This window comes from Pinus tabuliformis, chromosome Q (assembly GCF_031772625.1).
Source record: "Pinus tabuliformis cultivar Carrire ecotype Pingquan chromosome Q, CPIR1, whole genome shotgun sequence".
In the NCBI taxonomy this organism is placed as follows: Eukaryota; Viridiplantae; Streptophyta; class Pinopsida; order Pinales; family Pinaceae; genus Pinus; species Pinus tabuliformis.
In genome coordinates, this window is record NC_142296.1 from 437,979,451 (window position 1) to 438,123,629 (window position 144,179).

Consider the following 144,179-nt stretch of genomic DNA (forward strand, 5'->3'; position numbering starts at 1 on the left):
AGTGGTTGATGAAGAAGGAAATATTCCTAGGCAGGTAAAATCCGAAGATTTCGAAGATGATGAGGACTATCCTTCAACATCAAATTAGACTTATGATGAAGAAGAAACCCATGAGGCACCAAAAGAATAGATAAGGATAGAAGAAAAGACTCCATCAAGGTACGTTCAGAAGAATCATCCAGAAACTCAAATTTTGAGGCAGAAAGAGGCAAATGTACAAACAAGAAGAACTATCTCGGAAGCTTTAAGCTATCTAGCATTGCTTTCCTCCATTGAACCACAAAATGTAAGTGAAGCATGCAAAGATGAATGCTGGGTCAAGGCCATGAACGAAGAGCTTGAGCAGATTGAAAAGAATAATACTTGGGAGTTGGTTCCTAGACCAAATGATAAGAATGTCATAGGAACAAAATGGATATTCAAAAATAAGCTGAATGAAAATGGAGATGTTATTAGAAACAAGGCCAGACTTGTTTGTAAAGGGTATGCTCAACAAGAAGGTATAGAATTTGAAGAAACTTTTGCACCGGTTGCCAGACTTGAAGCCATAATAATTTTCCTTGCTCTTTCTAGCTTTCAGAAGTTCAAAGTATTTCAAATGGATGTGAAATCTACCTTTTTAAATGGAGACTTAGAAGAAGAAGTGTATATTGAGCAACCAGATGGATTCATCCTTGGAAATGATCCAAAACGTGTATGCAGACTTAATAAGGCTCTTTATGGTCTTCAACAGGCTCTAAGGGCTTGGTATTATCGTCTAGACAAATACCTCCATCAACAAGGTTTTTAAAAAGGAACAACAGATAGCAATCTATATATAAAAATTGATAATGATAAATTGCTAATACTTGTTGTGTATGTTGATGATATCATCTTTGGTAGCAATGAAGAAGCCATGAGTCAAAACTTTGCTTTGGTGATGTAGAAAGAATTTGAAATGTCCTTTCTTGGTAAGCTGACATATTTTCTTGGTTTACAAGTCCAACAAAATAAAGACGATATATTTCTATCACAAACCAAGTACCTCAAGCAGATCTTGAAGAAATATGGCATGGAAGAGTCGAAACCAGTATGTACCCCTATGGTAATAGGATGCAGCCTCAGTGCAAATGATGAATCAGCAGTAGTACATCAACCAACCTATAGATCCATGATTGGTAGTCTGCTCTATCTGACAGGTACCTGACTAGACATCATGCATGCAGTGGGAATAGTTGGAAGATTCCAGGCAAATCCAAAGGAATCACACATTTAGGCAATTAAGAGGATTTTCAAATATCTTCAAGGAACATAAAACTATGGCTTATGGTATCCTAGAGATGCAGATCTCACACTTCATGCATATACAGATGCAGATTGGGCAGGAAGCGTGGATGACAGAAAAATCACTAGTGGTGGTGCATTCTTTATGGGTTCCAAATTAGTATCTTGGTTCAGCAAGAAACAAAGTTCAATTGCTTTATCTACAGCTGAAACGGAATATGTGGCTATTGCATCTTGCTACACACAACTCCTTTGGATGATGCAAACTTTGCAAGATTTTCAAATCACTTGTACTACACCTATCTCCATTTTATGTGATAATACAAGTGCAACCAGTATTTCCAAGAATATTGTCATGCATTCAAAGACCAAGCACATACCTATCAAATATCATTTTCTCCGGGAACAAGTGCTTGAATAAAAGGTCAAATTGGAGTATGTTCCCTCCAAGGAATAGGTTGTTGATATACTCACCAAACCACTGCCCAGGGATACATTTGAATACCTCAGACAGAAACTGGGAGTAGTTGATGCATCATCTTTCTGTTGAAACTTATCTGTTTCAGATAAAAGTGGTTGTACGCTAGTTTCATGAGGAGCATCCACGTATATACGCCGGTTTCTGTGGATACAGTCGTGTATATGTTGGTTTGAAGGAAATCAGTGGGCCAGACTTAGGATGAAAAGAGTCTGATATGGGTCTGACAGAGACCATCTGGCACAGGTTCAGGGGGAGCATATACTTCTAATAATGCATTGTTGGCATTATCTTAGAAGATCTTGGTTCAATTTCACAGTTGTTTTTGGTTTCAGGTGGAACAGGTGATGAGGAAGAACATGGTTGCTGCTCTGAATGATGATTGATAGATGCTGCTAATGATACTTGTTGATGACTATCATAGTCTTGTTGTAGATATTTCATCTCGATGTCATGTATTTCTTTTCTTGTCAAGGTCATGTAATGGCCTACTTTGGTTTCCCCACTATGCCTGGGATGGATGATGTAATGTTCTTGTTTTATCTTGTGTAAACTTTTGGTGTATCCCCACTTGGTTGGGTGGATGAGTCAATATAGGTATATCCCCACTTGGTTGGGAGATGGATGTATGTATGAGGCTTTGGTGTTAGGAAGGTCATTTATGATGTATAAAGTCATGTATCTTCTTGTAGAACATCTTCTTGCAGACCTTGCCTACAGTCAGGGGGAGCATGGACAACTCAGTAGAGCAGAGATTTCAACATAAACTTAGGGGGAGCATAACCCTTTGCACTTGATGACAAAGGGGGAGAATGATTTTGAGTGACTTGGAGTTGCCATCAAGTCCAAAGGGGGAGATTGTTGGCATTATGACATAGGTTTGGCACTATGACACAGGTGTTGTCCTTGATGGCAACTCACTCAGATGGCAGATCACAGTTCAGGCTCTCAGAATGAAAGAAAAAGAGATATATGCATTTTCCTCTTAACAAAGCCATGTATACATGTGGGATCATCAATCAAAAGGAGTGTATGTTTATACACGCACTTTCATGCACGAAAAAGTGGGTACATGTGGGAAAACTCATTTTTAGTCCATGGTATTTGGTCCTTGGTATTTGGACCTATGGTTGTGGACCATGGTATTGCATCCAAAGTGTTGAACCCAAGTATTGGTTCTAAGTGGTTTTGGACCATGGTATTGAGTAAGGCCTAAGACTATAAAAGGGAAAGGAGATCATTAGGCAAAGGCATTCACTCAAGTATTGAATATCTGATGAAGAGAAAGATCTAGAATACTGGTCATTGGGTAATGGTGCATAGCTGGATCTGAATCAAGGAGGAACCTAAGCACTAGAAGAAGGATAAGTTCTATTGATGGGTCAAGATCTTAAGGCTTGAATGGTAGTATCTTTGTGTGATTTTGATCTATTGTATTTGGCGCATGACTTGATCTATAAATCTGATAATCTGGGTATAACTGATGTCTGAATAAGTGAAAAGGGTAAATTATCTTTTATAGATCTGTACGCAGGTTCAACACAGAAGAGGCATGTATACACGTTGGTTCATTAATTCAAAATAGCGTATATGCAGGTTGGCCTTAATACATTAGCGTATGCATGCAGGTTATGCATATTGAAGTAGCATACGTCTCATGAAATATGTTTTAGCTACTTCTGTTTATTGTTGCAGTGTTCTGGGTTCAGGATTGGTTCTGGTTACTGTCACTGTATTCTGGTTACAGCTTTCTGAGAAGTGATTGGTTGATTCAGTATTGGTTTGTACAAAGGAGATTGGTTGATGCAGATATACTTGATGTTTGATTGATGTTATTCATGGATCCAGTCTGAAAATTTATGAAACGTGGTCCCTGGAAGAAAAGAGAAGGTTGTAGCCTTCTGTAGGTTAGCACCTATGTACTAGTACCTCAGCTAGTACAAGAGCTAAGGGGGTTGTAGCTCCCTTCCAAGAGAAGCTGGAGAACGAGAGAAGGTTGTAGCCTTTTGCAGGTAGCAGCCTGTGTACTGGTATAGGACTGCACTAGTACAGAAACATTGTAAAAAGAAGTTTCTAATTAAAAGAAGATAGAGACGAATTGCAGCAGGTGGTTTTCACCCACATTGGGTTTCCACCTTATATCTTGTGTTCTTATGTGTGACTGCCTGTTATAGACATATTTGGGCACTGCAACCCCAATCACATATGTCCATAAACCAAGGGCTTCTAAGTCCCTAAAAGTGTTGTTTCATACCCTAAAGGAGCAAGGTTAGCTGATTACATCATCTCCCAGAAGTTCTCCATGAAAAACCACTCAGAACGGGTCAAAGCAGGACCATACAGACTGCCCAGTGCTAAGGGTGTGATGCATCTCACCTGCCACATGAAAAAAGTGCGATGCATACTGGAAAGCCTTTCTGTAGGGTGCGATGAGCGAGAGCAGACAAATGGCACAAGCAGTTTGCTAGGTGGAAACCCTGAGAATCTTCTAGAAGCTGCTCATTTGACACTTGCCTCCCTGAATTCGCCCAAGGATGAGTAAGAGATCGTGAAATCTCCAAGTGGAACCAAGAACTATCAGAGAGATGACACTAATCAAAATCCTTGAAGCTAACTCACCCCCCTGCAAATATCTATATATGGATCCCTCATCCCAGAGATCTAGAGGTGGGAATTTGGTAATTTGCAAAGAAGTGCTGTTGGTTTCTATTTGAAGACATTGTTGGGTGATCTTGCTTTGTATGAGGTGAAGAGGGCTTTCAAGCTGGGAGGATGGCGTTGGGTCAGACCAAGTGGTTGTAATCCTCTCTTCTACTACTTTTATCAATAAAGCTATTTGAGTTTTCCTCCATATTCTTGTGTATATCTGAATGTTGTGTTGATATATGCATTTGTATGTTTAATATATATCTAATCCTATATTGTTTACAGTGATAGATCTCTATGCTTTGATGTTATTATGTTGCTATGATTCTATAGGTGTTCTTTGAAGTGGGACAAGTAAGGAAGTAGTGGCGAGATTCTGTGAAAGGGGAAAGGAAACAAGCAAGGAGCTAAGCGAAAGATTGAGGTTGGTACTCTTTGCTTCTTTCTCATCTATCTCTCGTAAAGGAAAATATAAGTAACTTTAGTTTGTTTGTTTCTAAGATAGCTACCCGTATTAGTGGGACTAGCAGTTCTGAATAGACACTAGTTTTCTCGGTAAAAAAATGGTGACTCCGTTGGGGAACGATTAGTTTGATTGCTTGTCTCTATTTGTTTGATTCATAAACCACAGATGGAGCCTGAAGTCAAGCCATCTAGCCTTTGAACTGCATTTTCTATGCAAGTGAAAAGTAGATCAACACAGCTTCAGTCAATCTCCATGTTTGTTTATGAACTGAACAATTGACTTGCAAACATCCTAAGTGCCCTAGAGGTAGCTCAAGTAACCTCATTAGATCAGCCCCTATACTTTGTATTTAGTATTTACTGACTATCATTAGCTCGACCTAAATTCCTGAACTAAGTTGAAAACTGTGACCGAAAACCAAGTTAAAGTCTCGTCCTCGGACCATCGCACCTTATCCTCTTGGCAATCTGGATGCATCGCACTTCCCGTGTGCAGTAGGTGAGATGCATCCCTGTTTCCCTGTGTTACAGGTGCGATGATCAGACAAGACTGTTTCTGCCTCCAGATTTTGGTTTTTTCTTCACTGTCTTCAACTTTATTAAGGATTTTTGATATCTGTGATCAGTAGACCACTGTTGAAACCCCCTTCCTTTGCATCATTCAGCCTCCATTGTACAAAGATTTGTGAATTTTTTTTGTGTATTTTTCACCATTCACAGTTCTCATTTACAAAATAGTAGCTTAATCAAACTGTCATCTTTTGATTTGAAAGTGTCGCAAGTGTCGTTTTTAGTCAAGGAAAAGAATCCTTCTCTTTTTGATAGTCGATTACACTGTTACTCTTGTATATGAACTGAATTAATAGTATTTCAAGTGTCAAAAGCAGTTTTCGATTCAAAATCGCAAAGTGTCATCTTGTCTCCCTTTCGTTTTTTGAAAAGAAAATTGTTAGTACTGTCGCTTTGAAAGAAAATATAATTTAGATTTGTGCCCAACATTCTTTTTGTCATTCACACATTAAGAAAGTAGAAAAAAAATACATGCATGTGCATTTTTATTTAGACTGCTTGTTGATTTTGATTTAGGACAATGTATCTAGTGTGTGCTCTCTGCTCTATGTTGAAAGGATTTCATTTCTCTTTCCTTAGTAGCTAGGATTTTCATTGCAAAAAGAAGAGTAAACGACTGTTTTTCATCTTAGATTGCATATTTAGGAGTTGTATATCTACATCACGCAGTGAACCTTAAAGGTAAACTTCTTAAGAAATATCAATTGTAAAATAAATTCAATGAACATAAAAACACTTTGGAACCTAAAACACAACATCTAGAAGTCTAGGCTAGAGACGTATTCCGGCATCGTAAAGCCTGGTAACTATCACTTTCATCGTAGGTTGGGTGATTCCTCCTCTTTGAGATGACAAGTGCTAGTATGGACTTGTGCTCCCATGTACCGTCGAGTATATATTGGGAGACCACAATAGGCTATATCCTTTATCCTTAGGAAGCTGTGTCTGCCACCCTATCAATCGCAATGCACTGAACACAACATTCGGGAAGATTGACTGCTGTACCGTAAAAAGTATTCTGCAGTTTTGCGATTAGTTTGGTAATCCCTCTGTCTAGATTTCTAGAGTAGTCTCTTTCGTTCCTTTTCAGACTCCTTAAAGGAAAATGTCCATCTGAGCACTTGTCACTTCAGGCTCACTAAAAATCGAAGGTGACTAGAGTCATCTTTAGCTTTTTCTCGACTCTTAAAAATTGAAAAAGCAAGTTGTGTCAAAGTGTCTAAAATTCATTTAATTCAGAATAACATTTTCCCCTCTTATTTTGAGTTGATCAAATAATCCGCAATCGTGGAAGAAAGTCAATTAAAACCCCGTTGTTCGCAGAGACTGATGAGTCAGCCGTCTTTGACTCCAGAAAAGAAACCATTCCGGGCCAAGCGAACTCATTTCACTGGGTCAAAGTCTCTTGGTTTGCTTGAAACTTGTGTTTCAACATCCTCTAATACTCTAGTTACTCCAACCATTTCTGTTATCCCTGCCTCTACAAAAGAAGTTCCGCAGTTACAAGAGGACATTAGAACTCATCCTAGTGTAACAGTAAACACTTCTATTCCTGAACCAGCTCCATTTAGAGTTGATTCGAAAGGTGTTACCCCTCCAGCATCTGTCGCTGTAGAATCTATACCTTCTTCGGCACCAGAAATATTTTACGGACCTGAAGGTCTACCTCTTCCACCTGGATTGATTGCTATAGAAGAGATTACGAAGGATCTTCCATCCAGTACTCCATCACATTTCGGAACTGGGATCCACCTATATCCTTCTACTTTAGAAGTTAATACCCCTTCATCGCAAGTTCTTGTAGAATCGCTAGTAAGTCTTTTGGATAGACCTGACATGTTTGGACAACCATCGACATCTAGGACTATGTCATCCGATATAGCGGTAGCAGAACCTCTTGCCGCCACTCCGACGATGTTCGCTGGCATACCATCTGTCCCAACTAGCTCTCAACCGCTAGAGGGAGTCCACCCAAGGACTGTTTCGACAGTATGGTCTGTTCCTGTTTGTTCGTCCGGAATAATATCTAGAATTTCTTATGTTGAGTCTCAACAAATTAATCGTTCACAACAGTATCAATTTGGGCAATCTGGTCTCCGAAGGCCAATATTTCCTGTCAGCACTGGATTGCTGCCATATGGAGGGTAGTATGCCCTTTCATTGTTCCCTCCGGGAGAACAACCATATGAGAGTTCTCAATCGAATTCGGGTCAAAATGGAATCACATCCAGTGGTTGGGTGCCAATACTGCCTCAACAACCAAGAATTGTATACTCAATGCAACCGAGTCTACCTGTGTCAAATATCCCCACTACACCAGCTATTGTGACAGTGTCACAAGTACAAGCGTTGCTTGTTGTATGCCAACCTCAAGTTTCTTAGGTCGTAATACAACAACTTCTTCTCTCCATGATGCAACTGCAATCACTGGTTAGTGGCTCCTTAACTGGAGCGACTCAGGCTCAAACAAGTACTATTACCCCTCATCTTGGTCAAAAATCCAGTATCAGGTAACAGAAAATGGTTTCACAACCATGGCTGGTGCAACATCAACAACCATAGTTCCAACAAGCTTACCAAGGACGTGAGCAACAAAGCTTTGCAGGTAATGGCCAGTCGTATATTCAAAACAGTTATCATCAATCATCCCAAATTGGTTATGCCAAACAACCTTATCAAAGTTATCAACATCAAATGCATTATGCTGGTATGCAAAGACCCACTGCTCAGGCAATCCCATCTTATCCTAGGTACGCTTCACTGAACCTGAATCAATAGTTGCCCTTCGTGGCGATTTTAGAGTTACTAGATCTAAATCGGCTAACGAATGATCCAATCACTTATGCCCCTTGGTGGTCGGCGATTCCTCATAAACTTCCATCAGATATTCCTAAATTCAATGGAAATCCGGGTGAAGATCCATCAAATCATGTGATGACCTTCCATCTGTGGTGTTCCTCCAACACTCTAAATGATGATTCGATTAGGCTTCGCCTTTTTCAGCGAACGTTAACTGGTCCGGTAGAAAAATGGTACATCGAATTGCCTAGAGCTTCATTTGATAACTTTGGCACCCTTGCCACCACCTTTTTAACCCATTTTCAGTTACCAATAAGGTACGAAATAGGAACAGAGCTTCTTACCAATTTCAAATAGACAACGGCCACTCACATATCTGATCATATTCATGAATGGCGACGTCGTCGTAGAATGGTAAAAACATATGTCCCTGATCAGCTACTAGCTGAATGGTTTATTAAGTCTTTGTTACCTTCTATTACAGAAGATGTGGCAAAGGGAGGAGTTGTCACTGAAGAGCAAGTCATTGCTCATGCGCAATATCTAGACTTGATCTATACTCAGTCTGGCATGCTCTATGACAAAATCCTTGATGCTCCAAGGCCAGAATTTTCCATTCCTTCTCCTCCTAAATAAAACAAGGATTCTCATGCCGCCGATGGCATGATAGGTACAACAAGCACGAAATCGAAAAAGGCTGCATCTAAGAAAGCCCGTAAGGTTTCTGGTCAAAATGCAGATGAAGAACTTCCCACCTCGGAGGTTAATGTCGTGTCGACCGACAAAGGCAAAGAACCGAAACAACCAGGGGCCAAGAGGAAAGGGAAGAAAAAAAATAAGAAACAGGACGATTCGTCTCCTGAAAAATCTTCTGCAAACCCTTCTGGGTAGAGGAAACCTAGTTAGTCATGCCTCATATGCGATGAGGATCATTGGACGAGAGATTGTCCATATAAAGCTGAAGTTAAGAAAATCTTTAAGAATTCAAGAACTTGAGCAATATTGACTGATCCATTTCCAAACCCAGGAACCAATCTGGTTGCTAGCGACAATGCTTCCCCATCCCAAGTGCTTATGTTGTCCATTTCAAAATAGCAAAATGATGCTTTGATATCGACAAGGAGTAAATATTACGAGAATCCACAGCTGTCAAACAACAAGGCTACTGATTAACCTAGTAGTTCGACAACAACTTCGACCGAAGTTGTGCCACCCATCATTCCTGAGCTAACGATAAAACCGCCAAAGGGAGTAGTACACAAATCAACATTTAATCCTCGTGCCAGAGTGGCAAGGAATTATAATATAGTAGAGGACCTGGCCCAATTTCCGTCTGCTATGTCGACACTTGAAGTACTGCAAAATTGCCCCTCCCAAAAGCAGGCTCTATTATCAGCAATAGGTGGGATTGACCCAGCGGATTCCAATCTTGTGACCTTTAATCATAAAGGATATGAACCTCAGTTGCCAACTTAACTCGCTGAGTTGCATCTACATGTATTATGTCAATGAGTTGCTGGAAAACTTTAGGATCACCACCCTTTTTGTGATCGTCAACGATGTTAAAAGCATTCAATGGACGAACATACACTCCATACGGGATTTTGAGTAACTTACAAGTTGAACTGGGGGGAAAAATAGTAGAAATTGATGTTGAAGTTATTGATGGAAATATCGATTATAACATCCTACAAGGAAGGCCTTGGATTTATGCTATGGCCGTTGTTGTGTCAACGTACTTCAGGAAGATTTCATTTCCTTTTCAAGGAGGAATTACAATCGTTGACCAACAAACCTTTCTCCCAAACAGTTCACAAGTTACGGAAGCATCCTGATGATCCACAAAAGCTCTCAGTTGCTTCAAAATATCGGGGTAGGCCTGCTAAAAGACCCTACATTGATGGGTACTTTTTCCCTATCACCTCCAAACAACCTGGCGGAAGTGGCCACGGTGGGAACCTGCAATATGGTATCTTCCATTCAGAAGATGTCCGAACACGATATTAGCATGGATCATCACCAGGTATTGCCTCCAAGCCCAATAGAAGTATTGTAGCAATCAATGTTCTCAGCATGGGAGGCAAACCCAAATGAATGCTCGTCAAGCATTTGGGTAGATAGGTCTAAAGAGTATGGTACCTCTTCAGATCCTTGGTCGCATGTACATTCTACAGACGAAGGAATTGTTCAGTTAATGAACATAGAGTGGGCATCATGGGAAGATTACCACCATTGTTCCCATCTTCCAGATTACAACGAAGATTACTCTGACGACCTTAATCATCATTAGTTTTTGATTTTCTATCAAATACTGTAAATACGGTGGATTTCGAGAAAAATTTGTACAATTTTGAAGAAACTATCACCATAAATATCTCGACCAAACCAGATGTTGTAGAAAATATTCATGTCGGAAAATCTTGTTCTTCTTCAGAACTGGAAGTATATTACGCTCTCTTTTGCGAGTTTAGAGATGTCTTTGCATGGTCATATGAAGAAATTCCAGGCATTGACTCGAGCATAGTTGAACACAAAATTAAGATGTATCCAGATGTCAAACCAGTAAGACAACGGCTTCGGCAGGTGCACCCAAAGAAAGCCGCTGCCATCAAGGCAGAAGTTGAAAAACTTCTCCATGCTGGTTTCATTTACCCGGTTCCTCTAACTGATTAGGTATCAAACATTGTTCCCATGATGAAAAATCAAGGAAAAATTAGAGTGTGAATCGATTACAAGGATGTAAATCAAGCTTTTCCAAAGGACAACTACCCTACACCCTTCATCGAATAGATAATTGATGAATGTGCCGAATGCGAAATCTTTTCGTTTAAGGATGGATTTTCTGGGTATAATCATATAAATATCCACCCATAGGACCAGTCAAAGACTGCATTTATCTATTCGTGGGGCACATTCGCGTATCGTAAGCTACCTTTTGGTTTAAAGAACACAGGGGCAACTTTTCAGAGGGCAATGAATTATGCCTTCCATGACATCAAGAACATCGTTCAACCATACCTCGATGATCTTCTGGCTCACTCACAAAAGCAGACCGATCATCTGCAGCATTTGAGAGAAATATTTCTATGTTGCCGACACTACAAAATAAGACTGAATCCACACAAGTGTGTGTTTTGCATTGGTTTTGGTCGTTTACTTGGCTTTGTAGTTTCAAAGGACGGGATTTGTCTTGACCCGTGCAAGGTTCAGGCAATCATCGATTTGCCTCCGCCTTAAAATTTGCTTCAGATTCAGAAACTCCAAGGGAAAGCAAGCTTTCTGAGGAGGTTCATTCCAAATTACACTGAACTTACTAAAGGTTATACATGTCTCTTGAAAAAAGAAGTACCCTTAAACTGGGATCAGGTCACGCAAGCTTCCTTTGATGCTCTAAAGGAATCCCTAATAAAAGCATCATTAATGTACGCTCCTGATTATCAAAGAGACTTTAACCTATATCTGGGAGTTCAAAAAGACAATGGAATCGAACATCCTATTTATTATTTAAGTCGAAACTTAAATGATACAGAAAGCAAGTACTCCTATGTTGAAAAGCTGGCTCTCACAGCTGTTCAAGCAATACAGAGATTTTGACACTATGTTCTCTTTCGAAAAACTACCATTTTGTCAGATTGCAACCCCATGACTTACATCTTGTCGTGACAGTTGCTTGGGGGCAAATATTCGAAGTGGATAGCAATTTTGCAAGAGTTTGATCTGGAATTCGTAAAATCCAAATCAAAGAAAGCTCTGGTTTTCGCGGAGTTACTATGTGATTTCCCATCGTCGTCCAATGATTCAACATCTAAAGCAACAATCGTGGATGAATTTTTGTTTCTGATATCTTCAAGCGATCTATGGTATGGAGACATAATCATTTATATCCAAACCCAAACGTATAGGTCTAATACCTCTCACTCAGAATAGTGATGTACTCGATACGAAGCAAAAGACTACATGATCGTCGGTGATACGCTTTACCATCGTGGTGTCGATACAGTTCTGTGAAGGTGCCTTACCCATGAGGAGGCTGAAAAAGTCCTGAATGATTGTCATTCAAGTGCATGTGGGGAGCATCAATCTGGTTATGCTATGGCACAAAAGATTTTATGAGCAGGATACTTCTGGCCAACAATGTTCAAAGATTGCATAACCGCAGTTAGAAGTTGCCATGGTTGTCATATCTTCGACCGCAAAACCAGAATTCCACCCGCACCTCTGCAGCCAGTAGTTGCTGTTGGGCCATTCGCCAAATGGGGCATAGATTTCATGCAATTTAACCCCACCTCAGCCGGGGGGCATGGGTATATCATAGTCGCAGTTGACTATTTTACGAAATGGGCCGAGGCGATGCCTACATTAAACAACAGCGGCAAAACGACCGCTCTTTTCTTTTTCAATCATGTAGTCTCCAGGTTCGGTGTTCCACAAGTTATAGTCACAGATCATGGATCGCATTTCTGCAATCACATGATGGTTGAATTGGCCGCCAAATTAGGACTGTCCCATGACAACTCTACTCCATATTATCCGCAAGCTAACGAGCAAGTTGAGGCGATCAACAAAGTCCTGAAACGCATGCTGCAAAGGATGATTGGAGTCCATAAATGGAGTTGGCACCTAATCCTGTACTCAGCCTTGTGGGCATACTGGACATCGGTAAGAAATGTGACCGGATTTATGCCCTTTTAGCTGGTGTATGGCCTAGAAGCGATCTTATGAGTTCAGTGCGAAATTTCGTTTCTCAAGCTCGCAATTGACCTCCTCCCCGGAACTTCAGAGGAAGAGGCTTGTTTCTTAGAGTTAATCCAACTAGATGAAACCCGTCGTGATGTCGCCTTGGCTAACGAAGCACATAAGAAATGAGTCAAAGCACAATTTGACAAGAATGTCAAACCCCACATTTTCTCAGAAGGTGACCTGGTCTTGCTTTACGATCAGGAATCTGATAAATTGGGAGCAGGTAAGTTCCAGTCTTTGTGGATGGGTCCCTACATTGTTAAACGTGCATTAGCAAAAGGAGCCTATGAGCTAGTAGATTATGATGGGATTCCACTGTCACAACCCTGAAACGGGTTGTACCTTAAGTGTTACTATGCTTAACTCAGCATAGTAACCTATTCACATGCTTTTGTTACATTTTTACTTTCGTTAAGAGTGATAGTTTTGGTTAGGTAATCCACTTTTTCATTTTGTTGTAGATGTCGAACCCATTGGAATCATTTGTTGGATACGCCGATGGGGCAAGTCGTAGTACGCAGAACCTATCTTCTGCAGCTTGGGCCATCTTTGATCCGAGCAGCGAGTTAGTGAGTTTCAGAGGGGTCTGTATTGGTCGATCAACGAACAACATCACTGAGTATAACGCCTTGATAGAACTCCTCTCTGATGCCATCGCGGATGGCATACACCGACTTGTCGTCAGGCTAGACTCACAGCTTGTCATTCTACAGCTTATGGGCATCTATTCCGTTCGGAATCCAGCTATCTATCACATGTTCCTAAGGGTCAAGATTTTGGAAAGGCAGTTCGATTCTATTCAATATCAACATATTTCCAGAAACTTAAACACATTAACCGATTCATTAGAAAATTATGTGTTAGATAGACATTTGCAACATTTGTAAAAGAAAAGCATTTTATCAATAACTGCATTAGGATCATATAACTTAACCGAAATAAAGCTCCAAAAATAAAAAATATATATATAACTGTTTATAGTTTGTACATAGTGTTTTGTGTCTAGGACAAAATCGGTCATATGACCCAAAAACTCAAAATGCAAGGGGGCACCCTAATCTAATGGTGCTAGTGATAACTAGTCACCGCCTGTGCAATCATGCACAAGAGCCTAGTCCATCGGCTCGGCATGCCAGTGGTATGGCGCTGTAATCTCAGAGGCAGCTCATTGGTCCTCACATCCGGAATACCAAGGGTGAGACCCTCGATCTGATCCTGCAACACTGCAAGGGTCTCGGATACATCCAAGTCGTGAAGAATGGCCCTCCCTACAGCCTCTCCTGCTGGAACGGCAGCTACTGCTCTCGAGCGCACTGTTGGTCGCACTGGCCCGATATCTGCATAAGCACATGAGTTTTGATTAGTATTGATAAATATTTAAAAAACATAAGAACATTATAAAAATAATAAACAGAGATATGGTCAGAGATTTTTACCTATGACACCCCACTGCTCGCCAGCCAGCAGCACCAAATCTGGGTCACCCCGGAAATCCATCCCAGCATATGGATACTCGGCATAAACCATTTGCTGACGATCGAACCACTCAAAGAAAGCATTAGAGAATGAAACCTGCAATTGACCAGCATGTCTGGCCATAAGTTTGACCCATATTTGCATCCGTGGCTCAGTCAATGGTCGTAGGCCAAGTGAGATGTACTAGGGTTGCATTAGTGGAATCCTCTCCAAGGCGAAAGCGATCAGAATAGAACCATAGCCAAAGTTCTTAGATCTTCCGTTTTTCACCTTGGTAAGCTGTTCTTTGATCACTGGAAGTACTGCATCACACCAGTTGAATACCTTGGGTTTGAGGCATTCTAAGGAGTACTGCATATAGGACCTGTTAGCCAAGTGAAGGGCCACGCTACCAACCAATCTAGTAAAGGTGAATAAAATATTCCTCAAGAACTGGTCTGTGACATCTCGGATGTTGATCTTGCCGTCCCTACTCGGCTGAGATCCTTCTCTATAGTATCGGTGAATATAATCCCTCACAGATTCACCCCCACGGGAAAAACCTGATAATGAGAGAGAGGCACGACGCCTCGATAAACTGGTCAAAAAGTAGATGTCCTCGACAGCCATGGGGATGGATTTTCCTCTTGGTTGGTAGGATCCCATGCATCGAGGAAATATTGAAACAAGTTGATTTGTTGCATCATGCTAGACATGCGGAAGAACTTGAGCAAGCCACAGTTCTACAATGCAGTTACCGTACCCAGATCATGTAGGGAAACCATGTCCTCTTCTTCATGCTCACGTTCACGCCATGTAACAACCATTTTTACTCCGATGAATCTCTGAAAAGCAAACAAGGGAAGAACTAGGATCCTGATTTGGCAAAAAATAAGAAAAATTTCCATGAAAAATCAGTGCAAAAGTTTTCCTCCTTGCGCCCATTGCACCCTAGCTGTCTACTAGGTGAGATGCATCCTGACTGGCCAGTGGCTAGCTTAGGATGCATCACACCTTTCGATGTATACTAGGTGCGATGGGGGTAGTGTTGGAAATAATACTGAGAGGGGGGGTGAATCAGTATTATCAGATCAATCAAACTTTTCAATGCTCAGAAACATATACGCTACTTCAGTTAAGTGAACCAGCGTGTATACGCTACTGTGACTAAGTAAAACAGCGTATAAGAAGAAAACTCACAATTTAGTTAGCTTATTCTTCAGTTAAGTGCATCAGGACATTATTCACCACATTAACAGTAAACATGTGCAGTATAACAGAACAGATCAAAAGCCACACACATGAACACCAAGATATAAGGTGGAAACCCAATGTGGGTGAAAACCACCTGCTGCAAGTTGTCTCTATCTTTCTTTAATATGAAACTTCAGTTTACAATCTTTTGTACTGGTGCAGCCTTATACCAGTACGCAGGCTACAACCTGCAGAAGGCTACAACCTTCTCTCGTTCTCCAAACTTCCTTGGAAGGGAGCTCCAACCCCCTTTGCTCTTGTACTAGCCAAGATACTAGTACGTAGGTGCTGACCTACAATCTTCTTTCTTTCAGGTATCACTTTTCATACATTTTCAGACTTGGATATTCCTGAAGCACAACATTACAATCTGAAGACCACAATTCATTCAATTTCCACAACAGATCATTGAAGCATAAAACAACCAAACTTTGAATCACTGAACCACTGAACCCTGTCAATCACCAGTTACCAGAACACAGAGCAGACTACAGAACTCTGCAGTAACAGTCAGACCCTACTGTAAACCCAAAATCAAGCTTCAAAATATATACGCTACTTCAATGAGCAAAACCCGCGTATACACGCGCTTTTACCGAAGCCAAACTGCGTACAGATCTAAAAATAAACTTTCTCAATTTGCAGCTGTGCCAGACATTAGTTAGACCCAGAACATAATATTGCGACAATATGCAGATCTAGAAATACGCATAATCAACCATATCATGATAGTGCATTTCAAACCATTAGATCCCGATCTATCCTTAGATCTAGTCTTCCATCAACCGATGTGATCTCTCCTTGGCTTAGATCAAGCAACCCAGAACCTGCATATCAGATCTCTTTCTCTTTTAGATATTCAAGCCTTGTCGAAAGATGATTTTGCCTAATGATCTTCTTCTCCTTATATAGTCTTAGGCCTAGCTCAATACCAAGAGCCAAAACCATAGTAACACAATACCATCAACTTCAAAACTAGGGATCGACACGCCCGTCGAGACACAATGGTCCGAAATCATAGGCACAACTTCCAAGGACTAACCACCATGGACCAAAGATACTTTTCCACATACACGCGCTTTTTATGAATCCAACTAGCGTGTACACGCGACTTGGGCTTAACGAACTTGCGTATATGAACTTCCTTGGCATGCTGTACTAAGATCTGTCTTCTGATTAAGTTGCCATCACCTGTACCAACCTCTGAGCACCTGTACCATCCTCTGAGTGAGTTGCCATCAAGGACAACACTTGAATCATAATGCCAACAATCTCCCCCTTTGGACTTGATGGCAACCACCACACCAAGTCACTCTCCCCCTTTGACATCAAGGGCAAAGGGCTGTGCTCCCCCTGAGGACATGCTGATACCTCTGCTTGGCTGTGCTGACTCGTGCTCCCCCTGACAGTAGACCAGATCTGCAAAAGATGTTCTTCAACAAGAACCAAGACTTATACACCATAAGGGACCTTCCTATCACCAAAAGACTCAATACATACATCCATACTCCCTACCAAGAGGGGACATATCAGAAACAACCAATTATATTACAGCATTCATCCCAGGCATAGTGGGGAAACCAACATAGGCCGTTACATGACCTTGACATCATAAAAGAGATATGACAAGAGAGATACATGACATAGAGACAACAGATCTAGACCAAGACTTAGGAAAGGCCCCAGCAGCATCTGATAAACATCTTGTTAGATCAGCAACCAGGATTTCTTTCTGAGCTCCTTCTCCTGAAACCAACAACCAAAACATCTGAATGCCAACAATGCTTTATGAGACTTTTAAGCTGCTCCCCCTGAACCTGTGCCTGTTGCACTCCCTGAAACTGTGCCTGAAGAATTCTGACATTCCCATTGCTGTTCAGAACTTCAGAGTTTTCCCTTGCTGTTCAGAACTTCATATACGCTATTTCACCTGTATAAAACAGCGTATGTACGCGGATATTCTTTCTGCAACAAGCGTCCAACATACACGCGACTTACCCAGCAGGAATCCGCGTATATACGCGCATATCCCTTCCGTAACCTGCGTATACCAACTTTTCTGTAGAACAAACAAACTTCAACAACAGGATGAAGCATCAACTACTCCCAGCTTTTGTCTGAGATATTCAAAAGTTTCCCTGGGCAGTGGCTTTGTGAGAATATCAGCAACTTGCTCCTTAGAAGGAACATACTCCAACTTGACCTTCTGCTCAAGCACTTGTTCCCGAAGAAAATGGTACTTGATTGGTATGTGCTTGGTCTTTGAGTGCATGACTGGATTCTTTGAAATGCTGATTGCACTTGTATTATCACATAAGATAGAGACAGGTGGAGTGCAAGTGATTTGAAAGTCCTGCAAGGTCTGCATCATCCAAAGAAGTTGTGTGCAACAAGATGCTGCAGCCACATATTCTGCTTCAGCTGTAGATAAGGCAATCGAACTTTGTTTCTTGCTGAACCAAGATACTAATCTGGAACCCATGAAGAAAGCACCTCCACTTGTGCTTTTCCTATCATCCACACTTCCAGCCCAATCTGCATCTGTGTAAGCATGAAGAGTGAGATCTGTATTTCTAGGATACCATAAGCCATAGTTTTGGGTCCCTTGAAGATATTTGAAGATTCTTTTGACTGCCTGAAGATGATTTTCCTTTGGGTTGGCTTGAAATCTTCCAACCATTCCTACTGCATGTGTAATATCTGGTCGAGTACCTGTCAAATAAAGCAAACTCCCAATCATGGATCTATAAGTGGGTTGGTGAACTGCTGCTGATTCATCATTTGTACTGAGGCTACATCCTGTAACCATGGGTGTACATACTGGCTTTGACTCTTCCATGCCATACTTCTTCAAGATCTGCTTGAGGTATTTGGTTTGAGACAAGAAGATACCTCCTTCATTTTGTTGGATTTGCAATCCAAGAAAATATGTCAATTCTCCAAGAAGTGACATTTCGAATTCTTTCTGCATAACCAAGGCAAAGTTTTGACTCATAGTCTCTTCATTGCTGCCAAAAATAATATCATCTACATAAACAACAAGAATTAGCAATTTGTTATTTTCAACTTTTATATAGAGATTGCTATCTGCTGATCCTTTTGAAAAGCCTTGTTGGTGAAGATATTTGTCCAACCGATAGTACCAAGCCCTTGGAGCTTGTTTGAGCCCATAGAGTGCCTTTTTCAATCTGCATACAAGGTTTGGATCATTCCCAAGAATGAAACCATCTGGCTGCTCAATATATACTTCTTCTTCTAAGTCTCCATTCAGGAAGGCTGATTTCACGTCCATTTGAAATACCTTGAAGTTTTGAAAGCTTGAGAGAGCAAGGAACATTCGGATGGCCTCTAGTCTTGCCACAGGAGCAAAGGTCTCTTCAAAATCTATTCCTTCTTGCTGTGCATACCCTTTACAAACAAGTCTGGCCTTGTTTCTAATTACTTCTCCATTTTCATTTAATTTATTCTTGAAGACCCATTTTGTTCCTATTACATTCTTATCTTTTGGTCTAGGAACTAATTCCCAAGTGTTGTTCTTTTCGATTTGCTCAAGTTCTTCATCCATTGCTTTGACCCAACATTCATCTTTGCATGCTTCTTTCACATTTTGTGGTTCAATGGAGGAGAGTAGAGCCAAGTAGCTTGAAGCTTCTGCAAGTGTCCTTCTTGTTTGTACTCCTGCTTCTTTCTGCCCCACAATCTGAGTTTCTGGATGATTCTTTTGGACATATCTGGATGGAGTCTTCTCTTCTATTCTTGTCTGCTCCTCTGGTTCTTCTTGAGATTCTTCTTCTTCTTGAGGTTCTTCTTCTTCATTATTTCGCCTTTGAGAGTAACCTTCATCTTCTTCAATGTCTTCATGATGAACTTGCCTAGGAATATATCCCTTCTCATCAACCACTATATCAATACTGTCAACAATTCTGCCAAGTCTTTTATTGTAGCACTTGTATGCTTTGCTATGTGGAGAATAACCAAGAAGAATGCCCTCATCTGCTCTAGGTTCAAGTTTGCCAAGTTGCTCATCAGTATTCTTAATATAACATTTGCTCCCAAAGATTTTGAAATGCTTCACGGAAGGAGTTTTACCACTCCAAAGCTCATGAGGTGTTTGAGTGCTGTTTACTCGGACATTTGTTTTGTTAAGAATGATAACAGCAGCATGTGCAGCTTCACCCCAGAAGGTTGCAGGAGTACCTGATTCATCGAGCATAGCACGAGCCATTTGTTGGATAGTTCTGTTCATTCTTTCCACAACCCCATTTTGCTGAGGAGTTCTAGCTGTAGAGAATTCTCTTCTTATCCCATGTTCATCGCAGAAATCGAAAAATTCATTTGATGTGAACTCCCCACCTCTGTCAGATCTGAGGCACTTAATTTTGTGTCCTGATTCATTTTCAGCCAATGCTTTGAAGGATTTGAATTTTTCGAATGCTTCATCTTTGTGCTTCATAAGCCCTAACCAAACAAACCTTGAGAAATCATCAATGAATAATATCAGATATTCTTCTCCTCGAGGTGTCCTTTTCCTAAATGGACCACATACATCTGTATGGACTAGCTCAAGAGGCAAGCTAGCTGATCCTTCCTTCTCTGGAAAGTTAGTTCTGGTTTGCTTTCCAAACTGACAAGATTTGCATATGGTGTTGTCTGGAATTTTGATATCTGGAAGATCGCGAACTGCCTGATATTTGCATGCTTTCCTTATTTGTGAGAAGCTTAGATGTCCCAACCTTCGATGCCATAACCAGTGCTCTTCATCCTTGCTAAGATAGCATTGTTGTTGTCCTTCTTCAAATATGTACAGATTATTTGGAGTTCTTTTGCCTTTGAGAACTGTTTTACCTGTATCAAGATCACGAACAAGACATCCATTCGATCTGAAAATAACCTCGGTTTTTTGATCACACATCTGGCTGACACTTAGTAGATTATGCTTCAATCCATCAACATACAAAACATTTCCAGCCTTGACCTTTTCCTTCAAAGGAGCAATACCTTTTCCTTTTATAGTTGCAGGAGTATCATTTCCAAAAGAAACTTTCTTTCCCTTTTCTAAAGTAGAATAAGATTCAAGTTTTTCTTTATCACCTGTCATATGTTTCGAACATCCACTGTCAATGTACCATAGATTTTCCTGTCCTTCTGCATAAAAAGCTATCCCACATCTTTCTGTCTGAGGTTCCTTTATTCTCCATTTTTTGGTGCTCGTGGCTTGTTCCTTTTTCTCCTGAAACCTGCTCCTGCATTCAGATTCTTTATGACCAAAATTATTGCAAATAGAACATTCAACTTCATTTTCAAGAACCGAAAAGTTGTTATAGGTCCTCTTTGTAATCCCTGTCATACTTCTTTGTTTTTGAGCTTCCCTAGTCATGATTGTTTTATATGCAACACATTGAGCTGCTTTGTGACCAAAGTTATGGCAAGAAAAGCATTGTCCATTGAAGAAGCTTCTGCGGTTATTGAATCTACCAGCCAACTGATTGTAATTTCTATTTTCATCTATTCTTGTGCCAAACTGAGAAGATTTTACCTGTGGTTGGTTGTAGCTTTTGTTCACCTTTAAGAAGGATTGTCCCTGATAGTTTCTGTTTGTAATTCGTCCCTGCTTTACCTGATTATCTTCATTGTTCTTCTGCTCATTTCTTCTTGCTGCATCAAGATAACTTTTTGAGGTGGATGCTTGAGAGGTTTCTCCATTATAGCCCAAACCTGTCTTGTTTAGAGGAGACCGCTGCACATTGATAATCTCATCCAAAGTTTCAGATCCTTTGACAAACTTAAGATTAATAGCTTTTGTTTTCTCAATTTCTTTTCTGAGACCAACAATTTCACTTTCTAGTTTTTCAAGATGTTTTTCCTTTTCATCAATTTGAAATTGCAAAGTATCAATGATCACACTCTTTTCTTCTATGCATCTCTTGAGTCTAGTAATTTCATTATAGAGATTATCCACATCTACAGCATCCTCATAATCATCATCTTCAAATGCCATTAATAGCTTATATTTATTACCTTGTTCATCTTCATCACTGTTTGATAAGCCATCACTATCTTCATGGGTGTAGTAGCTTTTCTTATTTGCACTTTGTTTCTTATTCCATCTAGCAGGTTCTTTTCCTTTATCCTTATTAGGACATTTTGCAGCATAATGACCTACTCTTCCACAAGCAAAGCATTTGAAAGGTAGCTTACCTCTGAACCTTCCAGCACCCCTTTGAAGATTTCTGACAAAATTTGATTCTTCTTCCTCTTCTTCTAGAACATGGCTTGCCTCATAGTAATCTTCTTTTCCTGATGCCTTAAAAGCAACTTCCCTTCTGTTTGATGGACCTCCCTTTCTCATTTCATAAGCAGTTAGAATTCCATGTAGCTGAGACATAGTGAGAACTTTGAGATTTTCCTTTTCTTCTATTGCAGATACTTTAGATTCAAACTTGGGGGATAATGATCTTAGAATCTTTTGAACTACTATAGTCTCTTTTACTTCTTCACCCAAATTTTTCATACAATTGACAATCTCATCTACCCGAAGAAAATAATTAGCCACACTTTCATCATTATACATCTTGAGAGTCTCATATTGAATCCTGAGAGTTTGAAGTTTAGCTTGCTTTACCTGTTCATCTCCTTCATAGCTAGTGATCATTTTGTCCCATATCTCTTTTGCTGATTTGAAGTGCATGACCTTCATGAATTCTATTTGGGATATACTTCCTAATAGAGTACTGACTGCTTTTGCATTTGTTTCATATGTCTTTTTCTCAGCTGGATCTGTAGGAGTAGCTGAAGGAAAAGCATAGCCTGTTTCTACAATGTTCCAAACTTCTGTACCAAGAGATTGAAGATATGCAGTAACTCTTACCTTCCAATAATTGAAATTTGTTCCATCAAAAACCGGTGGCCTGATTGATGCTTCTTTCTCGTAGTTGCTCATGATGAATGATCTACCTTCAAGCGATCAAGCTTCTCTGAAGGACCTGCTCCGATACCAATTGTTGGAAATAATACTGAGAGGGGGGGTGAATCAGTATTATCAGATCAATCAAACTTTTCAATGCTCAGAAACATATACGCTACTTCAGTTAAGTGAACCAGCGTGTATACGCTACTGTGACTAAGTAAAACAGCGTATAAGAAGAAAACTCACAATTTAGTTAGCTTATTCTTCAGTTAAGTGCATCAGGACATTATTCACCACATTAACAGTAAACATGTGCAGTATAACAGAACAGATCAAAAGCCACACACATGAACACCAAGATATAAGGTGGAAACCCAATGTGGGTGAAAACCACCTGCTGCAAGTTGTCTCTATCTTTCTTTAATATGAAACTTCAGTTTACAATCTTTTGTACTGGTGCAGCCTTATACCAGTACGCAGGCTACAACCTGCAGAAGGCTACAACCTTCTCTCGTTCTCCAAACTTCCTTGGAAGGGAGCTCCAACCCCCTTTGCTCTTGTACTAGCCAAGATACTAGTACGTAGGTGCTGACCTACAATCTTCTTTCTTTCAGGTATCACTTTTCATACATTTTCAGACTTGGATATTCCTGAAGCACAACATTACAATCTGAAGACCACAATTCATTCAATTTCCACAACAGATCATTGAAGCATAAAACAACCAAACTTTGAATCACTGAACCACTGAACCCTGTCAATCACCAGTTACCAGAACACAGAGCAGACTACAGAACTCTGCAGTAACAGTCAGACCCTACTGTAAACCCAAAATCAAGCTTCAAAATATATACGCTACTTCAATGAGCAAAACCCGCGTATACACGCGCTTTTACCGAAGCCAAACTGCGTACAGATCTAAAAATAAACTTTCTCAATTTGCAGCTGTGCCAGACATTAGTTAGACCCAGAACATAATATTGCGACAATATGCAGATCTAGAAATACGCATAATCAACCATATCATGATAGTGCATTTCAAACCATTAGATCCCGATCTATCCTTAGATCTAGTCTTCCATCAACCGATGTGATCTCTCCTTGGCTTAGATCAAGCAACCCAGAACCTGCATATCAGATCTCTTTCTCTTTTAGATATTCAAGCCTTGTCGAAAGATGATTTTGCCTAATGATCTTCTTCTCCTTATATAGTCTTAGGCCTAGCTCAATACCAAGAGCCAAAACCATAGTAACACAATACCATCAACTTCAAAACTAGGGATCGACACGCTCGTCGAGACACAATGGTCCGAAATCATAGGCACAACTTCCAAGGACTAACCACCATGGACCAAAGATACTTTTCCACATACACGCACTTTTTATGAATCCAACTAGCGTGTACACGCGACTTGGGCTTAACGAACTTGCGTATATGAACTTCCTTGGCATGCTGTACTAAGATCTGTCTTCTGATTAAGTTGCCATCACCTGTACCAACCTCTGAGCACCTGTACCATCCTCTGAGTGAGTTGCCATCAAGGACAACACTTGAATCATAATGCCAACAGGTAGAACGAAATTTTCAAACCCCGGGGGCCCAGAAAAGAAGGACAACATGCTCAGAATTCAAAAAGGAAAGAATGCAATTAAAGAGCTCAGGTTTAGCTCCTACCCGGTCCAGACGGCGCCAAAAATCATCCACAGAATCTCCCAGAATTAGCTGATGAAAATCAAGGGGGAAAACAACTCCAGGGCTCCAAAAGTCACAACTCCAAATGAAATGGTAAAGTGAGGGGTAAAAAACTATTTTTAAGTTACCTTTCACGTAATTTAAGGTAGGGTATTAGTTTTTTAATTCATTTTTCAAGCATATTGATGAACCCCAAAAATGGAAAATTATATGGGCTCATTCAACCTCCTAATTCGACTTAATCCACCATTCTCATTAGTTTATTGCATGTTTTTTATTATATTTATGCTAATAGAGTGAATTGGGTTAGTCATTATGCCAACAAGTCTAATGGGTGCTTTGTGCAGATTTTTAGTCAATTTTGAGACAAAATCAAAGGTTTTAATGAGCACTTGGCAGCCAAATTCGTGGGAGAACAAGTGAGAGGATTTGTAGGAAGGTGTCCCCTTCATTTATGGGCCCTTACCTCGAATTCTCCACCATCAGCTCGGAGTTCAAGGGCCACCAAATCAATTATCACAAGCACAGTCGAGCAAGTGCTAGTAAAAGTGCTGTTAACTACAAGTTTTGGCAGCTGAGTTCCTAAATTTTAGGAGGGCTGTTGGGGTCCTCAATTTGTATAAATAAGAGGGCTTAGGGCCTCATTTTAGTTAGTCACTTTGTAGGCAGAAGTTAGCTAGTTTTTAGTTCGATTTTCGTCATTTTTTAGGCAGTAGGATAGCTCTGCATTTCAGCACATTTTCAAGTTTTCCTTGTGGACAGTTTTTGGAATGTAACTATTCTTTTGATAAATAAAGATGAATCCAGCTTTGCACCAGCTCTAAATCTCTCTTAGGAGGCTGTAGCTCTTGGGGTTGGGCCCATCTCAAGTGCCCAGTACCTCCTTTGTTTACTTTTATGTGTTTTTGTTGCATTCTTAAAATAAAATCTGCTATTTAGATTTAAATCTTGTTTTGTTGTGTAGGTTACTTTTGATGATTAAAAAGGACTTTGATGTTCAGATTGAGTTGATAGGTTGTTAACAGGGGAAAGCTTCAAAAAAGGGCCATCAAACACCTCTGATTTCACCTCTCCCTCAGTGGGATCAGGAGCTGGGATCAGGATGACCTTGCTGCCCACAAAAACATTGACTTTGCTTTGCCATGCAACCACTAGTGTTTGATTTTCATTTGTAGAAGTTGGTTACATGTTTACATTTTTGCTTGCTTACTTGCATAAGTTAGTATACATGGTTTCATTGCAGTTCAAACTCCTGTTCATTCTCTTTACTGTCAGCTAGATCAGATTAGGTCAACGTAACTAGGTCTTTGATTTTACAAGTCTTCGTTGGTTCAGTTAGAAAAACAACTTGCAGAGCACCTGTACCACTTCGCTACCTGCCCATACTCCATCAAACCCATCTCCTCCATCCCTCAACTCAACTTCTTGCCTTACGTTTGCCATTTTCTCACATAAACCTAGTTTTTGTGCATCATTGCTTCAGTCCTCCTTGAACAAATCAAGCCATCTACATCTTTCCTCAACTCCATCCACCAAGTCCTGGACCACCTCCAACCCTTATCCTACCTCCATACCCACTCCTTCATCTTTATTCCTCCATCCATCCTCCAAAATCCCATTTCTGAACATCCTGTAGAAAAATTACAGACATCTTGTAGAAAATCACAGACATCCTGTAGAACCCCTGCAGACTTCCTGTAGAAGCTCACGAATGAGATTTCTTTATAGCCAAACTCTGTGAAACTCTCTGGAAGGGTGTTAGGGACCCCTTAGGCCCTCGCTGAACCTTCCTGACCTCCTCCAAGCATTTCCTCTCACCAATCCACCTCTGCACAGTAAAAAACAATTAAATCGCATGCATGATAATTCTGACAACTTATTCAAAAAATACCAAAAGATGTTTTTTTCATATGTTATTGTAGAAGTAGCTTAGACACATGCATTTTACCTTCCTAGAAGTAAATGGCATCTCTTTTAGTAGCTTGCATCCTCTTTCTTGCATTGGTAGGGCTAGCTGGTAAAATTAGGGTTTGCTAGGGTTTACGTTTCCTTTCAGCTTTCCAGTTTCTTTCTGCAAGTAGATTAGCCTTCTTTGAGTTAGCTTTCATCCATCAGTTAAAAAGCTTCTTCTGAGATCTCATAGAAGTTGGCTTAAGCTCCTAGCGGACTTGTGCCAGCTAATCCAGTGACACTGCGGCAAGAGCTAGTACTTGTGCATATAGCACTGTCGCTTCCAAGTTTCTTATGAACTACCGGGTTGATAAAATTAAAGAAGGGAGTTCCAGGAGTTGTAGCATTATTGCTGCAATACTGGGGCTCACCACTCATTTTGGTGTCGCTGCCGGGGAAGCGTCAGAGTATTGGTGATTGCTGCTTTTCTTCTATTTTCTACTACAACCTTCTGCTAAGTAGTTTATTTCATTTCCATTTTGCAATTTCATTTCCGCAAAAGTAGATTAGACATTTCCTGCTTTCATAGATTAGCATTTCAATTCCACAATTTCAATTTTGCAAGCGTAGATTAGCATTTCAATTCTGCAAGCGTAGACTAGCATTTCATTCCTGCAATTTCATTTGAGAAAAATAGATTAGTCCTTTCCTGCTTTCATTTCAATTCCGCATTTTCATTTCAGCAAGATAGTTAGTTGTAGTTCAATCTATTTTAGTTTTGTAGGTACAAGCAGAAAAGTGCAAAAATCAACCAAAAAGATTTTCTTTCATGCCTTGTAGGAGTAGAGATAATTCAGAAAAATTATTGCACAACACCCCCACTACTTCACACAGCCAACCTTCTCTCTTCTTCGATGGTTGTGAGTAATGAGCCCTTAGGTGGATAGCAAGACATATTTGAAGAACCTCAAGGGAAGAAGAAGAAGAAAACATTCCTCTGGAGCGAATGGCTACAAGCAGAAATGTTGGGAGCAATACCTTTTCCAAAAATGAATTTGAAAATCAGATGGAAGATTTCAAGAGCGAGGTAAGACAGTTTCTTGCCATGCAACTGGATACCTTGCGGATCCAAAAGAAGCAAGAGGAAGCCAAGAGGGCTTTGATCATCTTTTGTCCCAAGTGCACTAGAAAGCATCCTAGGAACGAATGTCCATTGCACTCCCTAGAAGTGTGTTTCGTCTGTGAAGAATACCATCCTACGAATCAGTGCCCTTCCTTGCCTGGACTTAAAGCTGCATATCATAGAGCCAAAGGAGCCACTGAATCACTCTATTATATGAACCAAAGGAGGCCACATGGACCCATACCTTACCAATAGGGAATGCAAGGGACATCCCAGACCTATTGCGACCCCTATCCAGCCACTTCCATGCCTTCTTGGGGTCCCCCTGCTCATCCTTCCTAGTCCACACCCCCTCCTTGGTCGTATCCTCCTCAATACCATGCTTCTCCAGTTGCTCATTCGTTTCATTCTTATGCTCAGCCACAACCTCAATGGAATGCACCTCATCCGAGGTGGAGGCCCCAGTACAACTCTCCTCTCGCTCATTTGCCTCTACCACCTGCCCAACCACAACGCCATCCACCTCCATATCAAATATACACCCCCACTCAACTACCCATACCACCATTTCCAAATCCACACATTGGAATAGCTCAACCCAATTATAAAGCTGAGGCACAACATGTCCAAATGACTCCTCTTGAGCTCGATGATCTTCACCATAGCTCAGGAAGAGTATTGCAAAACAGAGATTATATTGACAACATTGAAGGACTAAAGGCAAAAGAAGATTCAAAAGAGGAGATCAAAGCACCATGGGCTGCAGTTGATGAAGAGAAGACATCAGAAGCAGAGATCAAGAAAGCTCCCTCATGGTTACCATCAAACCCTCCATGTAGTAAAGAGAAAAATAAGCACAAAGAGGAAGATGTGAAGGTCATGATAGAAGAAGATATGGAGAATGATCCAGATTAGCAAAAGGACCAAGGATATCAAAGATATATTGAGATATGGTTCTAGACGGTCACTAAGTTGCAGCGGTACTCTCTTCCTCATCTATGTTTGATCCCTTCAAAGTCAAATCATTTGGTCTCTGAAATCCAGATAGCTGTCAAAGCATGAATTTCAAGCCTCCACATCATTTTGTCTCTAATCTCGATGTGCACATGGCTCCATTGGAAGCATTCTTACACTTGAAAATGATTTTGTTTTTCAAGTAGGGTAGGGTAGAGGAAAAAAGAAAAAAGAGAAAAAGAGAAAAAATGAAAATAAGAAGAAAATAAAAATCTAAGGTGAAAACCTCCTCAGAGGCGCCTTAGATTGGCTCATTGATTGAAAACCTCCATGAGGCGGTCAATGGGTTGGAAAGAAGAAAAAATAAAAAGGGAATAAGATCCCTGGGTGAAAACCTCACTTGGAGGCACCCAGGGCAGGCAATTAGGGTGAAAACCTCCATGAGGCGCCCTAGTTGTTTTTCAAAACAAAGAGAAAAAGAAAAGAAAAATAAACTTAATTTCCATTGAATAATTGCAGGTTGCAGCAAGGACATTGCAAATCAAGAGGATCGCTCAGAACAAAGGCAGAGAGAGTTTTGTGCCTTCTACAGGAAGTTCTGTGTCTTCTACAGGAAGCCTATAAACAAGCCAGAATTGGTCTCTGAAGAGGACCTGAAGGCTAGGAATCTGTCCATGAGGCCTGCAATCATCCATGTTTCCATCCCTCACCCTTCTCCATCATTTTTTCCATCTCATTGTGCTTCTTTCCTCAAAACTGTGTGTTCTACAGGAAGTTCCTGTAGAAATTACAGGATTTCTACAGGAAGCTAGAAATGGATTTCAAAAAGGTGGTTTGGCGAACATGATAGCTTCCGCAAGGGTTCAGAAGTCCTCCTGCAATCTTAAAACTCCTCCTCCATCATCTCCATGCCTGCATCACAGCCCAAGCTCATTTTTTTTACCATGCAAAAACTTGCAGAATGCTTTGAAGAAAAAATACATAGAACAGAATTTGTTTTTGCCCTAACTTGAAAACCATGCATCCATTTGAAAAACCATTTTACGGGGAATTGTACAGGGATGATGGAAACATGCCCGAGCAGTTTCAGCCAATTCCGGTGCACGGTTTCCAAGAAACCAGCCTCCATCACCTTCAGCCATTTTTGCATTTTCTCCATATCCGTGCATCTGTTTCAAAACCTGTTTCATGGGGAGATGCACATGGGTGATAGTAGCCTACCCAAGCAGTTTCAGCTGATTCCGATGCACAGTTTCCGAGAAATTGATCTCTTTAATCTTCAACCATTTTCCATTTTTCTCGAAATCTGTGCATCCATTGATCACAATTTCTCTATGGGAGGTGCATAATGATGATAGGAACATGCATAGCAAGTTTCAGATCGATGCGGTCTATCGTTTGGGAGCAATGTCGAAAACAAGTTTCTGTCCTGTGAAAATTCAACATCAACAGCTTGAGGGTGCAGATCTGAACGTGGAAGCCAACTCCTGCAGTGTGGATCTGACCAGAGGATACCTGCACAAGAAAAAAGCCATGAATCAGTAGCCAAGCCATCATGCAACCACCGAAACAAATGCATGCAGCAGCAAACAACACCTCACAGCAACCACTCGACTTCCAGGTACATGACTAAACTTGTTCCTCTGATTGCATGAATGTAATTTGAAAACTGCATGAGTAATGAGATGGTTGTGATTAAAAAATCAGTGGCTAGCTAACTGGCCACCCTCATCCAGTTCTCTAGCGCTCAGGCAAAAATCATGCAACATACGTGTATAGTCATTCACGTGAAATTTGAAAAACACAGGTAGTGGTAGACGTGTTGAACTCCAGCGCATAGGACATCAAATGATTAACAGATAGAAGAGAACATACAATTCATAACATCACTGTAGTTCGAATAAAGACAACACACATTTTGCCACCTCATTCCCTCACCACGAATTGCACCGTAATTCAAAATTCTCGACTGAAGACTCACGTTAACTATTGTTCATTTACACTTGCAAACCTCTTCAGCTGAAGTACGCGTCCTCTGCCCCTAAATTCTGTTAAACTGACGTCCTTCTCCAATTTTTTCGGCCTGTTCAAAATTCTCCCGCATACCAAGATCGTTCAGAGGCATAGAGACATCCTACAGAAGCTAGCCAGTGTTCTACAGGAAGATGTTCTACAGGAAAGTACAGCAAAGCCTTCCAGAGCAGAAAAGCCTGGATTTTTCTTCGACAAATTGGGAGTCCCGAGAGAGGTAGGCTCGAAAAATGCCATACCCGTGCATGAAATTTCAAAAGGTGGTAAATTAAACTATTTGGAGTAGGGAAAGTTAAAACAAGTCTACCTGTGGGTCAAGAATTGTCGTTTGCCTGGGTGATACATGGAGTTTTTTTCAGTTGGTTCAGTGTTACATTCTCCTCCATGGTGCCTGTTAACGAATCCCTCCTGTAGAAACGATAAACCTCTGTAAGGACTGATCTATGCATAAAAAAATGTGACTTGTATATGGTGGGTGTGAAAATTAAGCTCTGCACTCTGTCTGTGAGAGCCTAATTTCATTTTGACAGTCAAGTTTTGGGGCAGCAGCAGCATTATAACCAGGGAATTGGTGAAAAGGGAGATACAAACATCTGAGAAACCCTGTCCTGAGAATCAAAGGAGGAAACCATACACAAAATTCCCCTTCTGATCAGTACACAAGCCAAAACAGAGTATTTTTCACCATGCCAGGAGGGTTTATCAGAAAGGAACCCTCGGATTCTAAGAAGTTACGAGAAATGCCTGAGGTGGTAGACCTATTTACCCGTACAAATTGGATGACCTTCTGTGATAGAATTCAAGGTCACGATGATGAGATAAAAGAGGAGTTCCTAAGGTCCCTGCAGCCTAAATCAAAGACATTGGCCACTGTAAATTTCCGAGGATTGACCTTAAAACTCACCCCACAACTCATTAGTTGGGTCACTGACTTTCCATTGGGGGTACCCTGGGATAAAGAGGAAAGGAAATTGGGCCAGAAGGCCAAAAATGAATTCTTCCTACCAGAAGAACAATTTTGAGAGGATAAAAATGGGGTCTGGAGAGCTAGCCTACATCCATTTTGGAGCGAGGTCAGCCTTCAGATTATGAAATACATTACCTGTGGGGGGCGATTCAGTATTGTATATGGTTATCACTTCCGGTTGCTCACTGAACTCAGGCATAAGATGGATTTACCCACAGAACAAAAGCTAAGCATCCCCTACTTCCTCCTACAGTCATTGATTGAGTGTGGCACAAAACTGAAGGAAGGGACACCAGACCAGCTAGCCCATCATGGGCTTATCAAGCTTCTAGTAGAAGATGCCCTCCATATTGAAAATCAGGGTAGAAAGGACTGAAAAGGTCCATGCAAGTGAGGGCACATCCAAGGAAACTACAGCAAAATTGAAGAAGAAGACACCCCCAGCCAAGCAGGCCAAAAAAGTGAAAACTATTTCTACAGGGAGCCCAAAAACTGCTTCTATAGGAAGACAGAAAATAGTCAGAACAGGACTTTCTACAGGAAGTTTGAATATAGAGCAACAGAGGGAAAAAACACCAGAAATTTTAGCTAGGGAGGCAGCAGCTGTGCTGGCCACCCTAAGCACATCTCCCAAGCATAAGGAAAAGTGAAAGAGGGAGCCTCCCCTGTATTTTAAGGCAAGGAGTGTGAGGATTAAGACTGGCAGACCCAACCTTAGTCAAAAGAGCCAATTACAATGGTAGACACCCCAGATACACAAAAGGAGAGATCTCCCTCAAAGGCATCCATCACCTATGAACGGGGAAGCCCGAATACATCCACCTGGAGAGAAAGAATGAAAATGTTGGACATAAAGGCCTCTCTACAGGATGCTGAGACAGTTCTACAGGAAGCTGAGAATTCTCTAGGAAAAGGAGCACAGGCAGTGGGAAGAAGCAGAGAGAAAAGCATGGTTTCATGACCGAGAAGAGGACATCACTTCAGAAGCTTGGCATGACAGGGAAGCCACCAGGGCCATCAAAGATGAGGAGATAGATTAGTTGCTCAGAGGATGAGTAACACTTTCAGTAGGGGGTGATGATGAGCCCCAAAAATGGATAATTATATGGGCTCATTCAACCTCCTAATTCGACTTAATACACCATTCTCATTAGTTTATTGCATGTTTTTTATTATATTTATGCTAATAGAGTGAATTGGGTTAGTCATTATGCCAACAAATCTAATGGGTGCTTTGTGCATATTTTTAGTCAATTTTGAGACAAAATTAAAGGTTTTAATGAGCACTTGGTAGCCAAATTCATGGGAGAACAAGGGAGAGGATTTGTAGGAAGGTGTCCCCTTCATTTATGGGCCCTTACCTCGAATTCTCCACCATCAGCTCGGAGTTCAAGGGCCACCAAATCAATTATCACAAGGGCAGCTGAGCAAGTGCTAGTAAAAGTGTTGTTAACTACAAGTTTTGGCAGCCGAGTTCCTAAATCTTAGGAGGGCTGTTGGGGTCCTCAATTTGTATAAATAAGAGGGCTTAGGGCCTCATTTCAGTTAGTCACTTTGTAGGTAGAAGTTAGCTAGTTTTTAGTTTGATTTTAGTCATTTTTTAGGCAGTAGGTTAGCTCTGCATTTCAGCACATTTTCAAGTTTTCCTTGTGGACAGTTTTTGGAATGTAACTATTCTTTTGATCAATAAAGATGAATCCAGCTTTGCACTAGCTCTAAATCTCTCTTAGGGGTCTGTAGCTCTTGGGGTTGGGCCCATCTCAAGTGCCCAGTACCTCCTTTGTTTACTTTTATGTGTTTTTGTTGCATTCTTAAAATAAAATCTGTTATTTAGATTTAAATCTTGTTTTGTTTTGTAGGTTACTTTTGATGATTAAAAAGGATTTTGATGTTCAGATTGAGTTGATAGGTTGTTAACAGGGAAAAGCTTCAAAAAAGGGCCATCAAACACCTCTGATTTCACCTCTCCCTCAGTGGGATCAGGAGCTGGGATCAAGGTGACCTTGCTGCCCACAAAAACACTGACTTTGCTTTGCCATGCAATCACTAGTGTTTGATTTTCATTTGTAGAAGTTGGTTACATGTTTACATTTTTGCTTGCTTACTTGCATAAGTTAGTATACATGGTACCATTGCAGTTCAAACTCCTGTTCATTCTCTTTACTGTCAGCTAGATCAGATTAGGTCAACGTAACTAGGTCTTTGATTTTACAAGTCTTCGTTGGTTCAGTTGGAAAAACAACTTGCAGAGCACCTATACCACTTCACTACCTGCCCATACTCCATAAAACCCATCTCCTCCATCCCTCAACTCAACTTCTTGCCTTACGTTTGCCATTTGCTCACATAACCCTAGTTTTTGTGCATCATTGCTTCAGTCCTCCTTGAACAAATCCAGCCATCTACATCTTTCCTCAACTCCATCCACCAAGTCCTGGACCACCTCCAACCCTTATCCTACCTCCATACCCACTCCTTCATCTTTCTTCCTCCATCCATCCTCCAAAATCCCATTTCTGAACATCCTGTAGAAAAATTACAGACATCCTGTAGAAAATCACAGACATCCTGTAGAACCCCTGCAGACTTCCTGTAGAAGCTCACGAATGAGGTTTCTTTATAGCCAAACTCTATGAAACTCTCTGGAAGGGTGTTAGAGACCCCTTAGGCCCTCGCTGAACCTTCTCGACCTCCTCCAAGCATTTCCTCTCACCAATCCACCTCTGCACAGTAAAAAACAATTAAATCGCATGCATGATAATTCTGACAACTTATTTAAAAAATACCAAAAGATGTTTTTTTCATATGTTACTGTAGAAGTTGCTTAGACACATGCATTTTACCTTCCTAGAAGTCAATGGCATCTCTTTCAGTAGCTTGCATCCTCTTTCTTGCATCAGTAGGGCTAGCTGGTAAAATTAGGGTTTGCTAGGGTTTACGTTTCCTTTCAGCTTTCCAGTTTCTTTTTGCAAGTAGATTAGCCTTCTTTGAGTTAGCTTTCATCCATCAGTTGAAAAGCTTCTTCTGAGAGCTCATAGAAGTTGGCTTAAGATCCTAGCTGACTTGTGCCAGCTGATCCAGTGACAGCTGCGGCAAGAGCTAGTACTTGTGCATATAGCACCGTCGCTTCCAAGTTTGTTACGAACTACCGGGTTGATAAAATTAAAGAAGGGAGTTCCAGTAGTTGTAGCATTATTGCTGCAATACTGGGGCTCACCACATATGTCCTCATTTCTAATCAATTTGATGGAGCAATTGAACAGGTAGTACGACCGTCAAAAGAACATAGTGTTAACGGTGAATTGAATATCAATGACCATTATCACAAGCAGTTTTATGCAAAGTTCAAGCTCGTTAAAAATTAAACCTAGCAATGAGCATATGTTCCACCAGAGTTTAAGCTCATTAGAAAATGAACCCACCTCCGGTAAATAACCATTGTGAATGCATTATCATTAGCTTTTGAGCCTTGGTCGTGTTCTTACTATCACCTCCACTCTGTTTTAGCCGATCATATGCCTCCATTTGATTGTTTACCCCTTTTGAGGAAAAACTGCAATGAGTGATTCTGTTAGCCATCTTCTTAACACTGCCGTGATTGGAAAGTTCCAACCCTCACCTAGATCCATCTGCTACCCGAAATATCACTCGTTCCTAAAAAAATGAGTCTCCTTTAAGCTATTTTCATCTAACTCATAAAATATGAAAAGATTACGAGCAATTGGCCTCTCCAGCTCATTAAAGTGATTGGAAGTGCCATCCCTCCTCTGGATTTTAATTTTTTTGGACGTGAGGGATTATTGCACAAAAATATCAAGCATTTGTCTTGTTCGGCTCGTTAAAACTATCAAAAAGTCATCCCTTTCGCATTGTTTTATACTTTTTTGGACTTAAGGGATTATACTACGAAAAAGGAAAATTGGAGTTTCCTTTCCATCTCTTTTCAGACTTTCTAAAATTGAAAAGGACTGAGTTGTCCTTGTCGTTAAACTCGTTAAAACAATAGCGAAAAACTTGTCCATTCAGACAAGAGCGAGTTTCACTGTCGCTAGGCTCATTAAAACATAGCGACGGGTTTGCCCGAAAGGTAAATTATAGAACAAGCATATGTTATCCTCCTCAAGCTTGACAAAAATAAAGAGGTACTGGTCAGAAATGACTGGGGAAAATTGGGAAGAAAACTTGAAGAAACTTTATTGGTAGCAGGTCGCTCTTGAACATGACACTTTCACTCCATCACCATGATTGAGTCAGGTTGGGTTATTCCGTTCACCGGTCATATCACCATTGGTCCACCATACCATCCACTTTTGGGGTTAACGCTACCAATCCATTTTAGTGTCACCGATATGTTCAAGAGAAGTCACTCAGATAATTCACCTACCTAGCTTGTGTCTCATCCACTGCAATACCTTCATGCTTCATTCTTTCATGACCGCCACCCTGAACCTTGTATCATCAGATCGTTTTCACCTCTACAAAATCATTTGCTCTGTTCCGTGTTGTAGATGTGGGATCCATCAATACCCTCCTACGACAGGTCACTTCTTGTCGACATCAACTCATTATCCAAGAAGCCGACCTAGGAACAACCCTTTCAGTACTTTGAAGCTTGCATGCCTCAATGGCAAGTTTCTCACTTCCGGCGACAAGTTTACATTAATGGCCTTCGACCGAAAGATTTTGCGTGGTGTTTGACATCGACTCATGTATTCACACCACATGAATTGTACTACAGTACCTTGAGGGTCATCATCATCATCGGTGATTCCTCTCGCGCCTGTTAACAACTTACATCATTGGCTGGTAATCAGGCGATGTCCTTCCATGTTCGACATCAGAACATCTTTTCACATGGATCGACTTGTACTTTCGGGTGAAGATTGAACAAGTTTTGAAGACCCTGGATCTAGTTTCATCCATTCGGGCTGCGATATATTCAGGAAAATAAAGACATCAAATGTACATCATTGCTGCATAGATAATCATCCAAACTAAGGGATGATGGCTCTACCAGAATCATCAGTCTGCACACAGACGGTTGTCTATCCTATGTACATGAAAATTAATTTATCAAGCTAAGCATGGGAATGCCCACCTCAGCTAGATCATGAAAATATTATGAAGATAATGTATTGTATTGTATCTTATTACAAGTCACCTTCCAATTCGAAAAACCTCAGATCCTCATTATAAAGCATTTCACCTGACATCAAAATATTTACGACCTCATGCTTTAGGGGGCAATTGTTATAGACATATTTGGGCACTGCAACCCCAATCACATATGTCCATAAACCAAGGGCTTCTAAGTCCCTAAAAGTTTTGTTTCATACCCTAAACGAGTAAGGTCAACTGATTACATCATCTCCCATAAGTTCTCCATGAAAAACCACTCAGAACTGGTCAAACCAGGACCATACAGACTACCCAATGCTAAGGGTGTGATGCATCTGACCTGCCAGATGCAAAAGGTGCGATGCATATTGGAAAGCCCTTCTGTAGGGTGCGATGAGTGAGAGCAGACAAATGGCACAAGTAGTTTGCTAGGTGGAAACCTTGAGAATCTTCTAGAAGCTGCTCATTTGACACTTGCCTCCCTGAATTCGCCCAAGGATGAGTAAGAGATCATGAAATATCCAAGTGGAACCAAGAACTATCAGAGAGATGACACTAATCAAAATCCCAGAAGCTGACTCACCCCCCTGCAAATATCTATATATGGATCCCTCATCCTAGAGATCCAGAGGTGGGAATTTGGTAATTTGCAAAGAAGTGTTGTTGGTTTCTCTTTGAATACATTGTTGGGTGATCTTGCTTTGTATGAGGTGAAGAGGGTTTTCAAGCTGGGAGGATGGTGCTGGGTCAGACCAAGTGGTTGTAATCCTCTCTTCTACTACTTTTATCAATAAAGCTATTTGAGTTTTCCTCCATATTCTTGTGTATCTCTGAATGTTGTGTTGATATATGCATTTTTATGGTCAATATATATATATGATCCTATATTGTTTACAGTGATAGATCTCTATGCTTTGATGGTATTATGTTGCTGTGATTCTACAGGTGTTCTTTGAAGCAGGACAAGTAAGGAAGCAGTGACGAGATTCTGTCAAAGGGGAAAGGAAACAAGCAAGGAGCCAAGCGAAAGACTGGGGTTGGTACTCTCTGCTTCTTTCTCATCTATCTCTCATAAAGGAAAATACAAGTAACTTTAGTTTGTTTGTTTCTAAGATAGCTACTCGTCTTAGTGGGACTAGCAATTCTGAATAGACACTAGTTTTCTCGGTAACACTGCCTGTTCTGTTTCACTGTTCGTAGTTACTATTTATATGGTTTGATGCACAGATTAATGATCAACATCTGAACAATAATTTAAATTACAAGTCTACTGGTTATACACTGGTTTCCTTAACTGCATTTGTGTACATACGTAGTTTTTACTAATTGAAGTAGCGTATACAAATCTTGTTGTAAAATGAAAAATAATTGACCTGATAATACTGATTCACCCCCCCTCTCAGTATTATTTTCAACAGAAAATGGTCCTTCTTTTTTTCTTTGTTTATCTCTCTATAATCAACACAAATCCTCCACATTCCATTTTTCTTTGGAATCAACACCAGAGGAGACACCCACTCATTGTCTAAGATATGGTAAATGAATCCTGCATCCAGTAGTTTCTGCAGCTCTTCTTTAACTATTCCCTGAGAGATGGATTCATTCTCTTTTAGGGTTGTCAGACTGGTTTGCAACCTTCCTTGATGTAAATGTGGTGAGTACACACCAAGGGGTGCACTCCCTTCATTTCTTTGTAATTCCAAGAAAAGGAATCCAAATGCTCTCTTAGCATATTACATAACTCTTCCTTGGTGTACAGAGAGAGAGGGGTTGATTTTCAAAGCTCTTTTAGGGCCGAATTCTATTGTCTTGACACAAGTAGGGTTTGAGTCAGATAAGCATAAATCAACCCGATGGTTGTGCTTTGTTTCCGTCACTACTTCCTCTAGAGACATGGTGTTTTTAGTTGGATTTTGGAGGATGTGTTCAATCAAATCATCTTCATTATGCTGCCCTCCTCCTATGGTAGTTTCTAGGGTATAGATTTGGGAGGAGTAGACTTCATCTTCTTCCTTTTCTTCTAGCCATAAATCTAAGTCATGTTCTAGAGATGGCTGAGCAAGAGGGTACAAGACCAACTGCTTGGATAGATGTCCATTTTTGATAATCATATTTCCAACCTTGCAGCTTATGTCGGCATTAACAGTGGCTAACCAAGGCCTCCCAAGGATGAGAGGATAACCATTAAAATTGGTTTTAGGCAGGAGAACTAAGAAGTATGTATGGTATTCCCAGGATTCAATGGAGACCATCACATCCTGAACAATCCCCTTAGGGGCTATTGTGGATTGGTCTGCAAGCTACAAGAATGTTATGGTCTTTCTTAATGACCCCTAGAGATTCATCTTGAGCATAGTGTCCTTAGTCATTACATTGATGGCAAACCCAAGATCACTCAGGGTAAGGGGGACAATGGTTCCATCGATGTGTACATCTACTATAGGTTTTCCAGGGTCTAAATACTTTGGGTAAATTACCTGCCCCAACATTAAGTCAGACAATTGTCCAATGACATTAATGGTAGGGGTGTCTCTTTTTCGCCTTCCTGGATGTTTGAAACACTTCTCTTTAATCAGGTTGTTGTAAATGTGTACATTTTTAAAGGCTTGTAGAAGTGGGATTTTGACACAGATTTTTCAACTCACCCAGAAGTTCATTCTGTTCTGGGGTATGCTGGACTGGATGGGTTAATCTTTCAGGAAAGGGTGGTGGATTTAATTTAGGCATACTTTCCTCTCTTTCCTCCTCACTCTCCCTAAGTGGACATGGAGGTTGGTTATCTAGGAGAACTGTCCCAGACCTAAGGTTGATTTAATGAATTTCCATAACATAAGAAGGATAGGATGTCTCTCCACTATAGACCTACTGTGCCTGTTTTTTGTTTGGGTTTGGGTTTGGTTGGGCATGCATCTAAGGTTGTTTAGGTGGATCAGGGTGTAAAAAATGTGGTTGATATGGAGGCAAAGGAAATAAAGCTAGAGCGTTGTTGTATGGGGGCCTACACCCCTGGGATGGTGCATTCCATTGAGGTTGTGGAGGAGAATATGGTTGAAATGGCTGGTTGGTTGGTTGGGAATGGTATTGAGGTGCAAAATACTAGGGAGAAGGTGTAGACTAGGAGGTATGAGTAGGGGGGCACCAAGAGGGAATGGATGTGTTTTTATTCAGGTTGTAATATGCATAGGATGACCCTTGCATGCCCTATTGGTATGGTCGAGGCCCATGAGGCCTCCTTTGATTTATGTAGCAGAGCTGTTCAGTCACCCCTTTAGTTCCTTGATACACAACTTTTAGTCCAGGCAGAGAAGGGCACTTGTTTGTGGAGTGGTTTTCCTCATAGACCAAGTAGATTTCTATAAGGTTCAATGGACATTCATTCCTAGGGTGCCTCCTTGTGCATCTAGGGTAGAAGATGGCTAATGATCTCTCTACTTCCTCCTATTTCCTCTTGATTTGCATAGTGTCCATCTGCAGGGCAAGGGTTTGCAACATTTCACTCTTAAAATCTTCCAACATGTTCCCAATTTCACTTTTTATAGATGTGTTGGAAGAGGATGAGCTGGCCATTATTTGATTAACCCTACCCCTTTTTCTAGCTGCCCTATAATGATTCTTAAAAATGGTCTTGATATCCTCATAGGGTAGCTGGTAGATGTCCCCTCCTGATAGTAGGTTTAGGGTTTCTAGGAGATCTTCCCTGATCCCCCTGAGAAGGACTAACTTAAGTGACTCAGGATCAAGTGTGCACCTGACCCTTTTATAGCTGAGCTGGAATATTTCCTCATAATCCTCTAAGGACTCATCATGTCCCAAGGTCATTCTAAAAATTTCCTCTTTGGTATATTTGGACCTATAGTAGTCCCTATACTTGTTGTTGAAATCTTATTGCATATGAGCCTAGGTGGTGATACTATCCCTAGGTAAACCCATGAACCAGTGTAGGGTTGCATCCTTAAGAGTGGATGGGAATAATTTCAACTTCTGATCATTAGAGGTGTAATCATAAGTTCTGCATATGATAAAAAATTCGAACAAAAAATTATCTGGATCTTCTAAGGTCAGGCCATGGAAGTGAGGAAGAGCAAAGGGGATTATGTTTTTCATCTTGGCATCCCCATTGGTTTCTCTGATGGGAAAAGCACCCTCAATTATTTCTCTATCTCCCCTTTCATTTCTATTTTCAGCCATTATGTCAATTGGAATGGTTTCTTCTTCTTCCCCTATAGGCTCTTCAAAAATCTCTGGTTGTTCGCCTAAGGGGTCCTCTAATTCACAGCCACCGAAGAAGAGGGAAGGTTGGCTGTTTGAAGTGGTGGGGGTATTTGGTAGAAATTTTCCTAAGTTATCCCTATTCCTATGAGGCATGAAAGGAGTGTTTTTGTTTTGTTTTTCAAGCTTTAAGACTGATTGCAAAATTGAAAAGACAACTGAATTGAAACTAACTGCTGAATGGAATCAATTGCAGAATGGAAAGGAAAGCAAACCAACTTACAACTACTTTGCAGAATGGAACTAATAACAAAATGAAAGAGATAAGAAATGGAAGAAAGAAAGCATAAATCATATCTACTTAGACACCTCCCCAACAACGATGCCAAAAAGTGAGCACCAATATTGCAGTAAGGATGTTGCAACTCCTGGGCTACCAACTTTACTTCATCAACCTGGGGTTTGTACAAACTTGGAGGTGACAGTGTTGTATACACAAATGTAATGGGTCCGCTTTTTGTCACTACTTATATGGGGTGATAGACCACTAGGGTTTATCAAACCAACCTTGTATTGATTAGAAGTAGTCTAATTACCAATTGAGAGAAGAATTTTACCCTAATTGAGAGAATTGAAATGCTACTTACTTCAGTAATGAAAGACTGAAAGAAATACCTACAAAACACATAACTCATCTAGCTATTTGTTAATATACCTTGCTTTCAAAATAATTATAATTGAACACACGTGAATTCTTAACTAACCTAAGCATGGAATCTGATTTAAACAAGCACTTAACTGCTATGTGCATGAATGAATATAAAGACTTTTGGTTTTTATATTTGTGTAGAAATGTGAATGCTAATCCTTCTTGGTTGCATGGCAAGTGAGATAGGCATGGAGGGAGATGAGTGCAATGGGTCAGATGGCTTGGGAGGAAATCAGGGGCTACTCCTAGCCTTCGTGATTCTATTTTCACAATTCAGGCTCAAAACAGGCCACTACAAGTTTTCCTACAGGATGTCTACATGATGTCCTAGTTCACCTACAAGATCCCCTGTTTTCCTACAAGAACATGCCAAAAGCATAGGGAGTGGTTTGAAAGGTGGTATGGAGCTTGGAGAAGATAATTAAGGAGGAAATAAGTCAAGGGAGTGGTAGGCACTCACTCATAACTCAAACCAAATCTTTACGATGGTTGGATTTGCTCAAGGAGCATGGAAAGTTTTGCTTGTAAAACGAGAATCCAAATTGAGAACTTAGTGGCTCTTGGTTATCATGGGTGGATATGGTTAGGCTGAGGCTGATGATATGATGTCTTCCTACAATATAGAAACTCCTGCAGCATACACATCATTGTTGGAATTTGTCCATAAATTCATCTCAAAACATGAAGGGTTACTAAAATAGAAGAAAACAGAATTTTCATCATTCATTTGCTAAGTTTATGCATGGGAATGATTGAAGCCATCATGCAAGAAACATTAAATCCAATGAAAGACTTAATATATCAGAAATTTCAAATGCAACGTATCTTCTAAAACTGAAAGATGATGACCTAATTAGCAGAAAAACCCTAAATTTCATAAGAAACCAGAATTCTGTCTTTTTTGGGCTAAATGGGAATTGTTCCTCAAGCCATGGTCCCAGGAAGGGAGGAGTGAGGCAAGATCCACCTATTATCATCATTTTTTGAATATTTTCTTATCCCTATAATGCTATTGTTAAAGCTATTCACAAATGGAAGCAAACTAATCAAATCTACCAATACTTGCAAATTAACAACACCAAATTCAGTTTAACAACTAACTATGAGATAACCTAAGCATACATATATAGTAAGAGGAACCTTTGCTGCAAGGGTTGGGCCCTAACCCAAGAGCTTCAGCCCTCTGAGTCAACTCAGTGCTGGATCAAGGGAATGCTACTCATTTTCATTAACATATCAAAAATACATAAAAATATTTGGTCACAATCCTTTAACTCGAAAACTGCTTAGCTATCTTGCACAAAAAATCTGAATCCTAATGAGGCTCTAGGCCTCTTTATTTATACAACTGAAGTTGCCAACAACTTCCTTAAATCTAGGGAGGCTTGGCTCCCAATCTTGATATTAACTGGTTCTTAACTGTCACTGGCTTGGCTGCCAATGATCCTCATGACTCGGTTGCTTGCAACTCTGAGCTGGTGTGATTTGATTGAGGGATCTTTGAGTGAGTGAGGAGTTAAGGAGGGAGATCCTATCTCCTATAATCTCTCCTGCTTGTCTCATTTGAGTTCTTGCATCCTAATTAGCCACAATTTGCTCCAAAAACCTGCAATCAATGCACATTATACCACTAGACATGACATCTTACTTTTACTCATCTCATTAAGAAAAATATAATTAAAACATGTAAAGAATTATGAGAAGAGTTGATTTTAGTAAGCTGGAGGTGCATTAAGGTCCATATATTTTACCCATTGATGAGCCTCATCAACGTCTAGGGTAGTAGAATCGGAAAAACATTTCATTTTGGAGTGATTTGTTCAAAGATATCAGAGAAAGTTATGGGAATATATTAGCATAGTTTTCTTGGCATTGTCTTTTCGGTGAGGGGATTGTTAGAAGGTTGGACCACCTCATCATCAATTTGAATAATAAAAGGATTTAATTAAAAAAGGTGAAAAAACAAGGATCTGGTTGTCCCATAGATTATTTTTAGTTTCGTAGACGTGAAAATATCATTTCATTTCATTTCATATAACTACACTATTTCATGTCATGCATTAAATAATCTTTCTCTTTCATTTAGTTCATTCATATTTTAGCTTCTTTTGAATTTTTATTGATAGTTTGATGTTATTATATTTTGCACACATTGGTGATAATTGGAATCTTGGAGGAGATGCACATTGACTGAAAACATTGAGTTATTGAAATTAAACGTAGAATTTTTCAATATAATATGAAAATGCGATGAATTTTAAGAAAAAAAAGTCATTTTATGGGATAAAAATGAACAATATACAAAAATAGAGTATGTCCATGTGCAAGAGAATGCTTATTAAAAAAACAAAGGAAAAGGTAAAAAAGAAAAAGAAAGAAATAAAAAAAGAAAGTTGAATAAAACCTTATTTAAAAACCAGTCTTTTCTAGACAATGTTATATAAAAAATTATGTCTTATTTTACAAGTTTTATAGTTTTCTGCAACAAGTTTTATATTATGATACAAGTTCTATTATATAGTATTTGGAGTTTGAAAATTTAAAGTTTACTACAAGATTTGCATAAAATTGTTGGAAATTTTAAAAATTCATATCTTGCTATATGATTTCAATTTGTTTTGTAATTTAATGTGGGTGAGATGTTGGGTTTTCAATTTGATATCATTTTAACAATCAACTAATGATCTTATTAGTTACCATCTTATTTCACATTTATACAAAATTTATTTGATTAAGAAAAATTAAGGTAATTAAAGACTGTTTTATGATATTTTCTTAATTTTTGATAACTTAGCTATACGAATGTTATCTTGAGGATATTAAAAAATATGTTTTTTTGAGAATTTTGAACAACGAAGAGCCATGAATGTATTAAACATCTGATTTAGCCAGATATCAAAGATAACATTTAAGGGAATGATCACACCCACTTACTAGGATTTTTAAGAGGTGGCACTTTTATGTAGAAAAGAAAGGGGCCTAAGATAGGACCAGGCCTCAAATATTCAGAAAATATGATACATATCGATGTAAACATTAAATGAGTTTCAAAATTCATAAGTTTTATAGCATAACCTTAAGCAAAGAATCAATAATTTGGACTAAAGAAAGGAATCATGGAATGCATTTGTAGAGAAATTTAAGAATATTTTCATTCAAATTAATTGGGATGAAAAGAACTACACCCTTGCAATATTAAGCTTAAAATCCAAATTCCAAGGATCACTGCTGAGTCCTAGTTTTGCTCAGTTTCGACAGCCTTCCAAGACCTTGTTTTCCCATTTTCGAACTCTATTTGACCCCTAGTTATACGTATTTCGACCATATTATCTAGATTTTGGCCAAAAGGGTAATATGTGCTTAAGGTATGCAAATTAACTTAAAAAGTTTCATTTTATCTCTCCTAAGTAGTTATTTAAGCTAACTATTCCTTATTGAAATTATCGGGTCAACTGATCAAAGTCTTATGCAGATTCGAAGCAACTTGTCCATTTCCTCTAGACAACTTGCGGTTGCCATTTTTATGAAGACGCTTCGCAATTTCCTATAGGTGCGGATTTCCTACAACTGTCCAGATTTCCTGCAACCATCCAAATTTCCTGCAACATAATCGATGCTTTTCTATGTTCCACTTAATCTCAAAACAAATGGGAACATGGGTTTTGTGGGGAATTCCATCTACATGGATGCTATCCTATTGGCTACTCCAGATTTATCATCAAAACCACCTAGATCTCCAATCTCCTTCTCATTGGTCGCATGAGGAAAAGCTCCAGCAAATGTAGCAAAATAGTCTGATCCATGCTTTCAGTCATGGATCAGACTCAACAGAGCTATTTTTGATATTTTGTACCTGTAATAATAGTAAATAGTTCAGCAAGTAGTTTTTCCTTATTCGGGCAACTCATATGCCTACAAACTTGTATAAATACTATTACATTGTATGTGTAAGGGGGTTGGTTGGCTGATCAATGCATCAGATTGTACAAGACTATGATATTTTCTATATTAATACAAGTTATATGTTCTGTCCATTTTACTGAGTAAACCCTTTTAATATTGAAGGGGTTGTTAGTAAGGGACTACCCCCTTTACTCACAACTCCATTAGTAGTAATAGCATATTCTTTTGATTATGTTTATGCAGTGATATCGTTGTTGCAAAGCTAGTGTTCTCTTTTATGATTGAACAACATATATGGATTGATTTATGGTTTAGATTTATGTGATTCATTTAATCAGTTTCAACTTTCCATTATCAAATTGATTTCTTTTTGCCGTGTGTTTGATCTTTTATCTTTTCTGATCAATATTAGCAATATTAGAGCTGTAGAGGGAGGTGAATCCACTCTATAGCCTTTGTTGCCAAGTGTTGATGCATAAAAGAGTCATTAGTGTTGTGTATATGTGACTGATTTAATTAGGAAGCACTTGAGGTATCAAGCCTGCATATATTTTGCATGGCATCTCGCAAGTTTACTTACCCTTGGTTGATAATTTATGTTGGTAAATTATAAGTCTATAATTTAACTCAACATTTTGGCGCCGTTGCTGGGGAGGTGCTAAGGGATGATACTGAAAGTGTTTTAGTATGATTTCTGTTGTTTAAGATTTTCAGGACTAGGGGAGTCAAAGTGGTAAGACGTAGGGTAAAGCCTACGCACCTGCAGAGTTCAGAATTTGCCAAAGCCATGTCCTAATTACTTGGTAAGTAGAAGATTTTGAATTTGTTTGCATAATAGATAAATAGGGTCCAATATTTACAAATTTCTTTTGTGGTGGTGTGAGCACCACTTCATTCACTAATAAACTGGCAAGAAAAAGGAAGTCTGCAAGAAACAAGGCAGCAAAAGAGGAAGAATCCGAACAGGAGGTCTGTGGTCCTGAAGATAGCTTGGTCTCTGACCCTAAGAAGACTAATATTTCCACAATAGAATATTTTGTTGAAAAATATTCTGTTGTTGCCCATTTAGAACCTCCTCTTATAAGGAAGACAGTATCTCTGCTCAGTGGTCAACCTGAGAAGGAATTCTTTGTCCATCCTATCCAAGAACTGAAGTTTCGGACCATTGACTCTAAAGAATATGTGGTTTATAAGGGTCCTACTTTCTCTTGGATTGACATGGCTCATGAAGAAGGTACCGATAATACAGATGGAGGCCACGTTGAAGAGGAACTAGTCACATTTGAATTTCCAATCAGGGAGACTATTGGAGCTACTTAGATGAAAAATATTCCTCCTTCAGCCTTGCCCAACTTTCATGGTGTCTCTAGTGAAGATCTTGATGCCTTCTTATTCGAATTTGATGTATTATGCAGGAGCTATGACTATTCTTCCAATGCTCAGAAGTTGAAGTTGTTTCCTGCTACATTAAAGGATGCAACTCTTAGGTGGTTTATGGGGTTGGGATCAAACTCCATTACAACCTGGGATGAAATGAAGAAGGTATTCCTGAAAAAGTACCAAGATTATTATAAAACTAGGGACCTCAGGGAAGAAATTTTTGGCATGAATCAGAAGGAAGGGGAGAGCCTTGAGGACTTGGTGGAAATATTTCAATATAATCTCCAAAGATCCAAGATGAACCAGCTGAGCAAAGAAACCTTGAGAATAATTTTTCTCAGGGAAACCTGACCAAAATATCTGTGTGTTTTGAACCTAATGGGAGTAGGTGATGTATCAAAATTGAGCTATGATGATGTGTGTGAATTGTGTAGATGTTATTCATGAGGAAATTCTAAGGTTGGAGGAGGACCGAGAGACACTTCTTCTAGGATTGTCAAATTAGTTGCCGGAGCTGGAGTAACCAGAGTTGAAATGGGTAACTTATTTGAAAATTTTAAGACTGATATTCTTAGTGCTTTATCTTCACAATTGGATGTTTTTCAAGCTAATAATAAACAAGAGGAATTGGAAAAATCCATGGCCGCATTCTGCTCCAAATGCAGGAAGAAACATGCTCTAAGGGAATGCCTTGCTAACAACATAGAGGTATGTTGAATTTGTGAAGCTAAGAATTCTACTGATCAATGTCAATCTCTTCCTGAGATTAAAGTATCCTATGCAGTATATCAGGAAGCTGTCAATGAACTCTATTGTATGGCACCTCAACGACCATGGCAACCAAGTCCTACATGTATGTCACAGTCACATTTTCAATTTCTGTATGCTCATAATTAGATGTGGAATGTTCCAATGCCCTGGCAGCCCTGGCCTCCTCAACAACCTTGGCAGGGGAACTTTTCTTACCCTGCTGCACAGAATTTTCCACCTCAGAACTTTTATCCACCACATCCCATGCCGCAACAAATGGTACAACCACAACAACAACAACTTCAGTTGCCTACCCCACCAAATCAACCTCGTCCCACACAACTTCCTGCTCAGCCAGTATCTAACCCCAATAATAAAACCATCCAATTTGCTCATAATATTGGATTGGTCACTTATCCCACTTTTCCTACTTATTGTATTTCCCCACAGTCGCTGCAGGAATTTTTTGTTCCTTTACTGTAGGAATTTCCTATGTCGCTGCAGGAAATCAAACTCCGATATGGAAAGTGGTGACTCAGCCTAAAAGAATTGAAGAGGTTGTAGGGGAAGACACTCTGGAACCACCTGAAGTAGAAAACATACCTAAACCAGTAGAACAAATCACTTCAAGATCACAAGAACCTTCCTCATCCCATGCGGTCCAGCCTCCTTTTCCAGAGAGGTTGGAAATGAAAATAAAACAAGTCAAGTTTTATCTTGTGTCTAAAATAAGAAATTTGTGCATTAAAATCCCATTACTACAAGCAATTATGGAAATCCTGATTTATGCCAAAACAGTGAGGGAACTATGTACCAAGAAGCCAGGAAGATAGAAGAAATAACCCTCAATGATTCAAGTAGGTGGAAAAATTGCAAGTGTTATGTCCACCAGATTTGCTACTAAAAAATATGTAGATCCCAAAATCCTTGTGGTTACCACCTTTATCAATGGGTATCCAATAAAAAAAAATTAATTGATTTAGGTGCCACCATCAATGTGATGAGCATGGAGACTTTATCTCACGTAGGATCCTTTGACTTACTATCTACTCCTACCCTATTAGAATTAGCAGATAGGTTTAAGGTAAAGCCAGAAGGGGTATTAGAAGATATTGTCGTCACATTGGATTCTTGGGAATACCCTGCAAAATTCTTTGTTCTTCAACCTAAAACTAACTTGGGAGGGAATCCTTTGATCTTGGGGAGGCCTTGGTTAGCCACAGTAGATGCCTACATAAGGTGTAGATCAGGGAATATGACTATCACTCACGGGGCTGAAACAAAGCATATCAATTTGTATCCCCCTGCTAAACCCTTCTTAATATCAGAAAATACACAATGGGTTGAAGAAGAAGAGCATGATTTAGAATGTACCCAACTAGTTTTAACAATAGCCCAAGCCATGAGCCTTAAGGGAAACTTAGAAGAAAATCTTATAAATTGTTATATTTCTAATCTCGACTTTTTGCAGCATGAAGAAGGGAAGTCTAGTCATTATATAGATAACAATACTAACTTTTGATGGAGGAGGAATGACCTGTTGAAGAGTTTTGTGAACCCAACGTTTCGGACTACAAAGTGAGTCCATCATCAGGGGAAGCGACAGAAGATGATCTTTTAAAATTAATGATGTATCCCAGAGCTATGAACATTAATATATATAAAAAAGGGTTATTAAGGAGTGATGAGAGAAATTAGGTCGGCTTATTTTATTTAAAATTTATTTATTTATTATTCATTTATTTATTATTCATTTTTATTATTATTTTATATATATATACATATTTTTATTATTATTATTATTTTTTATTATTTATGTTTATTTATTTAATTGTTATTAATATCATAGTAATTATTAATTTAATTTTTTCTTTGTTATTATTATTAATATTATTATTTATTAACTTTATTTATTTATTTATTTAACAATACTAACTTGCAAAATTCTTGTGAGCATAGTACAACAACTAAATTACGTTCAAACTTCTTATTTGTATTTCCTGCATATTCAATTACTGAATTTGGGGCTAAGGTAGTTAAAATTTTTCCTGAAAAAATTCTTAATATTAATGTTGCCTTGACTCTTGAACAAGAAAAACAATTAATTTAGACATTAGAAGAATTTTCTAACACATTTGCATGGGAATATAAAGACATGAGAGGTATTCACCTAGTTACTTGCATTTATCATATTTACATTGAGGGAAGTGCCAAGTCTGTAAGATAACCACAAAGGAGGATGAACCCCACTTTAAGAGAAATTGTGAAAAATGAATTGCAGAAATTGTTAGATGTAGGGTTCATCTATCCTATTTCAGATAGCTAGTGGGTGTCCCCATTGGTTATTGTCCCTAAAAATAATTGTAAATGGAGAGTGTGTGTGGATTATAGGGAACTAAGCAAAGCTACATTAAAATACCACTTTTCCTTGCCTTTTATAGACCAAGAGTTAGACACCTTAGTAGGGAAGAAGTATTTTTCCTTCCTAGATGGATTTAGTGGGTACAATCAAATCAGGATAGCTCCACAGAACCAAGAGAAGAAAAAATTCACATGTCCCTGGGGTACCTATGCATATAAGGTACTACCATTTGGTTTATGTAACACACCAGCCACATTTCAAAGGGCGATAATTGGTAGTTTCTTTGATCTTTTGCATGATTGTGTAGAGATCTATATGGATGATTTCACAGTAATAGGTGGTACTTTTGAAGAAGCTTTACATAATATTAGGAGATTTTTGTAGAGATGTAGAGAAACGAATCTTTCATTAAGTAATGAAAAGTGTTTTATGATTATGGCTAAAGGCATTGTTTTGGGACATCATGTTTTTGTTGCAGGAATTAAAGTTGATCTAGCTAAAATCGAAGTAATTGTAAAAATTCCTCCACCAACCAATCAAAAGGGAGTGCGATGTTTTCTTGGACATGTGGGCTACTACAGAAGGTTTTTTGAGAATTTTACAAAGGTAGCCTCGCCATTTTTTAAATTATCAACGAAAGAATATGAATTTCATTAGAATGATGAATGTCAAGCTGCTTTTGATACACCCAAGGAAAAGCTTTCTTCATCACCTGTCTTGAGAGGTCCAGATTGGAAATTTCTATTTCATATTTCCACTGATACCTTTGATTCAGCTATAGGAGCCGTATTGGACCAAAAGGAAAATCTTGTAACCCATGCTATTTATTTTGTTAGTAAAAAATTAACTCCTGCAAAGCTAAATTACACTGTAACTCAGAAATAGTTCCTTGCTGTCATTTATACTATTAACAAGTTTAGAAGTTACATCATTGGTTATGAAGTTTTTGTACATACTGATCATTCTGCTATTCGATATCTCATGAACAAACCAGTCACTAATGGCAGGATTACTAGGTGGCTGTTGCTACTGCAAGAATTTGACATCATAGTATTGGACAGGCCAGGAAAAGAAAATCAGGTAGTTGATTTCCTATCTAGGCTTAACCATGCAGGTGAGGATGTTCCTGTTAATGATAAATTTCCTGATGAAATTTTTTTTTCTATCTTTGTTAAAACACCTTGGTTAGCAAATATGGCCAACTACCTTGCTGCATGAAAGTTATCCTCTACTTTTCATCTATTCAAAAGAAAATAATTATTAGGAAAAGTGCTAATTACTCTTGGATAATGAGAGACCTCTTTTTCACCGGACCTGATTTGATTATTCACAGGTGTGTTAGGGAGGATGAGATGTATGATATCTTGAGAGCTTGTCACGATGAACCTTGTGGAGGTCACTTTGTAGAAAAGCGAACAACCTATAAGATCCTCTGCTCAGGTTATTATTGGCCAAGTCTTTTTAAAGATTCAAGGGAGTATGTCTGGAAGTGTGATAGTTGCCAGAGAATAGGGCGGCCTGTTCAATGAGATGAAATACCCTTGTAGCCAGAAGTTCTCATAGAACCATTAAAAAAGTGGGCTCTCGATTTTGTAGGTACCATCAATCCTATGTCCAAAGGTAAGAAGTATATTTTAGTTTGTCTGATTATGTGATGAAGTGGGTGTAAGCAAGAGAACTACCTAGAGCAACGGAGAAAGTAGTGGTAGAATTTTTTTTTTATGATATTTTTGTAATATTTTGGGTACCTAGGGAGATAATTACTAATCAAGGTACTTAGTTTGTGTTAGATTATGCATGGAATTGTACTCATCAGAAGTGAACCCCTTATCATCCACATGCCAATGGGAAAGTGGAATCAACAAATAAGGTGTTGGATACAATCCTTACAAAGACAATGCAACTGCATAAAAAGGATTGGTCTGGTCGACTTCCTGAGGCATTGTGGGCCTACAGGATCACATGGAGAAACACCATTGGCTTCTCTCCATATGAATTTGTGTATTGAAAACATGTTTTAATGTCCATAGAAGTTTAGATTAGAACTTTCAAGATGACAATAGATTTGGGTATAGACCTTGATGAAGCACAACAACAAAGGATCTTACAACTCAATGAGTTGGATGAGATAGCCAGGATGTTTTTCAGCATACTAACTTGATACAACAACAACGTGCGAAATGGCATGACATATACATAAACAAGAAGCAGTTTAAAGAGGGAGACTGGGCATTGTTGTATGATTCAAGATATAAGAACTTTAAAGGGAAATTCAATACACATTGGCTGGGTCCCTATGAAATTGAGAAAGTTTTGATAATGGACCTATCCAGGTTAAAACAATTGACAATGGGAATGTTTCCTTCTTGGTAAATGGGCACAAACTTAAGTTATATCAAAAACCCTAATCTAAGGAGGAGTTTGTGGAATAAATTGTGAAGAAGAGGGAGCTAGAAATGGCCAGAGAAGGAGTTGTTCCTTCTACTACCTCTTCTTGATTTTTTGTTGTCATAAACTGAGCTTACTTTGTTCCTTCTCGTGCTTAGTAAACCATGAGAGGAATGTCTATTAGGTACAGGTTTATTCCTCTTTCCAGGTCCAATGGACTAATTATGGAAAAGGAGCCCCCTTGGAGTCTTCTTTTTCAGTATTTTAGACTCTCTAAAATTGAAAGTTGGCGAGCATGAACTGCCCTAGGCTTGTTAAAATAACAGGATAGTAGATCCTTTGGATCCTCAAAATAAATTTTATTTTTCAGCTAATCTTTGGATTTCTCGTGTTGGATTGATGTGGGATTCCTTAAGGCCCTCCTTCCAACAATCTTGGCCCATCGACATCAACAAATTATCTGGGCCCAAGATCAAGAGCCTCATGATGCCTTGAAGCTTGTATGCCTTAATGATAGGCTATCTCACCAGCAACAATGGGGAATCATCATGGCTCCTTGACTGTGGATCCTACAGGGGGTTCGACATCAGCTCATAAATTCACACCTGATAGGATGAATCAGAGTACCTTGGTCCTCACTCTCATTAATGGTGATGGGCCCCCAATTGGTTAACAGTTGACCTTAATGGTTGGTAAACCAATGAGATCATTGCACATTCGACATCGGCACCTTCATTCAATTGCAACAAACTATACAAAAAGGGGAAGAAATGGGTTTGTTGTATACAGAAGAATTTCATGCAGAACATTCAACAATTGTGCATAGAAAAATTCATGCAGCATACCAACGGTTTCCTGAAAATCCAAGACAAAAATTAGATTTTTCGATAAAGTACTGATGATTTATTAATGGTTAAGATCATGAATTATGTAATCATGTTTATAACCTATTATTTTTAATGTATATGTTGGGAATGGATCCCTTAAGGTCAATTTAGGGGTTAAACTCCCAAGTTTTGGGGCTAAAGGCCCAAGTTTTGTATAAATAATGTAAAGTCTTTACATTTTGTGGTCACGGAGCGCAAAGATGTAAAGAGTCAAAAAGGGTTTCCGCCCTTAGTTTACGTAACTTGTGTCAACTTGATGAGATACACCCTTGGTCCACGGACCATGGGAATATATAAAAAGGGAGAGTCTTAGAAGAGTCTAAGCAGTTCTTAGTAAGTTTTTAGGAAATTGATTGACGTAATGCATTTGTGAGAGCTAAGAGTGAAGAGTCTTAGCAGAGGAAAGAGGCTCTGCAGCTATGTGCATAGAGGTCTAGGTTAGAAGTCCATAGATGAGTGTGCAGACCCCTGTAGTTGTGTGCGCAGGGAAGCTAGAGTTTGTACTGAAGATCTGAACCATCAATAAAGAGAATTATTCTGGATATATCTGTGTATGAGCTATTTTACTTCTATTATAAATGTATGTGGTTACGTTATGTTGAATACTGGGTTTATGATTTAATACTGTATTGATGCGCAAATCTATGTGTTTTACTTTGTCATATGAACATAAGTAAGAACCTCTGTTTATGTGAAGATAATCATAATGCATGTTGAAGTTATCCAATACTGAAGCTAATCTGGGTAGGAATAGAAGTAAGGGTAATTACAGAGGCACATAAGCGTCTGAATTGCCTATTTAGTGTACGTGAAGGATGATCACAGACCTTCGCAAAGGTCTTGAAGACGAATAATATAAGGGCATTGATAAGCCCCAAAGGGCTTATCGGTCTGCAGGAAGGAAGGGTTATGGTATAAAATGACATCTCAACTATCTCAGGGTGCAGAAACTTGGTTCCTGCATCCCCCCATACTGCTTTGGGTGAGACTTCAATCTGTGCTCCGCGAATTGATGCCGAAAGGGGCAGTGGTGTAGGGATTTTCTTGGATAATTAACGTTGAACCTGGGTCAGGGCCCATAAAGCCAACAAATGGTTCCATTGGCAGATCATGGAGTCCTGGAAGAAAGGCTCGCGCAGCTGACAGAACTGGAAGAAGACAGGATTTTGGCTGGATTCGATTAGCAATTTCAAAAGGAGCACGAAAAGGCATGGCACAATCATCACATCAAACTACGCACTGGTTGGGGCCCTATGTCATAAAGGAGAATTTTGGATGCATTGGTTGGGGCCCTATGTCATCAAGGAGATTACCAATGGTGGAGCAGTTTAGTTGGTGAAATTGAATGGAGAGCCATTCCAGGGAAGGTGAATGGTAGCTGATTGAAGCCATACAACATGGATCTGGCTAAATGACTATATGGTGGAAGCACAACCTTAGTGATCCAGGCAGCTAAAAGGAGGCGCGAGACTATAAACTACATTGCCCGGGTTGTAGAGTTGCACAATTGGGGAACTGTGTGGAATGGAGGATTATCACAGTGTCAGCAGAAGCACGAGGGGAACTGCACTATTGAAGTAGAAACCATGTAGGGTAGCTGGAAAATGACCGTTATGGTCACTATTCATGATTTGAAATTGGAAAAATGACTAAATGGAGTAGGGGGCAGCAATTAAGTCAAAATTTAAGAGCAAGATCTTTGAAAATCTGCCGCCACTCTAGCATTTATGAATAGATTTTGGGGGGAACGATCAGATTCAAATTCGAAATTGCCTATAAATTACAGATGGCTGCCCAACGAAAAACACTTGGAATTTTGAGAATTGAGGTGTTGAGCTATCAGGCACGCATGAACCTTGACTATTTCGAGGCTTTAGTAGCGAGTTCAGTGTTTGAGAAATTTCCGAAGGAAACTCAGGAGCTCTTAACTGGCATCATGTCGACACCCGTGGAGACCGCAAGTGTTGGAGAAGCGATGGAAGCTGAGGGAGCTACCCCGGAGATAGAAAGTGTAGAGGTACTTGCATAAATACCCAAATCACTGAGGTCACCCAGGCCGAGGACTATGTTGACCAGAGAGGGTCCAAAACCAAAGAAGAATAAGCAGAAAGTGGCACAGCCAGTGCACGCATCACCTAGAAAACACCCACAGAAAGAAAAGCTCATTGCATAGGAGAAGGGAAAGGTAGCCGACCTAGAACCTGACAAGGACATAGAAGACATCAATATGGGCGTGGAAGATGTCAATATGGGAGCAGAAGACATTGACGTTGAGGGTGTAGATCCTATCTCCAAGATATCATAATACGTCCCTCCGTGCTGAGACAAGGTGAAGTTCCCAAAGGACCTCGATGAGAGCAAAATCACACTTTTCACACCGTTGCTGCTAGACAAGATCACATTTGAAGCTCCGCACCTAGTGTGCGTCCCCCAGTTAAAGCTAGAGGATTGGGATTTGGTAGATACAGAGCGCTTTACCCACTTGGAAACTAATACATTCATGCACCGCATCTTCTATAAAGACTCTGGTGTGATTGCGCTGGAGCTAAGACAATGGATAAAAGGGATGGATAAGGTAGGACTGTTGAACCTGCTATGGGTGCCGCATTACAACCGCGTGCCCATAACTCTGATAATGATCAAATAACTATTATGCTTGGTGCACGATGGGTGCCTGTGGTTAGGAGAATGGATACCGATCACTGACATGTTTATCCACATTAATCACTTTTCTCCGACATTCATGCTTGAATCCGACCATGGAATTTGGCAGAAAGACGGGTGAGCGTGACCTTGCTGAACAAATGAAGCACAAGTTCAAGCTTTCCAAGAAGCCGCACGGCTACTCCATCTCCAGCATAAGTGACCCCACGGTTAAAGTAGCCACCCAGATCTTGGTGGGGAAAATAATGAGGAAGTGTCACGTAAATGAAGTGTTGGGACTGGTTGTGTCTTTAGTGGCCCAGTGCGCAGAGGGTATACAATTTAACTTGGTGCGCTACCTTTGTAGCGAGTTCCTCACAAATTGCAGAGAAGCGCATGACCAAAGCAAGACCTTATGCATGGATGCTGCTGTCAATTGTACTGGTTGCATGGGATTTACCGGAGGACAGTCAATTTCCTCCAATTGCAGGAGATCTACCAGAAGCAATGAAGTTCACTTCACTCTAGGCCATAAAGGACCCCCAAAGGGTTAAGGACAGTAAGATATTTTGAATCCTCATGGAAGAAAGCATCCATGGTAGAATAAACCACAAGCCGTAACTCTCACCAACTGTCTTTGAGTAGTTGTCCGAATATGTGGAGTTCAAGGTGAACTTCTACTGCGTTTCCATTAGAGCATGAAAGGACCCTGGGAAAAATTGGTATGATCTTCCAAACCTAGTGACGGATGATGCAATCACTGTGGTCCTGGAGAGTTGGCCAGCATAGTGGCACATGGCCTCAGACTTATTAGCTGAGTCTAGTAAGTGTGCCGTGAAGCAAAAGAAGGAAGAGGCTAGGTTAAAGATGGAGCAGTTGGCCGAAAGAAAGAGGAAGGAAGCCAACGAAAAAGCCAAAGCAGAGCGAGTTGCCAAAAAGTAGGCAGAAGGGGAGGATGAAGAGGAAGAGCGCGACTCTGATAGGAGTCAAAAGTCACCTTCTTTGCAGATAGAGGAGGAGGTGCAGCACTCAGAACAAGGAGGAGTAGACCCGAAGACTACTGCATTCCAGGTTAAGCGCACAAGGGAGCAAGAGAAAGTAGGGCCTCAGAAGAAGTATAAGGCGAGAAAATCATCCCTTGACCTAATCACCTTGACAGAGGGTGATTTGAATGGCATCGATGATACAGTGAGGGACATGACTGTAGAACAGCTGCAGCAGTTCGACCAGTAGCATAAATAGGCCTTGGTCTCCATTCAGATGGGTATGCGTGAGCTGCAGATCCAGGTTACTTAGGTGTAGGCCAATGTAGGGCGGGGAATCACGGCGTCGAGCAGTTTGGTGCCTAGAACCTCAGATTCAGCAGAGATGGTCCACTCAATGGATCTCGAGGCCGTTGCACTGCCGGATGGAGCATTGAATGCAGAAACAAAGGTTGACAAGGCCACTGTCATTGCTCTCAAGAAAGTTGGGTTAAACTTGGCCACGCTTCCAAGTGAATCCCTTCACACCCTGCACGATGGTGTGATCGTGAAACTTAAAGCTTGGGAACAACACACCTTGAATGTTATCAACAAGTAGAAGGTGAACAATGCCCAGATGTTCATAGAAAAGACGTCCGCGATTGATCTTCTTAAGAAGGTCATAGAAAAGAATGAGCGCACAACAACTGTGGTGGCTGAGGCATGCCAGACTGTTCCAGAGATGAACATCCCAGAAGATGTGCTAGTCGACACAAGAATCTGGAAGCTTGCTGCAGGTGTGTGTGACGCACAAACAGAGCTGGCTAAGGTTTAGTTTGAACTGAACCTTAAGATCACAGAACTTGAGTTGAGGGCCCAGCCTTCGACTCCACCAAAAGTTAGAGAGCAGTGCGAGACTGCTGTCAAAGATGTCATTGCAGCTATTGATACCGTAGTGAAGGATTGCACTGCGCTCTTCGAACAGGTGCTCGAAGTAGTTACTAGTCTGCAGGAAGATCCCAACTTGTAGAGGCTAGAAACTAAGGCATGGGAACTGCAATAGAGGTATGATGAGGTCAAAGCGACAACATGCATCATCGCCATCACACAAAGGTTGGCGAAGCTGTAGGAAGAAAAGGCACTCAAGGAACAGGTGGACATAGCACAACGCAAGGAGGCAGTATTGAAGGCTAAGTTGGGGCCTTGTCTAGATGAAGCATATGTGCTCATGACCACCATTCAAGGAAAACTCACTAGTCTGCAAGAAACACAACAGAAAATACATGCGGACAATGCAGGACCAACAACGGAGCAGTTGGTAGAGCAGGTGAAGCAGGTGGCCACGCAGTGTACTGTTGAGGTTGCAGTAGTCCAAGTAGAGCTGGGAGGTATTCGTGACAAGATCTCTACACCATCCAAGTGACTCAACACGAGTCACCAGATATGTGTTGGGGACCGGTTGGAAACAGGTCACCTAGGGTCAATTCTGGGGTTAAAAACCTAAGTTTTGGGGCTAAAGGCCCAAGTTTTGTATAAGGAATTTAAAGTCTCCACATTTTGTGGTCGCAGAGTGCGAAGATGTAAAGAGTCAAAAAGGGTTTCTGCCCTTAGTTTAGGTAGCTTGTGTCGGCTTGATGAGATCCATCCTTGGTCCGCAGACCATGGGAATATATAAAAAGGGAGAGTCTTAGAAGAGTCTAAGTAGTTCTTAGTAAGTTTTTGGGCAATTGATTGATGTAACAGGTCTGTGAGAGTTAAGAGAAAAGAGTATTATCATAGGAAAGAGGCTCTACAGCTATGTGCACAAAGGCCTAGGGTAGAAGTCCACAGCTGAGTGTGCGGACCCCTGTAGCTGTGTGCGTAGGGAAGTTAGAGTTTGTACTAAAGATCTGAACCATCAATAAAGAGAATTATTCTAGAGATATCTGTGTATGAGCTATTTTACTTTTGTTATAAATGTATGTGGTTATGTTATGTTGAATACTGGGTTTATGATTTAATGTTGTATTGATGTGCGAATCTATGTGTTTTACTTTGTCATATGAACGCAAGTAAGAACCTCTGTTTAAGCAAAGATAATCATAATGCATGTTGAAGTTATCCAATACTGAAGCTAATCTGGGTAGGCATAGAAGTAAGGGTAATTACAAAGGTGTGTAAGCATTTGAATTGCCTATTTATGGCATGCGAAGGATGATCACAGACCTTCGTGAAGGTATCTAAGACGAATAAGAGAAGTGCATTGATAAGCCCTAAAGGGATTATCAGTCTGTGAAAAGGAAGGGTTAGGGTATAAAACGACATCAAAACTATCTCAGGGTGTGGAAACTTGGTTCTTTTACCCCCCTCGTACTGCTTCAGGTGAGACTTTAGTCCGCACTCTGCGGATTGATGCCAAAAGGGCCAGTAGTGTAGGGATTTGCTTGGCTAATTAGCGCTAAACCTGGGTCAGGGACCATCAAGCCAACAATATACATGAATTATGTAATTCTAAGGTGCGTTATCATTTTGGAGATAGTGGAAATCATCATCAAAGGACTGGATCGTTGGGAGGTAAGATCAATAAGGTACAGTTGGTGATAGGATGCTTGAAGTGAAAGATAATGATGCTTTAATTTAAAAAAAAGGAGTTTGCATGATCTTAAGCCTCGGTACCTTTTGCGGAAACGTGAGGCCATGACTGTTACGTCATAAATGGAGTTCCATGTCCACCTATCATAACTCTGACACATCCTTTGGTGATATTTCTGATATCCATTCTACAGGTCAGATCATGATGCTAATCATGATCATGACCAACGTCCTTTTTAAAAAAAAAAAATTCCATACTTCCCTAATACTTCCAAAATTAAAATCTCATTGTCAAGTTTTTGCAAAGGCTTGGAGGCATCACTGTGAGCTGAATTAGCTCTATTTCTTCTGCTCCTAACCATGTCTAAACTACGTGCCCTTGTTTAGTTTGAACCATAAGGCCCTACACTATTAGATGTTGATCCTGGAAGTAAAGGTAGGATGGAAAAGGCGGGGTGGTTGTCCCTGTTTCAAAAATTATGTTGGCACAATTCAGAAGTGACCAAATCCTTCACTCTTAACCTTAATGGCGAAAAAGTGCAGGTGGAAAATGTCCAATTTCAGTTGACAGAGGAGCTGGTGGCTCGAGCCTGTGGCATTCCATAGGAGGGAGATTGTTGGTTTAAAAATTAACGGTTTGACAAAGGAACCTATGCGCTCTTCCTCTGGAAAGAACACAAAAACCCTAATTGGAGTAAAGGCATCCTGTAAGAATACCTGTGGAGTAAGTATCAACAACTATTATTTTTCTTATAGAAATATATAACTTGCAAAGGTTGTTTCCAGCTTGCATTTTTGTTTCATATTCAACTTCTCGGGAACTTTCGAGATAGGCCTTTAAATTTACCTTATTTCTTAAGGATGTCTTTAATGAAAATGTCCACTACTGCTAAGGAAAGAGCAGACCACATAGAGGAAAACCTCTATCACCATGGGTTAATAAGAATTATCCTAACCGAGGTTCTAAAGAAGAAAAATAAAATGTGGGACGATTTCCTGCCAGAAAATCATTTCATGGAAGATGAGAAGGACTCTAGTCCTTTTGAAGTTAAGGAAGAAAATCCAGATGAAAAGCCAAGGAAAAAGTCACGAACCCGAGGTTTACTGATAAAGGAGAATCAAAAGGATGAAGAGGTAGTGGTGACGGGAGAAATCATAAGGAAGAAGCCTAAAATGAAAAACTCTTCTACCCCTAATAAAAGAGTTACAAGGAGCTAGGTTGCAAAGCTGGCCACAAAGGAAATCACAGCAGAAGGAACATCACCAAGTAGACCTGATAAGAAGAAAAAGAAGCCCCAGGGCTTGGAAAAAGGAAAGGAGAAGGTGGTATTGACTGAATTTATTGACAGAAAAGCAGTATCCTTCCAGGATTCACCGCTACAGGAAAGTGGAGATAAGACAGTAGAAGACCACCAAGGGAAGGAGGAGCCTACGTTTCCTCAGTCCTACCCTAGATGATAGGAGGTGGAGGTAAATTCTTAGAAAAAGTGGGGTCGATAAGAACTGGAAGAAATCATCCATGAGCTTACTGTGTCAGAGCGGGCTCTGCAGAAGGAGAATGAAACCTTGAAAGAAAATAGTTTATGCATGCAGAAAGAGCATGATGAATTGAATCAGAAGGCAAATCAAATAATGAAGAAGAAACAAAGACAGATCGTCCACCTGAAGAAGGAGAATGAAACATATAGAAGCTAGATTCATGTAGAATCTAGTAGGACCGTATTGGACCATTTGGTCGTAGTAGCTGCAGCACAGGACAAGGATTGATCTTTTTCTTTAGACGCTGCATAATTTTGCTTGCTAGGGGACATGCAAGAATTTATGCATGGGGGAATTTTGAGTCCTAGTTTTGCTCAATTTTGACAACCTTCCAAGAACTTTTTTCCCATTTTCAAACCCTATTTGACCCCTAGTTATACCTATTTCGACCATATTATCTAGATTTTGGCCAAAATGGTACTATGTGCTTAAGGTATGAAAATTAACTTAAAAAGTGTCATTTTATCTTACTCTTAAGTAGTTCCTTAAGCTAACTATTCCTTATTGAAATTATCGAGTCAATTGATCGAAGTCTTATGTATATTTGAAGCAACTCTGCCATTTACCGTAGATAGCATGCGGTTGCCATTTTCCTGTAGACGCTCCGCAATTTCCTGCAAGTGCGGACTTCCTGCAACCGTCCAAATTTCCTACAGTCATCCAGATTTCCCGCAACAAAATCAATGATTTTCTATGTTGATCTCAGAACAAACTGGAACATGGGTTTTGTAGGGAATTCCACCTACATGGACGCTATCCTATTGGATGCCCTAGATTTATCATCAAAGCCACCCAGATCTCCAATCTCCTTCTCATTGGACGCATGAGGAAAATCTCCAGCAGATGTAGCAAAATAGTCTGATCCATGCTTTTAGCCATGGATCAAACTCATCAAAGCTATTTTTGATATTTTGTACCTGTAATAATAGTAAATTGTTTAGCAAGTAGTTTTTCCTTATTCAAGCAACTCATATTCCTACAAGCTTATATAAATACTATTACATTCTATGTGTAAGGGGGTTGGTTGGCTGATCAGCACATTAGATTATACAAGACTATGATCTTTTCTATATTAATACAAGTTATATGTTTTTTCCATTTTACTAAGTAAACCCTTTTAATATTGAAGGGGTTGTGAGTAAGGGAGGGCCCCCTTTACTCACAACTCCATTAGTAGTACTAGCATATTCTTTTGATTATGTTTATGCAGTGATATCATTGTTGCACAACTAGTGTTCTCTTTTCTGATTCAACAACATATATCGATTGATTTATGGTTCAAATTTATGTGATTCATTTAATCAGTTTCAACTTTCCATTATCAAATTGATTTCTTTTGGCTGTGTGTTTGATATTTTATCTTTTCTGATCAATATTAGCAATATCAGAGCTATAGAGGGAGGTGAATCCACTCTATAGCCTTTGCTGCCAAGTGTTGATGCAGAAAAGAGGCATTAGTGCTGTGTATATGTGACTGATTTAATTAGGAAGCACTTGAGGCATCAAGCCTACAATATTTTGCATGACATCACGCAAATTTACTTACCCTTGGTTGATAATTTATGTTGGTAAATTATAAGTCTATAATTTAACTCAACAATCACATTAGACATGAACTCTTAAATAGTTCTTTAAGGGAGCATTAAAAAATATATAAGTGTTTAATTAAAGTTTGTAATATTCAAGGAATGTGAAGGCACTCGTTCATTTAAGGATAGGGATTGGGCTCCCGTGAACCATATAACAAAATAAAATACTTCGAAGAGAAAAAGAACAAAAATCAGAAATCGACCTTAATTTTTTGAAAACTCAAAAGTTAAGAAGGTTGTATGATTTCTAAATGAGAAGAAAGGTAGGAAACAAAATTTTAGATAAATTACTTACAATAATGGGAAAGGATATTTTTTATGTTGAAAAATCCTCCTTTTTAAATGTTGAATATGTACCAGAAACTTAATCGTCAAAAATGTTGATCAGTTATCCTAAAATTATTACCTTCTCCAAAGTATCCTTGAGAAAATCCTCATTGAAATCTCATAACAGTGCCATGGTAACTTCTTGTTTCACTTTTGCTTTTAATCAACAAGTTGGTTAAAGTCATTTCTCTCTGTGACCCTTAGTACATCAACATGTTCGTACATTTGCTCTCGATTTAATACCATTGCATCTACAACTAGGTTAAGGCCTTCCAATTCTTTCATTGCCTCGATCAACTTAAGGAATAAGTCACTCCATCTTGTCTTGATATTGTCACACTCATCAATTAATTTTCAGAGTGTTTTAATTTTGTTTCCAACGAGATTTTAATTATTTAATTCTTCCTTGAATTGGAATACGTTGTTCTTTTCTCTACCCCTCATTCATGTTTGACACTTCCACTATGTATGTAAACATTTCATCATTTTCTAGATATTTTTGTAAATATCCAATAAATGAATTAATTTTGAGGGATAGGTTAGCCAAAGCCACAACCACCTCCCACCTTTCTAAGATTATATCAAATCTTTTATTAATATTTTCAGTGATGTAGTACTGGATTTTCACTACAAAACTCAATGTTACTTTGATTCTTAAACTATTTTCCAGGACACCCTCTAAAGCTTGAACTTGCCTAATAGTGAATATTGGTTTAGTAAATAATGGATTTGGTAGAAAAACTTCTCCTATATCCTTTGTTTCAATATTATTGTTTTTTATTCTTGATATGAAATTTAATAGGACAATGCATCTCCAATCCCTTAATGAAATTCACACAATTTTGAGGGATTTATTAGATATATATATATATATATATATATATATATATATATATATATATATATATATATATATATATCTAACATGATCATTCTTTACATTTAATTTTTCAAGTGATATTTTCTTCACATTTTTATTGCAAGTTGAATGGTACAATGTCATTGATTAGATTTCAAAATCAACTAGCACTTGTTAAGGCAATTTATCAGCAATAGACTGGATTTCTAGGACTTTCCTTTCATATCATTCTGGTTCCTCTGGAATTTCTTTGATATCATCGATATCCATAACTTAAATGTTAATATCTTTGGGTGTTCCATGGGTTTTTCTTCTATTCCTTTTGGAATTGGCTCAACAACATGGGACTTTCAAATTTTGAACCTTCGTTGGTTCCCGTTACCATCTTCTCTAGTAGTGTTATTAGCCTTCTTCTTAAGTTCTTTCACTTGGTGTTGAATCTTTGAACTAGAGGTACTCTTTATTAAGTGGTGGAGAGTAGAGTCACTGCTTGCATCTAAATTCCTATTAGATAAATTATTAATATATAAATCACTTGGGTCTTTATGAAAATTTGGAGTACTATGAAAAATATGATTGTCTCCAGTAGCTTCAACTTGCTTCACTTGAAATGCAATAGCATATCTAGTAGAATTGAGGTTAGAAGAGAAAATAGATTAAGGATAAAAACCTTTAACCTCTTGCAAATCCTTTAATTTAAAAATATATAGGTAAATGACATATTCATTAATTCCAAAAGTATTCTTAACCTTGCAATTTCTCAATGTAATAGGAAAATCTATAAATTGCCTCTTTCATTTTCATTGAAAAAGTTTTCACAAGACTTGTTTTATTGACATTATGTTTCTTGAAAGAATTTGTCGCGTATATGGGTTGGAAGTATCAAAGACTTTCCTTCAAATTCAAATAGTTGAATATAAGAAAACTCATCTTTTGTTTGAAAATTTTCCTTTCTTTCTATAAGGGTTAGGGCTTTGTGAGAGAACATGCCAGCAATTGGACCAATTATCGTTGTTCTAAAATTTGAGATAAATCAATTTTATATTGAATAAAAATGGAACTAATCCTTATGTCTCCGAAGGGATGAATACCAATGTTACAAATACTGGTGGGGGGTGAGTTAGTATTTTGGTCAACTTCAACAATTATTACAAATTTATATTTTCAATTTGTTTTGCAATCTATCATATAAGCAACATCATAAAACATACAAACACAATTAACATTATACACAAATGACACAAAGATTTTAGGTGGAAACCCATAAAGGGAGAAAACCACCAATCTTCTTATTTTATTTGCTTTCAATATTAGATTACAATAGTTCATTTTCACTAACTAATAGGATATTTCTATCCCCTTTTCTAGTTTTCAAACACCGAATTGCATGAGCACCAAACCCTATTTGTTTTATTGGCACTAACTAGTAGGAAGCACCACTTCTTATGTACATTTTTTCTTCCTTATACTAACAAGAAGCACCCAATCCCTTTTTCATCTTATGGTACCAACATATCACCCTTTTATTTCATTTCTAAAATGTCCCAAGCACCTTCCACAAAATTTTGATAAAATTATTTTTTCTTTCTTTATTCTGTCCTCTACACTGTAAACTGATAAATTTGTTCAATTACTCACAATACTTTTGTTATATGATATTTCAATCTATTCAACAGATAATAATTCTTTTAACCATTGACCATTACTCCTAAATCTCCAACAATCATTTCATGTAAAGAATTTAGTTTTTACCTTTCTCAATTTTGCTCAATGCATTTTTCATGAACATACAACCTTACCCTATTTCCCCCTATAAATCAATAGAACCTCAAATCCATATTCAACAATAATTGTATATTTTATAGATTCTTCGATCCACAATACCATGGAAATTAATCCATGGTTCTACCCATGGAATTTTCATTTCTTGACTAGATCTGTAGGTTTGACTGATTCAACTTCAAAATAGACCATTGTTAATCAACTATGTTTGGCACTTCAACACTTAACTTTGTTGTTCCCTCCAACTTTGGACCCAAAATGCATGTGAATGAAGCCTTTAAACCACATCCTAATCCATCTGAATGAATCCCTGTGCTGATGTGATGCTAATGTCACTATGCAATGTGGCACCCTGTGAGTGGTCCATGTGTCATACAGATTTAGTCCACTTCGCCACCCAACAATGTCAAAATTTCCTGCTGTGTGTCACCTGTACAAAATGTGCTATTTCATTTGTTGATGTCATGCTAACATCACCTATGTTGCATTAGCATGCCAAGTTGTCCTTCACATCAACTCTACCTGTCTACCATGTATGCTACCACAATGTCCATCAGGCATTGGATGCCTGTTAATCTCCATGCAATTTGGCACCTAATGTTGATATTGAACATCATATCAAATGCTTTTTCACCATGGGATCATATCACGCTCTAGGCTATGCATTGGGTCTCACACTAGTTGTTCGATGTCAAATTTGGACAGCTGATCTAACCCTTTCTCCACTGTCCAATCATATCGGGTGTAAAAACCTACTTTAAATCCTGCACACATTCTCACCTGATGATTATTGATATAATATTTCAAGGTAAATCAATGATGAGTGGCCCCCCCTACCTAGTTTTTGTTTGTGGAACCATGCAACTTGGAACCATTCCAATCTTTAAACAACCATAACTTTTCAAGCCTTTGGATTATTTCAAGATGCCATATATCATTGGAAAGGTTTCTCTAAGGATTATGCAACCATGTAATTTGTAAGAGAACCTGAGCTATTCCAATAAGGAAGAAATGCCTTCAAATATATAATCACCATCTTTGACCTTAGCTAGGTAGAAACATTCATCAATACTCTTAGCAGGGCTCCAATTCAAATTGAGCAAGAAACACACTCAACTGCAACTACCAACATTCTCAACACAAGTAACACCAATATATAGCAATGACTCAACAATAACTAACCACCTTTGACATCAATGACGACATTCTACAACATCAATGACAATAATATGCCCAACAATCCCCCCCTTTGGAATTGATGGCAACACATCCAAGCATTGTTGGTCATTTATGGAAACAACACTTAGCAATACTTGCCCTGAAAAAAGTACACTAATATTTGGGCACTTTTTAATGTTTGGACACTTCTTCCCCTTTGAAATCAATGGTAAAGGGTGCAATTGATTGAAACATATCCCCATGATACCATGCTACTAAAAAAATTAATAACACTAATGAACCACACAAGATTCCCCCTGAGATGAGGTTGTAACTTGTGCTGGGGAAATGTTCATACAAAATTCCAATCCACATGTCAACAACTACCATTAGGCCTTGGTGAGAAAATTATGAAATACATGAGGAGGAGATCATCCCCAATGCTTGTCAATTATACTCAAACAATTATCATGGAAGAGGCTTAGTAAAGATGTTTGAAATCTACTCATATGTAGGAACATATTCCAACTTCACTATTTGATCTAACACTTGTTCTCTAAGAAAATGATATTTAATAAGAATGCACTTTATCTTGGAGTGTATTACTAGATTCTTTGATATGTTGATAGCACTGGTGCTATCACAAAAGATAGAAACATGTTGTGTACAATCTACCTGAAAGTCTTTCAGATTTTGAATCATCCACACCAATTGTGTATAACGTGATGCAGTTTCAATATACTCTTCTTTAGTAGTAAACAAAAAGATTGAGCTTTGTTTCTTGTTGACCCAAAATACTAAGCAATTTCCTAGAAAGAAAGCTCCACCATTGTTAATTTTCTTGTTATCAATGTTTTCTTTCCAATCTACATCAATGTAAGTTTGTAGAATAAAATTTGTATTCTTAGGATACTATAGTATAAAATATAAAGTTCCTTGCAAATATTTAAATATCCTCTTGACTGATTTGGGATGAGTTTCCTTAGGATTATATTGGAGATGCCCCACTATTCCAATAACATGCATAATATCAGGTCTTGTAACTATGAGATAGAGTAGATTTCCAATCATTGACCTATATTCAGATTGATTGACTTCTAGAGATTTTTCATACTTGTTGAGGTTGCAACTTGTTACCATGGGTGTGCAATCAGGTTTACAATCTGATGAGCCCCAAAAATGTACAATTATTTGGGCTCATTCAACCTCCTAATTTGGCTTAGTCCACCATTCTCATTTGTTCATTGCATGTTTTTGATTATTTTTATGTTAATAGAGTGAATTTGGTTAGTCATTATGCCAACAAGTCTAATGGGTGCTTTGTGTAGCCTTTTTGGTCAACTTGGAGACAAATTTGAAGGTCTTAATGAGCACTTGGCAGCCAAATTCGTGGGAGAACAAGCTAGAGGATTTGTAGGAAGGTGTCCCCCTCATTTATGGGCCCTTACCTCGAATTCTCCACCATCAGCTCGGAGTTCAAGGGCCACCGAATCAATCAGCTCAAGGGCAGCCAAGCAAGTCAAGTTGGACTGCTGTTAACTACAAGTCTTGGGCAGCCAAGTCCCTAACTTTTAGGAGGACTATTGGGTCCTCAAATTGTATAAATAAGAAGGCTTGGGGCCTCATTTTGGTTAGCTAGTGAGCAGTCATTTTGTGTAGCTAGTTAGTCAATTTGGGTTAGCTAGTTAGTCAATTTGGTTAGTCATGTTGTAGCTCGGTTTTTGCTCCTTGTAAGCCAGTTTTGGCATGTCATTAGATTCATGATTATTCAATAAAGACAGGCAGCTTTTGATCCAATTCTGAGTTTTTAAGAGAGCAACAGACCTCCTCTGTGTTGTAATGTTAATTTCTTTTTGTTTCAGCACTTTAGTTCATTGCTTTACCATGAAATTCGAAATTACAGGTTTGCTGAGTTAGTTTTTATGAGATTGAATGAGTTTAGCTTATGGTTGAATTGCTTTCGGTTGTTTAGTTAGACTAGCAGGTTGATAATACATTGGAGCTCCAAGGAAAAAGGTTGAGGAAGTCTCCACTGCCATCTCTGTTTGGAGATTGGAGTGCAGCCTATACCAACCACAAAAATACACAGTCCTTCACTTTATACATGCTGCAACATAGTCTCGTTTATGATAGATCTTTCCATGCACTTCACTCTTGCACCATACACCTTCATCACCGCTTCATGCACATTCCTCTACACGCTTTATATTGCTGTTCATTGAGTTCATAGCACAGGTAGCATAGGTTAATGAATTTTCATCTTGGTGACAGTCATAAGCCATTTGTTCTATTTACATTGCTCTCCATCGTTCTATTACCTTATTCTTCGTCTTGATCATGCATACAACCACATCCTTGACCTCTGCTCCGCTCTGTTATCTCCCAAACTCCTCCACTCCTCACGTAACTTCATTCTTTAGACATTTCGTTGTTATAACCTTCCATCCATCAACCCACTTCATACACTCGTTCTCCATCCTACTTCTCCACTCCTGAGCCATCACCAGCTTTATTCCTACCTTGCACATCTCCCCCTACCATTCCATCACTCCACCATCACTTCAAACACCCATGGTAGGTCATCCTGTAGCAATTTGTAGACTTCCTGTAGAAACCCCTGCGTTTCCTGTAGAATCCCCTGCAGACATCCTGTAGGAGGCCACTCACTCGGTTGCTGAGCCTCTGAACGTGAGGAACCTCTGTGGACTGATGCTAAGGATCTCTGGGGACCTCTCCTAGCCTCCCCAACCTTTCCCAAGCTTTCCTTCCTTCCGCATCACATCTGCACAACCAAACCCTAATAAGCACAAAATCACAATCACTCCATCCACTTAAAGAAAAAATACAAAAACATGTCTTTTGAGATGCAAGTAGATTAGATTCATGCATTTTCACTTATTAGAAGTAATGGCATCATTGGTAGAAGTTTCCTTCACATTCTTTGCATCATAGAGGTTAGACTAGTTAAATTAGGGTTTCCTAGGGTTTCCATGCTTTGATTTGCTTTCAGTTCATTTTTGCCAAGTAGATTAGTCTTCTTTGAGCTAGCTTTCGTCCATCATTTAACAAGCTTCTTCTGAGAGCCTATAGAAGTTGGCTTGAGCCCTAGCGGACTTGTGCCAGCTGACCAAGTGACAGCTGCGACAAGAGCTAGTACTTGTGCATACAGCACCGTCGCTTCCAAGTTTGTACGAACTACCGGGTTGATAAAATTAAGAGACAGGAAGCCCCAGGAGTTGTAGCATTATTGCTACAATACTGGAGCTCACCATCTTTTTGGCGCCGTTGCCGGGGAAGCGGCAGAGTATTGGTGATTGTTGCTATTCTTCTATTTTCCTTTACAACCTTCTGCTAAGTAGTTTATTTCATTTCCCTTATGCAATTTCATTTATGCAAAAGTAGATTAGCATTTCTTGCTTTCATAGATTAGTATGTCTTGCTTTCATAGATTAGCATTTCCTGCTTTCATAGATTAGCATTTCCTGCTTTCATAGATTAGCCTTTCCTGCTTTCATAGATTAGCATTTCCTGCTTTCGTAGATTAGCATTTCAATTCCGCAATTTCATTCCTGCAAGCGTAGATTAGCATTTCAATTTCACAAGCGTAGCCTAGCATTTCATTCCTGCAATTTCATTTGAGAAAAATAGATTAGTCCTTTCCTGCTTTCATTTCAATTCCGCATTTTCATTTTAGCAAGATAGTTAGTTGCAGTTCAATCTATTTCAACTTTGCAAGTAGAAGTAGGAAAAAAGAAAAAAAACAACCAAAAAGATTGCATTTCATGCTTTGTAGGAGTAGAGATAAGTTAGAAAAATGATTGCACAACCCCCCCACTGCTTCACACAGCCAATGTTCTTCTTCGATGGCTGTGATGAAAGAACCCCTGGGTGGACATCAAGACATATCTGAAGAACCTCTAGGGGAGAAGAAGAAAGAAACACTCCTCTGAAGCAAATGGCTACAAGCAGAAATGATTGGAGCAGTCCCTTGTCCAAAGATGAATTTGAAAATCAGATCGAAGGTTTCAAGAGTGATATGAGGCAGTTTCTTTCCATGCAACTGGATACCTTGCGGATCCAAAAGAAGCAAGAAGAAGCCAAGAGGGCTTTGGCCATTTTTTGTCCTAGGTGCACTAGAAAGCATCCTTGGAATGAATGTCCAATGCACTCTCTAGAAGTGTGTTTCATCTGTGAAGAATACCATCCTACAGATCAGTGCCCTTCCTTGCCCAGAATCAAAGCTACATATCAAAGAGCCAAGGGAGCCACTGAATCACTCTGTTATATGAACCAAAGGAGGCCACATGGACCCGTACCCTACCAGCAGGAACTACAAGGGACACTCGAGACCTATTATGACCCTTACCAAGCCACCTTCATGCCTTCTTGGGGTCCCCCTGCTCATCCTTTCTGGTCTACACCTCCTCCTTGGTCATATTATCCTTGTTCCTTCACAGATCCATATTATGCCCAACCAGTTGCTCATTCATTTCACTCTTATGCTCAGCCACAGCCTCAGTGGAATGCACCTTATCAGGAGTGGAGGCCCCAGTACAACTCTCATCCCACTCATTTTCCTCCACCACCTGCTCATCCACAACCATCGCCTCCTCCTCCACCAAGGCAACCCCAAATGCCTACCCAACCACAATGCCATCCATCTCCATCTCAATTTCACACCTCCACTCAAATACCCGTACCATTTCCAAAGCCATACCATGGAGCAGCTCAACCCAATTGCAAATCTGAGGCACAACATGTGCAAATGATTCCTCGTGAGCTCAATGATCTTCACCCAAGCTCAGGTAGAGTGTTGCAAAAGAGAGAATCTATTGACAACATTGAAGGACCAAAAGCAAAAGAAGATTCAAGAGATGAGATCAAAGAACCATGGGCTGCACTTAATGAGGAAAAGAGATCAGAATCAGAGATCGAGAAAGCTTCCTCATGGTTACCATCAAATCCTCCATGTACTCAAGAGAAAGATCAGCAAAAAGAGGAAGATCAGAAGGTCATGATAGAAGGTGACATGAAGAATGATCCAAATCAGCAAGATGACCAAGGATATCAAAGCTATATTGAGATATGGTTTTAGAGGGTCACTAAGTTGCAGCAGCACTCTCCTCCTCAGCTATGTTTTGTACTCTCAAAGTCAGATCATTTTGTCTCTGAAAGTTGGATAGTTGTCCAAGCATGCATTTCGAGCCTTCACATCATCTTGTCTCTAATCTCGATGTGCACATGGCTCCATTGGAAGTATGCTTATACTTGAAATTGATTTTGTTTTTCAAGTAGGGTAGGGTAGAAAAAAAAAGTAAAGAAATGAAAAAATGAAAATAGGATAAAAATAAAAATCTAAGGTGAAAACCCCCTCGGAGGCGCCTTAGATTGGCTCATTGATTGAAAACCTCCATGAGGCGGTCAATGGGTTGGAAAGAAAAGAAAATAAAAGGGAATAAGATCCCTGGGTGAAAACCTTCCTTGGAGGCGCCCAGGGCAGGCAATTAGGGTGAAAACCTCCATGAGGCGCCCTAGTTGTTTTTCAAAAAAAAAAAGAGAAAAAGAAAAAAAAAAATAAAACTAATCTCCATTGGCTAATTTCAGGTTGCAAGAAGGACGTTTCATGGCAGGAGGAGCACTCAAATCAAGGTCAAAGGAGTTTTTGTGCCTTCTACAGGAAGTTTCGTATCTTCTACAGGAAGCTTACAAAAAAGCCAAATTGATCTCCGAAGAGGACCTGAAGGCTTGGAATATGTCCATGAGGCCTACACTCATCCATGTTTCCACTCCTCACCCCTTTTCCATCATTTTTTTCATGTCATTATGCTTCTTTCCTCAAAACTGTGTTTTCTACAGGAAGCTCTGTATTTCTACAGGAAACATCCTGTAGAACCTTTGGATGAGCCAAATTCAATCTCAAAAGTGAATCTAATGGTGGGAATCTGTTGATTAGGCCTACACGCACTTGTGTGTCCATCCCTTGCCTTTCTCCATCATTCGTCCACCTCATTGTGCTTCTCATTGTGCTTCTACAAGAACTTCCTGTAGAAATTGAGGGAAACTAGCCATGGATTTCAAAAAGTGGTTTGGCGAGCATGGTAGCTTCCTCAAAGGTTCAGAAGTCCTCCTGCAATATTCCAACTCCTCCTCCATCATCTCCATACCTGCATCACAGCCAAAATTCATTTTGTCATCCCATGCAAGCACATGCAAAATGCCTTGAAGCCAAAAACACATAGAGCAGAATTTGTTTTTGCCATAACTTGAGAACCATGCATCCATTTGACAAACCATTTTATGGGGGATTGTACAAGGTCGATGACAACATACCTGAGCAGTTTCATGCAATTCCGGTGCACGGTTTCCAAGAAATCAGCCTCCATCACCATCAGCCATTTTTGCATTTTCTCCATATCCGTGCATCCGTTTTAAAACCTGTTTCATGGGGAGATGCACATGGGTGATAGTAGCCTACCCAAGCGGTTTCAGCCAATTCTGATGCACGGTTTCCGAGAAAATGACCTCTGAAATCTTCAGCCATTTTCCATTTTTATCGAAATCCGTGCATCCATTGATCACGAATTTGCTATGGGAGATGCATAATTATGGTAGGAACATGCTCACCAAGTTTCAGATCAATCTGCTTCACCGTTTGGGAGAAATGGCGAAAACAAGTTCTGGTCCTGTGAAAATTCAATGGCAGCAGTTTGAGGGTGCAGATCTGAACGTGGAAATGAACTCTTGTTGCATGCATCTGGCCAGAGGACACCTGCACAAGAAAACCAGCCATGAATCCACAACCAAGCCATCATGCAACCATAAAATCAAATGCATGCAGCAATGACAGCCCACAACAGCTCACGGCAGCCATTCAACTTCGAGGTACGTGACTTAACCTTGTTCCTCTGTTTGCATAGATCTAATCTAAAGAAATGCATGAATGAATGAGATGAGTGGATTCAGCCAAGAAGGGAGCCACGTTCAATTGCACTCAGTAAGGCAAAAATCACGCATGCATGGATCAGCCATTCACGTGAAGTTCAAAAACAAAACACAGTCAGTTGGGGATATTCTAAACTCTAGTGCAACTAATGGAATTGAATACAAGAAGAGAACAAATAGTTAACAACAGCAGTTCATAACATCACTTCAGTTTGAAAAAGCCACCGCGCATGTTTTTGCCACCTCACCACAAGTCACGCAGTAATTCAAGGGACGCTCAGCTGAAACTCACAGATTGTTGCTAAATTTTCAACTGAAGTATGCAAGTCTTTCTATGAATTCAAAATCCATTTTCTTATTGCTGCCTGGAGTTGTCTTCGTGGTCTGCATGTGAGATTTTCTTCAGGGTCTTCAATTAAAATCCCTCCTGTAGAAAAATTGAGACACTGTTAAGGCTCACCGGTGAAAAATTGTGAATTTTATATGACTGTGTGCATAACAGAGACGTAGCTCTGCGCTCTGTGTAGAGAAATCCCGAAGTCCTCCTTCTGTACACAAGCAGGCGAGTTCAGAACAACAAAAACAGAGTTTTTTTCATGCTAGGAGGGTTCATTAGAAAAGAACCTTCGGACTCCAAGAAGTTATGGGAAATCCCTGAGGTGGTGGACTTGTTTTCCCATGCATTGAAAAATGAAATGTTGCTAAAGATAAAACATCAAGGATTGGAGATCAAACCTGAAATTATTGTGGTGACTCGGTTGATTCCTGAGGCCTATGGTACAACATGCAACCAACGAATTGAAAGAATTCGTGGAACACAACATTCAAGGATACTCCGGGTACCCTTTACAACAGCAAAATGAGCTCTGCAAAAATGGGTTTCTCGATTTGGTGTGTGGCCTTACTCGAAAAGATTTTCAGAGGGTGTATTAAATGAAGTAACGGCAGAGCTAAAAGGTCAACCTGATCTGATCATTGGCAATTACAATGATGGAAATTTGGTTGCATCTCTGATTTCACATAGACAAGAAACCACTCAGTGCAACATGGCCCATGCTTTGGAGAAGACCAAATACCCATATTCAGACATATAGCGAAACAATATGAAGGAGAATACCATTTCTCTTGCCAATTACTGCAGAGCTAATTGCAATGAATCATGCAGATTTTATTATCACTAGCACATTGCTGGAAGCAAGGATACTGTGGGACAGTATGAGAGCCACACTGCTTTCACCCTTCCTAGTCTTTATCGTGTGGTTCATGGAATTGATGTTTTTGATCCCAGATTCAACATTGTTTCTCCTGGAGCAGACATGCAGATTTATTTCCCTTATATAGAGAAGCAGCACCATCTTACTGCTTTACATGGTTCAATTAAGGAACTCTTGTTCAATCCTGAACAGGCAGCTGAACACATGTGTATTTTTAATGACCGTAAAAAGCCCATTATCTTTTCTATGGCAAGACTCGATAGAGTGAAAAACATGACAGGACTAGTTGAATGGTTTGCAAAGGACAAGCACTTGAGGGATACTGTCCTCCACATCCTAGGGAGGAAGCCATATACAGAATTCCCATTCTGGTCAGTGCACAAGCCAAAACAGAGCATGAGGAAGTAAGATAGTGAGGCAGAGAAGAAAACTAAGGGTAAGGAAGCTAAGGGAAAGAAAACCTAGGACAAGCCATCACAGGAAAAACCACAGAAAAAGCAAGAAGGAAAAGCAAGAAAGAGGACAAGCTGCTGAAGCCAAAGCTGTGGGTTAAGTAAAAACACAAATGCCAAGGGAGAAGCGGTTGCAAGCACGAGCAGAGAAGACTGAAAAAGGCCAAACAAGTAGGGACACACCCAAGGCAACCACAGCACAGGTCAATGAGAAGGCAGCCTCAGCCAAGCAGGCCAAAACAGTGAATACTGTTTCTACAGGAAGACAGAAAAAGCCACTACAGGACTGTTTCTACAGGAAGACAGAAAAAGCCACTACAGGACTGTTTCTACAGGAAAGTTTGAAAAGAGGGAAGCCAAAGGAGAAATCGGCCGAGATGCTAGCCAAGGAAGTCACCAGGGCCATCAGAGACAAGGGGAGAGATTTGGTTGCTCAGAGGATGAGCAACACTTTCAGTAGGGGGGTGATGATGAGCCCCAAAAATGTACAATTATTTGGGCTCATTCAACCTCCTAATTTGGCTTAGTCCACCATTCTCATTTGTTCATTGCATGTTTTTGATTATTTTTATGTTAATAGAGTGAATTTGGTTAGTCATTATGCCAACAAGTCTAATGGGTGCTTTGTGTAGCCTTTTTGGTCAACTTGGAGACAAATTTGAAGGTCTTAATGAGCACTTGGCAGCCAAATTCGTGGGAGAACAAGCTAGAGGATTTGTAGGAAGGTGTCCCCCTCATTTATGGGCCCTTACCTCGAATTCTCCACCATCAGCTCGGAGTTCAAGGGCCACCGAATCAATCAGCTCAAGGGCAGCCAAGCAAGTCAAGTTGGACTGCTGTTAACTACAAGTCTTGGGCAGCCAAGTCCCTAACTTTTAGGAGGACTATTGGGTCCTCAAATTGTATAAATAAGAAGGCTTGGGGCCTCATTTTGGTTAGCTAGTGAGCAGTCATTTTGTGTAGCTAGTTAGTCAATTTGGGTTAGCTAGTTAGTCAATTTGGTTAGTCATGTTGTAGCTCGGTTTTTGCTCCTTGTAAGCCATTTTTGGCATGTCATTAGATTCATGATTATTCAATAAAGACAGGCAGCTTTTGATCCAATTCTGAGTTTTTAAGAGAGCAACAGACCTCCTCTGTGTTGTAATGTTAATTTCTTTTTGTTTCAGCACTTTAGTTCATTGCTTTACCATGAAATTTGAAATTACAGGTTTGCTGAGTTAGTTTTTATGAGATTGAATGAGTTTAGCTTATGGTTGAATTGCTTTCGGTTGTTTAGTTAGACTAGCAGGTTGATAATACATTGGAGCTCCAAGGAAAAAGGTTGAGGAAGTCTCCACTGCCATCTCTGCTTGGAGATTGGAGTGCAGCCTATACCAACCACAAAAATACGCAGTCCTTCACTTTATACATGCTGCAACATAGTCTCGTTTATGATAGATCTTTCCATGCACTTCACTCTTGCACCATACACCTTCATCACTGCTTCATGCACATTCCTCTACACGCTTTATATTGCTGTTCATTGAGTTCATAGCACAGGTAGCATAGGTTAATGAATTTTCATCTTGGTGACAGTCATAAGCCATTTGTTCTATTTACACTGCTCTCCATCGTTCTATTACCTTCTTCTTCGTCTTGATCATGCATACAACCACATCCTTGACCTCTACTCCGCTCTGTTATCTCCCAAACTCCTCCACTCCTCACGTAACTTCATTCTTTAGACATTTCGTTGTTATAACCTTCCATCCATCAACCCACTTCATACACTCGTTCTCCATCCTACTTCTCCACTCCTGAGCCATCACCAGCTTTATTCCTACCTTGCACATCTCCCCCTACCATTCCATCACTCCACCATCACTTCAAACACCCACGGTAGGTCATCCTGTAGCAATTTGTAGACTTCCTGTAGAAACCCCTGCGTTTCCTGTAGAATCCCCTGCAGACATCCTGTAGGAGGCCACTCACTCGGTTGCTGAGCCTTTGAACGTGAGGAACCTCTGTGGACTGATGCTAAGGATCTCTGGGGACCTCTCCTAGCCTCCCCAACCTTTCCCAAGCTTTCCTTCCTTCCGCATCACATCTGCACAACCAAACCCTAATAAGCACAAAATCACAATCACTCCATCCACTTAAAGAAAAAATACAAAAACATGTCTTTTGAGATGCAAGTAGATTAGATTCATGCATTTTCACTTATTAGAAGTAATGGCATCATTGGTAGAAGTTTCCTTCACATTCTTTGCATCATAGAGGTTAGACTAGTTAAATTAGGGTTTCCTAGGGTTTCCATGCTTTGATTTGCTTTCAGTTCATTTTTGCCAAGTAGATTAGTCTTCTTTGAGCTAGCTTTCGTCCATCATTTAACAAGCTTCTTCTGAGAGCCTATAGAAGTTGGCTTGAGCCCTAGCGGCCTTGTGCCAGCTGACCAAGTGACAGCTGCGACAAGAGCTAGTACTTGTGCATACAGCACCGTCGCTTCCAAGTTTGTACGAACTACCGGGTTGATAAAATTAAGAGACAGGAAGCCCCAGGAGTTGTAGCATTATTGCTACAATACTGGAGCTCACCACAATCTTCCATCCCAAATTTCCTTAAAATCTCCTTGAGGTACTTAGTTTGAGAAAGAGCGATTCCTTTCTTTGTTTTTTGTCCTTATAATCCAAGAAATAAGGACATTTCACCAAGTAGAGAGATGTCAAATTCATGTTGAATTGTTGCTACAAAACCTTTACTCATGGATTCAATATTACTACCAAAAATTATATTATCAAGATATACAACAACTACTAGTAATTTTTCAGCTTCAGTCTTGATATACAGATTGGTATTCGTTATCCATTTCGTAAAGCCTTGTTGTTGTAAGTATTTGTCTAACTTGCAATAGCAACCCTTAGGGGCTTGCTTTAATCCATACAGGGTTTCTTGAGTTTACATACGTAATCCTTGTTTTTGCTTAGTAAGAATCCTTCAAGTTTCTCAAGATAAATCTCCTCTTCCATTTCCCATTTAAGAAAGTAGACTTAACATCTATGTGATACACTTTGACTTTACAAAAACATGCAAATTCTAAGAAAATTTTTATGGATTCGAGTCTTGCAATAGGGGAAAATGTTTCTTCAAATCGATCCTTTCTGTCTATGCATAAGCTTTATAGAAAATTATTTCCTTGTTCCTGATCACATTTCCATCTTCATTTAATTTGTTTTGAATATCCATTTGGTTCCTATTACATTTTTATTCTATGGCCTTGGAAAAAGATCCCAAGTTTGATTTTTCTCTATTTTATTCAGTTCTTCATGCATTGCTTCACTCCAACATTTGTCTTGGCTTGCATGGTGAAAATTTTGATGCTCAGCTGTAAACAACAAAGCTAGATTTAAATCACTAGATGAGCATATGAACTTCCTTCTAGTTTGTACTCTATTTTCTTTATCTATGAGAATTTATATTTCAAGATGATGTTTCTATACATACCTGGATGGAATATTTGTCGACCAATTTCTTCTCTATCTTCTTCCTCTAATTCTTCCTGATCTTCTTGATCTTCATTCTCTTTGACCTCATTCTTTGGTGACTTATCATCATTTGATTCATCATTCTTAAATTTTATTCTAGGGCTTACAAGTCCTTCATCAAATTTTACATCTATGCTTTCAACATTTTTCATAGTCTCTTATTATAACATTTGTACTGCTTGCTTCTGGAAGAGTACCCAAGTAGGATACCTTCATCTTCCCTTGGTTTAAATTGGTTGAGTTTGTCCTCATTCCTTTTGATATAACATTTTATTCCAAAAAAAATAAAGTGTTTAATATGGATTGGATCATTATATTCTTTGTCATCCATCTCGATGCATTTGGAGTGGAAAAAGTGGAGGAATCTGCTCACGGGAAGTTTTTTACTAGTTGGACCCAGTTTGGCAAAATGAGGTATGAAACCTTCCAAGAGAGTTTTGAGGCATCAAATCACGTTTTTTGGGAGTAAAAATTTTCCACCTTTGGTGCACACCATTTCATTCTATTCTACACACAAATATCTTTCCAATGACGCAAGAAGTGCGTTAATTAGAGTCTGTATGCTAAAGTTACTCCACTCAGAAGTTGACCTTCCTGTTTTCACACATATAGTTAAGGAGGATGCTGCATCAGCCCCCATTATTAATGGAAAAGGGGCTAGCCACATTATTATCATGTAAAATACTATAGAAGAGTCTATATTATAACTCTAGTTAAGGGTTGATGTAGTCAAACTTAACCACTAGTAGGCTATCGAGCTATGTTATAACCAGGCCACTAAGAGGAAGAGGAATTCAATTTTTTTGAGAGAATTTTATTCCATAGCTGAGAAAAGATATTCATGAGAGATAGGAGGTAGAGCACATAGAGAGGATTTGTGCATTATAGCAGCCCACATGCCACAATAATTACTTCTTTGTACATAAAACCATATTTATAGGCAGAGGAAGAGAACAAAGAGGCATCACCTTCCCGCTTGGTTTTTCTCTCGAAAGGATTTCCTAGAGAGCATATCTTGTGTCTTATGTGTGTGTGTGTGTTCTATACTTTTCTACACAATTAATATTTTCATTCATGCACTAATTATAGTTAAATATATAGATCTTAAAGTTTAGTAAAATTATAATAGTGTAGAATCTCAGATTTTTAATATAATATTATAAGATCTGTTGTGATGATTGTCTAGAAGAATATCCATGAAAATTTATGAATCATTTGGTATTAGAGTAGGTTTCTTTGGGTGTTTTGTGGATATCTCATGGATCTAGATTGGTGGGGCCAAAAATCGTAAAACCCTAATCATGACTGACAAATCTGTAAACAAACCTTGTGATCATGCAGAGGTGAGGATTAAACGGTTGGAACAACAAGTCACATATATCAACCACAACGTAAGACTCCTCATGGTGGCCTTAAATAATAAGCTAGGGATATTTGGAGAAGAAAGGGGTTCAAATATAGAGGAAAAATTAGAATGGGGATTAGAAGATTGGGGAGAAATGGAGAACCAGTAAGAGAAAGGACTCAAAAAAGATCAACCCAGTTCGAGTGACGTGAACCAATCATAGCCCCTGTTTAAAATGGAAGAAAAATTTGATATCAAGCCATACCATGGTGAGATCGATGCTCTGAAGCTGAACCATTGGTTGCAGCAACTGGAAGTTTATTTCAGTGTCCATCAGATCGAGGAAGGCCAAAAGATCTCATTCACATGGTTGAAATTAGAGGGCCATGCACTGACTTGGTGGGATATCTACACGGAAACCCTGAGATTGGAGGGAGAACCTACAGTGACTAAGTGGGAGAATTTCAAAACCCTCATTAAATCACAACTTTATCCCATTGGGTACGTCGAGTACCAATGGATCTATTGGCATTACTTCAGGAAAAAATTGGGCCAAAGCGTGCAGGAGTACACCATGGAATTCATGAAGATGGCTATAATGTTGGGTATCTCTCGGAAGAACCAAAATGTACTACTCAAGTATTTGGGGGTCTGAACCACCATCGACATGAGCAAGTGATGTTGTTAAAGCCCAAATTGATGGACAAGGCTTGTGTACAGGCACAATACCTAGAGAACATAGGCTTGAAGAGAGTGCAATCAAGAAGTATAAGGAGAAAAAATAAGCTTCTAAGAAGGGGAAGAAGAAGCAAACATGGGGAACATATAACAAGATGAAAACCACAACACACCAGTGCAAAGATCCTAGCAACTAATGCAACAATGATGGCCATATAGAGGAAACATGTTGGAAGTTGCATCCAGAGCTAAACCTGAAGAACAAGAAGAAAGATAACAAGAAGAAAAATATCATGGCCATTGATTCGAGCAACCAAGTTGAAAGAAACTCAGATGTGGATGAGAAGATCATATGTATGTTAGTACAGAAGGAGGTGAATCTAAGTAGCCTTCAACAACAAGAAGAGAAAGAAATGACCAAACTCTTCCATATAAAGATACAGGTCAAAAAGACAAGATTGATGCTCTATTTGATTCAGGATCGTAGGTGAAGCTCATTGCAGCAGAGTTGGTCAAGAAGTTGGGCTGGAATTTCGTGATCATCCAAACCCATATCCATTGGGATGGGTAAATAAGGATGCAGAGTTGAAGGTAACAAAATAATATAAAATTAGATTTGCTATCAGTGTTGATTTTATTGATGAAGTATACCTAGATGTGTTTCCTCTTGATGTATGTGGAGTCATGTTTGGGAGTCCATACATGTACATGTGTGATGAAATATTCATGAGGAGAGCTAACCAATATCGACCTGTCAAGGATGGAAAATTGTTCATCATCAACACGCACAAAGGAAAGTCAAAAATTTTATTGGTAAGTGCCAACCAAGCCAAGAAATTGATCAGTTCCAACAAGAAGTATGTTTTATTATTTTTAAGAGAAATTCAGTCTAAAGATGAGTCAATAAGAGGCAAGGCATGCTTGGAGGGGTGTACTAAGAAAACAAATAAAAAATTGGAGGAGTTATTACATGCATACAAGGATGTGTTTGAAGAACTTAAAGTGTTGTCACCTAAGAGAGAAGTGGAACACAAGATCCAGCTATTGCCGGAGTCCCCATTGCCAAATATTAGGTTGTACAGATAGCTTGTTATAGAAGCAAGCAAGGTGAAGAAATAGTTGCAACTAATGCTGGAACAAGGTGTCATTAGAACGAGTACATCACCACGTGGGTCACCCATCATCATTGTGCCGAAGAAGGATGGGACTTGGAAGATGTGTATAGATTACATTGTGTTGAAAAAAATCATGCTAAAGAATAGATACCCCCTACCCAGGATAGATGGTTTGATAGATCAGTTGTAGCAAGAAAAATACTTCACCAAGCTAGACTTGAAGTTTAGATATCACCAGGTTCGATTCAAAGAAGAAGATACTTGGAAGATTGCCTTCAAAACCAGGAAAGGTTTATATGAGTTGTTAGTCATGCCATTTGTCCTATGTAACGCACTAACTACATTTATGAGATTAATGAATGATGTACTGTGACATTTTATAGATTCATTTGTTATTGTCTATTTGGATGATATACTGGTATATAGTGATACCTGGAGGAGCATATGTCACATTTGACATAGGTGCTAGAAACATTGAAGAAGCACTGAATGCTAGAAAATCTCAAGAAGTGTGAGTTTGCACAACAATATTTGGTGTGTCTGGGGTATGTGATCAGTGGAGGAGAACTGAAGATAGATCCTTACAAGATGGAGGCCATCATGGAATGGCTGATGTCTACTAATATTTCTAAGGTCAAGAGTTTCATTAGGGCAGAAAAGTACTTGGGGAAGTTCATAGCCTCATTTTCAGTGGTAGAAGCATCGTGCCACAACATAACAACATGTGGCAAGAGTTTCTAGTGGGGAAAATTTCAATAAAGGGCTTTTGAAGAGCTAAAGAAGAATATCAACCAAGTACTAGTTTTGACATTACCAAACTTGCAGTAACCCTTTGAAGTGGAGACATATCAAATTTGGTATGTTATGGGAGTTGTCTTGACGCAGCGAGGAAGTCTTGTATGCTACCATTCTGAGGTATTTCATGGGGCATTACTTAACTACCCTACCTATGACAAGGCGCTTTATGCCATGGTGCAAGCTATGAATAATTGTAAGCACTATTTGATGGGAAAGGAGAAAGTAATCCACACAGATCACCAACTGTTACATTATTTTTAGGCCCAGAGTAAGCTACAACAAACCAAGAATTACAAGTGGATGGGGTTTTTACAACAATTTCATTTGGTTATCAAGTATAACGGAAGCACAAACAAGTTGGACGACATGATTTCAAGGCCACCCACATCAAAGATCACAACTTTTAGGACCCTTATGCACATGGACAAATTCACCCATGATGCATACAAAGAGGCATATTCAAAATATGAGGACTCCAAGGAGGTGTATCAGCAGTTGCAGAGTCAGATCCATGTGCACAATGGTGATAACGCAGTTGACTACCATATCCAGGATGGGTTACTCTACAGGTTGGATAAGATATGTGTTCCTAAAGGTGAGTGATTTTAGTTGATCAGAGAGGCTCATACTTAAAAGGTTGCAATGTGATTTGGTGCAAGGAAGACCATGGCTAACTTGTAGAGGTATGTGTATTGGCCCAAGATGCAAGAGAAGGTAGCTAGGTTCATAAGAGGATGCATGCTTTTTTTTAAAAACAATACTAGCATCAAGAAACAAGGTCTATATCATCCCTTACCTATACCTACTCGTCCTTGGGAAATCATTTCCATGGACCTTGTGGGAGGTTTACCGATAACTAGGAAGGGGCATGACTACCTGTTCGGGGTAGTTGAAATGTTTAAAAAGATGTGTGTTCTGATACACTGCAAAAAGACCATCAATGGGCAAGAAGAACCAAACTTGTTCTTTAGACAAGTCTAGGTGCACTTTGGGATACTAAGGAGCATCATTTCAGATAGGGATACAATATTACTCAGTGCATTCTGGACTACATTGTGGGAGAGGATGGACATGAATATGAAGAGATATACAACATTTCATCCATTATTAGAGAGATGGGAAGACAAAAGTAATCAACAGGACTTTGGTGCAACTTTTGAGGGGATACAACCAGAAGCATCCAAAGACATGAGATGAAAATATGGTATATATACAACATTCTTATAACTGAGCAATAAAAACTTCTACATTAAAGTCCCCATTTGAGACTTGTTTTGGATATTTTCCACCTTCACCTTTGGATATTGCACATGGGCAACACAAAGGAGTGAGGGAAGATCTTACAAGAGATGCTTCAAGGGATGAAAAATTTATAGAGAAGATCAAGTAGATCCATCTAGAGATACAAGAAACACTGCTAAAGTCACAAGAGAAGTATAAAGCCGGACATGATCAACACAGAACAAAGAATTCATTCAAGGTGGGAGACATAGTATGGTTATAGTTGAACAAGGAGAGACTATAGGGGCCTGGTAAAAAAAATCAAGGCTTTGCGGTGTGGTCCATTTGAGATACTCGAAAAGGTGGGTGATAATTCCTATCGACTCAGTTTACCACCATATATGCGAATTTACTCAGTTGTGAATGTAGATAATTTGGAACTCTATGAGCCTTCCATGCTAGATTAGGAAGAGGGACATGTCATGCCTTCTGTGGAGGATTTTGCACCAGATGCTCAGGCATAGTTGACAGAAGATGAAGTCGAGAACTACTTGACAAGGATAGCATGACCTTTGGAAGATTGGATTGAAGGGACAACTTCCAGACAAAGCTAAAAGGTAAAGTAGAGAGAAGGTGGAGAACAATTTCTTCACCTCATTCAGTAGAAGATTTTGGGGACCAAAATCCTCACAAAATGGGGATGTGTGATCCATATTGAATCATTATATTATTTTTCATCCATCTCAATGAATTTGTAGTGGAAAAAGTGGAGGAATAAGCTCACGGGATTGTTTTAACTAGTGGGACCCAGTTTGGCAAAACGGGGCCTGAAACCTTCTGAGAGTGTTTTGACGCATCAAATGACGTTTTTTGGGAGTAAAACTCTGCCGCTTTGGTGTGCACCATTTCATGCAATTGTACACACATATATATTTCCAACGACGTAAGAAGCACGTCAATCAAAGTCCGTACGCAAAAGTTATGCCACCCAGAAGTTGACCTTCCTATTTTCACACCTATAGTTTGGGAGGATGCTGCGTCAGCCCCCATTGTTCATGGAAAATGGGATAGCCACAAGATTGTGATGTAAAAGACCCTAGAATATTCTATATTGAAACTCTAGTTAAGGGTTGATGTAGTCAAACTTAACCACTAGTAGACTATCAGGCTATGTTATAACCAGGCCACTAAGAGGAAGAGGCATTCCATTCTTTTGAGAGAATTTTGTTTCATAGATGAGCAAAGATAGCCATGAGAGATAGGAGGTAGAGCACATAGAGAGGATCTATTCATTGTAGCATCCCATGAGCTAGAAGCATTACTTATTTGTAAATGAAACATATTTCCAGACAGAGAAAGAGAGCGAAGTGACCCCACCTTCCAGCTAGGTTTTTCTCCCAAAAAGGATTCCTAGAGAGCATATCTTGTGTCTTATGTGTGTGTGTGTGAGAGAGATTATTTTATCGTTCTCTACTTTTCTATATATATACAAACTTAGGAGAATAAAAAAAAAAAAATCTACAAATATTGAAGTTTAATAAAACTGAAGTAGTGTAGAATATCATATTTTTAATATAATATTATAAGATATGTTGTGATGAACAGTCCAGTGGAATATCCATGGCAGTTTACGGATCAATGTTTAACTGAAGTAGGTTTTCCATACCAGAATTCGTAAGGATTTTTATCACTATTTACCCTAACTCAAGCCTTATTGAGAATATTGATTGCATTTTGTAGAATTTCTCCCCAGAAGTTATGAGGTAGTCTTGATTCACTAGTACTTCCTCCACTTGTTTAACTTCTTCTAAATGAAATTTTAAAACTTTCGTCTCTTCATCAATGCTATTCTGCATCTCCTTATACACTTGTGTTTCTCCTTTCTTATTTTTGTTTATTCTCCTAAGTTTGTATATTTCTTCTAATGCACTTAGGAATTCACCTTCCATGTCAACAACATATTCACAGTCTTCTAACTCAGTTTTTGCTAGACCAGGAATTTGATCTTCTAATGCTATAAGAAGCTTGTCATCAAGGTTATAATCAGAATCATAATCTATTTCATCCTATGATGAACTATTGTTGAAGTGAATATAAGCTTTTCCTTTTTAGATAATTTCTTCTTGGATTTTTTTTTAGACATTTTCTTTCCTTTCTCTTCCTTTTAAACATTGCTAATTTCTTTGTAAAGACATTTCAATGCAAAGTGTCCTATTCTACCACATTGAAAACACTTGAATGGAAACATACCTTTGTACTTTCTAGTGCCCTTTTGTAGTTTTCTGACAAAGTTTGCTTCATTATCATCTAAGATGTTGTTGGAGCTATCTTGGTTTTGATTATACTTTGGCTTTCTTGATACTTTGAAAGAAAATTCTCTAAGTTCTGATTAGTCCCCTTTTGTTGTCATTTCATAGGTTGTAAGGATTCCATGGAGCCTTTCCATGACCAACTGACATAAATCTTGTAAATCTTTGAATTTATTATCGAGTACTTTCATGGTGTTTACTACTTTGTCCATTCTATGGAAAAAACTGCTTAGGCTCTCATCCTCGTGAATCTTCAGACTTTCATGTTGTATCCCACATGTTTTTAATTTTGCATTATTTACCTTGATGTCCCCTTCATAGTTGTTCACTAGTTTATCCAACATCTCCTTAGTTGTTTCATATTGCATTACCTTTACAAATTCTGATAAACAATGTCATCCTAAGATGGTGCTCATTGCCTTACCATTACTTTCACATCTCTTCTTACCAACTTCATCTGTTGGGGTGGTTTGTGGGTTATGATACCCACTCACTATAACTTCCCAAGTATATGCTCTAAGTGACATTAGATATGTCTTCATTATGATTTTCCATAATTTAAAGTTTGTCCCATTAAATAGTGGAGGTTTGCTTAAGAACATTTCATCTTGACTAGCCATTTGTTGAAGATCTTCCTTCCAATCATTAAGTTGAAACTTGAAGAAACCTGCTTTGATACCAATTGTTGGAAATACTAAGGGCATGGGGGGGGGGGGGGGGGGGGGGGGGGTTGTGAATCAATATTTAAGTAAATTTCAAGGCCTATTACAAATTTATATTTTCAACTTGTTTAGCAATTTATCATAGAAGCATAATCATAAAACATACAACCACACCATAAACATCGTACACAAATGACACATAGATTTCAGGTGGAAACACATAAAGGGATAAAACCACCAATTCTTCTTTTCTTTATTTTGAATCTTGGATTACAATAGTTCACTGGCATGAATCAGTGGGAGACTTCTATCTCCTTTTCTTATTTGGAAGAACCCACTTGCAGGAGCACCAGCCCCTATTTTTTACTCGAACCAACTAGTAGGAAGCACCCTCTCCCCCTATTCAGTTTTGTTGGCTTCTACCAACAAGAAGAAACCACTCATTTTTTCTTTCTCTGGTATCGACATATGACCTTTCATTTCATTTTCAAACAAGACCCAACCACCTTCCACAAAATTCTAATAAAAATAATTTTTATTTCATTATTTTTTCCTCCACACTGTAAATTGATAAATTTATTCAATTCACTAACAAAAATGTTGCATTTTGATATTTCAATCTATTCAATAGATCATTGTTCTTTTAACCTTCATCCATTACCCCTTCTAAATCTCCAACAATCACTGCCTATAAACAATTTAGTTTTTACTTTTCTCATTTTCCTCAATGCATTTCTCATGAACGTACATCCTTACTCTGTTTCCCCCTGTGAATCAATAGAACCTCTGATCCATATTCAACAATAAATGTATCTTTTATAGCTTCTTCGATCCATAATACCATGGGAATAAATCCATGGTTCTACCCATGGAATTTTATTTTCTTGACTAGTTCTGTAGGTTTGACTAGATCAACTTCAATTAGACTTACCATTGTTGATCAACTACATTTCGTGCTTCAATGCCGAATTTCACTACTCCTCCAAATATCGCCTCGAGATGCATGTGACCAAAACCTTTAAACCACATCCTTAGCCATCCAAATGCATCCTTATGTTGATGCCATGATGATGTCACCATGCCATGTGGTGCCCTATGAGTGGTGGACATGTCATACAAATTTAGTCCACTTGGCCACTCGAAAATGCCAAAACTGCCTACTGCATGTCACCTATACAAAATGTGTTGAATCATCTACCAACATCATTTGTGCTATGTTAATGTGACAAGTTGTCCTCCATATAAAATTTATTTTCCTTCCATGTATGCTTCCATGGTGTCCATCGGGTGTTGGATACATGTTAATATCCATGCAAGTTGACACCCAATATTGATCTTGAACATCAGATCAACTCTTTTCCCACCATTGGATCATATCAAGCTCTAGGTTGTGCATTAAACCCTGTACTAGTTGTTGTTCGAAGTCAAATATGGACCATTGATGTGACCCTTGCTCCACCGTCAGATCATATCAGGTGCAAATAGCCACTTGAACTCCCACACACGTTCTCACCCAATGATCACTGATCTAAGTTTTCGAGACATATTGATGATAGGAAAACCCCCTACCTTTTCTTTGTTTATAGAACATTGTAGCTTGGAACCATGCCAATTTTTAAACTTCCATAAATTCTCAATCCTTTGGAGTTGTTGAAACCTAGTATAAATTCCTTTCTAAGGAGTATCCAACCATGCACCTTCTAGGAGCACCTAAACTATTCCATTGAGGTAGAAAATCCTTTAAAGATATAATCACCATCCTTAACATTAGCTAGGAAACAACATCCATCAATTGTCCTACCAGGGCTCCAACTCCAACTAAGCAGGAAACGCACACAACTGCAATTTCCAACATTATCAACACAAGTAACACCAACGAATATCAATGATTCAACAATAACTCACCACTTGTGACAACATTTTGTGACATCAATGACAACACTATGCACAATAACTAGAGATGAACATGGTTGAGGTCAAAATTGGAATGCCTCAACCCTGGGAGCCCTTCAAAGATGTTGCGATAAAAAATGAAATATACTAGGTATGAACACAAGTAAAAAAATTGACTGAATGAAAATTTACCAATTAATATGAAAATTCTGTTGAAATTGCATGAGAAGAGTCGAGTATGACTGATGCATGCACATAATAATGTATGACAAAAAGAAAATAACTAGGAACAAAGTTGGTGAATTCTTGACCACTAATCTAGGTGAATAATGAGGAAAAATCCTTGAATGGGTTGGCTAGTGCACATACATCAATCTTGTCAGTATTAACAAACTCCTTGTTTGGATTCTTCAGGAAATTCTTCAAAATATTCTCCCCTCTATTCTAGTTCATGAGGAAGGAGCTGGCCTCTGTTATTCTAAAAACTTGGTTGGATTCTAGAAGTTGGAGCATATTATTGAACACACTAAGGGTTAGAAGAATTGGAGTCTTATAAGAGTCTACAAACCATATCTTCCTTTTCTTGTTGTTGAAATTTTCAAAACACTCTGAAAGTAATTCGAAAAAGGTTAAAATTTCAAGCATGCATCCAACATACATAATGGATGAATTCAAAGGTCTTTTTACTATTATTTTCTTCTAAGTTAATACATGAATGCCGTATGTAAGGAACGTACCACTAAAATTCATGATCCTATCATCTAAGTGTATTGAGTTTATCCTTTCAAAAAGCTTCTTATACTTTGTTTGACATATTCATTTACTACTTATCAATACTTGTTACATATATGAATGAATCATCAAGTGGCTAATTTAAGAGATTTGATAAATTTAAGGGTATTATTAATTCTTGTTGTGTGGATTTGTGCAAAGGAGGTAGTTCATAAATAATACGAATTCCGATGATTCGGAAAGATAGGCAAATATCAATGAAAAATGTGTATTATTTAATACTAGAAATATTTTTAGTCATGTAAAGCATGCACCATCCTTAGAAATTAATGCATCTCAAAGGAGAGAGAGACACATAAAAACAAATAGGGGACTTATGATGCAAGATTCAAGATGCAAATAAGGGGTGTTTCTAGGGAGTAGCTCACACATTTGTATGTGAAAATAAACCAAATGTTAGAATGATTAATGTAGAATCATGCGGGAAAGACTCATGCAAGAATGAAAGGTACTGTGAGAGGTAATCAAACCACATACAAGTGGAGCAGCTAAGTGTAAGCATATTTGCAAGTTTCTTGCAGGATGAAGTCATGGAGGATGAAAAGTGAATAAAACCCATTCAACAACCTACATAGAAGAAAAAATGACTAATTATAGGATGGGTGAAATTTGTAGGTTGTGGAGATGCGGGTGTGAATAAAAAAACACAGGATGCAAGTGTAGGATAACTTAAATAAAAATAGGGCCCAAACCCATAAAAATGAATATGCTAAGGAAGAAATAATTATGCAGGCTTAGTACATGTGGGAGAAATAAAGTCAAAAGGTGTTTTAAAACTCACAAGCATAATATTGGCTAAGTGTTAGAAGAAGAGATTTGAGGGTACAATATAGTGTAATGTAATTTAAACAAGTGATCATCAAATGTTGGTCAACATTTTACTCCAACCATGGGACAATGATCCCATGTTGGTTTCTAAGAATCTAGAGGGTTTGATTCATTAGGTGCATAGAACCACAAAAAGAGTAAAATCTATAGTTTTTTAAAAATTTAGAGATATGCATAGAATAGGGAAAAGAAAAAATATGGGAAGATATGACAACTTTATAATAAAAAATGTTTGAAGTATCACCCATTTACAAGAAATGTCTTAATAACACCATTCATATCTTTGAGAATATTAGAGTTGAATCCATACACTTTTTCTATCTGATATAGTCCAAGCCAAAGAGCTTCAAACTTTCTGTGTAGGGATGGATTTTCCTTTGCCTTGTTCCATAATAGAACCAATAGATCCTTATGAAAATACTTCAGGGTTGAGATTTGGTCAAATTATCTCTTGAGTACTTGTTCCCTTTTTTATATATTCATCATTGCTTCCATATGTTGTTCATTGAAGAAGTTGATAATATCTTGTTTAGAGTGAGCTAACATCTTCTTTATCATCTATTCCAATAACAATTGATATAGCATTATATTCTAGATGTATCATAATCCTAACATACTTTCCATACACCGACATTTAAGGTGAGTACCTTATACTTTTTTTGAGTTATTTTGTTTGCTTAGAAAGCATCAAATAGTCTATTTGGCCAATTTTTCTGATTTGAGGAAATGATCTTCTTTAAAATTTGGATCAAGAATTTATTGATGGATTCAACTAGACCATTTACTTGGGGGTAGTAGTTTGATGACTTTCTCATAAATATTCCATATTTTCTATAGAATAATGTAACTTTTGACCCAATAAAAAATGAATCATTATCTGTTATAAGCTTCTTTGGGATACCAAATTGCAATAGAATAATTTATTGCAAAAACTGTATTAATTTTTCGGAGTTAGATATTTTTAATGGCACAACTTTAGGACATTTTGTAAAATAGTAAGTAGTAGTCAAGATTTGTGAATTCCCTTTACTAGATTTTAGATTTATGGTTCTAATAACATCTAAGACTCATTGTGAAAATGGGCTTTCTGACATAATGGGTTTTAATGGAATAACTCTTCTTTTGATTTTTCTTAAGAATTTCTGATATTGAACATATTTTCTCATTATCACATAAGCATCATTAAATAAAATCAGTCAACAATAATCAACTCTAATAACTTTATGAGTAGATACCAAAGGAGTGAAGTTTCCGGCACAAATTTTGTCATGTAATTTATGAAGAAGCTTTTGATACCTTTGGGAATATAAAGAACTTAACAATATACCATCTAAATTTCTCATAAACAAAACATCAAAAATTAGAACGAACTTATTACTTTTCATCTTCAATGTTCTTCTTTCCTTTGAAGTCATATGTAGTGGGAATTGTTAAGATTTCAATTAAAATACAATATTCTTATACCAATGACATCTTGCAATAGAAAGATCCTCTTCATCATCTATGATAATGGTATTTACAGCTTCGATACCCATGGTCAACTTACACAATCCTTGTCTCTTTATTTCCTTTAAGGGATTTATTTTGATGTCATATTCCTATAACTTTGTGAGCCAATTTTCCCATATTCCTTCTTTGATTTATTGATTAGGCTTGGTTTTAATAGGAGTTAACATATAAGAAATAATATGGGATGTGATAATACAAGTCTTGAAATGAGTGATTGCCTTAACTAAAGTAGGAGTATTCTTTTCCAATTTTTAATATTTCAGTTCATATTCATGCAATGTTTTGCTTATGAATGAAACAGGAAGCTCTTCTCCCTTTGTACTCTTTTGATTAAGAATATAAGAAATAATGTATTTAGAAGTGTTAACACTCAGAATGAACCTCAAGGCTGAGAAGAGGTAATTCTGAGGTAACCACAGACCAAGCTTTTGATCTAGCATCTAGCCCTGCCAGACCAAAGAGGGATCTCTCTTTGCCAACAAAATGTGGCTGCAATAAGTGAATCTTAGGCTAGCTATGAAGTACGGGGATTTTATTGAAAGTTGAGGGTAAAAAACAACAAGAGAAGGGACCATTGGGCTATGGAATCGAGGATAGTTTCTGCCAGCAAACTTGGGGCAAAGTAAGTGCAATGTTCAGCTAGATAAAAGATGTAAATGAGAGAAGGAAAGAGGAGAAAGCCTGATGCACTGTAGGAATCAATCAAGGGATGGATCTACAGTGGAAACTTTAGAAGAAAGAGAAGCACAGGGTTACTCAACAGAGCATCTAACAGAGGATGGATTCTGAAAAGATAACCACTACATCAAACAACATAATCATTGTGAAAGGAGCATCGTGCATGGATGGATTCCTAACACTTCCCTTAGAGAATGTTGTAACCAAATTAGCAGAAAAAACAAAGCATGGAAATGAATTTACAAGAAAAACATACTGCACATTAAACACCATGATGAATCCCAAATTTAAAGAGCAGAAAAAGCTTCATTAAAATAATATTCAAAGAAAAATTTACACAGTCCAATGCAGCCTCCCTCTGCTACAAGAATCCAACCCTTTACACTCTGAAATTCATAAAATATATACAATTAGCTCATCCTTGTACTAAGGGAGTTGAGCTTAACCATCTCCCTCAAGATAGAATTAGTTACATTAAATTTGGACCGAATTTCTGAAAATAGTGCTCAAAGATGAACTCGTATCTCTTGAACCATAACACCTGTTACAAAACAGAAAGAGGTTTTTGTAGATAGGGTAATTATTGAGAAAAAACTCTCTCAAATTTTAGAAATTTGTTTCCAGTTTCTCGGAATCCATGTCACACAATAATCTCTAAAATAGAAAATCACTAAATATTTAAAACTGTAAAAATAGGCTGTAAAGATCTAGTCAAATATTCCAACTCAGGACACCTGGGAATAAATTGAAATAGGGTTTTGTTATATGGCTCGTGTTTGACATAAACATCTTTGGGTTTCTCAAAATTACTTTCCATTTGTTGTAAAATGGTGCCGCACTACAATGACTAAAACAGTAAAACAAATGCAAAATTTGTTTTGTTTTAATGTAGGCTTAAAATATCACTGTATATCTCCCACATAGTAACACCTGTGCATAAACTGAAGGAGGTTTTTGTTATCTGGTATGATATTGAAAAAAACCTCTTTCACTTTTGTAAAATCCCTGTCCATTACTTCAGAAACATATTTTGTAGTAAACTTGTCCCTGTGTGCAGCAAATGACCTCAAAACATGCATAACCAAGAATCAATCATTCATTTCGATCATATCTTCTGATCCAGAAACTGGTTACTAGAGTGTGATATACCGCTGGAAATATTTTTCCAAGATGCTTCTTATGGACATACTTAGGATATGATTTTCACTAAAACTCATGTGCAAAACATCTCTGAAAACCAAACATAGTAAGAGCCCATTTTGATCCTTGGTGACAGGATACGAAGACTGGAACTAACAAGAAGCAAAGGAATAAAGTATGAAATCTTTCACAAAGGTTAGAATTATTAGCATTTGGGATTTCATTATTGCTTCCCTAATATTTGTGAAATCCATCTGTATTTCTGGTGTAACGACCCTTTTTGCTACACCGCATAGGTGAATATGTAATTGTATAAATATTTTCTTTTATGTAAATATACATGAAAATAGAATTTATGGCTGAACAAAGGAGAGAACATAGATTTATAGCTCCGAAGGGAAGGTTGTGTGGATTATATCAGAAGGCATGTGGAATACCAGGAGCTAGTTGTAACCAGTGCATTAACCCCTCAACTATCATCCCGACTATGGACTGGCTTGTGCTGATAGTTAATGAAGTTAGGAGTGTGAAGACAGTGTGGGAGATAGCACCCATATTGGCCCCTTATTCATGAAGTGTGGCATGGAAGAAAATAACTAAGACAACAAGAGAAAACAATGGGAGATAAGGAGAAAAAGAGAGATAGACAACAAGTGGGGGGATTGAGGGGAAACTGACAGAGAGTATAGACATACAAAAGACAATTGAGAAATGATTTCAGCTAGTGAAGAAGATTGGAGCATAGACAAGATTTTCCTTGAACCAGTGCCTGGAGATTGGGATGAAATTTTCTGTGTAGTTGAGAATACCTCCGAATATGTGTGTCTAAGCCTGTATGGCTAGTGGGAGACTCAATGGGGAATTGAACCACTTAGTACTTGTTGAAAGAGTCGATAAACCACTAAGTGCTTGTTGAGGAAGCTGATAAAACACTTAATGCTTATTGAGTAAGCTGATAAACCACTTAGGTTCTTGTTTTATGGATGACAAACCACTTGACTTAGTAAGTTGAGCCACTATGGTGCTTGCTAAAAGAGCTATAAACCACTAAGTGCTTGTTGAGGAAGCTGATAAACCACTTAGTTTTTGTTGAGTAAGTTGATAAACCACTTAGTTTTTGCTAAGTAAGCTAATAAACGACATGGATAGTGGATTACAAACCCTTGTAGTGCTTAACATGAAAACACAATTGATAAACCTCCTAAATAGTGGAATCTTCCTCCAGTTTGTGTTGACCAAGCCTTGGTATGAATTTTCAGTGAGAAAATACCCCCTCATACTATGGATCTGGCTTGGGGGTGGTCAACTACAAGAACCATGTGATTGTAGTTGGCCTATGGTTGGGTGGAGAGTTGAATTCCCTACTTCAATTGCCAACTAATCTAACTCAATCAAATAAGTATAATTATTTATGCATGTTTGATTTATGGATGATTCCTATGCTTGTTATGTTATTGGCTGGTATATGGTTCCATGTGATTCAAGAAAGAATGCCTAAATCATTGTATATTCATGGTTGATAAACTATCTTAATTGTCCATGGTGGTAAGGAATGCTTGAATGATGTGATTTTTTCCATCTTTATGAATATGTAGGATCACTTACATGTTTGTGACTGATTGTTTGAAGTTCACTCAGTTGAATTGGAAAGCTCACTTCTATACCCATGACTTTGGGTTATCTTACATGTTATCAGCTTAATCTATATGATGTGTGTTAAATAGGTATCTGATTATAGCTAATGGTCACTTAGTTTATGGATTAGGTGGTGATTATATTTTCTATGCACATATATACATTGTTGTAACTGAGAAATGTAACTAGCTATATCAACTTGAGATTCATTGTTAATACATGAACTATAATGCTTATGAATGGTCACACAAACCCTACATTCCTCCTTGCTAATGAATAAATAAATCCTAATTCACTTATGAAGTTAACTAATCTGTAATAGACCTCAAATTGTATTTCCTTGCATATCTTATCTTGTACGTTGTTGAAGTTGGGTGAATTGGCCTTGGGACCATGAATTCCTCTTGTTATGGATCTGAAGTAATTTAGACTTTGCTAGTACACCTTGGATAGGGCTCAATGGTTCTAAGGAATATGCACAAGCCTTGCCATTCATCTTCAAAATTTTGGTGTACAAGCAATGTCCTCTACCTTAAAAAATTTCTTGAAAATTCCCTTTATTTTTCGTTATTCTTCAAAATATTCTATTGTAATCTAGTGATCTGGACATCTGGGGAGTCGCAAGGGTCAACACCCCCATGTGTAGGCCAGATCATCACAAGGCCAAATATTATTCTAATATAAATACACTTTTTCATCTAGTTATCCAAGATCTAGGATCAACAACAAGTTACTACCTCATGAGTGGAATGAGCCTCATCCAAACAAATTCCCTTTCAAGTTTTGGAATCTGGTGATCTAGGCATCCAATGGTGCCAACGGTTGAAACTCCTCTATTGAGTCTGGATTTCCACGTGGCCATATTTCCCCTTTTTGGAATTCATGACATCTGGTGTGTGTTGGGGGTACTTATACTTGTGGCAGGTTGGATGTGGTTGGGATGATTATAACGTTGAGGGCCCAATGGATAAGATTCAAACAAAAAATTATTATAACAAATGAACCTTGAAAAACACCAATGGGGAGGATATGGCGTGACCTGCACCTAAGAAAATGTGACAGTGCCACATGGACCCATGAGGAGGGTACATGGTGATAAAATGATGATGTGACCCACTTCTATAATGACTTAGAAGTGCCACATGGATATGTCTGGGATGTGGGTTACATGGCAGTGCCATTATGGATGTGACATGGATCTAGGCATTCGAGCATTTGGGATGTGGTTGAGGTCAGACTACTCTACTCATGAATACTTGCATCTAAGATCTAGGGATATGAATGTGGATGAGGATAGATATATAATAACAAGCCGAATATGGCAGGTATCCAGATATCATCCGACGAGTCCCACACTAGATACATGGTGCAAGTGTGGATCCAAATATCCAGAGGTCTGAGAGTGTAGAAGGGTGGAATTACATTGTAACATTGGATCACTCAAAAACAAGATATAATGGGAAAACATACCAAAACATAAATGGGGGAGTCCTGGGGGGCCCCTTGTTTGATTTAACATGGAAAGTTGTACGAGGATATGACATTGGACTATAATTGGATGCCACATGGCATCCCAATGTTGATGTGGCCTAATATGTTTGGTTGAATTTCAAATGGGAATAACTTTCAATCTAGGAGTTGGATTGAGATAAAATTTATATCGCTGGAAAGATATTTATGATATGAACACGATGGTAGCATTCTTTTTGGGTTTTGATGAAGTTGAAAAAAGAGAATTTTTGTAACCCCATCTTCATAACAGACCTTAGAGGTCGGGTTAAAGTTTATAGGTAACACCTCTTGTAGCTCGAGATAATATAAGGGGGTGGGAAGGGGTGTTACAGAGTGGTGTCAAAGTCCATGTTCAACTCAGATTGGATGGACCTTAAAAAAGAAAATTTATTTTAATAATTTATTTACTATATATGTTAATTTTAAACTTGTTGTGAATGTGATTTTTAACATGCTAAAATTTCCTTTCGTTTCTTGGAACATGTGACTGACATGGGATTTAAATGTATCATTAGATAATTTTTGAGGTATAAAATGGGCCTCGTAAGGAGTATTATAAAATAATAGTGGAAATAATAACACAAGATTATATTACATCATCAAATTTTAGAGGGAAAAAGGAAAAAATATTTTTTCAACTTATCTCCTTGCAATTTTTCTCAAATTTTGAGCGGGAGTACTCATTGAATTTAATTCCTCATCCAAGGAGTACCTATGTTGCATACTTTAGATGGACCCTGCTACAAAAAAAAAGAAATACATGAAAAAATGTGATTATCATCACATTTTTCATGTATTTCTCATTTTTCTTGTAGCAGGGTCCATCGAAAGTATGCAACATGGGTACTCCTTGGATGAGGAATTAAATTTTTCATCCAACAAGTGCTCTGACTTGAAATTTGAGTAAAACCATAAGGACATAAGTTGAAAAAGTATTTTTTTTTTAATCTTTTTACCTTTTTACTCTAAAAATGGTGAATCATCCCCCATGGTTGACATCATCATCTTGAATCCTATTAGTTCTTATAAAATTGATCTTGTTTGTACATTTTTGTTTTGAGGCCCATTTTAGACCTCATAATTTATGTAATGGAACAACATTAGATCAACATGTGTGAACTAAAATTATGTTGTAATCCAGGGTTAATGGATTGGGGATTTATGAATGCTTTAACATGTATATAATGTATTGTAACATTGAAATGAATATAAATGAAAAATCAATTTGGTTTTTCCCTGTTTTGGGTTCCGTGAGAAAATATCTGTCTATATTTTATGTTCTTTCCATTGTATTTTTTCTATTTTTCTTTAAGAATTAGGTTGTAGGTATTATTTGTATAGGGTTAAAACATTCATTTGGTATCAAAGTATTTTTTGCTTCGAGGGGACGCATTTGTGGCTAAGGTGTTTTGCTCGGGCCTGTGGTAGACCCCGTTAGAGTGGTTGATATGCGAGATTGATTCTTATGGTGAAAGGAAATGGTGGATAGTGTCGAGAAATTCAACGAAAAAAGTTGAGTTGTGGAAGCTCAAGATGGAGGATTTATTGGTGGATAAATATTAGTGGATTGTTGTGGATCTAGGTACCAAAGTAACTATAATTTTGATATAATATTGGACCAAGTTGGATTGGAAGGAAAAGAGAGCAATATGATTATCTATCTCAGATCTGGTATTATTGAATGGTTTAGGAGAAGCTATAGTGAAATATTTATGAGACAAGTTAGGGACTTTGTATCAGTCTAATTCCCTAGTAAATAAATTGTTTCTGTAGAAGAAGTTGTATAACTTGAGGATGAGGGATGGAGACTCGATGAAAAAGAATTTGAACTCCTTCAATAATGTTGTAAGTCAATTATTATCTTTTGATATTAAGATTTCAAATGAGGATAAGAACATTAGTATGTTATGTTCTCTACCAAACTCATGGGATAGTCTAGTTGTTGCAATATATAGTAATGCAGCTAACTTGAAATTTGATGAGATAGTCACATCCCTATTGTTGGAGGAGATGAGACGAAAACATATGGAGAGCCAAAATGGAGATACCTTGTTTAAAAGAGGATGCTCTCAAAGTAGAAATAGAAACTTAGTTCTAAAGTGGGAGATTTAAATATAGAGGGAGATCTAAATATCCAAGAAAAATTGTAAAGGTATCTTGGAAATATGGAAAATAAGAGCACTACAAGAAATATTGTGGATCTAAAACTCCCAGGAAAGGAAAGGTATTTGATGATGCTCCTTATGTAGAGGTGAAAACCACCTCAGATGAATGTGGGGATGTGTACTTGGCTTCTTCAAGTACACATGTAGATCATGAGGCATGAATGATTAAACTAGGTGAATACTTACAGATGACTCCCCATAGGGGGTGGTTCTGTGAATACAATAAATATGATGGTGGCGATGTCTTCCTAGGTGATGACATGAAGACCAGAATCATAGGATGAGGAAAATTCAAGCTAAAGTTGATAGGAAGAAGGATTGGAACACTTCCTGGTGTTCTACACATTCTAATATAGGCCAACAATCTAATTTATGTAAGCAAGATGGATGATGCAAGCGTAAAAACAATATTCAAGAAATATGCTTACAACATGGATCGAGGAGCATTGGTATTGATGATGGGAGTTTGGATCAGAACTTTGCAAAAGATGTTGGGAAATACTGTTATTGATGTGCACAAGAGTTTTGTTGTTCCATAAAGTGGAGTAGAAAGTCTTGTAATATTTGGAAACAACGCTATGCTATGGCATCAAAGACTAGGAAATATTGAAGAGAAGGGCATTTGAATACTACATGGTAATGGTATGGTAGAAGGTATGTCTAATTTCTCTCTAGATTTTCATTTCTGTGAACATTGTGTATATGGGAAGTAGAATCAGGTGAGGTTTTCCTATAGTGCTAAGAGGGAAGAAGGAATATTATAGCTTGTGCACACTGGCGTGTTTGGACCTGTGTCGGTTCCATCACTAGGTAAATATGTGTACTACGTCTCATTTATAGATGACCTCTTGAGGAATACATGGATATGTTTCCTCGAGAAGAAATATGAAGTCTTAGGGAGGTATAAAAATTTAAGGCTCTGGTGGAAAACCAGTCAGAGAAGAAGATTATGGTGTTGAGGACAGATAATGGTAGATAGTTATGCAAGAAGGAGTTCAAAGAGTTCTATAAGAAGTGTGGTATAGCATGGCAGGATACTACTCCATATGCACTTCAAAAAAATATATTTGTAGAAAGGATGAATAGGACATTGATGGAAAAGGAAAGGAGCATTCTCGATGGTGGTAGATTAAGACAAGAATTATGGGCAGAAGCAATGGAGATTGCATGTTACCTAGTTAAATCACATGGTGATCATGTTATTTATTTGGTCTTGTATTTTGATGTTATGTTATTGATTGGAAATGTCAGAGAAATTATCTGGAATGTGAAGACCCAATTATCCTCTAAATTCAACATGAAGGATATTAGTGCTGCAAACATTATTTTAGGAACAGAAAATAAAAAAGATAGGGAAAATAGGAAACTATGGTTAAATTAAAGGAATTATATCGTAGCCCCAAGGGTTAGCTCAGTTGGTCAAAAACAGTGCCTCGTCATCGAGAGGTCACATGGTCGAATCCACCCAAAGCCCTTGGGGTCAGGTCTTGCAGTAGGCCAAGGGGTGATTTAGCCTACCAGATTTTTCCGTGGACGTAGCGATCACTCACTGACCAGGGTGCTCGTGAACCACATGCAAAAAAAAAAGGAAGTATATCGAGACAATATTGCAGAGATATAACATGAAGGATAGTAAAATGATGAAGGTTCCTATTCCTATAGGTGTAAATTTATTTACAGAATAGTGTCCCAAGGCACATGAAGAGGAAGACGAAGAGGACATGCCCCATGTTCCATATACAAGTGCAATTGGAAGTTTAATGTATGCAATGTTCTGCACTAGAACAAACATTACACATGAAATGGGAATATTGGGAAGGTTTATGTCAAAAATAAGGAGCGAGCCTTCAATAGTAGTAAAGCAGGTTTTTAGGTATCTACGTGTGTTGAAGCCCCGAAAATCGGGTCTACAATAAGGGGAAAACCCACCTGGTCCAGATCTTGGTTAGCAACTCCTTTTCTGTTTGGTATAGTGGGTCCGATTGGGGATATGGGACCAGTTTCCCAATTTATGTGTGTGTGTGTGAAGAATTGATATTTCCTTTCTAAAAGTTCCTAAGTGAGATGCTGTAATTCTAACTCTAATCTAATAACATGCAAATTTTATTCTAATAAACAGAAACATCTAATTCTACACTAACCTGGGGTGTAATCCTTCTGTTATGCGATCTAAAATGATTTCAGATAACAATTGGTAATAAATATCATTCAACTGTTATGAGAAAAGAATTCAATACAGATAAACCACTTCGTATAAAAATTTAGATGAAACAGTTATGAAAAACATATCGCATAATAAGCTAATCATACACTAAGCATAAATAAATAGCTATCACCGTACAAAAGTGCCAAATGATAACTCAGACATTCACGCATCAATATATAAACAGCTGAACATGAATATCACTTTTAACACAAAGGCAGAAATAATTAAGAGATAAAAGTACCATTTATAACTAGTTCTAATCATGTGCTTCAAGTGATAATGATTTATCTCCTCTTAATCCAACATCCACTAAGAGTACAAAAGTACAACATCAGTAGCAAATATTAAATATAGATATCAATAAATCCTATTCCATTCATTCATCAAAACCTCCTCAAAGGGTACAAAAGTGCATGTTATGGGGATGAGTTTTTGATAAATTTCAGGACCCTTCTCTAAATGCATGAGAAGGGTTTAAATACTACTAACTAAATCTAAAAATAACTTATTACAAAAATGTAGGATGTGGTTTAAATGATTGTCCTCATTTCAAGCAAAAAATAAAACAAAATTAAAACTAAAACTGAATCTAAAATTAAAATTACTAACTAACTATTTCTGTATCTGCTCCTTGAAATCGCACGCATTCAACATCTGTTTGAGAAGAGTCGGTTGGCCGACTTCCAATTTTAGCTGTGCTGTGAAAACAGAATCGGCAAGAGCTGGTGCCATCTTCTCGGCAGAATTGATGATACACTTGAGAGTCATGCACTGGCTGTGTGGTTTTACCAAGTATGCCCAGTAATAATCCCAATTCAACTTGGTTAACCTTTGGATTGCTTCTGCCTTTTCTTGAGCCTTCTGTCTCCAGTCTGTTTGTAGTTGTTGTTCATATGTACATACCATTTTGAAGATATTTCTGACAAATACCACTAGTTTTAGGATTCAAGTTTTACTTTTTACCTCTATCGTTGCTTTCTTACAAATTTTTGGGCTTACAGATGACTGAGCAATTAGAATCTTTCCTTTTCAAAAAATTTTGCTTAGCGATGCACGATCGCACATCGGAAACTGCCTCTGTTTCTTGATCCGGGCTTTCTTGGCACTTTTTTCACCTTTTACGCATTTTCTTTTAGCGGATATAAAGCTCAAATTTTGTGAAAATAATGATTCCGTAAGCTCTTGACCCTGAGTTTTAAATTATCTGTTTCCGATATCAACGTTGTCTAGTATCCATTTAACCATGTTTGTGTATGGGATAATTTTGGGCCTCGCCGCTATCCTGTGTAAGAACGAACAAGCTAGCTCTGTAATGGATGCCTCAGAAGAACTATGTGAGCCTGCAGTAGCCTCAACCTTCATCACTCTGGGATTCTCTTCCTCAAGTAGATTATACATGCCTTCCCAAGTAGCAATACCAATGTCTCTGTTACAGGCGGTGTCTGTATACAAGGGCGTCATTTCTTTCTCTTCAGAACTCAGAGATTTGCCTTTCTTCCCCATAGTATCCTGCGTACTGATTTGTATCGTTCTCTGCTCTCTGTTCCTGCAATTTACAAGTGAAGTGAGAATAATGATAAGGAAAGGTGACGGGAAAGTCTTAAATGCCGAAGACGTATAAAATATACCACCTTACGTGAAATGACTTCTTGATAAGCACAAAACTATATTCCATTAATGACTGGCAACTAACTCATTAATTAGCATTAAAGCGCATAACCAGGTCTTGGTTTATGGAAAATACTTTTTTGAACAACGAGCCTGAAAGATCTGCGATGAAGCGATTTTGCGATTTTCTTCGCAATATCGCAGAATCGCGACCTTGCTTGCTTGCTATATCGCAAATTCACAATATCGCTTTATCGCACTATCGCATTATCGCATTATTGCATTGTCGCATTGTCGCTCTATCGTAAAATCGCAATATCGCAATATCACAATATTGCAATATCTCAATATCGCAACATCGCAAGGTCGCAAGAGCGTGGCATATGACAATTTTCGTTAATCTGTTTTCTGTGAAATGCGATTTGCGATATGCGTCATCGCATATCGGCAGTTTAAAGTTTTTCAACGTAAGCGGTGTTTGATGCATGCAATGCGATATATGTTCGTAGTCCTGTATCTCAACCTCGTAATCTTAGAATTCGGCTTGCAAGGAGGTATCCATGTTATCCTTTTTGTGATGCGATATTTCCTAAGGAATAATTCTACTTTATCATAAAACTTAGGTTTTTTGGTTTTTTTCAAGGATATTCTCCTAAATTTTTTACGGTAAGTTTTATTGAAAAAGGAAATACAAGCACTAATTGATTTTTTAAAATTTTGACTAAGGGTCCCCACTTATTTAGTATTAGTAATAATATTAAATAAGAAGGGGGGTTGTTGCTGGCCACAACAATTGGAAATTCACTTGGAAGAACCAATTATCTCTGCTTTTCTTTTGAATTTTCTAAACTTCCAAAATAGAAAATTTTCCAGAAAATTAAACTTTATTATAAAAAGACAAAGTACATCATGCTTTTGCCTATCAATGATATTTTGTTTCTTCTATTTTCAAATTTGATTATTTACTCCCTCAAGCTAGTCCTTGTATCTACATCAGTCATTACTTGGTTTATAAAGATAAAAACAAAGTCTTCTCTATAAATCAGTTTTGAATATGCTCATTTGTCGTAGGTAGAGCCTCTGCTGCCAGCAGGCGTTTATAGCCTCGACAGGGTTACCTATTACCCAGCAATGATCCTATATCCTACTTAGAGAAATTTACAACTTTCAAAGAGAAATCCACATCTACACTTATTGCTTTCATTTTCTTTTTTACCCTTAAAGAAAAATGTCTTGGTTTGGTAGCCAATTTATGACACAGCCATTCACTTGATTTATAGCTTTGTTGAACAAGCTGGCTCATGATGAGACCCCTTGTCTTTTGATTGCAATAATCTTGAGTCATTGCCCTGTTGTGGTATGCAGTATTGGCAAAGTCAACAAGCTATAATATCTATGATCATGATAAGTCGGCTCGTGATGAGACCTATTACTCTTTAAGTTAAAGTGTATATTTAGATCATTCTCTAAACATTGTAGTTTCCTAGGTGGGGAGGAAATCATTGTTTCCTTAAGATGGCTCTGGACGACAATGATAGAGTTTTTGGAAAGAGATTTTCTACAGAGAATCTTCATTTTTGTTATTGATACCTTTCATTGGACTGATACAAAACAATTTCTTACTAAAAGTCGTTTTATGTCAAAGTTTATACGGTTGAAACTAGTATCATTTCTAGGCCTAGAGTCTTTAATTATATCTTTCAATAATAACGATCAGTTTTCTAAAAGAATTCTATTTATACAAGTGAAAAAACAAAATCTAAAAGAGAATTTGTGTCTTTTTCGTGAATTCCTAATGTAACCATTTACAACCGGTTTTATTATGAAACTAAAACAACTACTCTACAAAATAGAAGAATGATCTCCTATGGAAAATATTTTTTGAGGATCTGTCTATTAACAGGTAAAGAATCTCTTTTTCCTGTTAAATCCTGTAACATAAAAGTAGACGGACCTATGAATTCTATGATTTGAAAAGGGCCAAGCCACATTCGTTGAAATTTTGTATGTTTCCCTTTTTCCTCATGAGCCTTGTCCCATTTTAAAACTAGATCTCCCATCTGAAAATCTTTTCTGGATATCATGTTGGAATCAAAAGAGGCTTTTACTAATGCTTGATGATGAGCGTGAGTTATTTTAGCCTGTTCTCGTTGTTCTTCTAACTTAATTATTTCCAGTTGCCTTAGTTGTAAGGAAGAAGTTGGTGCTTCATCAATATATTGAACCAAGGCCAAAGAGGGGATTGCTAAATGAGTTGGAAGAACCACTTCTTTCCCATAAACTAAATTAAAGGGAGAAGTGCCAATGGAGGCTTTCTGCGTTATTCGATCTGCCCATAAAGAATATATTAAAGACTTGTGCCAATTTTTGTGATTTTGATCAATGGTTCGCTTAATAATTCTGATTAAGTTTTTATTTGTAGATTCAGCTGATCCATTCCCTTGTGGGTAGTAATTGGCAGAGTATTTAAGCTTGAAACCCCTTTTGAGTGCAAATTCAGTCATTGCATAAACAGAAAAATATGATGCATTATCAAACATTAAAGCAGAAGGCAACCCAAACTTGGTGATTATGAACTGATCTATGAACTCGATGATATTTTCAGCATTAGCCATCTTGAGTGGAACTGCTTCTACCCATTTAGTAAAGTAATTTGTTGCTATAAGGATATATCTATGCTGTTTAGAAGAGTGAGGAACGATCTCACCTATTTCGTCTAATCCCCACTGATCGAAAGGCTTCTCAATGTTAACTAGTTGCAGTGGCAAGGATGGTTTCTTTTGTCTCCCAGCAGGGGTTTGACAGACTTGAAATTTCCTCATGTAGTTATGTGAGTCTTTGAATAATGTGGGCCAGTAATAGCCTACGCGCAAGATTTTATGAGCAGTAGCATCTCCAACATAGTGTCCGTCTAGTGGCCCATCGTGGAGTTCCTGCAAGACTTTTTCAGCTTCAGATTTCTCAAGACATCTAAGGAGAACATAATCATAATTTATTCTAAAAAGAACATCATTCACAAGCTGATATTGTTTGGCTTTCAACCTTAGAGCTCTTTTCTTGGTATGATCAAGGTTTGAAGGAGCGTATCCATTCTTTAGATAATAAATGATATCAGTGTATAATGACTCAACATCGTTTAGGCTTACCTCGTACATTTGTATCTCTGCAGATGGAATTTCGGACATAAGCGATGCTTCGGCCAGCATTTTGCAAAAGCCTTGACCTTTTACAATACTTTTTGGTTTGATTTCTAAGTCATATTCCTGTAAGGCAGTATCCCAATTGGCTGTTTTCTCACCCACATCTTTCTGTACTAGAAGATTTCTTACCGCTGGAAACGGTACTATGATTTTTGTATGTGTTTTGAGTAAAAAAGGTCTGAAATATTTAATTGCTTTGAAAACAGCATAAGCTTGTTTCTCCACATCTGAATAATTTAACTCAGCCCCTTGTAAATTGGAATTGAAAAAAGCGATTGGGGCTTTTGCCTTTTCTTGATTTGCTTGAGTGAGTATCGCAGCATATGATCTATCAGAGGCAAATGTATATAAAACAAAAGGATCGGAAAAATTTGGAGTTGCTAAAGATGGAGTGTTAACAATTCCTTGTTTGATCAGATTGAATGCCTCGTGTTCATCTTGGCCCCATTTAAAGTTTGAGTTCTTTTTAATCATTGCTTGTAAAGGAGACATGATTCTTGAAAAATCTGGAACAAATCTCTTTACAAATTTAATCTGGCCAAGAAAATATTGCATGGCTTTCTTGTTGTGAGGTAGGGGTATTGCGGAAATCTCCTTGATTCTGTTAGGATCAATGTGAATTCTAGATTTTGACATTATGAATCCAAGAAGTTTTCCTTCACTTAATGCAAAAAAGGAATTTTTCGGGTTAAGTGAAATTCCATACCTTTGACAACGCTGGAAGATTTTTTTTTAAATCTCTAAGATGATTGTTTCATTTCTTGGAATATACAGTTATATCATCCAAATAGATTACCACTGATTTATTAACTAAACCCTTGAATGCGATGTCCATGGCTCTCTGAAATGTGGCACTAGCGTTAATAAAACCAAATGGCATCTTTTGATATGCATATGTGCCCCATTTAGTTCTGAATGTGGTCTTTAATTGATCATCAGGATGTACCAACACCTGATTGTATCCTGAGAATCCATCCAAGAATGACATTAATTCTGAGCCCGCTACCACCTACAGTATTTGTTCCATGGGAGGCAGAGGAAAATTATCCTTTTGGCAGGCTTTGTTAAGATTTCGAAAGTCAATGCAGATTCTAATGTCTCCGTTTTTCTTTCTAACAGGGACCATATTGGAAACCCATTTGGAATGTCGAACGAGAAAAATTATTTTGGCTTTTAATAACTTATTGACTTCAGATTTGATCTGGTTTTCTAGATTGGGATGGATCTTTCTCAACTTTTGTTGGACAGGTTTTTCATCGTCTATCATTGGAATAGTATGTTGGATGATGGAGGTGTCGTACATTTTGAGTTCATCATAATTCCAAGCAAAGACACTTTTTTATTGTCTTAAGAGACGAATATACGCTAATTTTTCTTCAGGAGCTAGACCAAGGCCTAGATTGATATTCTGTGGTTTGGTATCAGTTCCTAGATTTACTAATTCATAGTTCAAAGTTGAACTTTGGAGTTTTGAATTGGTAGATCTTTTGAATCGATCTTTCAAATCATAAAGGTCCTCTAACTTGACTACTGACTTAGGTATGGAATTGTTAGTGCTATCTTGTTGGAATTGTCGGTCATGTTGGTCTTCGTCAATTATTTGATTGGTGTAGGATCCTTCAGATGTGAGGAAACTCACGATATCAGGATCGCCATTGAAAATACTCCAATTGGTAATGTTATTAGGAATAGATGGTCTAAAAATTGATTCAATTGAAAATCGATCAGGGCTAAAATCTTCTGAAGGAATGAGCTTGGAAGCAAGAGGTCTTCACTAGCATTTTGGAGTCTAGGAATTGATGAAATATTAAATGCTATAAAGTGTTCAATCGGATCTTGAACTAAAGATTGGTAATGTTTTAAATGACCTGATAAACAATGTATAGTATTACGTACCTGTCTGATTACGATTTCAGAATCTCCGAAAACTTGAAGGTATTTGATGTCTAATCTGATTTCTTTGTATAATCCTTGGACTAAAGCCTCGTATTCTGCGGTATTATTGGTGCAATCAAATTCGAGTCTACAAGTTAGCATAGTTTTATCTCCCTCTGGACTTATTAACACGCATCCTTCTCCTGCTCCTTCGTTAGACTTAGAACTGTCAAAAAATAATTTCCAAAATAAAGATTTATTTACAGGATTATCAATAAAATTAATACATTTAGAACTATCTGTTTGAGAGAAATTTTCTACTTGAGATAAAATAGAATGTTCTAAGTAAGGTGAAGTATGAGCATTAAAATTTCCTAGGAACTAATCTACTGAGTAGTTGCCAATGATGTTATTGTTGTATGCTACTGGTTCATCTTCTCCCTCTACTTCTGTTACTATGTATTTCTGATGTCTTTCTCGCTCAACTTTTATTTGATTTGTTTTACCATTGTAAGGGAGCCACATGTGTGACCAGTCAGTTGCAAAGTATCCATGAAGTTTTTCTGACCAATCTCTGCTAAGAATTAAGCCATAAAATTCCGGAATATTAGCAACTAAAGTGTCAATAACTTGATATACATTTGGGTTGGATGACAACCTTATGGTAACTTGATTTAATTCGCCAATCACTTCGACTTGCGATCGATCTAATTGGACTATGCGCACAACGGATTTTTGTGGTTGAATGTTCAATTTTGCACATATTGACTTTGGTAGAATATTCGATGAAGCTCCAGAATCTACTAAGCAAGTATGCAAATTTTTATTGAAAATTTGATAAGTAAGAAGAAATGGGGGAGTATGAGATCTCGATCTACCTCCAATTAAGGCAATATCATTTGGATCAACTTTATTCATCGCATTAGTTGGAGGTCTTCCCATGTCATGGGAAGCTTGAGAGATTACAGTGGCGGGCAAAGGTGCAACTGGTACATCATGCAATTCTTTCAAAAGTACCTTTTGCTGGTGTTTTAACTTGCTCAATTGGTAAAAAGTGATATTGGCCCTAGTCTTTTTCATGTCTTCTATGATATTATACTCCATTTCATCTGAAACGATCAGCTTTTTAGATGGAGTTGATTTGTCTGTTTAGACTGGGCTGGTTTGAGTCGCTTTAGGTGTGGTTTTCTTGGCTGCGACTTTATCCTTAGTCATCGAGCTTGCGCTCTTTGGCTTAGGTGTAGGTTGAGGAGGATCAAGTTGATTTCTATTGCGAGTACTAACCGGGGATGCCTCTTTATCCTCTTCATCTGGGAGGATGAAATCCCACATACCTTGTAACTCTACAACTTCTTCATCCGTATGTTCCTCAATAGCGATTTCCTCTTCTTCTTCTTCGGATTCAACACTTGTAATAGCGTTAGGGGGTTTAGAATCAGTCAAAGGGTTTCTTTTAAAAGGTCTGTACGGATTTTTAGAAGAATTTTCTACCACTTGTTTCTTAATGTCGACCATATCGTTAGACATGGTCTTCAAAACTTTTTGCAATCCTTCTAAATCGAATGGATCTTTCGATTTTTTTTTCTTGGGATTTTCCTTGAAAGTAACCTTCTTGGATTTTTGTTCTTCTAACGCATTTTTCCTTTCGAGGGCCATAATATGTTTCTCTACTGCTATTGCTTCTTTCATATTTTTGACTAAAGTTGTTTTGTTAGCCCTATCAACAAAGATTGCTATGTTTGATGGTAAAGCAGTGATGTACCATTCACTTCGCACTTCTTCGCTAGGCTTGGAAGCAGTAGGAATTTTGTTTAAGATTTTATTGAAACGTAAATTGAAATCTTTGATAGGTTCTTTTGACTCGGCCCTAAGGTTAGACAGGTCGTTGATCAGTGTTTCCATAGACCTGTCATCACCGAACTTAGTCAGGAATTGTTCTTGGAAAATTTCCCAACTAGTAATAGATCCAGACGGTAATGAGAAATACCATGATCCGGCTGTTCCTTGCAGAGTATAAGGGAAAAGTCAAACAACAACATCTTTTTTGGTAACTCCATTGAGATTTACAGATAGCATAAAATTATTTATATGTTCTTCCGCTACATGCTTGCCTCAGGGTTAAACTTAGGTAGCCATTTTTCAAGATGGGTCGGTAGCTGACTCAAGGGCGCAAGCATTAAGACTGCCCCTGGGTTATTCCATGGGGATTGGGCCATCGCTAATCTATTAACAGAGGAAAGTGCAAAAGATGATCCCTGCGGTTGAGAAGATGAGGAGATTACGACTCCAGATGATTGAGAAGGAGATGTAGGAGTACCGGTGGACTGATGGACAATGATCTGAAGTGGAGGAGTGGATGGTTGACTTCACGGTGAAGAAGTTGAGATGGATGATGATGATGAAAGAGTCTCGCTATCAGACCCTTTGGGAGATTTCCTTGCTCTCTTCCTTGTGGGTAGAGGCAACTCGGTTGGCTGAACACCAAACTTTTCGCTCTTTAATCTGGTAAGAGGGTGAGCAGGGTTATATTGTGAAGTCACGTTGCCTTGAGATTTATCAGACTTTTGGTGAGAAATAGAAAATCGTTGAAGTTTGTGAATCAAAGATTCAACTTCAGGAGGTTCAATAGTAGATTGTTCTGAAATGTCAGGGTTTGTAGCAGTGGCTGTTGCTCTAGCAACTTCTGACTCTGGATTTAAAGATTCTAAATGCAATGCAAAAGTCGGGGGAGATGGTGAGGGCGATTTACTCTCAGAATGGTATTTAGATTTAGACTTGCTTGCCATTCATAGTTCGAGGCCCTCCTTCTAGCACCAAATATGTTGAAACCTCGAAAATTAGGTCTACAACAAGGGGGATACCCACCCGGTCCGGACCTTGGTTAGCATCTCCTTTTCTGTTTGGTATAGTGGGTCTAACTGGGGATATGGGACCAATTTCCCAATTTATGTGTGTGTGTGTGAAGAATTGATATTTCCTTTCTAGAATTCCCTAAGTGAGATGCTCTAATTCTAACTCTAATCTAATAACATGCAAATTTTATTCTAATAAACAGAAACATCTAATTCTACACTAACCCAGGGTGTAATCCTTCTGTTATGCGATCTAAAGATTTCAGATAACAATTGGTAATAAAGATCATTCAACTATTATGAGAAAATAATTCAATACAAATAAACAAGTTCGTATAAAAAGTTAGACGAAACAGTTGTGAAAAACATATCGCATAATAAGCTACTCATACACTAAGCATAAATAAATAGCTATCACCATACAAAAGTGCCAAATGATAACTCAGACATTCACGCATCAATATATAAACAACTGAACATGAATATCACTTTTAACACAAAGGCATAAATAGTTAACAATACCATTTATAACTAGTTCTACTCATGAGCTTCAAGCAATAATGATTTATCTCCTCTTAATCCAACATCCACTAAGAGTACAGAAGTGCAACGTTAGTAGCAGATATTAAATACAGATATCAATAAATCATGTTCCATGCATTCATCAAAGCCTCCTCAGAGGGTACAAAAGTGCATGTTCTAGGGATGCGTTTTTGATAAATTTCAGGACCCTTCTCTAAATGCATGAGAAGGATTTAAATACTACTAACTAAATCTAAAAATAACTTATTACAAAAATGTGGGATGTGTTTTAAATGACCATCCTCATTTCAGGCAAAAAATAAAACAAAATTAAAACTAAAACTGAATCTAAAATTAAAATTACTAACTAACTATTTCTGCACGCGTTCAACATTTGCTTGAGAAGAGTCAGCTGGGCGACATCCGATTTTAGCTGTGCTGTGAAAACAGAATCGGCAAGAGCTGGCACCATCTTCTCGGTAGAATTGATGATACACTTGAGAGTCATGCACTGGCTGTGTGGTTTTACCAAGTATGCCCAGTAATAATCCCAATTCAACTTGGTTAACCTTTGGATTGATTCTGCCTTTTCTTGAGCCTTCTGTCTCCAGTCTGTTTGTAGTTGTTGTTCATATGTACATACCATTTTGAAGATATTTTTGACAAATACCACTGGTTTTAGGATTCAAGTTTTACTTTTTACCTCTATCGTTGCTTTCTTACAAATTTTTGGGCTTACAGATGACTGAGCAATTAGAAGCTTTCCTTTTCAAGAAGTTTTGATCACATCAGAAACTGCCTCCGTTTCTTGATCTGGGCTTCCTTGGTGCGTTTTTCACCTTTTGTGCATTTTCTTTTAGCGGATATAAAGCTCAAATTTTGTGAAAATAATGATTCCGTAAGCTCTTGACCTTGAGTTTTAAATTGTCTGTTTCTGATATCAGCGCTATCCAGTATCCATTTAACCATGTCTGTGTATGGGAGAATTTTGGGCCTCACCATTATCCTGTGTAAGAACGAACAAGCTAGATCTGTAATGGATGCCTCAGAAGAACTATGTGAGCCTGCAATAGCTTCAACCTTCATCACTTTGGGATTCTCTTCCTCAAGTAGATTATACATGCCTACCCAAGTAGCAATACCAGCGTCTCTGTTACAGGCGGTGTCTGTATACAAGGCCGCCATTTCTTTCTCTTCAGAACTCAGAGCTTTGCCTTTCTTCCCCATAGTATCCTGCGTACTGCTTTGTATCGTTCTCTGCTCTCTGTTCCTGCAATTTACAAGTGAAGTGAGAATAATGATAAGGAAAGGTGACGGGAAAGTCTTAAATGCCGAAGACGTATAAAATATACCACCTTACATGAAATGACTTCTTGATAAGCAGAAAACCATATTCCATTAATGACTGGCAACTAACTCATTAATTAGCATTAAAGTGGATAACCAGGTTTCGGTTTATGGAAAATACTTTTTTGAACAGAGAGCCCAAAAGATCTGCGATGAAGCGATTTTGCAATTTTCTTCGCAATATCGCAGATCGCAACATCACAGAATCACGATATCGCTTTCTTGTTATATCGCAAATTCACAATATCGCTTTATCGCACTATCGCATTATCGCATTATCGCATTGCCGCTCTATCGCAATATCACACTATCGAAACATCGCAAGGTCGCAAGAGCGTGGCATATGACAATTTTCATTAATCTGTTTTCTGCGAAATGCGATTTGCGATATGTGCCATCGCATATCGGCAGTTTAAAGTTTTTCAACGTAAGCGGTGTTTGATGCATGCGATGTGATATATGTTCGTAGTTCCGTATCGCGATATTGCAATCTTAGAATTCGGCTTGCAAGGAGGTATCCATGTTATCCTTTTTGTGATGCGATATTTCCTAAGGAATAATTCTATTTTATCATAAAACTTAGGTTTTTTGGTTTTTTCAAGGATATTCTCCTAAGTTTTTGACGGTAAGTTTTATTGAAAAAGGAAATACAAGCACTAATTGATTTTTTTTAATTTTGACTAAGGGTCCCCACTCATTTAGTGTTAGTAATAACATTAAATAATAAGGGGGGTTGTTGCTGGCCACAACAACGTGGCATTAGATATTATGGTTTGTGCTATCAAGGAAGAATAGGATTGGAAAAAGTGTTGGACATATGTGCATTTGTTGATGCAGATTGGGCTAGAAATATAGATCAGAGAAGATCTTCAAGTGGGTATGTGTTTAACCTATTTGGAGGAGAAGTCAACTAGATGAGCAAGAGACAATCTATTGTGACACTTTCAATAAAAAAAGCTGAATACATGATAAACACTCATGCAAGCAAGGAAGTAATTTGGTTAAATGGATTGTGTTTAGGTATGGGGTTGTTACAACAAGCTATAAGGATAGATTGTGATAGGAAAAGTGAAATTTTCTTGGCAAAGAACCATCCTTATCATTCAAAGACAAAACATATTGATGTTTAGTATCAATTTGTGAGGTATATGTTTGAAGACAAAAAGATGTTGCTAGTAAATATTGTCATTTTGAAGAATGTTGTAGATGCATTGAAAAAATTTGTGAACACTGAGAAGTTTTCATGGTATAAATAATGGGTGTTGCATCCCTATATTGGCAACTTTTTACTCTTGCGACCCCCGTGTGTGCAAAGAAAACAACAAGTGGGAGAATGTCGAGTATGTGTTATATGCTTTGCAGGACTAGCCCCATGCATGATACATTATGTTAGGTGTGGTGAAGAGGCCACAAGGGGGTGAAATCTCCTCCTGTTCATGGGGTGTTAGGGTGGACCCACACATGGCTTTTCACATGGTTTTACGCATGAAGGTTTTTCCCATGGTTTTGTAGATATGGTCAAAGGAACTACGATTATTCTTTAATCCAGGGTTGATGGATTGGGGGGTCATGAATGATTCGAAATGTATATAATGTATTGTAACATTGAAAAAAATATAAATGAAAAATCAATTAGGTTTTTCTTGGTTTTGGGTTCCAAGATAAAAATTTTGTGTATATTTTTTGTTCTCACCATTGTATATTTTTTGTTTTTTATTAAGATTTCATTTGTAGGTATTATCTGTACAAGGTTAAAACCTTCATGTGTGACAACACATAACAAGATACAATTTGCAAAAATAAATAGAGGAATGGATAACAATATGGTACAACACAATATGGACCAATTCCATCATGAGTAAGAGGAGGAAAATCTCCCTAATGAAATAGATACTTCGAGGAGTCTAAGAGTTGAGTTTAAGAATTACAAAACATAGAATGAAAGATTTTGATTACATTTTTGTGCATGTGCTAATGAGTTAAGTGCTCTTGCTGAAGTAAATATAGAATGTTTGATGTGTTGTGAATCGAGATGTTTCACAATTTTTTGTTTGTTGTTGGCTATATGTTTATGTTTTTTTTTTACTTTGAGCATGGCCAAGCTTTATGTTTTCTGTCGCGTGTTGTTGTTGTTTTCCTTTCTTTTTCATTTTTCCCTTCATTCCATTTATATTTTGTTTTTCGTTTGTTTTGTTGGGTGTGTAAAAGGAAATTAAAGGAAAGAAGCTCATGGAGAAGACCTGGATGAACCCCAAATTAAAGTTCAATATTTGATTAAACTATGTGCATTTGATAAACTACATTAGAGGGAAGATGAGGATAATAGATCAATGAAGGGGGTATGGTTGGGTCCACATGAACAAAATTTACAACAATGTGACAAATATGAAAATGGCATAAGAAGGAAGTTTCCATTAACTAAAATTGTGCTTGGCTGATATATGTTTTATATTTTATGAATATGTGAATAATGAGAAAAATAAGAAAAGTGCATAATGATGCCATTTCATTTGAAAGGCAATTTGTTGAGAACCATCATAGTAGGAGGATATTTTTTTATTTTTTTTAATATGATGACAGTGTGAATGGTATAATACTTGCTATGTTTTGGGTAATATAATGAAATTACCTGATGGATGCTAGATCACGTGGAATGCCCATTGTGCGAGTCTGAAAGAGTGATTTCTTGTTGTTAACTACCATGGTTAATATGCATATGATGCACTTGGAATTATGAACTTATTTATGTAAATATTTGAAAACAACAAAGGCTTAAAGTTAACTTTAAAAGGGATAGGACAATGTTATAATCTTTAAAGTGGATACCTAAAACAAATTCCTTTATGAAAATTTCATTGAAACTTGTAAGAAATATAATTGATATATAGTTGTGACTAATATGTGAAGTTGATAAATTCTGAGGGGCTGCTAAATATTGCAACAATAGTTATGCTACAAGCCAGTTGGACTCTTTCAAAATGATTTAGTGAAAAGTGATGGTAATGGTAGAAAAGTGAGTGAGGCAAACAATGAGCAAAGGTAAAAAGGTAAAGGAAAGGAATTGGGTAAGAATTCGTTTTAGCTTGATTTGACATCTTTTGCTTCCAATTAATACATGTATTGCAAGGATGCCAAGGAAGGCACATGATTAAAGCAGGAAGCTTCAATGTGAAAATATTACTAGGATTTTTGAAATCCTTGCAAAACAAAGTGGAAACTAAAGTACTCATGAATTTAAATACATGCATTTTTCATTTTTGAATCATTAGGTTTTTGAAATAAAAGTTGATTGTATTACAAAATGCTTATAATGAATTTTGTACATACATACGATGCTAAGATAGTTTCATTTCAGACTTTTGAAATCAGATGGACTAATATAATTGTTATATGTGCAATAATTCTAAGAGCACTTCAAGATGTTGTGAATTTTTTGCAATAAAGAGATTGTGTGTATAAAAAATGACAACTATTTTGCTGACCAAGGTGTGATATAGAAGCCACCATGACAGAATAACACCACCTATAAAGGATACCAACAACATGATAAATAACCTCTTGTTTATGAGATTTGGATTCTGAATGAAGCACAATTGGAAAATTATAATTTCTAGTTTGAAACCTTTTAGTATATCTCATGGAAATTACATGTTGTGACATAGGTGAAATAATGGAGCAAAGAGCTTAGGAAGAATACTGCTATGATGACATTACAACTCGGTGACACTTTAATTATTGCAATGGAGCACACCAGACTGGCACTTTGCCATAAGACTTCACGCACATTATATTAGAGCATTCCATACCAACACTTGGATGTCAGACTCTAATGATTACCCCATGTAAGAAAACCCTTGTACATGTAGAGTTCTTGGAATGGGGGTTTCTTGGGCTCAAACAGATGAGTAGTTAATGGGGGCCCATGTAGGAAATCCCTTGGACAGGTAGAATGGCTGTAATGGGGGTTGTCTAGGCCCGGAAGGGTGAGTAGTTGATGGGGGACCATACAGGAAAAACTTTGGGTAGGTAGAATGCTTAGAATGGGGGTTACTTAGGCCTAGAAAGGTGAGTAGCTAATGGGAGAATAAATATGACCCATGCTCATTGGGATGTGATAAAGTGGGGGTTTGTTCAGTAAAGATAGAGCTAGGTTAGAGCTTGAGGGGGGCTCGTTTGGTAAAGATGAAGTTGGACTTGAGCATAAGAGGGGTTGTTTGGTAAAGAAAGAGCTAGCACTACAAGGAAAAGACCTTCTAGCAGAGATTTTTGTGGAAGCCCCTATAAAAATAGCCCAAAAATCCGTTTGTAGTGAAGGTCACTAGCGGAGGTGGGGGGCCAATTGTTTTAGCATATGTTTTTTTGATGGTGCATCTACAATATACAAAGACATCGATGATTTACTATACATATAAGCACCAATGTCTAATAGAATATGGTGCACTGTCGAAAATTAATTTTTTTAAATAAAAAAAAAGTGGTGCGCTAAATAACAAATAGCACTGATGCGTATACTACTCAATAGCACCAGAAAAGGGTTAAATTTACAAAAAAAATTCTTGTAAAATTCATTTTTCCCAATCCTGTGCTATACTGTGATGATGACCCTATGTTAAAACGGTACTATAATGCCCCGATGTGTGCATTGTATACCACACACCGATGCTTACACTAATCCATAACACTAGATAAAGGTAAAATTTAAAAAATTATCGATACTATATACACCTGCAGCATCATGCTCTTCTTGTAGTAAAACACCCCAGTGCATACCTAGAAAGAGCACCACCATAGGTTTTTTATTTTAAAAAAAATGCGGTTCTATATTTTAAAACGCCTCGATCCATCTTAGAAAGAGGACGACTAGGCAGTCTTTAAAATGTGGTGCTATACTCCCACGGAGCACCAGTGTTGTAAATTATTTAAAACTCCCTAGTGTGTTTTAACAAGAGCACCACTATAAGGTTTTTAATTAAAAAAAAATAGTGGCATGTTATTATGAAGCACCGATGTTATTCATGTATTAAAACACCCTGGTGCATCTGTGAAAGAGCATCTCTAGGAGGTTTTTAATTTTTGAAAAATGCAGTGCTATATTCTGAGAAAGCATTAGTTTAGTTGATGTAATCGAATGCCTCGATGTGTCTTAACAAGAGCACCTCTATAGGGTTTTTAATTTAAAAAAAAAAAAATTGTTCTCTTAGATATTTTACGCACCGGTGTAGATAATAATGCACCTAAATAGGGTTAAACAAATAAAACAAACTATCGCCCATAAATTTCATTTTTACCATCTATAGTGTTATAGAGCTTTAAAGCACCGATGCCACTCCTTCCTCACACAAGTGCCATGTCGTCGATGTTTTTTTTGCTCACCATCCTTCCATACCATGCTCAGTGATTGGATTTCTAATTTTCTCAAACGGTGGTGAAATTTTTTTTTTCTCAAACAATGCCTCCTTGACTACCAAATGTCCAGGTAGTGTCTATGTTTCTCTCTAATTTATTTTTTTACTAGATTACAATTACAAAAAGGTAAAAAAATCAACTGTTTTTGAACTTTTTTCCTGAACGGTGTGTTTGACAGCTTTGGCTCACGCTGATAGTTGTGCACCCTGTAAATTTACAGGGTGCACCATAGTTCTGTGCGTGAACCTAAAATAACAATATTTTTGTGGTGTGTTTCATAAAGTAAATGCACTGGGAAAATCTATAAATTTACATCGATGCGTACATTTTTAAGTTATGCCCGATGCGTTTATATTTACCAAACCCACCACACACATAACCTGAGCTCAGTGTGTTCGATAACCTGAACGTTCTGTACTAGTGTGAAAGGGTTATAAGTGCACATCAATGCATAAGTTTGAGACGCACCAAGATGAAAATGCATATATGTGACCGAAAAGTTGTGTGTCATACGTATGTATGCATTTTCTCCTGTGTGGTTGTGTTTGATAGCACACCATAGACGGTGCATTACTATTTTTTGGGCACACCAAGTTTTTTTTTTTAATTGAAATTTATGTTTCCATATTTATAAATACATTTTTCATTTATTAATTTGTTTTTATGTTTTATGTATGAAGTTGATGTATTTTATATGTCAATAATGTAGCAGAGACATCAACAAAGGGAGAAACAACAAGAGTAGGAGCAAATGGCAGACCAATACAATGTGTTCCGACCATGGGAGGCACGAGAGAGGGAGAGGGATTTATACCCTCGCCCTATTAGCGTAGAGACCTAGGCACTATTTAGGAATGTAGGCCTCCTTAAGTACTATGAGGAGGCTATATCCATGAAGGCCCACTCTATCTTGTTGGCACATTTGATTTGTTTGCAGGGTGTCTAGGAGCATGCTTTCTGTGTCGATCCTGATATGTGGTATAAGCCCTCTAAGGAGGACATATATTTTATCAATGACTTATCTAGGACAGGGCAGGAATTTTCCCAGTCCCCATCCAATAGAGATTCATCTTGTCTACTTTTAGAGAAATTTTAGGGATCATGTAGTCCTTCCAACATATTTTTAAGTGTGTGGTGGACAACTACAGATTGCTTCTTTTGTTGCACAGAAGGTTAGGTGCCTCTCATTATTAGTGACCACCATTGCGTACTATACTAGTGATGGGTAGCACATTAGTTTCTGTCTTTTGTATTATGTTGATTCTTTGATGTAGATGCCATGATGTATAAAATGGTCTGCCATTTTTTTGAGGCAGTTTTGTAGGGCTTTAGATAGGTGTTATGTGATGATACATGGGAGGACGAACTTCCCTTTTGTTTCAAATATTTTTTGATAGGTTTCCAGAGATGAGGCCTACATTTGATCCTTGACCTCCTAGGCTGATGAATGAGGTGTGGATGCACATGTGGGTCCAGATGATGCCCTAGAGGGGCCTATCAGAGTATCTGACCAAGAATTCCATCAGGAACTGGTGCACTAGCCAGTGAGGATTACCACACATTTATTTTGTTCTCATTTTCATACCTAGGAATGGATTGGAGATAGTGTGCCAACATCCTCTTCACATCAGATGAGCCTATAGATGGTAGAGGTAATATTAGTTTTTTCTTTAAATTAATATAGTTTCATTTATTGTCTTAATTAATCAGAATAAAATTTATTATAGTGCATTCTTTAACTTGATTTATTATATTGTTTGAGGAAATTATCTAATTCTTGTTTTGTACTATATATCTTGTAGACATCAGCACATTCCTTGGGGACAGGCCTCCTCTCCCACTGGATGGAGCAGATGAGGAGATGGGCGAGGCACATCCTAAAGGGGGCATGGGCATCAGATCCTGAAGGGATGGTTTGAGATTTAGGATGGACTACTACGATGGATTGTCTAGATTTTTGGTTGAGGTGGGAGTCCGCCCTACGAAGGCTCGAAACATAAGAAGAAATCCTAGGTTCATGGTTCTCTTGAGGGACTTCCCGCACGAGATGATGAATCTTATGCGTCATATTATCAAAGAAAGCAAACCACTGGTAGTGAGGATGGATGATGGGCATGCAGCACCAGATATGTCAGATGAACCTTCGCATAGTGCTACCCCGTCGGATTATGATGATGAGGGTGGTGATCATGTTCCTGGTAGTACCACGCCATCAGATGATGGTCAGGGTGTCAGTGATCCTTCTGGTAGTACACCCCCTCATTATTCACCTGATGATCACATCCCAGAGCTAGAGGATATGCCTTGTGTTTCTCCTAAGAGAGCAAACCAACCACCTCCTCCTCCGCCTCATAGTTCGATAGTTGAGGCAGTACCTGACCATCCATCATCTTCTGCTAGAGATAAGGCAACCACTAATACTTATGTTGTATCAGATATTCAATAACAATTATTTGACTCATTTATATATATATATATATATATAGATATATATGGTGCATTGTTATTGTTCATGTTTTTGTACTTAATTTATATGTTGGCGTTGATGTGTATATTGTTAGGTCATGTTAGATATGTTCATTTAATGTTCTTGAAAATAGATGTGTATGTGATAACATTTATTTGACATGATATGTTTATTAATTTGACAGTGTGTCTGGTGATGATGTTAGATTATAATGCTTGTGTTTTGTTAGATGTGATCATGATGATGATGCCCTATTAGATTATTAGATTTGTGTGCTAGCTAATGATGCTTATATGTGCTAGAGATGTATATAATTAGATGATGGTAGTGAATTTGAATGTGTATCATAGATTATTTTTATGATTGTTAGATGGTCATCATGACAATGTTTATTTTCATAAAATAATATTTATTATATACTATGTATTGGTGAACTTATACCAAAATTTTATATATGAAATTGCATGCAAAACGACTTACTTTAAAAAAATGCAAAGATATTTTTATAAATTACAAAGTTTAGTATGGTTGAAACTATGATTGTAAAATTATGATAAATAATTTTCTATTGCTTAGATAGTTCATTCATATTCATTCTAACCTAATTAGTAAAATATTTCAATACTCACAAGGAAAAAATAATTAAAGGTAAAATAATTTAGTTAGTTCTTAATAAGACAAAAATGTGTAACTCATTCAATTTTTAATATAAAATATTAATAATAATAAATTATTCAAAAATAAAATTTAACCAATGAAAAATTACATTATGTTCGATCTATATATAAAGATAGAAAATCAGTACTATAGATCCATTTTAATCACAAATTTATCAATCACTAAAAGAGATTAAATCTTTTGACATGTACATCTTTTTTAAGTTTTACATTCTAAAAAGAGATTTTCATATAATGAGATTCAATCCCTCTTGGCTCTTGGTAGATCCGTTGTTAAGATTGATCTATATTGATTTATAAAATTCAATCTATTGTTAAATTTAAAAAACTTAAGTCATAATTTTTTTTATAATTAATTTAGATTTAATATAAATTAAAAATTCTATTTTAATAAAATTTAATTTATCACTAAAGTTATGAGATTTTCAAGCAATTTAATTTAATATTTATAACAATTCTTACAATTTTAAATTAGAAATTTCTCTCTCTAAAGATGAGGATAAAAAATGTAAAATAAGGTTCATGAAGTAGTTGGGGATTTTCTCTATTGGAAGTTCTCCCTTAAAGAGGCAAGTTAATCTTTTTCTAGTAATAAAGATATAACATTTGGTGCTATTTTGGTTCTTTATTTACTATTGAACTTGTTTAAACTTTTTTTAATAATAAATACGTGTTAAACTATACAAAAATCATACTATATCAGATTTAAACTTTTGACAAATAATACATTTGATTATTTCTTAATGAACAACTCAAAAAATATTAATTTTTCTACATATCACAAGATAGTCACTAAAATTATTTTTTTCACATTTTTCCTAGCTAATATTACATCATGTTTGAAATGATAAAGACATGTCTATTTTACATAGTTTACTTATAAATACATAAAAATTGATATTTATTTCACATAATCTAAATAGGAAAGAAAATTGCATCACCAAGTCTATTAGAAAGTCAACCAAATGCCTCTTAATCACCATCACATTATTTATCATTTAATTCTTAGCCATAGAATATTTATTAATTCAAAATTTATTTATGATTACCATTGAAAAGAAAAGCCAAAACTGTTCCATTATCCATGAAGAAAAAATTAAACCTCTCATGCATCCATGTAAGCCCATTTGTTTCTCTTATGGTCCATAAAAAGATGTAATCAACATTTTATACATGCATAAGAAATCATTTTAAATATAATAAACATGATTTTACCTCTCATGTCAAGAATTTAATCTTACATATTAATACACATTTATTTTCAATGTTAAAGTCCTCATAGAGTTATCACTACATGGTTTATATTTATTTTTAACTAAACAAGAAGAAAAAACATGTGAATTGATTAATAAACCAATAAGTATCTAAATCGAGAATAAATCTTCAATGTTGTTTCTAAATTCACTATTTGCTCATTTTGGTTATATTCTTCATGTTTTCCTAATTGACAAGCATTGTGACCTTGAATCCTTATTATCATAAATCTCGTACACAATTGGAAATACTTAGTTTTAAGTGTAAAAATGTTTCCACTACAAAAAAGTGTGTAAAGGAATTTGTGAACCTTAACAATTATATAAAATTCTAACAAGACGAATAAAAAAACAATATAATTAGTGGAATAAATAAAACAAAAACATACAAAAATAGTATAAATGATGAAATAACACAAATACATATAACTCTCTATTTTCATCACCCTGATTATCTTCCTCACTTGGCCTAATAACAATGTTGTTCTCAAAAATATATTTTGATCTAGGGTCGTGTCTTAATGTGAACCACCAATCCCTATTCAACACATCCGGGTAAAAAAACACTTGGTTGTAGTGTTTTGGGAAACCATAAGGCTTCCTATCTTCATGCCACATCTTTCTAGAGTTGATAGATATCAACCCACTATTGTGATCTTCCTTTACATTATTTTGGTCAAAGGTGTCCCACCACTTGCACATAAAAATAACATGTTGGAACAAATAAAATTCCACTTGAATGATCTCTTATGTCTTTCCAAAGTAACCTAATGTCCCCAGAGCATTAGGTTTTGATTGCGGCGACTAGCATGACTAGATTGGTCGAACTCAACTTCCAATCCAAAGTCTTGTGTCATTCATCAATCATCGACATCCTTCATATGAAAATGATGTCCATATGCCCACATAGATGGGAACAACTGCACCTATAAAAAAGAGAAAAAATCACAGTGTCATGTATCTAATAACCTAAACATAATTAAAAATATAATAAATATATACATATATACATACACACACACACACACACACACACACACACACACACACACACACATATATACATATGTTACAATTTAAAGGTGCAGTATGAAGTTAAAAATGTACAAAAATAGATTATTACCGAGTTGCTGCAACCAATCCCTATGTTTAGTGCATCCTCTTTAACACGCAAGTAGCAAACATATGCATCATATTTCTGTCTGACTTAATCAACAACCCAATTATTAGGGCATATCATTGGCATACTTTCTTTTAAATGATCGGGATAAGGCACACTTCTACCATTCAACAGTTTGAATTCTTTCCTATCATTGTCCCATTTCCTCCTCTTCTACTCGTACAATGTGACCCACGGTTGTGTCACTTTCATATTGTAAATAATGAATTTGTTGATGGCTTCAATTTCTGAACTCGCTGACGAAATCAAACCAACATATATAGTATGTATGAGATCAAAATATTCATCAAAATTAAGTTAAGTGTGAATAGTTACTATGTAAAAATTTGACAAATGATAAGCCACTTACTCTTTATCATGTGCCTCTTCCAATTCATTTGGAGAAGCTCTCCTTTTCTTTTGTATTCATCCCTTTAACTGTCCCAAATCGTTGCACTTGGTGTGTTGTTGATTTTCTTGATTCACTCATTGGCATAATAAAAATATTGATATGATATATACCCCTATGCCTTAGACCCCTTGGATTTTTCCCTTTGCCAAAAAAAACCTTTCAATTTATTCATGTACCTCTCTAAGAAGAACATCCAATGACAAGAAATCGCCCCAACTAATTCAATCTCATATACTAGGTGAATTCGAAGATGAACCTACAAGTCTGTGAAACTCGTCGTCAATTCATTCTCAAATATACAAACAATCTCAGTTATCTCTTGATGCCACCATGGAATTCTATTCATATGAATATATTTTGATGTGATCCAGCATACAAATGTAGATAATTTAGATATGGCACATCGTAGGTCTTGGGGGAATTCATGGTTCACACACCCACACATGAGGAGAGGATAATGACACTACACATTCAATATTACATTATACAAAAATTAATTATAAAAGATCCCATTGCATAAAAATAATAAAAAATAATAAATCATGTTTTTGACGTACGTACTCTTAGAAGGTTCAAATGGTCATGCAATTTCAAGCATCACCTTCTTTAAAAGACCAAGAGGGACTAGCCTCTCCTCTAGTTTCTTGTCTTGGCCAATGTTTCTTTTTAGTTTTTTAAGAAATAAGATCTCTCCTAACAACCAATGTGTCATTTTATTTAGATGATATGTGCTTCAATAAAGAATATGAAACATTTTTAAATATATTTATGGGATTTGGTAAGTGGGAAATCTTAAGATTCTCCCAATATGGGGGCTCATAAAAGACAATTTTCCTTTTCATCCCAATGAGAAATTTCTCAACATAGGTGTTGAATAATTCTAGATCATCAAACATAGGCTCCCCATTTGAATCAAACATTTCTTGAAACACCTTCTCCTTCTCTCTCTCATATGCTCTACACCATTCAATTCATGTCATTATTGCAGGCCTTTTGGTTCTCTTTGGTTTACCATTGAAAGCGGATGTTACTCTTTTGTAAGGGTGTTCTTATGGGAGGCATAGCCTAGAGCAGTCATGCAGTGGGTTTCGTAGGTGGTCGGACCACCTAGCCTTCAGAAAAAGTCCACAACATTTACATCCATGATACCATTTTGTTACAAAACTTGTGAAATTATTATATGTAGGCCGACACGTTAGGGACCATGAAGATCAGAACAATTGCAATGAATTAAATTAATATGTGAAATAATATTGTACTTAATTTATATGTTGGCATTGATGTGTATATTGTTAGGTCATGTTAGATATGTTAATTTAATGTGCTTGCAAATAGATGTGTATGTGATAACAGCTATTTGACATGATATGTATATTAATTTGAGGGTGTGTCTCATGATGATGTTATATTATAATGCTTATGTTTTGTTAGATGTGATCACGATAAGGATGCCCTATTAGATTATTAGATTTGTGTGCTAGCTAATGATGCTTATATGTGCTAGAGATGTATATAATTAGATGATGGTAGTGAATTTGAATGTGTATCTTAGATGAGGTTATGTTTGTTAGATGGTCATCATGATGTTGTTTATTGTAAAATTACAGTAAATATTTTTCTATTACATACATAGTTCATTCATATTCATTCTAACCTAATTAGTAAAATATTTCAATACTCACAAGGAAAAAATAATTAAAGGTAAAATAATTTAGTTAGTTCTTAATAAGACAAAATGTGTAACTCATTCAATTTTTAATCTAAAATATTAATAATAATAAATTATTCAAAAATAAAATTTAACCAATGAAAAATTACATTATGTTCGATCTATATATAAAGATAGAAAATCAGTACTATAGATCCATTTTAATCACAAATTTATCAATCACTAAAAGAGATTAAGTCTATTGACATGTACATATTTTTAAAGTTTTACATTCTAAAAAGAGATTTTCATATAATGAGATTCAATCCCTCTCGGCTCTTGGTAGATCCGTTGTTAAGATTGATCTATATTGATTTATAAAATTCAATCTATTGTTAAATTTAAAAATCTTAGTCATAGTTTTTTTATAATTAATTTGGATTTAATATAACTTAAAAATTCTATTTTAATAAAATTTAATTTATCACTAAAGTTCTGATATTTTCAAGCAATTTAATTTAATATTTATAACAACTCTTACAATTTTAAATTAGAAATTTCTCTCTCTAAAGATGAGGATAAAAAATGTAAAATAAGGCTCATGAAGTAGTTGGGGATTTTCTCTATTGGAAGTTCTCCCTTAAAGAGGCAAGTTAATTTTTTTTTGGTAATAATTATATAACATTTGGTGATATTTTGGTTCTTTATTTACTATTGAACTTGTTTAAATTTAACTTTTTCTAATAACAAATACGTGTTAAATAATACAAAAATCATACTATATTAGATTTAAACTTTTGACAAATAATATATTTGATTATTTCTTAACGAACAACTCAAAAAATATTAATTTTTCTACATACTTATCACAAGATAATAACTAAAAGTAAATTTTTCACATTTCTCCTAGCTAATATTACATCATGTTCGCAATGATAAAGACATGTCTACTTTACATAATTTACTTAAATACATAAAAATAGATATTTATTTTACATAATCCAAATAGGAAAGAAAACTGCATCACCAAGTCTATTAGAAAGTCAAACAAATGCCTCTTAATCACCATCACATTATATATCCTTTAATTCTTAGCCACAAAATATTTATTAATTCAACTTTTATTTATGATTACCATTGAAAATAAAAGTCAAAATTGTTCCACATTCCATGAAGAAAAAATTAAAACCTCTCATGCATCCATGTAAGCCCATTTGTTTGTCTTATGGTCCATAAAAAGTTGTAATCAACATTTTATACATGCATAAGACCTCCTTTTAAATATAATAAACATGATTTTACCTCTCATGTCAAGAATTTAATCTTACATATTAATACACATTCCTTTTCAGTGTTAAAGACCTCATAGAGTTATCACTACATGATTTATATTTATTTTGAACTAAACAAGAAGAAAAAACATGTGAATTGATTAATAAACCAATAAGTATCTAAATTGAGAATAAATCTTCAATGTTGTTTCTAAATTCACTATTTTCTCATTTTGGATATATTCTTCATATTTTCCTAATTAACAAGGATTGTGACCTTGAATCCTTATTATCATAAATATCGTACACAATTAGAAATACTTAGTTTTAAGTGTAAAAATGTTTCCACTGCAAAAAAGTGTGTGAAGAAATTTGTGAACCTTAACAATTATATAAAATGCCAACAAGACGAATAAAAAAAAAATATAATTAGTGAAATAAATAAAACAAAAACATACAAAAATAGTATAAATGATGAAATAACACAAATACATATAACTCGCTGTTTTCATCACCTTGATTATCTTCCTCACTTGGCATGATAACATTGTTGTTCTCAAAAATATATTTTGATCTAGGGTTGTGTCTTAATATGAACCACCAATCCCTATTCAACACATCTGGGTAAAAAAACACCTGGTTGTAGTGTTTTGGGATAACATAAGCCTCCCTAGCTTCATGCCACATCTTTCTAGAGTTGACAGATATCAACCCACTATTGCGATCTTCCTTTACATTATTCTGCTCAAAGGTGTCCCACCACTTGCACATAAAAATAACATGTTGGAATGAAGAAAATTCCACTTGAATGATCTCTTGTGTCTTTCCAAAATAACATAATGTCCCCAGAGAATTACGTTTTGATTGTGGCGACTAGCATGACTAGATTGGTCGAACTCAACTTCCAATCCAAAGTCTTGTGTCATTCATCAATCATCGACATCCTTCATATGAAAATGATGTCCATATGCCCACATAGATGGGAACAAGTGCACCTATAAAAAAGAGAAAAAATCACAATAGATTATTATCAAGTTGTTGCACCCAATACCTATGTTTAGCGCATCCTCTTTAACACGCAAGTAACGACCATATGTATCTTATTTCTGTCTGACTTAATCAACAACCCAATTGTTAGAGCATATCATTGGCATACTTTCTTTTAAATGAGCAGGATAGGGCACACTTCTACCATTCAATAGTTTGAATTCTTTCTTATCATTATTCCATTTCCTCCTCTTCTACTAGTACAATGTGACCCACAGTTCTGCTGCTTCCATATTGTAAAGAATGAATTTGTTGATGGCTTCCATTTCTGAATTCGTTGACGAAATCAAACCAACATATATAGTATGTATGAGATCAAAATATTCATCAAAATTAAGTTCAGTGTGAATAGTTACTATGTAAAAATTTGACAAATGATAAGCCACTTACTCTTTATCATGTGCCTCTTTCCATTCATTTGGAGAACCTCCCCTTCTCTTTCGTATTCATCCCTTTAATTGTCCCAAATCGCTGCACTTGGTGTGTTGTCAATTTTCTTGATTCACTCATTGGCATAATAAAAACACTCATACGATATATACCCATATGCCTTAAACCCCTTGGGTTTCTCCCTTTGCCAAAAAAAACATTTCAATTTATTCATGTACATGTCTAAGAAGAACATCCAATGACAAGAAATCGCCCTAACTAATTCAATCTCATATACTAGGTGAATTAGAAGATGAACCTGCAAGTCCGTGAAACTCATCTACAATTCATTCTCAAACATACAAACAATCTCAGTTATCTCTTGATGCCACCATGGAGTTCTATTCATATGAATATCTTTTGATGTGATCCAGCATACAAATGTACATAATATAGATATGGCACGTCATCAGTCTTGGGGGAATTCATGGTTCACACACCCATGCATGAGGAGATGATAATGACACTACACATTAAATAGTACATTATACAAAAATTAATTATAAAATATCCCATTGCATAAAAATAAAAATAAAAATAATAAAAAATAATAAATCATTTTTTGACATACGTACTCTTAGAATGTTCAAATGGTCATGCAATTTCAACCCTGACGAACTGTCTTCCATAATGACGCAATGCCATAGTAAAGAACCATATAAACAAAGCACCCTCACACTCATTATAACTTCCTTTGCAAAATAAAGATAATCTTTCTTTAAAATCCATGGGACATCACCTTCTTTGAAACACCAAGAGGGACTAGCCTCTCCTCTAGTTTCTTGTCTTGGCCAATGTTTCTTTTTAGTTTTCTAAGAAATAAGATCTCTCCTAACAACCAATGTGTCAATTTAATTAGATGATATGTGCTTCAATAAAGAATATGAAACATTTTTAAATATATTCATGGGACCTAGTAAGTAGGAAATCTTAAGATTCTCCCAATATGGGGGCTCATAAAAGACAATTTTCCTTTTCGTCCCAATGAGAAATTTCTCAACATAGGTGTTGAATAATTCTAGATCATCGAACATAGGCTCCCCATTTGAATCAAACATTTCTTGAAACACCTTCTCCTTCTCTCTCTCATATTCTCTACGCCATTCAATTGGTGTCATTATTGCAGGCCTTTGGGTTCTCTCTGGTTTACCATTGAAGGCAAATGTTGCTCTTTTGTAAGGGTGTTCTTATGGGAGGCGTAGCCAAGAGCAGTCATACACTGGGTTTCGTAGGTGGTCGGACCACCTAGCCTTCAGAAGAAGTCCACAACATTTACATCCATGATACCATTTTGTTACAAAATTTGTGAAATTGTTATATGCGGGCCGACACATTAGGGACCATGAAGATCAGAACAATTGCAACAAATTAAATTAATATGCGAAATAATATTGTACTTAATTTATATGTTGGCATTGATGTGTATATTGTTAGGTCATGTTAGATATTTTCATTTAATGTGCTTGCAAATAGATGTGTATGTGATAACAGTGATTTGACATGATATGTATATTAATTTGAGGGTGTGTCTGGTGATGATGCTATATTATAATGGTTTTGTTTTGTTAGATGTGATCACGATGATGATGCCCTATTAGATTATTAGATTTGTGTGCTAGCTAATGACGTTTATATGTGCTAGAGATGTATATAATTAGATGTTGGTAGTGAATTTGAATGTGTATCTTAGATGATGTTTATGTTTGTTAGATGGTCATCATGATGATGTTTATTTTCATAAAATAATATTTATTATATACTATGTGTTGGTGAACTTATAACAAAATTTTATATATGAAATTGCACGCAAAATGACTTACTTTAAAAAAAATGCAAAGATATTTTTATAAATTACAAAGTTTAGTATGGTTGAAAGTATTATTGTAAAATTACGATAAATAATTTTCTATTACTTAGATAGTTCATTCATATTCATTCTAACCTAATTAGTAAAATATTTCAATATTCACAAGGAGAAAATAATTAAAGGTACAATAATTTAGTTAGTTCTTAATAAGACAAAAATGTGTAACTCATTCAATTTTTAATATAAAATATTAATAATAATAAATTATTCAAAAATAAAATTTAACCAATGAAAAATTACATCATGTTCGATCTATATATAAAGACAGAAAAGCAGTACTATAGATCCATTTTAACCACAGATTTATCAATCACTAAAAGAGATTAAATCTTTTGACATGTACATCTTTTTAAAGTTTTACATTCTAGAAAGAGATTTTCATATAATGAGATTCAATCCCTCTCGGCTCTTGGTAGATCCGTTGTTAAGATTGATCTATATTGATTTATAAAATTCAATCTATTGTTAAATTTAAAAAACTTAAGTCATAATTTTTTTATAATTAATTTGGATTTAATATAACTTAAAAATTCTATTTTAATAAAATTTAATTTATCAGTAAAGTTATGAGATTTTCAAGCAATTTAATTTAATATTTATAACAACTCTTACAATTTTGAATTAGAAATTTCTCTCTCTAAAGATGAAGATAAAAAAATGTAAAATAAGTCTCATGTAGTTGGGGATTTGCTCTATTGGAAGCTCTCCCTTAAAGAGGCAGCTAATTTTTTTCTAGTAATAAAGATATAACATTTGGTGCTATTTTCGTTCTTTATTTACTATTGAACTTGTCTAAATTTAACTTTTTTTTAATAATAAATACGTGTTAAATAATACAAAAATCATATTATATTAGATTTAAACTTTTGACAAATAATATATTTGATTATTTCTTAATGAACAGCTCAAAAAATATTAATTTTTCTACATACTTATCACGAGATAGTCACTAAAATTAATTTTTTCACATTTCTCCTAGCTAATATTACATCATGTTCACAATGATAAATACATGTCTACTTTACATAATTTACTTATGAATACATAAAAATTGATATTTATTTTATATAACCTAAATAGGAAATAAAATTGCATCACCAAGTCTATTAGAATGTCAAACAAATGCCTCTTAATCACCATCACATTAATTATCATTTAATTCTTAGCCACAAAATATTTATTAATTCAACTTTTATTTATGATTACCATTGAAAAGAAAAGTCAAAACTGTTCCATTATCCATGAAGAAAAAAGTAAAACCTCTCATGCATCCATGTAAGCCCATTTGTTTCTCTTATGGTCCATAAAAATATGTAATCAGCATTTCATACATGCATAAGACCTCCTTTTAAATATAATAAACATGATTTTAGCTCTCATGTCAAGAATTTAATCTTACATATTAATACACATTTCTTTTCAGTGTTAAAGTCCTCATAGAGTTATCACTGCATGATTTATATTTATTTTGAACTAAACAAGAAGAAAAACATGTGAATTGGTTAATAAACCAATAAGTATCTAAATCAAGAATAAATCTTCAATGTTGTTTCTAAATTCACTATTTTCTCATTTTGGTTATATTCTTCATGTTTTCCTAATTGACAAGTATTGTGGCCTTGAAGCCTTATTATCATAAATATCGTACACAGTTGGAAATACTTAGTTTTAAGTGTAAAAATGTTTCCACTACAAAAAGGTGTGTAAAGAAATTTGTGAACCTTAACAACTATATAAAATGGCAACAAGATGAATAAGAAATAATATAATTAGTGAAATAAATAAAACAAAAACATACAAAAATAGTATAAATGATGAAATAACACAAATACATATAACTCTCCGTTTTCATCACCCTGATTGTCTTCCTCACTTGGCCTAATAACAATTTTGTTCTCAAAAATATATTTTGATCTAGGGTCATGTCTTAATATGAACCACCAATTCCTATCCAACACATCTGGGTAAAAAAACACCTAGTTGCAGTGTTTTGGGAAAACATAAGGCTCCCTAGCTTCATGCCACATCTTTCTAGAGTTAATAGATATCAACCCACTATTGCGATCTTCCTTTACATTATTCTGGTCAAAGGTGTCCCACCACTTGCACATAAAAATAAAATGTTGGAACAAAGAAAATTCTGGTTGAATGATCTCTTCTGTCTTTCCAAAGTAACCTAATGTCCCCAAAGCATTAGGTTTTGATTGCGGTGACTAGCATGACTAGATTGGTCGAACTTGACTTCCAATCCATAGTCTTGTGTCATTCATCCATCATTGACATCCTTCGTATGAAAACGATGTCCGTATGCCCACATATATAGGAACAAATGCACCTAAAAAAAAGAGAAAAAATCACAATGTCATGTGTCTAATAACCTAAACATAATTAAAAGTATAATATATATATATATATATATATATATATATATATATATATATATATATATATATATATATATATATATATATATATTACAATTTAAAGGTGCAGTATGAAGTTAAAAATGTACAAAAATAGATTATTACCGAGTTGCTGCACCCAATCCCTATGTTTAGTGCATCCTCTTTAACACGCAAGTAGCGAACATATGCATCGTATTTCTGTCTGACTTAATCAACAACCCAATTATTAGGGCATATCATTGGCATACTTTCTTTTAAATGATCGGGATAAGGCACACTTCTACCATTCAACAGTTTGAATTCTTTCCTATCATTGTCCCATTTCCTCCTCTTCTACTCGTACAATGTGACCCACTATTGTGTCACTTCCATATTGTAAATAATGAATTTGTTGATGCCTTCAATTTCTAAATTCGTTGACAAAATCAAACCAACATAAATAGTATGTATGAGATCAAAATATTCATCAAAATTAAGTTCACTGTGAATCATTACTATATAAAAATTTAACAGATGATAAGCCACTTACTCTTTATCATGTGCCTCTTTGCATTCATTTGGAGAAGCTTGCCTTCTCTTTTGTATTCATCCATTTAATTGTCCCAAATCACTGCACTTGGTGTGTTCGATTCTCTTGATTCACTCATTGGCATAATAAAAGTACTCATACGATATATACCCCTATGCATTAGACCCCTTGGGTTTTTCCCTTTTCCAAAAAAAACCTTTCAATTTATTCATGTACCTCTCTAAGAAGAACATCCAATGACAAGAAATCACCCCATCTAATTCAATCTCATATACTAGGTGAATTAGAAGATGAACCTACAAGTCTATGAAACTCATCGAAAATTCATTCTCAAACATAAAAACAATCTCAGTTATCTCTTGATGCCACCATGGAATTTTATCCATATGAATATCTTTTGATGTGATCCATCATACAAATGTAGATAATTTAGATATGGCACATCGTAGGTCTTGGGGGAATTCATGGTTCACACACCCAAGCATGAGGAGAGGATAATGACACTACACATTAAATAGTACATTATACAAAAATTAATTATAAAATATCCCATTGCATAAAAGTAATAAAAAATAATAAATCCTGTTTTTGACATACGTATTCTTAGAAGGTTCAAATGGTCATGCAATTTCAACCTCGATGAACTGTCTTCCACAGTGACGCAATTCCATAGTAAAGACCCATATAAAAAAAGCACCCTCACACTCATTATAACTTCCTTTGCAAAATAAAGATCATATTTCTTTAAAATCCATGGGACATCACCTTCTTTGAAAGACCAAGAGGGACTAGCCTCTCCTCTAGTTTCTCATCTTGGCCAATGTTTCTTTTTAGTTTTTGATGAAATAAGATCTCTCCTAACAACCAATGTGTCATTTTATTTAGATGATATGTGCTTCAATAAAGAATATGAAACATTTTTAAATATATTCATGGGATCTAGTAAGTGGGAAACTTAAGATTCTCCCAATATGGGGGCTCATAAAAGACAATTTTCCTTTTCATCCCAATGAGAAATTTCTCAACATATGTGTTGAATAATTCTAGATCATCGAACATAGGCTCCCCAATTGAATCAAACATTTCTTGAAACACCTTCTCCTTCTCTCTCTCATATGTTCTACGCCATTCAATTGGTGTCATTATTGCAGGCCTTTGGGTTCTCTCTGGTTTACCATTGAAAGCAGATGTTTCTCTTTTGTAAGGGTGTTCTTATGGGAGGCATAGCCTAGAGCAGTCATACACTGGATTTCGTAGGTGGTCGGACCCCCTAGCCTTCAGAAAAATTCCACAACATTTACATCCATGATACCATTTTGTTACAAAACTTGTGAAATTATTATATGTAGGCCGACACGTTAGGGACCATGAAGATCAGAACAATTGCAACGAATTAAATTAACATGTGAAATAATATTGTACTTAATTTATATGTTGGCGTTGATGTGTATATTGTTAGGTCATGTTAGATATGTTCATTTAATGTGCTTGCAAATAGATGTGTATGTGATAACAATTATTTGACACAATATGTATATTAATTTGAGGATGTGTCTGGTGATGATGTTAGATTATAATGCTTGTGTTTTGTTAGATGTGATCATGATGATGATGCCCTATTAGATTATTAGATTTGTGTGCTAGCTAATGACGTTTATATGTGCTAGAGATGTATATAATTAGATGATGGTAGTGAATTTGAATGTGTATCTTAGATGATGTTTATGTTTGTTAGATGGTTATCATAACGATGTTTATTTTCATAAAAATAATATTTATTATATACTATGTATTCGTGAAATTATATCAAAATTTTATATATGAAATTGCTTGCAAAATGACTGTAAAAAAAAGTGTAAATATATTTTTATAAATTACAAAGTTTAGTATGGTTGAAACTATGATTGTAAAATTATGATAAATAATTTTCTATTGCTTAGATAGTTCATTCATATTCATTCTAACCTAATTAGTAAAATATTTCAATACTCACAAGGAAAAAATAATTAAAGGTAAAATAATTTAGTTAGTTCTTAATAAGACAAAAATGTGTAACTCATTCAATTTTTTAATATAAAATATTAATAATAATAAATTATTCAAAAATAAAATTTAACAAATGAAAAATTACATTATGTTCGATCTATATATAAAGATAGAAAACCAGTACTATAGATCAATTTTAACCACAGATTTATCAATCACTAAAAGAGATTAAATCTTTTGACGTGTACATCCTTTTAAAGTTTTACATTCTAAAAAGAGGTTTTCATATAATGAGATTCAATCCCTCTCGGCTCTTGGTAGATCCGTTGTTAAGATTGATCTATATTGATTTATAAAATTCAATCTATTGTTAAATTTAAAAATCTTAAGTCATAATTTTTTTTACAATTAATTTGGATTTAATATAATTTAAAAATTCTATTTTAATAAAATTTAATTTACCACTAAAGATATGAGATTTTCAATCAATTTAATTTAATATTTATAACAACTCTTACAAGTTTAAATTAGAAATTTCTCTCTCTAAAGATGAGGATAAAAAAATGTAAAATAAGGCTCATGAAGTAGTTGGGGATTTGCTCTATTGGAAGTTCTCCCTTAAAGAGGCAAGTTAATTTTTTTCTAGTAATAAAGATATAACATTTGGTGCTATTTTGGTTCTTTATTTACTATTGAACTTGTTTAAATTTAACTTTTTTTAATAATAAATACATGTTAAATAATACAAAAATCATACTATATTAGATTTAAACTTTTGACAAATAATATATTTGTTTATTTCTTAATGAACAACTCAAAAAATATTAATTTGTTTACATACTTATCACGAGATAGTCACTAAAATTAATTTTTTCACATTTCTGATAGCTAATATTACATCATGTTTGCAATGATAAAGACATGTCTACTTTACATAATTTACTTATAAATACATAAAAATTGATATTTATTTTACATAATCTAAATAGGAAAGAAAATTGCATCACCAAGTCTATTAGAAAGTCAAACAAATGCCTCTTAATCACAATCACATTATTTATCATTTAATTCTTAGCCATAAAATATTTATTAATTCAACTTTTATTTATAATTACCATTGAAAATAAAAGTCAAAACTGTTCCATTATCCATGAAGAAAAAATTAAAACCTCTCATGCATCCATGTAAGCCCATTTGTTTCTCTTATGGTCCATAAAAAGATGTAATCAACATTTTATACATGCATAAGACCTCCTTTTAAATATAATAAACATGATTTTACCTCTCATGTCAAGAATTTATCTTACATATTAATACACATTTCTTTTCAGTGTTAAAGTCCTCATAGAGTTATCACTACATGATTTATATTTATTTTGAACTAAACAAGAAGAAAAAACATGTGAATTGATTAATAAACCAATAAGTATCTAAATCGAGAGTAAATCTTCAATGCTTTCTCTAAATTCACTATTTTCTCATTTTGGTTATGTTCTTAATGTTTCCCTAATTGACAAGGATTGTGACCTTGAATCCTTATTATCATAAATATTTTACACAATTGGAAATACTTAGTTTTAAGTGTAAAATGTTTTCACTACAAAAAAGTGTGTAAAGAAATGTGTGAACCTTAACAATTATATAAAATGCCAACAAGACGAATAAAAAAAAAATATAATTAGTGAAATAAATAAAACAAAAACATACAAAAATAGTATAAATGATGAAATAACACAAATACATATAACTCTTCATTTTCATCACCCTGATTATCTTCCTCACTTGGCCTAATAACAATGTTGTTCTCAAAAAATATATTTTGATCTAGGGTCATGTCTTAATATGAACCACCAAGCCCTATTCAACACATCTATGTAAAAAAGCATCTGGTTGCAGTGTTTTGGGAAAACATAAGGCTCCCTAGCTTCATGCCACATCTTTCTAGAGTTGATAGATATCAACCCACTATTGCGATCTTCCTTTACATTATTCTGGTCAAAGGTGTCCCACCACTTGCACATAAAAATAACATGTTGGAACGAAGAAAATTCCACTTGAATGATCTCTTATGTCTTTCCAAAGTAACCTAATGTCCCAGAGCACTAGGTTTTGATTGTGGCGACTAGCATGACTAGATTGGTCGAATTCGACTTCCAATCCATAGTATTGTGTCATTCATCCATCATCGACATCCTTCGTATGAAAATGATGTCCATATGCCCACATATATGGGAACAAATGCAGCTATAAAAAAGAGAAAAGATGACAGTGTCATGTGTCTAATAACCCAAACATAATTAAAAATATAAAAAATATATATATGTTACAATTTAAAGGTGTAGTATGAAGTTAAAAATGTACAAAAATAGATTATGACTGAGTTGTTGCACCCAATCCCTATTTTTAGCGATCCTCTTTAACACGCAAGTAACAACCATATGCATCGTATTTCTGTTTGACTTAATCAACAACCCAATTGTTAGGGCATATCATTGACATACTTCTACCATTCAACAGTTTGAATTCTTTCCTATCATTGTCCCATTTCCTTCTCTTCTACTCATACAATGTGACCCACGGTTTTGTTGCTTCCATATTGTAAAGAATGAATTTGTTCATGGCTTCAATTTCTGAATTCGTTGACAAAATCAAACCAACATATATAGTATGTATGAGATCAAAATATTCGTCATAATTAAGTTCAGTGTGAATAGTTACTATGTAAAAATTTGACAAATGATAAGCCACTTACTCTTTATCATGTGCCTCTTTCCATTCATTTGGAGAAGCTCCCCTTCTCTTTTGTATTCATCCCTTTAATTGTCCCAAATCGCTGCACTTGGTGTGTTGTTGATTTTCTTGATTCACTCATTGGCATAATAAAAATACTCATACGATATATACCACTATGCCGTAGACCCCTTGGATTTTTCCCTTTGCCAAAAAAAACCTTTTGCCAAAAAAAACCTTTCAATTTATTCATGTACCTCTCTAAGAAGAACATCCAATGAGGAGATCGCCTCAACTAATTCAATCTCATATACTAGGTGAATTAGAAGATGAACCTGCAAGTCCATGAAACTCATCGACAATTCATTCTCAAACATACAAACAATCTCAGTTATCTCTTGATGCCACCATGGAATTCTATCCATATGAATATATTTTGATGTAATCCAGCATACAAATGTAGATAATTTAGATATGGCAAGTCGTAGGTCTTGGGGGAATTCATGATTCACACAGCCACGCATGAGGAGAGGATAATGACACTACACATTAAATATTACATTATAGAAAAATTAATTATAAAATATCCCATTGCATAAAAATAATAAATCATGTTTTTGACATACGTGCTCTTAGAAGGTTCAATTGGTCATTCAATTTCAATCTCGACGAACTGTCTTCCATAGTGACGCAATGCCATAGTAAAGACCCATATAAACAAAGCACCCTCACACTCATTTTAGCTTCCTCTGCAAAATAAAGATCATCTTTCTTTAAAATCCATGGGACATCACCTTCTTTGAAACACCAAGAGGGACTAGCCTCTCCTCTAGTTTCTCATCTTGGCCAATGTTTCTTTTTAGTTTTTAAAGAAATAAGACCTCTCCTAACAACCAATGTGTCATTTTATTTAGATGATATGTGCTTCAATAAAGAATATGAAATATTTTTAAATATATTCATGAGATTTAATAAGTGGGAAATCTTAAGATGCTCCCAATATGGGGGCTCATAAAAGAAAATTTTCCTTTTCATCCCAATAAGAAATTTCTCAACATAGGTGTCGAATAATTCTAGATCATCGAACATAGGCTCCCCATTTGAATCAAACATTTCTTGAAACACCTTCTCCTTCTCTCTCTAATATACTCTACGCCATTCAATTGGTGTCATTATTGCAGGCCTTTGGGTTCTCTCTGGTTTACCATTGGAAGGGGATGTTTCTCTTTTGTAAGGGTGTTCTTATGGGAGGCATAGCCTAGAGTAGTCATACAATGGGTTTCATAGGTGGTCAGACCACCTAGCCTTCAGAAAAAGTCCACAACATTTACATCCATGATACCATTTTGTTACAAAACTTGTGAAATTAGTATATGTAGGCTGACACGTTAGGGACCATGAAGATCAGAACAATTATAACAAATTAAATTAATATGTGAAATAATATTGTTACATATATAAAAAAAACAATAAAAATATAATTTACTAGAGCAAACTCCTAATCTTGGATAATCATGTATGGTGTAAGCACATATGCCATACAATGTAAAACTCCTCTTTGTTGCGATGGGTCTTGATACATGGTACACATGTATCCATTCTCATAATTCCTTCAATTCATCTACCAATGGTTGTAAGTAGACATCCATATCCTTCACTTGTCTTCTACCAGGGACTTTGAGACCCAACATAAGATGGTCATTCTTCATGGAAAACCATGTGGGGATATAGTTATTTATGACTACTATAGACCATACATAATAGTTAGTGCTTTGGAGGGAATATGGGTTGATGCCATCCATGGCTATCCTAAGTCATAGAATTCATACTTCATACTTGAATTTTTGAGACCATGTATACTCTATAAGCTTCATGGCTATTGAATCTCTTGGGATTCGCAGAACTTCTAACTCACTTATGTGTGAAAGATGCCATCCCTACAACATAGCTAATTATTTGCAACGAAAGAGCCTTCGAATCCTTGGGATTATAGGAATATGCCTCAATATCTTATGAGGAGGACCATTTGATTTACTGATTTTTTTTTATTTGTGGTACCTCTCATGCCCACATTTCAGACATATCTCTTTGTCCGCATATTATACGCTATGTAGAATACAATCATTTGGACATGCATGAATATGATATGTACTCAACACCCAACATTTTCAACAACTGCTTTTCCTCTTCGCATCTACTCGACACGACATTATCACTCGGAATAATATTATATTTGAATAGCCTACAGTTGGTGGGGACTATAATTGTACAATGTCAATATTTAACATTCGTAAAATCGACCATTTTGAATTTTGATTGTGTGACAAGATTTCTCAAAATATAAGGGACTTGATGGATCATGCAAGTGAATTACCTCAATATTTCTGAGAAACATGCATTCGACATGCCAAACTTTGCTTTCAATTTGTACAACAAAATCGTTATCCCAAGCTGAGTAGACTTTGACTTGCCGCCAGGTCCAAAGAGAGGGGTGGTGGAAGCATATTTCAGACTTTCGAATAAGGTATCAATGATATGAGCATCATCCCCTAGCTCATCATTTTGGAATGCATCTAACAACATTTCCTCCATGGCAGTCGTATCCCGTAAGTAATCATCCATACCAACCTCTATTTGATTTCCTCCATTTCCAACTTGTGATGAAGAATTACTATTGTTGTAGTCATTCCTAATTGGTGAATCTGGACATAGTGGGAATTGAATAGGTGGTTGATTCAACCATTCTTTGTATGCTTCCTCTTCAAGTCTTGCTCTTAATGCAACCTTCTCTCGATTTGACGTTGTAGTGGGGTGCACCAGAAGATGGTAGGTGGGTCACTCATCATCACTAGAATCCTAATTTCAAAAAATATTAAACATCATTAGTACAATATCAATGATATTAATAAGCACATCAATGCAATTAGTTTGTTGGAATTAAATTATTCCAAACAATTATTACCGTCATTGATCCAGGATTGTGGCTCGAAGATGTAATGTTCCAATTGGCAGGGTGAAGAGGCTGTCCATTTTCATCTACAAAATGCTTGCGATATGTTGTTCTTGATAAGAGATTTTTTGAAATAGAGGAATATTTTTTTCATTTGAACTCGATTCTGAATTAGGATCCTACAAATTTGGATACATTTTTATTCAAATTGACATGGATTAAAAAATAATTCAACTACCTAATTGAATTATAAATAAAATCTAAACTTACTAGAGATGAAAAGGGAGAACTCCATGAAGGAATTTTATCAACAATATGGAATGAGATGGAATTTGAAGAAATGACCATTTGATATTATTGAGATATTCTCCCTGCATTTGAGAAAATTTGGAAATAAAATTTTGTATACATATCTAAAATTAATTTCGAGGACCATATAACCACAATCTGAATTTCAATATAGTTTTCAAACCATTTTTCAAGAATAAGGTGACTTTAAGTGGAAAATGTATACTATGAACTATTGTAATTCATGTGGATGCACCCTAAAGGATAATTTGAGATGAATATGCCATTTTATGTGAAAATAAAAATTCAAATAGATTTTAAACCCGATCTGTGCACTTATCAAGATGAATCACACTGATGCATTTAAACCATAACAACACTAAGGCATTCAAATAACACCAACACTGATTTCTGACATTCAAAAAATATAAAATATGTTATCATATAGGTGCTCTTATACAAAACCACACCGATACATTTAAATAAAAACAACACTAGTACACACCTATTTCGAGATTTTGAAAATAAAAACAAATTCTACCATGTCAGTGCTCTTATAACAATTTTAGAACCAATGCATTTAAATACAAACAACACCGTTGCATTAAAATATTAACCGCACCATTTCATGATTTCGAAAAAAAATAAAATAAATTAAAATAAAAAATTATCATTTCGGTGTGTTGAAAAAACTTGCTCCCAACAATATCGATGTGCTTTACTTGTAAATGAATCGATTCTCTTTACTATAAAATGCACCGATGTTCGGATTAAGTGAAAAAACACACACACACACACACACACAAAATTTTTTGTTTTTGTTTTTTTTTATATTTTTAAATTGAAAAATTTACGGCAATTGATTTTTGAAAATCTAATATCATAAAATCTTTTAAATAGTAAAAAGTTGAATTTACTATTTCATTACTTTTCTCAAAATTTCAAGGGAGTGATTTTCAAGAGAGACATACCAGGAGCACTGTACAATAACATAATACATTGGAGTAGCATAACTATTCAGAAGATTAGAAGCTAAAAGGTATGGTGATTCGCTCAAAACCCTGCATAGTAAAAATTTTAAATTTTATTGTTGATTTTATTAATAAAATTTCTTACAATTTCTATTAGGGTTTAATTAAAATAGAGATCATTTGTAAGAGAGACATACTGGAAGCACCTTGGAGTAGCAAAATATTTTGGAATTTTAGAAAGATCAAAATTTAAAAGTTATGGTGATACACTCAAAACCATGCATAGAAAAAAATTTAAATTTTACTATTAAAATTTGTACAATTTCTGTTAGATTTATTCAAAATTCGGAAAAAATAAATAAATTAAAAACCTTGTGTAATAAAAAAAATTACTATTGTTTTTACTAGTAAAATTTTTCATGATATCTATTCCTATTTAAATTTAATTAAAATTTAGAAAAAAAAAAAAAAAAAAAAGTAAAAAAAATTCAATACTTACCTTAAACCCTTACTTCTTCCTGCTTATGTGACAGCAAAATTTCACCTCAGGGTTTAATTCCCTCTACCACTTCACAATTAGGGTTTTCCATTTTAAGAATTTTAGATTTAATGGGTTTGTGTACTTACTATATAAGGAATTTGACATGTAAAGTAGGGGGATCACTTATTGAATTAGATCCAAACCCTGTCGGCCTTGTCCGTTTTTTTTAAATGACCTATATTTTGTGGTGCGCTAATGTAATATAAAACACTTGTGTGACTTGTGTAGTACAACACGCCAGTGTATTATAGCACTGTTGGCTCTGTCAGTCTATTTATCGATTATCTCGTTGTAATATAACGCACCAACACACCTTCGCCAAATAACACCGTTAAGTCATTGCAGTGCTTTTATTGTTACAAATTGTACCATCATAATTTAAAATTATTTAAAAATAAATAAATTTTGCTGTCGGTGCTAAAAAATTAAACGCCTAGTGCATTTAATGGCTTAAACGCACCTTGATTCAAATAATGCATCGGTCACCAAAGCTCTTTTTGGTTGAAAATTATTTGATTTATGTATAAATTTTATTTAATGGCTATTGTATTGAATGGTACAGGTTATGTATTGATAATAAATGTCTAAGAAGTTGTCAAGTAGCAAAAGTATTGATCGACACAATGATAACACATTGAAAAAAGTAGAGAACACAAGTTCTTTGTAAATTCTTTACAAAATTAATATGTTTGAAGTATATGTAAGTTTAACTAATATATATTGGTTAGTGTGTTTCATGAAAAGCCACAAAATGAAGAAGTTTGATAAGATTATTTCTAATCTAAGTACATAAGAGTGTAAATGCCTGATAGAAAAATTGTAGAAGGATGAATCAGGTGAATGAAAAAATACTATTCAATATGTTTTTTTTTTAATTTTCATTAATAGTATACTTAAGAATATTAGATAACATGTTTCAAATAATCTATTAATTCATGTATGTCTAATGTTCTATAGGGAGAAACAACAAACGAAAAGATCAATGTCAGTCTAAGAAAAGAAAAATTATAAAACATCTAACTAATGATGAATTGGTCCTTAGCTCATCTGGAGTGGCGTTGGAGGTTAATAAAAGCAGGATTTTTTTTTACAAAACTATGAGGGACATAATGGAACGAACGTATAGATATAATTCCCACTTATAATATAAAAATCTATCTAATGATTCCAAGAACCAAATTATATCTAAACTACAGGAAGTGTTTTCAGAGCAATGGTCAATGAGACATGTCAGACTTGCAGTAGCAAAAACATACAACAACAAAAAAATTTCATTCAAAAGGTAATATTCCTAATTAAAATGATTTTATAGAATTATATGTATATATTACTACAAAACATTCATTTATTAATATCAATTTTGTTATATTTAGTTTTCATATATCAATATAAAACTATTTTATTACTTTTTTTAGGAAGATAATGAAAATCCCAAAGGATCAACTAGCTGATATGTGAAACATGCAAGTAGGAATGTCTAAAAAAGTGTACAAGTAGATGGTCAAAGAAATTGACAAAATTTCATCATAGGAAGAGCTATCTCAACAACAACGTGTTTTAAATGTATGTAATCATGATTGAATTTGTATATATAAAAAAATAATTTAGTATTAAGTATTAATATTCAAGTGTTTTCTTGCAGAAAACAAAATAAAATAGAACTCATTCAACACATAAAACAAGACGACAAGGAATAAAAGGTTTGATATCAATGCTTTTGAATAATTTTTAATATCTCCTTATAATGTCTCAA